This window comes from Amblyomma mixtum, chromosome 9, assembly GCF_055824585.1.
Source record: "Amblyomma mixtum isolate Tamu chromosome 9, ASM5582458v1, whole genome shotgun sequence".
In the NCBI taxonomy this organism is placed as follows: domain Eukaryota; kingdom Metazoa; phylum Arthropoda; class Arachnida; order Ixodida; family Ixodidae; genus Amblyomma; species Amblyomma mixtum.
This window is the reverse complement of record NC_143020.1, coordinates 100,481,839-100,624,246: the sequence shown is the minus strand read 5'-3', so window position 1 is coordinate 100,624,246 and position 142,408 is coordinate 100,481,839. Positions and strand designations below refer to the sequence as shown.

General features: G+C 44.6%; 9 protein-coding genes across 9 annotated transcripts; all 9 read right to left on the bottom strand.

Annotated features, from left to right (window-relative positions):
• Window positions 1-11,212: 11,212 nt before the first annotated feature.
• Window positions 11,213-16,486, bottom strand: LOC149330359 (uncharacterized). The gene is made up of 4 exons (XM_089559825.1): window positions 16,399-16,486; window positions 14,418-14,595; window positions 12,841-12,982; window positions 11,213-11,308 (listed from the first exon to the last, which is right to left on the bottom strand). The coding sequence occupies exons 1-4, from the start codon at window positions 16,484-16,486 to the stop codon at window positions 11,213-11,215; spliced, it is 504 nt and encodes a 167-aa protein (XP_089415951.1).
• Window positions 16,487-20,212: 3,726 nt separating this feature from the next.
• On the bottom strand, window positions 20,213-27,428 carry LOC149330358 (uncharacterized). The gene is made up of 4 exons (XM_089559824.1): window positions 27,341-27,428; window positions 23,750-23,927; window positions 22,401-22,542; window positions 20,213-20,308 (listed from the first exon to the last, which is right to left on the bottom strand). The coding sequence occupies exons 1-4, from the start codon at window positions 27,426-27,428 to the stop codon at window positions 20,213-20,215; spliced, it is 504 nt and encodes a 167-aa protein (XP_089415950.1).
• A 29,247-nt stretch (window positions 27,429-56,675) lies between these two features.
• LOC149330357 (uncharacterized) lies at window positions 56,676-61,585 on the bottom strand. The gene is made up of 4 exons (XM_089559822.1): window positions 61,498-61,585; window positions 60,242-60,419; window positions 58,669-58,810; window positions 56,676-56,771 (listed from the first exon to the last, which is right to left on the bottom strand). The coding sequence occupies exons 1-4, from the start codon at window positions 61,583-61,585 to the stop codon at window positions 56,676-56,678; spliced, it is 504 nt and encodes a 167-aa protein (XP_089415948.1).
• A 7,343-nt stretch (window positions 61,586-68,928) lies between these two features.
• On the bottom strand, window positions 68,929-75,769 carry LOC149330356 (uncharacterized). The gene is made up of 4 exons (XM_089559821.1): window positions 75,613-75,769; window positions 73,116-73,293; window positions 71,815-71,956; window positions 68,929-69,096 (listed from the first exon to the last, which is right to left on the bottom strand). Exons 1-4 carry the CDS (start codon window positions 75,698-75,700, stop codon window positions 69,004-69,006), a joined length of 501 nt encoding a protein of 166 aa, XP_089415947.1. The 5' UTR covers window positions 75,701-75,769; the 3' UTR covers window positions 68,929-69,003.
• A 7,179-nt stretch (window positions 75,770-82,948) lies between these two features.
• Window positions 82,949-85,377, bottom strand: LOC149330355 (uncharacterized). Its single transcript, XM_089559820.1, has 3 exons — window positions 85,240-85,377; window positions 84,203-84,425; window positions 82,949-83,049 (listed from the first exon to the last, which is right to left on the bottom strand). The coding sequence occupies exons 1-3, from the start codon at window positions 85,240-85,242 to the stop codon at window positions 83,045-83,047; spliced, it is 231 nt and encodes a 76-aa protein (XP_089415946.1). The 5' UTR covers window positions 85,243-85,377; the 3' UTR covers window positions 82,949-83,044.
• A 13,584-nt stretch (window positions 85,378-98,961) lies between these two features.
• On the bottom strand, window positions 98,962-104,002 carry LOC149330354 (uncharacterized). The gene is made up of 4 exons (XM_089559819.1): window positions 103,846-104,002; window positions 101,295-101,493; window positions 100,603-100,744; window positions 98,962-99,063 (listed from the first exon to the last, which is right to left on the bottom strand). The coding sequence occupies exons 1-4, from the start codon at window positions 104,000-104,002 to the stop codon at window positions 98,962-98,964; spliced, it is 600 nt and encodes a 199-aa protein (XP_089415945.1).
• A 606-nt stretch (window positions 104,003-104,608) lies between these two features.
• LOC149330353 (uncharacterized) lies at window positions 104,609-111,139 on the bottom strand. The gene is made up of 4 exons (XM_089559404.1): window positions 111,052-111,139; window positions 107,917-108,094; window positions 106,595-106,736; window positions 104,609-104,698 (listed from the first exon to the last, which is right to left on the bottom strand). Exons 1-4 carry the CDS (start codon window positions 111,137-111,139, stop codon window positions 104,609-104,611), a joined length of 498 nt encoding a protein of 165 aa, XP_089415530.1.
• A 1,994-nt stretch (window positions 111,140-113,133) lies between these two features.
• LOC149330352 (uncharacterized) lies at window positions 113,134-130,301 on the bottom strand. The gene is made up of 4 exons (XM_089560925.1): window positions 129,903-130,301; window positions 120,643-120,823; window positions 118,775-118,916; window positions 113,134-116,558 (listed from the first exon to the last, which is right to left on the bottom strand). The coding sequence occupies exons 1-4, from the start codon at window positions 129,994-129,996 to the stop codon at window positions 116,388-116,390; spliced, it is 588 nt and encodes a 195-aa protein (XP_089417051.1). The 5' UTR covers window positions 129,997-130,301; the 3' UTR covers window positions 113,134-116,387.
• A 5,554-nt stretch (window positions 130,302-135,855) lies between these two features.
• On the bottom strand, window positions 135,856-140,523 carry LOC149330351 (uncharacterized). Its single transcript, XM_089560609.1, has 4 exons — window positions 140,442-140,523; window positions 138,570-138,753; window positions 136,800-136,941; window positions 135,856-135,942 (listed from the first exon to the last, which is right to left on the bottom strand). Exons 1-4 carry the CDS (start codon window positions 140,521-140,523, stop codon window positions 135,856-135,858), a joined length of 495 nt encoding a protein of 164 aa, XP_089416735.1.
• Between the last annotated feature and the right edge of the window lie 1,885 nt (window positions 140,524-142,408).

The following is a 142,408-nucleotide window of genomic DNA, read 5'->3' as shown; positions in this document are numbered from 1 at the left end:
CGCGGGTGCTCTAGAGCGCCTAATGCATACATAAACATCGAATGGCCTTTAGGTCAACGGCCTTTAAGTTGAAGGTATTTTGGTGGAAGTTGTGTACCCTGAATGCCTTTGGGACTGTTGTAGCTAATTAACGCCGCATCTTTTTATTGGGAAAAGTGTGTTCATTTTATCTCTCGCGGCTGGTAGGCGCTTGCTTGTGAACCGGAAGACCAAGAAACGAGGAGAAAGAAATTGGGTTTAGAAACTAATTAAAGGAAAGTGAACTTAGCCTGTCAAATATTGCTTTAGCACTTTACTTTAGGCTTGGGTTGAAGGGTCACGAGAACGGAGATCCGAAGATTCAAGAATAATTCAGACAATTCAAGACAACAACCTGCTAAAAAGAATCTTCTGGCGGGCTAGTTGGTATGAATCATTCATAATTAAAACTGCGCGAACAAAAACAAGGACACGAGCAAGAAAACAGACAACACACACAAGCGCAGTACTTGTCTCCAGCATTCCGATTTCAAAACCTTGCTCACCCGCCTGGTGTGACCCCAAGAAGGTTCAGGTGTGCCGAAGATGCTACTGCTACTGCTTGAGAAAGAAGATCGTCCCGCCGCAAGTGTTAGCCATCTTCGGCACACCTGAACCTTCTTGGGGTCACACCAGGCGGGTGAGCAAGGTTTTGAAAACGGAATGCTGGAGACAAGTCCGGCTGCGCTTGTGTGTGTTGTCTGTTTTCTTGCTCGTGTCCTTGTTTTTGTTCGCGCAGTTTTAATTATGAACCTGCTAAAGAAGGCAGAGTTTTACGGTAAGCTACCTTCTCCAAAACGAGAGAGCAATGAGAGAAAGAAAGATTCGTTGCTCTCGACTACATTCAAGTTGTGGGAACCTGTGACGTGGTGGAACGACCCACTTGAGGAGCTGTTTTGAACCAGTCTTCTGTTTGACAGCGTTTTCTCTTGATCATGCTACGGCCACGTCGGCGCTGAGGGATCTACGTGACAGAAGGCTTTCCTTGCGACACACTAGCTTGCGTCATCACGCTATCAGGCGACGATTCGAAGGTTCGAGGACTTGGCCAAGGGCGTCCGCAGAATTTTTTTCAGGGGGGGGCCCATTGGTTGTTGGCGCCGGAGGGGGGGGGGGGGGGGGGGGTTTATTCGTAGCGAAAAGGCACTATTTGCGGAGTAAATTTCTTTATTTATATATAAATAAAAAATAAGTAAAATACACACATGAAAGAAAATTACAAGCAGCAAATTAAAGCGCGGATTGTAGAGATACATTGGAGTTTATCAACAAAGAAACAATTAAAATTAATAAAAATGCAAAAAGATACTATCAATACTCGAAGTGCTCAGTCTTACTGCATACGGGTTCTCGACTCACCCGAATTGATGACCAGCACACAGCGCAATATGTTCACAAACACGCAACTACAGTCACTCAGTCAGTCTTCCTTGAACAGCAACTGTAGGCGCCTCGGATTTTTCTGGGCGAATTGCGTAGTTACATGGGTGATAAATTCATTTCTGTGCTTCATTACACGCTCTCAGTGCACAGTCATCATATATATTGATTGGAAAAATGGTTGAACGAGTACGTTGAAAACAAAAGATGACTATATACAACGAAAACTTATTTACAAGATAAATGCACGCTCGCAGCTTCATACACCTCGCTCCATCTTGCTCGCGCATCCGCACAGTCGAGCAACCGCACACACACTGCTCGCCGCTCGTCGTTTTCTCGTCCGCTGTCTTGGTTGTTCTCACCTTCGTTGACAACCCGCGACTAAAAACACCGAAGCACAAACACAGAGGCGCGCACATGTGCAAGGGCTTACTTGCCACAATATCCACGAATGCGCACTTTTGGGGTGTAAGGAACGCCGCGCGACTTCCGAGGGGAAGGGACACCCGCAACTAATTCGGTCGGAAAATTTGTTTTTGTGCTTTTATGGGGTTCAGAGCCCCAAAACGACTCAGGCTATAAGGGACGGAGTAGTACAGAGTTTCGGATAATGTCGACCACCTGGGTCTCTTTACCATGCACTGACACGCACAGTACATGGGCGCTGTTGTGATTTGAGGCCCAGCCAGAGGTGACAGGCGAGCCAGGCAGGCGCCATCGGGCTGCGTTGACCAAAGGCGCTGGTTTTCGGAGAAGACGCAAGGAACGCTGGTATGGGGGCGCCTCTGGAGACTGCGTCGCCGTGAACAAAAGCAGCTAATCCCCTTTGCCGAAGGTTCTGAAAGCGGCGCTTCTACCGCACTGAGCTCTCCCGTGGATCGGAGGAGACAGCGAGCGGCGGCGGCGCCAACTCGTCGCCCGCTTGCCCCTGAGCAGCCCGACAAAGCGGGGGTGGACACGGCTGATTTGTCCTTCCCCCCTCAAGAATTCATCGGTGGCCGGCGTACGAACGTATCCTGATTCTAGCGAGCGACCTGTGCCCTCTTAGCGCGCGAGCGGCGCGAACTTGATTACTTTTGTATTTTGTAAATAGTGTACAAAGCTCTCCCCTGTCCTTTCTCGCTGTCGCTCCCCTCTATACTTCTCCTCACTATCCTCTCCCTTTCCCTTTCGTTTCCGCCGGCTGCAGCTCGGGTGCTTAAAGGGCCACTGACCAGGGTCCGGACATTTTTGAAAAACAAGCCCACTGCATAGATGAGGCATCGAAGATAACCTCTGCAAAATATTAGAGCCATGCGCGCCCCGAAAAGCTGCGAAAATTCAAATCAAAGCCCGTTCGTTCTTTCCTTCCTTCAAAAACGGGCCCGGCCCACTACTCTGCACCCCGCTGACGTCAAGGGGGGCTACTTTCGCTAAAGGCACTCCATTGGTGCATCGTTCTGACTGACGGGAGAAGGTCGTCTGCACAAGGAAGGTCGTCTGCACAAGGCGTCGCGTCGTCTGCACAAGGCTTTCCGCAGCGCCTTCTGTTCTGGCTCATGCCTACAAACCCGCATGAAGGAACAAAAAAAAAAAACTGCGGAGGGAGCGTGCGGCGACAGCCTTGAACCCTAGCCATAAAAAGTAAAAAAATAGTAAAACTGAGGGAGTTAGTTCGCCCCCCCCCCCCCCCCCCCCCGCCGTGATCACGTCACGAGACGCTCTGCGTGCGCGCTCCCTTCTCAGTTTCTTTTCTTCTATGTGAGCCCCCCAAAACAAGGTTTTAATTAGTAGTGCAGCAGAGCCTTTCCCTCGCTCGCCCACATGACCGCTCCGCACACACACCCCTTATCTTTCGTGCATCTTGCGTACGCCTTGACTCCAATGAATGACATATGCTTTGGAGCGGAGAAAAGACACAAACATACAGAACACAAACACGCATGGAGAAAAGCAAACGGGCGGTTGCCGGGTCCGCGCTTCGCCGTGTGTTTCGAACACAACCGACTGCCGCCCCTCCGCTCGTGAAACGGTGGGAAGGCCTAAAAGAAAATGAAAAGGTGGCTCGTTAACTGGGAATGACAAACAGATGTATGAAAGGATGCGCTCGCTAACAAGTCTAGGTGGTCGAGCCGATCGCGCCTCTCGATCGTTCAGTGTGCGGAGAAAATGCAAAAACCAAGAAAAGAATTCTATTGAAGGCGGGGCCATGACGTCGCCCTGTGACGCACTCCACAGACACCACGCCTCCGGCTTACACCGGAGAACGAAGGGGTGATTTTGCCTTGCCGAGCCTACTCGACGAGGAGCGGGAGAGAAAAATTTCGAGGAGGGAATGGAAGGAGAGGAGGCTCGCTCAAAGTGAGGTAGAGAGTGTCTGCTGGCCGCGGGTGGGCAGGGGGCCTTTAAGATATTAGATAGCAATTGCCGCGGCCGGCAACACTCTTTTGCTTCACTTTTTATTTTTATTTTTTTTTTAAATAAACCACTACCACCACCACCACCTGTGCCCTGTGCACTGTCTGCCTCCGTGTCGCTATCTCTCTAGAGATCAAAGAAACAGACACCCATCTCAAGACGGTTCGAAACACATGCTCGCCGGTGCCGCTGCATGTCTGCAACAGGTCGTCCTTCAGCAGAGCTGGCGGTGGCGTGGTTTGAAAACGGCGGAACGACGCGCGCCCGGACGCGGCATTTCGCAGATGTGACCAAGCGTCGAAGCGGGGCTGCTTTCACCCTTTTGGCTGAGCGCACCACCGCCCCTGGCGTGCGGCCATCACTCACGGTTCGAGTGAGGGATTTTCCAGGGGGGTGCAGCCGCCCCCCCTTGCCCCCCCCTCCGGACGCCCATGGACTTGGCCAACAGTCGCTACTAGTATGTGGCAGTGAACCTTCATCGCAGAGATCAAGGAAGAAACATGCGCATTAATGTGGGAATAAGCTGCGGGCTCCGTCCGACACGTAAACTCTTTCAAGACTTCGGCGTTGACTTTTAAGACTTGATGTGAAGGCTTGGAGCACACATCTTCTGGCATTGTTTTTCGCAGACAAAGGACGAGACAAGTTCACAGACACGGCGCTTGGCTCGTCCTTTGTCCCTTGCGCTGCGAAAAATAATGTCACACCAACTTGCCCAAGCTTCTGTAGTATCTTCTGGCATGTTTTATGCACAATATAAAAGCGTTTCAGTGACCGTAGTCATCCACGTAAACAAACGAAGATGCTACATGTGACAGAAGTTGTTTGAATTACTGCCTAAGTCATCATTATCATCAGCAGCAGGATGACTACGCCCACTGCAAGGGAAAGGCCTCTGCCATGCCTCTCCAATTGTCTCTCCATGTCTCTCTTTTGCCACCTGTGGTCACCGTAGCCTCGCAAACTACTTAATCTCATCCGCCCACTTATCTTTCTGCCATCCCCTGATATGGTTGCCTTCTCTTGAAATCCCCTCTGTCACCCTTATGGACCAGCAAATATCTTGCCTTCGCATTAAATGCCCTGCCCAAGCACATTTCTTCTTGATTTAAACTACGATGCATTTAACTCGCGTTTGTTCCCCCACCCACTCTGCCCGCTTGCGGTCTGTTAACGTTACACCTATCATTTTTCCTCCCATATTCCCTGATTTGTCCTTAACTTAAGCTGAACCCTTTTCGTTAGCCTCCGTGTTCCTGCCCCATAGGTGAGTACCGTTAAGATACAACTGTTGTATACTTTGTTCCTGAGGGATCTTAGTGAACTGTCATTCATGATCTGGGAGAACCTGCGTTATGCGCTCCACACCATTTTTATTCTTCTAGTTATTTAACTCTCATGAACCTGGTCAGCGGCCACTACCTGCCATAAGTAGTCGTGTTCCCTTACCAACATCAGCACTTGGCTACCAATTGTGAACTGTTGTTCCCCTGCGAGACTGTTCAACATTATTTGGTTTTCTGCATGTTAATTTTAAGACCTACCGTTCTGCTCTGCCGAAGTCATTGATCATACTTTGCAGCTCATCTGCTGAGTGACTTAGCAGAGGAAAGTCATCAGCTTTATATCAAGATTCAAAAGGTTGCTGGGCGTGTTTAATGGTAGTAGTGCGATCACGGCGACAAATAGAGGACCCAGGAAAAAATGGCTCCTCACGTTGCTCTATAGTAGCGTTGCTTGATATGTTACCGCTCCAGCGACACCATGCGTTGCTGAGGTAAAACGCGTCTCGCAAACGTACCTGCGGTGGTAACTGTGGGTGTAAAACAAATCTGTAAATGCACTCTTTAATTAAATGCACTGTAAATTAGCTACAGTCGCACCGAGCAATGCCTGCTTGTGAGGCACAGTGAGCACCGTGCCACATTTGCGGTTCCTAAACACTCACATCATGAACTTCATAAGGACGGAATTGCCCCGGCGAAATATGCTTTATTAATTAAATGTTCTTTTCCTCTAAAACGATCTTTGGGTTTGCGGGTCATTTGTATAAATGAGCCGACATAAATATGTCTGCTTTGAACAGGTGTTGAGCAGTTTCTATTTTGTGGCTGCCCATATTTAATCGAATGAGAACGACGTGCATCCAACCAGCTTGCCGTTGTCAGTAAACTTCAGTTCCATGGTTATGCTGTCCTCCTGTAACGAAAAATACAATGGCAATGTGTATTATTGAACCGTATGCACAAAAAGCATTGCAGGACTGCAATCATTGTGTGCCGTAATCACTCCTTGGCACAAACTGTTAAAATATACCCTCAGTGGCGATGGCAGTTAAACTATGAGAGGCGGTTCATAAAGACCGAATCAACTTACACTCGCAGAATCTCTCGGCGAAGAAGTCGATTCCACTGTAATATTCACGCTGTAATAACCCACAGGAATGGGACACTGGCTTCCAAAGGATACGAAGAGTTGTTCCTCGATATCAGTGATCGGATCGCAGATTTTGTACGTGCTGTAAAGAGACGAATGGGCGATTTAGCTATATTTTGCGCTTTCATGTCAATGGCAGCACCGCCAGACTATTATCGAAATATTATTCTGACGGCATCCTGAATAAATTATCGCGTTAAATGCATACTTGTTCTTCTTACAGGTCCTAAAAATAGGTAAAATTTGGTAGGTGTTTTAGAGGTTGTTTAGATCATAAGAAGGAGCAAACACCAAGCGAATACCCAGTTTTACTGCTCATAAGCACCTAATCTTCTGTGTAAAACGCAAGAGAAAAACAATTTTAACATACTTGTCATACATAACAGCATTTGTTTATTCATTCATGACTATTTTCGCGGATACGTTCACGGTCACAATTAACGGAGCGAGAATACAACATAAGAAGTGGTTAGAATCTTAAAAGGAAACGAGTATTATGGTCATGAGATGTTTTGAAATTGCAAGAATTAAATGGGTGTAACTAAATACTGTTACCATACTTATTGCGTTATAATACCACATATAACCCTATATAAATGCTATAAAATTTATTAAACCCCTTCGTGTATTTAGCTTCAGATTCAAGCTTAACCCTTTCCCATTTTTAGTCCCCCTCTGCGGCTTTATTATCCCGGTCACGTGCACCAGGCGCTTCAAAGCAGTGTACGGAAGGCTTACAACACTGAGAAGGCCAAGATTTGCTGGTTTCATTCTTTGGAGGCAGATGGCGCCGCCAGTCCACAAGACTAATTGAACTCACGGTTCGCACGGCCTGGTTACCCATTGGCAAACGCCTTTACATACATATAGTCTGCATGTCTGTCGTTCAGGCAACGTCGAAAAAAAAGGCTTTTGTATGTAATACAGTACTAAATATCAGTCTTGCTGGAATATTAAGCCCCGGCAGAGGGGAGTTATAGGTTTTCACACCAATACGCAGAAATGTCATTATAAGGACAATGACATCAATGCAGAGCCTATTCGCTGCACATGCATGTCATTCACAGCCTATTGTCGCTGATAGTACAGGTTCCAGTTCACGCATCCTGCGTGAGATCTGTTCTGCGATTTTTTTGGGGCAATATGAAGGCCACGTTTCTCTTTTGTAGTAATTACTATTTGAGTCTAACCATTTCAGTGCCAGAAATTAATGTTTTGTTAAAGGCGACATACCAAGGGCCTGTTGCACTTGAACACGACGGGTTTATTCCATTCTCTATTGTGACCCGCAGCTCTGGACTTGACTCCAACACAGCGCATACTCCAACTTCCAAGACAAGAGAAACGGCAGAACGGTCGGGAGATCCGACTATTTCAGCACTCGTGATTTCCACGACGCTCTTTTCTGGCGGAGGAAGAGGAGAAGGGAAAATGATTTCAAGCAGTACAAAGGCGCTGTGAAGAAGAGCTCTGGCTACATTGAAGTAAATTGTTGACGGGTTGAGTGCAAAAAAGCTAAGCACTGCAAGATGAAAGGGAAGGCGGCATGACACTGTTCACTCACTCTACCACCCGTAGCTCGTAACATCCGGCAGAACACGTTCGACACCCATATATCGCAGAAATATTTGGTTATTCATGCGCGCATTAAAGGGCTTCTTCAGTAGACGTTAAATGTGCTAACAAATGAAATAATCACCATCACGGAAAACGCAATAATAGTACACTGAAATAAATTTTTGAGAGCATTTAAAAGAAGACGCAAAACGAAGAGTTACACGCACAAGACAGGAAGAACCCTGAAATAAACCTGAACCGGCTTTCTATGTTTGCAACCGTGACTTAAACTTGAACCGGCTTTCTAAGTTTGCAACATATGCTCGAGATTCGGCCTTACTATTACTAGCACCAGTAGTAGAAGTGGTAACTGTAGAAGCAGTGATGGTATGCTCATAGTAAGAGACACCTCATTAATGTCAGTCTGAGCACCAAAGCCAGAAGTCTATCGGCTGCCTTCACTGGTCCTTTACAGGATGCGTGCTAGAGACAGGAAATTTTTTTCATTCTTCTTGGTCTACATCTACAGTTAAAAAACATTGTTTGACAACTCGGATAACCGGTAGGTCCTAGATTCCATGAGGTATTTCTTTTTATGATAAACAGATTTACAGCTTCTGACATTTATTTGCGTGACAGTCTCTGCGGTCTATAACTATGTGTTTAGAAGTTATTTCTAAAAACTGCCGCAAAATTTTTCAAGGCTTTTTGTTTTATCGTCGAAGCCGCCAATACTAGTTAGTTTCCCAAAAAATTCGTGCCATACTACATCTACCAGGTTGTTACTTTCATGCATGAATTCCCCAAGAATAAATTACTATTCTGTCACTTAAAAAACGCCTTGAATAATAAGTGGTCCAGGACAGAGCCTGGCTTTGTTCTTGCGCAAAGCTGCTTGAAATTTCGAAAACCTGGCGCAACGAATATTCATGCACGAAAGGAAGACCCGTATTGTCGACTGTGCACACAGTCGCTCTCTTCGAGACGTGAAATGTATACACATGCCCGCCTGCGAATCCGCTTTATCGTTTAGCTTTTTCCTGTAATACTGACCGCTTCCTAGACTTAGCTCAATTTCGGAGATATTTTCCTTTGTGCTTGAGGGCGAAATCTTTTAATTAATCGGTCTTTAGGTCAACTCTCGCGCTTTCCTAACCATCGTCCACTGAAACCCTTCAACCTCTTTCCACGTAATAATGGTACCAATTGCCACCTCCTTCAACTTCATCGAATTTGTCATGTGTGTGTGTACTGCACACTACCATTATTCCATTCCATGCACACTACCGTTACTGCAGCAATAACAGCACTCCCAAAGCTTCGAACAGTGGAAGAATGAGCAGACCTCTCGTCTTCAACATTTCTTACCCAAGAAAGCGTTAGGGGTGGACGCAGTGTCCGACTGTACAAGTCTCACAGCAAACGGTGGTAACAAAACTTTGCATAGCTTCGCCAAATTGGAATAAATAACTGGAAGTAGTTAATGCTCTATTTACCACTCCATCTGTTCTCGATTTCATTGGCTGCTGTGAGAGCGAAATTCTTCGACCATCTCTTTGCCAAGTACTTCCGCTCAAAAACGTTTGCTCATTAGAACCAGTTCATTCTCACTCACCCGCGCTTGCAGAACAAGGGAGAAGTTGTAGTGCTCGGCGGGACGCGCACAATGTTACCAGCGCTAACAGAGTCAGAATATGTGTAGGCTTCATCTGTTGTTCGGTAAACTGCCTGACACCCGCAGTGCCTTAAGTAACGACCGCTTCGTAACCATGCTGCTCCCCGGCACGTTTTGAAATGAGGCTACCGAGGCTGCGAATCTAGTGCACTGATTTTTTTAACACGTGTGCTCGCACTTCGCTGCAGTATTTAGGTGTTCTTTGGGTCAGGTCAGTCCGGATTTCCTGCTTCCCTCAGGTCATGCTTTCTAAACTTTGTGGCCCGCTCCGAAATGAGCACCGCGTTGCCACAGCCTAATAGTTTATGTATGACCTGCTGGTGAACCCTGACATGATTACAGCCCATGTTATGTTTGTTTGTTCGTTTGGTTTTTTTTTTTGCTATGCATGGTCACATCACTTTCACCGTTGTAAACCAATATGTCCCCCCTTATGTAATGCCTTCGGGCCTTTAAGGAAACAATAAATGAAATGTATGTATGTATGTATGTATGTATGTATGTACGTATGTATGTATGTATGTATGTATGCATGTATGTATGTATGTATGTATGTATGTATGTATGTATGTATGTATGTATGTATGTATGCATGCATGCATGTATGTATGCATGCATGCATGCATGTATGCATGTATGCATGTATGTATGTATGTATGTATGTATGTATGTATGTATGTATGTATGTATGTATGTATGTATGTATGTATGTATGTATGTATGTATGTATGTATGTATGTATGTATGTATGTATGTATGTATGTATGTATGTATGTATGTATGTATGTATGAGAACATCCTTTTCGAAACGTGGTGGCGCGTGCCAGCGGCCTCTGTATTTAAAAACCCCTTCGTGACGTGCTAAGCAAGCTACTCGACTACTATCGCAGTTCATTAAAGCAGAAAGCTCCTATAAGCTTTATGAACACCGAGAAATTACGACCGACGCATGCGATGTGGATTATTCATCACACGCTGGGCCAGTTGTTGGTGTTTCTGTGCATATATTCAACTCCACCTGCGGAACATTAAGTAACAAAGCTACCCAAACATTAGGGCCACAAAGAAGTAGCCGAGCAGCTCGAGAGTATGACAAGCAACTGCACGTTGACCCCTCAGTAAAAATTAGGTTATGAAAGCTTAATGTTTAATGAATTAGAGCCTCTAAAAGCAAGAACGATATACCTTAAAACTTCAGATTCAAAAAGAGCAGTAAAAGCATAGCAAAAGTTAACCAGAAAAAAATTTATTCCAAATCAATAGTTCAGTTCGTGCTCAGTTATTTTCCATATTCTTGCTGTCCATTTTATGTAACGTCAATTGCTGTTTTTTTTTTATTTTAACGCTTACCTGCACATACGCGTTAGCAGTTCCTTAGTCAAAGAAGTTTCTATTTACGCTTGCCCTTTGCAAACAGGGTATGCTTTGGAGGTCATGCCGGAGATGGAATCAGTGGTAAAGCTTCAGAAGTTTAGATATTGCGCTCCAAAATGAAAGCGCACTTCCGAGATTAATTTGCTGTATCCCACTGTCAGATTCAGAACCAAACAACTACGGACGTGCTCAAGATGTGACCAGACCAGAAGGAAGGTTACAGTAATCAACCCATAATTTCTTAACAACATAGAGACCACCGCCAGATATATCTGCCATCTTTATTCCCCAGAGCTAAAATGTTTTTCTTCTTCAAAAGTGGTGACGACGATGTTCGCTGCGTGGGGATGGCATATGTGTGCTTCCTGCCCTTCAAGCAGCCTCTATCATGACTTCGAAGGACTGGCATCCGACCGTCTTTCCCCCATTGACAACTTTTAGCTCGATACTAATCGTCGTTGGCGCAAACTGAAAGAAGTAGACAACACAAAATTATACATGTGTTCTATTCCTGATAAATGATAGTCTCTTTGACTGTGCCATGACCCTGATTTTCCCTTTTATTTCTGTACTCTGTTATAGGTTTTCCGACAGACACAACCTTCAGAGCTATTCAAAATCTTACCAAGACGTAAATATGTAGATCATGCACATATAATACGAAAAACTTCCTTGCATGGGCGTGGCTTAAGTCGGCAGGTCCTATTTATTGCTGTCGCATTTTTACTCTTGAGTGCGTCATGTACTTTTTTAGTTTTTAGTTTTGGCGCGAAAAAAAACGTTTCGCACAGCGATATTTGTTTAGAGTTGAGAAACAACGGTACGGGAAGCATTTAGGAGTGAGGCACATTCAGCAGCCCATGATAAACCCTGTGTTTATACTATAGGGTAAAAAAGTACAAACATCAAAAGTTGGACTGTTTTTTTTTCACTCTTTCCATAATCGCATCTGCAAGGGTTTACTCTGAGTGTGCGCCATTACTGCAGCCAACCCTTAGAAAACATGCACTCCGAATTCTTTGGGCCGAACACGCTGAGTATTTACAATCGTGTAACAGTGATAGCAATGTTTAGAATGCGGATATTGTCTTATGGTACCTTTGATAAATAGAGTATTTAGCAGAATATTTTTAATGTCGTCAAGATAAACGTTTAGTAATTTATCTCAGCATAACAATACAGCTTTAAGCACAAAACGCCGGATAGTGATTTTTTCTCGAAATAATCCTGAGCAGAAATTTCCTTCTGTTGATACTTTGTGTCCGTAATTTCATTCTTCCTTACCGGGCATTTCATTACGAAGAGCCAGTTTTCTGCTACACCGTCCATTTCAATGCACCAAAACTTGCCCAAAAAGAGCGCCCACCCAATGTCAAAGACAATCATGCTGACAAAAGCAGAACCGTCACATACGATGTCTTGAGCAGTAATTATAACATTTGGTACCGCCCCATCAGCTAGCGGGCTCTCGAGCAAGTAATTCATCAACCCATTTCTGTAGACACCTCTTAAAAGAGTTTTTAAGTGCAGGATTTTGCTGCCGAAAATTTCTTATGAAATACATACTGTGCGGTACGAAACAAGTAACGTTGCGTAGCTTGGAACAATGCCATCTCACCCAGTGTGAGTATCTGGAGTGAAGGATGCTCTATTTGCCGCAGGTCAGTGTTGAGGTGCTCTTACAGCACCGCTAGCACTTCTAAGCATTACACGCCTGAGGTGGATAGTTCGTGATAACAAGAAAGAGTTTCGGCATACTTGCAACGCAGAATAACCAGTGATATATAATGCATTCATACGACTTCATGCTTTTGACAAACCCTTTACCTTGGAAGTTTATGTGAATAAGCCACCATGTGCAAATTAACTATATCTTCTCCCCGACTATTCCTGTTTAAACAACGCCAGAAAAAAAAATAGCTGCCTATGATGATTATTTTTTTTTTCTCTTCCGTGCCCCCTTTCCACCATCTAAAATATGATTTAAATAGTTCACTTACGCCAATAACCACTTGCACGAAAGAGTTTAGCTCGGCGCGTATAGACTCTTGAGCCGTGATTGGTGGCACAGGGCACCGATTTTTCCACAGCTTAGCCAGCTCTTGCTCAGCAGTGGTGGTTCCTCCGCAGAGATTGTATGTGCTGAAGAAAGCAAGACATTTTCACTTGTAGCTAGACATGATGGCGTATCGCGGACACGCACACAGATTTGAAATGCTGCAACAAATACATAGAGAGAGTCATGGTTATTTACAAAGAGAGGCAAGGAGACCGGGTGCAGTTGAGATTCTCTGCCCTGCTACTCCGAAATTAAAAAAAATGGAGAGGAGGAAGAAGATTATGGTCGGGGGCGATGAAGTCAAAATAGAGGAGTGCATCAACAATGTTATCGGAAAAGCATGCGGTTAATTTTTTAAAGGCTAGAAGAGGCATTACTTCAAAAGCTGATGGAATGTAAACCTAACAGATGACCTAATGTTTGGAAGTTTGCAGATCTCTTTCAATGATTTTCTAATCCGACTGACGTCTCCCTGCACGCTAATCGACATGAAGAGGTGGTACAAAACGAGTTACGCATGACGTTTATCGTAATGATTATCACTTCGTTGCTAATATCAGGTTGCTGCAATGTCTCAAGTGGATTTTCTTCGCGGCAGACACTTGAAAAAGGGAAAAAAAGGATCACCTCATAACTACCTCCACATTTGTCAAAGGAATCTGAACTAGCCTCCGCGGTGGCTCAGTGGTTATGGCGCTCGGCTGCTGACCCGAAAGGCGCGTGTTCGATCCTAGCGGTGGTGGTTGAATTTCGATGGGGGCGAAATTCCAGAGGCCCGTGTACTGTGCGATGTCAGTGCACGTTAAAGAACCCCAGGTGGTCGAAATTTCCGGAGCCCTTCACTACGGCGTCCCTCATAGCTTCAGTTGCTCTGGGATGTTAAGCCCTCATAAACCAGAAACCATAGCCGCGCTGTTGGAGTCTGACACGCATTAAAGGTGTGCAGTGTGTACCGTTCACATTGTTGAGATATTACGCTATCGTACGTGGTTCAAAAATGTATTAGGCTTGTAGACTTTCAAAACAGGCTTTTGACACTACCTAACTGTATAGACCAAAACGCCTTTTCCCATTGCGGTCTTTGGTCAAGTTGTCCTTGTGCCAATAAAATTCATTGTCTTCATTTTGTGCTTTATGCATACATAAAAGGGTGCTGAGTGACGTAAGCGCCCTCGCTCCGAAGCGCTTCCTCTCTAGATAGTGCGAGAGTAATGTCACCACGGCAACGGACACTGCACGCAGCCTTCTTATAAGCGGGGATCCACTCCGGGGGCGAAAAGTTGGGGATAAGAGATATCTGATTTGGAATGAATGTGCCAAAGATAAAAACATTCTCTTTAGGATTCAATTGTCTTGAGTCTGGAGAAAAAAAATTAAAAGTCCTCTTACATTGCCCGTTAGGTGTAGCAACGATTGGAGAGAATTTCTCATATCGTACCTAGAGGTTTCCTACGTCTGTCAAAAACTTAATCTGCCACACCGTTACAAAGTGTGAAGGGTGCGATTGAAATAACGTACCAGGAACCGACGCCGCTTACGCAGCCGATTCGAGAGCCGCTCTCCTTGCGCATAGTGACCTCTAAGGTGGGGTTCGATCTCAGTGATTCACTGACCGTGAGCGTTACGTTCACGGCCATCACTTGCCCAATTTTCGCATTTGTGATGCTGACATCGCTGACCTTCACTTTCTCGGCACCTGTTGGAAACGGGAAATATAAAACGATAATAATCAGCCACATAACAGCTCCAAGGAATATTGTTCCGTACACTTCTACCGACCTTTTTTTGTTTTATTAACAGCAAACACTTTGTGCTGCCTGTTCAGCTCGACATATCATGCACTTACTCGTCCGCAGAATGCTTCGCTTTTGGGCAACTCCTGGGCGCCTCGTAGCAGTTCCCGATAACATGCGGGATTCTCTTTCGATTTCAAAGGCTTGAGCTTGACTAGGAGGCCTGGGCATGATTTTCTCCGTGCATCTAAACGCTGAGCTAAATCCAAAAGTAAATCTACGGAAACAACGAGTTTCATAAGTACACCCTTTTTTTTTAACAGTGAATAGCACAACGGGCTTCATTATGGGGCAAACTGCCTGACTCGTTTTGCATTACGAGCATTGCAGAGACCTCTTGAAGTTGGCATCAACTCCCGAACCTGGCCCTTTCAAAACTCATGGCTTTCACGGATGTTCAAAAGAACCCCAAAACGGCTTAGAAACAAACTATTTCGGCTTAGGAGCAAACTATTTCGGCTGTTTACTTTTGAGGGAAATTTGACGCAACACGGGCGCGCTGAACCGGTAGTGGCAGAGGCCAGTGTATGCCTGGAAAGTTGGTAGTCTAGTTTTCTTCGATTTTGCTAAGTCGTAGTTCTTGATGAGCAGTAGGGAGGGGCTACTATGTCGGGTTTAACGTTCCGAAGGTGCAAAAAGCTCGGAAGTACACTTTACTAAAAGGCTGTCTGGGATACCGTGAACCATCAGTTGTTCTCAATCGTAAACTGATATCTCACAGCACACGGGTACGTTTGCCTCTCGTTTCCGTTGAAATATGGCTGCCGTGGCTGGGGTTTCAGCTCGCTACCGTGCGCTCACTAGCATAATGCCACAGCCACTTAGTCATCAATGACAGTTACTTTTTTCTGATTTGTTCACCCTGCCAGAAAATATTGCAGAGCAAAAATACATTGACATCACCTCAGCTGGCGCTTTGCTAATGGCTAGACGATCGACATCAAGAGCTCAGCGTATACGCAGACAAAATTTCTACCTGCTTACAGTCGTCCACAGACCTGTCTAGAGCGCACGAACTCCATGCCGTCTGCGCTCCTCATCGCGCAAAGCGACGTATAGCGGCAGCGCCTGGTTCGAGATTGTGCATCTTTAAGTGTCGTCTGAGCGTCAAACATGCGCAGTCTCGAACCAGGCGCCGCCGCTAGACGTCGCTCTGCGCGCTGTGGAGAGCAGACGGCACAGTCCGAGCGCTCTAGACAGGTCTATAGACAGCTGTACAAGTCTAGCGGCATCAAAACTACTCATAGGTGTCAGACGAAAAACAACCAATGAGTGTAATCACATGTTTTCTTCATCCAAATATATCTAAGCGGTAAATGGTAGAAAAATAGGGCGCGAACAACATTTGTGGACACTAAATAGCTGGAAGTTTGAAATTTTGTGTAGTTTATAAGAAGTGGAGATGACTACTGCGCATATTTCAGGACCTTATGGTTTTTTTAAGGTGTGGCACTGAAAGGAAATGTTAGCTGGTGCACTAACGGCGTATCCGTCCGTCTGACAGGACAAGCCAGCGGAGCCTTGGAATGACGACCCGCACCACAAGCCTCAAGGAACATTCCCTTGATTTTGATCATTAAGGTTTACCTACCTAACTATCACGAACAGGCCCCAGAGTTAATTCATTTTGTGCTTACTTTCGGCGAATGAGTGCAGGCTGTCATCGCTACGACGCTCTAGGGAAGGAAATACGGCTGCACACTTACTAGAGCACGACGTGAGTGTTGGCCTTTGTACTGAAGCCGTGACCAGCAGAGAGCCTGACAACGCGAGTACCACCAGTACCTGCAGCATTTTTCCGCTTCTTTCTAGAAGTGCCTAGGAAGATACGCTCCTGTAGGCCTGTATTCTACACTCGGCATTATTTATACTACTCCAGTGTGCACGCAGCGCAGGTTGCTCAAAAATATAACAAAGAATAAAAAGTGTAAAACATGGCACGCAGCGTCCAGTAATGTCTAGACTGCTACAAGTTGCTGATGCAGAGCAGTCGAGTGAGTACGTCAGATCGAGCTTGGAAACTGCCTTGCCTTGCTTATTTCTTGCGTTTGCAGGGAACAATGAGCGCACACTAAACTCGCCGCATGCTTAATTAAGCAGAACCCTGTACTAAGCGCATCCGGTTTCAAGTATGCGTCAGATGAAGGGGTGAAATCACGTTGAAATTTATAAGTAATTTGTTGCCGGCTGTCCGTAGCGTTTCTTTTTGATAAAAGTTGCGTCCCGAGGAAGGATTAACTCGTGAACTCAAGCTCCTTCAAAGCAGTTTTACGCACGACGTGGTCTTTGAGAGGATCGGCTAATAACTTAGTAGGTATATCTGGTTTACTATGCAGCACCATAAGCAAGATAATTAGTACACAGTTGACTTTTACTGTGAGTGTAGCGAAATATAAGCCCTGGGATTATTAAAAGTGCGGTCAGATGTGCAGAAGCCATATAAATCGTGATAATTTTTTCGCAGCATTTCCGTACGATTCGGTGGTCTTTTTCTCAAGCCCACCAAAACCGGCAGCAAACAGTGCCGCACCTCACCCTGAAGGTAAATAAGTTATCTTCCTCATAGCTCGAGAGCAATTGTACCTCACTGGTAATCGAAGTAGCTATCTTATCGGCAAGCTAACAGAGTGATTACTTGTCTCCGAATTATAAATTAACCGATACCCACTCGCGTAAAAGTGACAGACCTGTAAACGAACCAGATATACCAATGAGACATACAAAGGTGAGAGGTTGAAAATATGTTGCTCTAAATTATTACGTGATAGTGTTAATGGGTAAATTCCCACATGTTCCGAAATAGTAATTCTTGACTTTCCTTTTACAGATACCTGAAAGTCCGCATAACACTTCTGACGCAGTGGTGCAGTGGTTAAGCGATGCGCCTCTGACCCCCGAAGGCATGTGCTACCACCGGCGAGCCTGTGCGACACAGGTTGCTCTTCACTCGCAACCACTCGCGGCGAATCAATAATTTAACTTACACCTGCCTCAGTGGTCAGCACGGAGGAAGGAAACAACTCAGGAGAGGCGGTTACGTCGCATTTTTTGAAGCCGGTTCCCCCCCTGCTCCTCCCTACTTGACCGTCGTATCAGAGCTCTTGCGCATGCGCAGCAGGCATTGCAGCAGGCGATGCCGTAGCGCCCCGCGTTTCTATTGGCTACGCGGTCGGCCAAAGACTCCCAGTAGTCCTTGCGAAAGCGACTTTCGGCACATTTTTTTTGGCTGCATCTCGGACAGCAGGGCCCCTCCACAGTTTTCCTTCCTCCGTGGTGGTCAGTTTGCTCACAGTTCGGTGGGCAGGTTGTGATGACATCACAAGGTCACGTGACCTAGGTCACAGGGCCTAGGTCACAGGGCCTAGTTTACGTGACGTGGCTCTCCCTCAGGGCGCCACACTCCACCTGTATGCCCCGGCCGCTCCTGCTGTGAAGCCTTAAACGGTCGCCTGCGCCGACACTGGACAATTTTTTTCTGCCATGGTGGTACTAACGCTTTCATGTTAAAATATTTTGTCGATTTCAAAGCAGTTGACGTTAGGCTATTTCTAGAAATACCGTAGCTAAACCAACGTGCAGTATGAGACTACTAGAAGTATTTGGAGCGGCCACCAGCAAGTAACGCGCCGCCATGCATTTTAAACCACGCGCATGGATAGGCGGTTCAGCCATTGAGTGACCTAAAAATGCGGAATATGAGATCCAAAACCGAGAGAATGCGCTGTGCCGAACTCCGCAGAATAGCGAGAACATAAGATTGCTCATAGAGTAGTAAAATCCCTGGTGGGATAATAAAATTTCTCTTGTATGCCGACTCGTGTTTAAATTTTAAGCGTTTCACTATATCTAACTTTTTTTACAACCTTATCTGAAGCGGTACAAATAGTGTAGTGATACTGACGCCGATACACGTACTCGTATTGTCAAAGACCTGCCATAAGGCCACTATATGTAGCGCTTCTACGAAAGCTTTCAAGTCGTCCCATCTCATTTTATTCTTTCCGTCTAGCTTCGTTCCATCTTTAGGCTCGTTTAGACACTAATGCAATTTTTCATGACAACCAGTTTCGAACTATTATCTTTTTCTCCAATAAATACCACAGTCTTGCGCGATATCTCATCGCAGAACAGCCTTAACCGGTCCACGTTACCTCTTAAAACGTCTCGTAGTAGAAAAAGTCGGTGAGATCCTGTTCTTGCTGGCTTTGCAGCAAGCTTGGAGTGCTGCTTTTGTTTTCTTCCCTGGCTGGCTGTAGACGTTGCAAAATTGCTGCTTTAAACAAGTGATTCCTCGGAAAACTTGGTAGTTAGCACGCTTTAAAGGTTAAAATGATTACTGCTGCATCACTGTTGTTATCCCGCTTGGATGTTATTGAGGTATACTGTAAAGGCTGTCGTCATGCGAAACCCCCCACTTACGCCGTGAAAACCGCCAGGAACAGTAAAAGGGCGAAACAACATCTAAAGAACAGCCAGCATTAGAGAGCGCTGATATGGCACAAATTTTAATTCACAGCTAAAACATACATGTAAAAAAATAACAAAAGATTTTCGCATAAAAGACAATAAATATTTTACCACTCGGCCATTTCCTCGACTTTTCAAACAACAGACGTCTAGACATCCCATGACTTGAGTGTACTGACTTCTAAGTGGTACATGTCAGCACAAATATGAAAACATTCCCTCACGTTCTACCTTCTCAGGTGGCCAGCCATCTACCGTATTTACTCGCGTAATCCTCGCACTTTTTTTCTCTGAAAATCAACGCGAAGTTTGGGGGTGCGATAATTATGCGGGGAAAATTTTCAAGCAAATGTTTCGGAGTGTTAAATGAAAAGATGAATGGGTGCGAGATCGGGATTGTCGGGTCCGCTATTGTAAATGTAACGAAAACATTACTTTCAAGCGGAACTTACCTTCGTTATGAAAGTACAAGGTGAACGTAAGCTCAAGCTGCTAAAGCACTTTATTTGCCGCGCGCAACCTCCCGTCACTACTCGCGTTTAGGGTGCTTAGAATCGCCTAAATACGGTAGTTGTAGCCGCGGTCAATAGATGGCGACCGCTACGACAAGCAGACGGCTCGCGGCAGTAATTTTGGGGGTGCGATGATTATGCGGGGAAAAAATTTTTCCCAATTTTTGATAGCCAATGTGGGGGGTGCGAGCATTACGCGAGTGCGAGCATTATGCGAGTAAATACGGTACTTTGCGAGTGCATATATCGTAACTATCGTCTACCACTGACGGTGCAAGCTTTTCCAGTCATAGAGCAGACAAAAGCTCACGTTGGCGATAATCTGCAATGCCTCGCTAATTAAAAAACTCTAACCACCGGTGTATTAAGGATGTGACCAAAAAGCAGGTTACCTTCGTCAGTGTGCAATTTGTCTACAACGCATGCACCACCAATAACATTTTTCTGTTGTCTTTATTTTTCAGAACCCAAGTTTATTAGCCCTCAGAATTGGCGGTCTTGGCATTCGCCTTGCAGAGATGGCCTACATGCTTCTTGCAGTTCACGCAGCCGCTATCTTCACTTGAAACGACTGGCATCCGACCGTAGTTCCTCCGTTAGAAACTTTAAGTTCGATACCAATGGTCGTGGGGGCAAACTGAAAGAAACAATAAAGTTTACGCGTGTCATATTCTTCTGAAAATAGTCCAGCAACTTTCAATGTGGCGTCACAATTACTGTCCCAATTTTGCTGTCGTCCGTGTTATGTACTCATACAGAGAGGGATCTTATATGCATAAGTACAAAAGCGCGAAAATCTTGATAATAAACGTACACACTGCCAAAAAATGCCCTTCATAAAAAAATTTGCTTTCATCGGTCCCATTGATTACCGCCTGTTATGCCAAGAATATTTCAGGAGTATGGTAATGGCAACAAGTTTTTCAGTATAAAGCAGTTGCATCACGAAACTTATGAAACTGCCGTAATCAAATCATATATGCACACGGAACATTAGGGCATGTTTATAGACAAAGCCTCTCGGGGTTAAGAATAAGTAGAAGCACTTAAAGGGTTAAACTGCTTTACTTGTATGCCTTTTGTGAGCTCCTTTACCACGACACATTTCGAATGTGCGCCGTTACTACGATCGTTCTGAATAAATACCATCCTCTCCGTTTATTTGCGACGTAATCAGAGCTCAACATTAATTATAGCAGTCATAGCGGCACTAAGCACATTATTATGGTCGTCCCAAGGCACTGACCAAGCTTCAGTACTCAGCCGAAAATTCCTCAGCATTAGGGTCAGAGGGCTTCATAGTAATTAACGCCTGGATAAAGACGCAGTTCAACGAATAAAACTTGGGATACTACTTGATTTTGTTGAAAAACTTCTAACCATTTACTGTGCTTCGTCCATTCTCAGCGTCGATAACTTTTATCTTCTGGTTTTATGAACCACTAGTTTTACACTGTACCAACCACTTCCGTAGACCAAAACGTGCAAGAGTATGATGTCAAACACAATCTAGCATTCTCCTTAAAGCCACTCAGCGATGGTGAGAGCAGTGCGCGAAAGACAAGGACGTCGGGAAAAGCAAAACGCAGGAAAGCAAGCGGCTTGGGTCCGAATCATAACACAGGTACCGCCCGATGAACAAGAAATTAAGTTTTCAAGAATCAGCGTATGGGCACTTAGAACTTCAATTCCTTCAATGGCAAGGCTTAAATATCGAAAATACCAACTGAATTGCGCGATACAAAACGGATGTACTTGGCGTAACATAGAACATTGCATCCTCTACATTGCAAGTCACGAAAATGGAGACTCTTGCATTTGTCGTAGGTTTGTGTTTAAGGCTCTTTTAAGCACCTCGAACACTTCAAAGTACTGACAAGGGATGGTGGTAGTTCTCATCCCGGAAGAGCTCTAGCAAGCTTGCGTTACCGGCCTGATCAAATCCTTCACTGCCTTCTTCTTCTTGTTGCAAAAAAAAAATAAATATTTTAACGATTGACCATCATTTTCAGATTCGATGTTCGCAAAAGTTTTGGAGTTGTAAGAAAAATAAACCCGGACAAAGAAAGACTTGGACAACAAGACCGCTTGTGTTGTCCAAGCCTTTCTTTGTCCGGGTTTTTTGCGCTTGTACGTATCTGCTACGCACCAACTATCCCAAAGGTTTGTGCCTATCGCGGACCATTCCCGATATAGGCGAATCTGATGTAAAAAAAACTAACTAGTAGGGACCTCCGATTACAGTCTACTCTCCTAACTTAAACTCCTCTCCACCAGCCCAAATTGCACGTCATGTCAAATATTCTGGGACTAAAATATCGAAAAATAAAAAATTGTAAGATACTGCTATGAAAATATTGAAGGTAATGTTCCATTCTTCTCATATGTCACAAAATTTTTATTTTCACGTGTTTGCATCAATCGCATCAAGCAGTTGAAGCTGCCATAAAAAACCAGTCGGGAACGCTTTTGACCATAGCAAAAGCGTTAATAGAAAAAGAAATACAATACTGCCGTAGGGTGATCTCCGGATATATTGATTGTCATAATAAAATCTTACATTATTTCGAAAATTGTATTCATAAGCTCTTTCCCACTCAAAAAATGTTTTTATCCAGAATTGTAGGGCTTCTACACACTTGCGTATTTAAAAAGAAGGTGAAGGATACAACTTTTCCAGTGCAATAAACCTATTTCATGCGGGAAACGATGCAGCTTTGAAAACTTACGCCTGTATAGACTTGTACAATAGGATCCAGCTTGGCGCTTATGGATTCTTTCACCGTCACTGCGGGTACTGGGCACTGATTGTTCCATTGCTTAGCCAGGTCTTGCTCGATACTGCTGGTTCCTCCGCACAGCTTGTATGTGCTGAGAAAAACAATAAATTTCTTCTCGCACACAACATACTTCATTGCAGAGCAAGCACAGACGGGCAAACAAATGAAAGTGTGGGAACAAACACACAGAGATAGAGGGAGAGAAAGTTTTCATATACAAATAAATATAGAGAGATGGGTTACGATTCCTTGGGCCGCAGGTCATCGCTGAGGGCAAATTGAAAGGAAAAGTAAGTATGGTCCGCAACATTGTGAAGAGAATGGAGGTTTACATCAGCGCATTGAGGAAGAGGAATTAGCTTAATTTTATACGGATTATACTTATGAGGTTATTTTTTGTATGCTAATGGCACTGCGGTCTAATCGTAGGGCTGAAATCGTAGTTCTCTCTAATCGGCGGAAGAGCTAATGGTCGGATGTCGTCAGGAGACCATGGTCTCCTTTCTCCAATTAGCGTCATCTTACTCGTTTATCGATGCTCATAGGGGTGACAAATCCAGTTGCAATTTTTAATTTAGCCACTGCTTATCACTTTCCTGCGAATATCTGGTCCTTCGAATGTCTCAGCTGAGATTTTGTTCCCTACTAACGCCTGAAACAGTTCCATTTAATCACAAATCCCTTTGATTCATTTAATCAAAGTGCTCATTTCTAACACTTTAAACGATGCGCCTTTAATGCCCCATGCCTCGTAAAGGAGAGCTGAACCACTCATTCAGCGTCGTATGTGAATACTTGCAGCGCGTGCAGTACGTCGTCGCCGCATCACAAACAATTACGCTATCCTACGTGGCCCTTTGCGTTCAAGTATGCGTCAAAAATAGGCTTTTTTTCCATCTTATAAGCCCGTTTCTCGCCAACTTTGTGCGTGCATAAAGAGAACTTTAATGACGTAAGCATCCATGCTCCACCTTGCTGCCTCTACACAATTCTGAGAGGAATGTTACAACGACGCTGGCTACTGGACCCAGCCTTGATAGGTGACACTGTTTCGGGGGTGAAAAGTGAATGAAAAGTGACGTCAGAACTTCAGGAAGGATGCCCAAGGCAAAAATTGTGCCTTAGAACGTCAATCCTCTGGAGTTCTGAGGAAAAGCGAGGGATGTGGCATTCCCCGTAATGTGTCGCACTGACTCTATAACACTTACTGTGCTAAACAGAGAAGTGTTCCAGGCTCTCTAAAAAACGTAATATCCCTTCCTAACAAATTGCGAAAGCAGTGAATGAATATAACGTACCATGACCCGACGTTGCTTATGCAGGGGATCTCAGTTCCACCTTGTTTGCGTAAGGTGATTTTTATTGTGGGGTTCGATCCGAGTGATTCGCTGACCTTGAGAGTGAAGGCCACGATCATCGTTTGTCCAATTTTTGCGTTTGTGATGGTCACGTCGCTCACCACAACTTTCGTGGAACCTGTTCCCATGAGAAAGAGAAGACGACAATCATTAGCCGCACCTCAATAACAAAGATAACAAAGATGCATGTTCCAAACTCTCTGTTAAATGCCTAACGTGTGTTTTGCTCACTGGCGGTCACGCACGTAGTAGGTTACTGATACGTTTGACTAAGAGGCGTGGGTACGTGGTTGTCGCAGTACTCGTGGAACAAATGTAAGTCTGGTTGATAAATATATATGCGGCTTACCTCCGTACTTCTGTGTCATTTTCAGTCACAAACATGTTCCATCAACCCGAACCCTTGTGCACGTCTTAGGAGTTCATTTTCACACCTATAGTTATACACCATGAGCTCATAGTCGCTTACGCTACCTGTCGTCGTTTCTGCGAAGCAACGGCCGCGCTGCTGCGGCTCGCTTCCTGGTCATCCCGTGGTTGTTGCCACGGTACCTCTATTTTTGCTCGTACATGTTTCGAAAAACTTGTCATAAGAGCATCCTCCATGGTACAAAGGCTTTCGAGAAAGGGGCTGTATTTCAAAGCACATGATCTTGATCTTCCCACCAAGTTCAGGAGTGCAGTGCCTGACAGAATTTCCCGTGGCCGGCTGCCTTGTCATGAGGAGAATCGCAACCAGCAATAACTTCGCTAGGTAAATAAGTAACAGTGGCAGGCCTGTGGTGTCTACCTACGGAATTTTGTCTCCGATTTTCCTTCAGGTATGAGGGGTGCTATTCCTAATAAGTTCATAAAAGCTCTACACCCTGCATACACTAGTACAGAAGGCTTCGATGGTTGCTATGGCTGACGTGACATGCAAATGTGTTTTATGCTGTCTCTTGAACCCTACCTGTCGACACGCTGCTTTTTGGAGGCGTTCCTAGCGCTGAATTAATATTTCCTCCTTAGAACGTGCGGATTTCCTTTTAATTTCACTAGTCTAGGCATAACTATGAAGTGTGCACACGATGCTGCTGAAGCCGCCTGACCCTTAGCTAAAACTCGGAATCTTAATGTACTGAAGCGCCAATCTCAATATGCGCACGCTTCGTGAAAGGTAAAGAGACCAAGGGGCTTCATTACGACCCATGCTGTGTAGCTAGCTGTGCACCACCGCCGTTGAAAACCTTTTGAAGGTGAGATGAATTCTCGCACTCACTCCCCCGCGAATAAGGACTTTGAAGGATAAGAGCAAAGGCTCACCACAATGTTTAGAAGCAAGCCCCTTGGCTCTTTTGACTTCTATTAAAGGCTGTGCATGACATTTGCTTGCAGTACCTGTCGTAGCAGACGGCATTCTGTGCTCTCAGAATCAATCATCTCGTCTAGTATATATTTGTTGTCTCAATCACCTGGTTTAATTGATGGATCAGTATGTCAAAATGTCCCGAAGCTGCACATGAGTAGTTAGCCAAGCTGTACTGAAGGGCTCTGGATTAATTTCTACTACGTACTACTCGTTCAGCAGCCTAGCAAGGGAACAGCAGTTTGCAATTGGTAGCGAGGTGCTGGAAGTAGTAAGAGAATATGTCTACTTAGGGCAGGTAGTGACCGCAGACCCGGATCATGAGAGGGAAATAACTAGAAGAATAAGAATGGGGTGGAGCGCATATGGCAGGTTCTCTCAGATAATGTATGGTAGCTTACCAATATCCCTGAAGAGAAAAGTATACAACAACTGTATCCTACCGGTACTCACCTATGGGGCAGAAACGTGGAGGCTAACAAAGAGGGTTCAGCTTAAGTTAAGAACACCGCAGCGAGCTATGGAAAGGAAAATGATAGATGTAACGTTAAGAGATCGGAAGAGGGCGGAGTGGGTGAGGGAACAAACGCGTGTTAATGACATCTTAGTTGAAATGAAGAGGAAGAAATGGGCTAGGGCAGGGCATGTAATGCGAAGGCAAGATAACCGCTGGTCCTTAAGGGTAACGGAGTGGATTCCAAGAGAAAGCAAACGTAGCAGGGAACGGCAGAAAGTTAGGTGGGCGGATGAGATTAAGAAGTTTGCGGGGATACAGTGGCGGCAACTGACAAAGGACAGGGTTAATTGGAGAGACATGGGAGAGGCCTTTGCCCTGCAGTGGGTGTAGTCAGGCTGATGATGATGATGATGATAATGACGTACTACTCGACTTCAACGTGTATTGACTACTCGCAGACAACGGTCACTTTTGCATTTCATTACCATTAAAAGGAGACCATCGCGGCCGAGTTGGGCGCGGCGATCGTGGTCTCAGGAGCCGAATGCCAAAGTAGCGAGCCACCGCGACATGTCGTTATTTTGGTTTTGTCCCAAATGAGTCAGTCTTGGACATCAGATTTAATTGTGAGGCAACTGCGGAGTATTATAAAACACTGTTATAAGAATATTCAAGGCAATGGGCTATCCTTTCGATGCGTACCAGAATAGTTCTCTCAAAGTTTTTCCATCTCGCGTGTGGAGTAAAACACCACTTGAGAACACGCAAAACACCAACTGAGAACGTTTTTTCAGTATCGAAGAAAATTTAATAGCAAAAAACTGCGAGCTTGCCAAGGGGAGATCTGCGAAGATATTGATTGTTATAGTGGAATCTTATGATAATTGAAAAAATTGCATACATAAGCTATTTCCTGTTGAGAAATGCGCCTGTGCACAATTTGTGGGTAGGTCCTTCTCAGAAAACTATCAGAAGCAAGCTAAATTACTCTATCTAACAGTTTGTTAATGGGAAGAAATCAAACGGTACCAAGTGATCAGTGAGCGCAAAGGTCACATTTGCACCTGTGAAATTGTGTTGCCATGCTAAAACTGCGTACACTTGTAGACGAAAAACAAGGCTTAAGCACATTGCCTACTTTGCTTTTTTCATCCAGCAAGTGCTGAGCGATAAAGGCTGGAGAAAAATAATGGATGCCCAATATCTGCTGATCTGCAGTAGTTCGCTGTTTGAAACGGTATGTGCTCTATCTGTAGATTCTTAGTAGTACATTACTACGGAGCATTTTTTACGGAGCCGCCACGGTGGCTCAGTGGTTACGGCGATCAGCTGCTGGCCCGAAAGACGCGGGCTCGATCCCGGCCGCGGCGGTTGAATTTCTTTGGAGGAGAAATTCTAGAGGCCCGTGTACTGTGCTATGTCACTGCACGTTAAAGAACCCCAGGTGGTCGAAATTAGCGGAGTACTCCACTATGGTGTCTCTCATAGCCTCAGTCGCTTTGGGATGTTAAACCCCATAAACCAAACCAAACCATTTTTTGCGACATTTTTTGTTAACAATTTTAAGTGCGGCACTAAAAGCAAAACAAATGGTGGTCGGTCATTCACGAACGCCATTTAGCGAACTCAGCCAAGGTTCCACCCATTACATGCTTGCTTTCGATTTATAAGCGAAGGGCATCATTCGCTACGACACAGGGCAAATCAAATGCAGTAGCGCACTTACTAGAGCACGAAGTAAGTGTAGGCGTCTGTACCGAGGCTGTGACCAGCGGAGAGCCTGCCAACGCGAGTACTACCAATGCGACCAACATTTCTCTGCTTCTTCCTGCGAGTCCTGGAAAGATAAAGTACTGCAGTCCTGTATGCTACACTCAGCATTATATACACCACTGTCGTGTGCGCACCGGAAAGGATGTGCTTGCACGACAACAGAAGCAAGGCTAAAAAGAGTAATGCGCAGTACCCTGTAGGCTGTTAGCTTCTGCACCCTGATGACGTAGGGCACCGGGGTGCACGGGTTGGCATGACCTTAGCGTCAGGCTTGTGGTGTTTATCTCGTAAGTTGACACAGAACAATGAACGCACATGGCAGTCTCCACGTGGGGAATAGAAAAATAAAGCCGTAATAGTTACATCCGGCGTCAAGAGTACCTTACCCGAGGTCCTGTTGAAATTTATGAGCAGCGATTCACCCGCGATCAGTACCATAATCGGATGTCCGAAGGCAGTTGGTTGTTATATTTATTCTTGATACAAGCGAGCGTGCCAAGAATGGATTCACTCGTGAACGCACTGAATAAAGCAGGACCCTACGAACCAGGCTTTTAAGAGACGTTAGCACTCGAGGATAATCGCTCAATAATGCTGTTATACCTAGAACACTAGGGAACCAAATGAGAGATACCTACTTGAAAGTTCACTGTTGTGCGCGAATAATGGACGATAAATCCTGAGTTTATCAAAGTGCAACCACTTGACAAGGAGTTATTGTGACGGTGATCATTTTGTCGCAGAATTATCCGCGTGTTCGATTCGACTGACTTTTTAGCAGGACACCAAAGAACAGGAAGGAACAGCGCACGCTGCCCAGGAGATGTCTATGTTTTGTCATCAATGACTTCACAGCTATGTTACCTTAATGGAAAGATAGCTAGATAACTTATTCGCCCAACAATATTTATTTTTTTTTTGCAATTCAACTAAAAAAAATACCCAGAGCAGCGTCCACAAAAATGACAGACAGCAGTGAACAAATGATAATGGGGCTCACCATGGTGAGGTGAGGCAAGTTTATTGTGTCAACATATGATACCTAAAATTATCTATGAAATATTATACACTGTTCATTTTATGCAAGTTTTAAAGTATGCATATAAAGCGTATGTAAGAATAATGTGAACAAAATAATCAGTTTTTGAAACTCCCCTCTCTCAACGTCCTATTACATTGAATTGATTCACAATATTTGTTAAAGTATGAGCATTGGTAGAGCATCACAAGTAGGAGCAATATTATCCAAGCGCACTAAAGAATCAGTAGTAACAGTAATATGAGTACTCTCAATACAACTGACTAAAGGTGGGCGGGATTAACGTCCCGCTGCAGCACACGGACTTTGAAAGACACCTTAGTAAATAACTCCTGGTTAGCTTCAACCACACCGCGTTCTTCAAAGTCCACTGACATTGCAGAGGGCAAAGGAGTTTTTGCATTTCAGCATCGTATAAATGCATGCCGGACACTCAATCCGGCGACGCAGTTATCCACTTCTACGACACTGCGGATGCTTCGACAGAAAATTGGAACCTATTTATTTTTTACTATGCCAAGGGACGGTAAGAAGAAAGTCACAGGTCGCGAAAGTCGCGGAAAGTCGCAAGAAATATAGGCTTGGTAGTTATTGTAGCAAGCCTCTTAGTCGTCCGGCCGGGTTGCGCCCGAAATGTGTAGGCGCCTATGTGCTGAGATTTTTCTGCTCGTTAAAGAACGCCATGTGGTCGAAATGAACATGTCAACTCTATGGTGAGTTTCATGCGCATAATATAGTCTTGAGAGTAAAAATACAATTAATCATTGAGTTCATATAAGCAAACAAGAGAAGGGGTATGAGGGGCTCGTTATAAATATGAAAGAAGCCAACAGCCACAGAAACCAAGGGGCACAGGGGATTTTTAATTTATTTATTTATTTTGTGGTGTTGATCAATTTAGAATATTACTTTCACATTGAGTTCATTCAGTTATTCTTTCACATTGAGTTCATATGTTTCTTATGGTGCTCACGAGCTTGACAGGAAATTTATAACAAAATGCACAATGTTCATATGTATCTCAAGGTAACCGGTATACACCTGAGTGCGTCTGAAGCTTATAATATAAAGTTTACTTGGTGTCTTACTTACTACGATATGAATGTGTTCATAGCAACCAGACGAGATATCAGTCTGCGTTTCAGCTAAAAATGAACCGCAGTCAATACCCCGTCTGGATGTCTGCCCGAGCACGCGTCACCCAAGCATGCCGACGCGAACAGGACGACGTCTACTGCTCCTAAATATTAAAACTGCGAACGGATATCCAGCCACGTGGATGGGTTTGCGCACTTGTGTTTTTAGAGGGCATGAGCACCGCCGTTAAGCTCTGTTTTAAAAACATTACATTGCGAGCTTTACATTCTTTTCGCCCATAAAAGTGCGTATGGAGTTTACTGTTGCAAGCAAACCCAAGCTTATTCTGCAAGCAAATTAGTAGTTGCTCCAAGCGGTTTAAATGCTTTGGAATGACACGGAAAACGTACTTACCAGGCATATCTCGAGCCTCCGTGGAGATGTATCAATTGGTAAAGAGAAATGCCGCTGCTTTTGTCTGTGACATTGTTATAAGTTTGATTACAGTGGAGCAGCGCACTTTCAATGCATTTTCTGATCTATGCGTGTAGGAACAACCGCTGCTATATCTACAGTTAACTACGACGAAAACTGCATGGCCCGCAACTTTCCCAGTGTTGTGCTATGCTCCTGTACGTAGAGCCTCAGAGACAAGATTCTTGTTAAAGCCGTTAACGCACGCTCATCGCTCTCGCGCAACTTTCAACGGCTTTGTAGAAATTAATTGACAGACTAATTAAAAGCTTAGAAAGATAACACTACAGTCATTCCACCTTCCAGACACAGAGAACGCGAACTACACGGACGAATATTGAGTGGCGTGAAAGAAAAACGTGCTAGAAATGAAATTATGAGGAAATCAGGGACCGAAACTTCAGTGAGGGAAACTGAAGTGAAGGAAAAATTTCGAAGATTTGAAGAAACTGATGAAGCCTGATTCAAGCAGTTTCACTGAATATTGATTGATGGTTAGGTCTACTGGTGTTTAGCGTCCCAAACCGGCTCAGGGACGCCGTAGTGAAGGGCCCCGGAAATTTCGACCACCGGCAGTTCCTTACCGTGCATTGGCATCGCACAATACACAGATTTCCAGAATTTCTCCTAAAACGAAATTCGACCACCGCGGCCGGGATCGAAACCGCGTCTTTCAATCAGCAGCCGACCGCCATAACCACTGATCCACCGCGGCGTCTGGACTATTAATTGAGTTTTGGCGTCTACAAGTGTCACCACAGGTTCGCGCTCTGAAATGGTGAAGACAAAAGCTGTCGAACTTAAAGATTTGGGTGCCGAACTGTAATGCAACAATGTATTATAAACCTACATTTCGCAGTCTTTGTGTTCTCAGAAAGTGTCCGGATTTCACTGCGAACCATTTTTCGCGACGATAGCTGAACACTGCATGTCTTCCATCAAGGTGTATCACAGGCATCACAGAGAAAATTACGAGGAACTTCAGCGGATAAAGTTGTGAAAGGCGAAAGCCTAAGAGCTGCATCCTGCTACGCAATTGTTCGCTGCACATTTTGTTGGTGCATTAATTAACTGGCAATTAATGACGCTTAAGCTTCGCCTTTAGGAGTGGAACGCGACAGCGCGTTGTAGCGCTGCCACGGAGTCCAAGGAACGCCACCACCCGTTCGGCGCGATGCGTTTCCCTTTGAACGCAACGCTTTTTGAGGAAAGGAAATGGGGCTGTAATTCTCTGTCATCTCGGTGGACACCTGAGCCGCACCGTACAGGAAGGGAGGAAGTGTGAGTGAAAGAAGAAAGAGGGGCCGTAATGAAGAAAATGAAAATTGTATTTGAGAAAAGTAAATTACGCATTAACTGTCTCACATATCTCTGTAGACACTAGTTGAAAATTGTATTTGAGGAAAGGAAGTTGCGCAGTAACTGTCTCACATATTTCGGTGGACACCCGTCAAAATTCGCGCGCGGTGACGTCACGAAAATTTGGACCAATCTGAAACCCGGCCAAATACGCCTTGCTCGTTGGTAAATTGGTTTTTGAGGAAAGGAAATGTATCTGTCTCTCATACCTCGGTGGACACCTAAACCTCACCGTAACGGGACAACACTGAACGGGAAGGGAGGAAGATGGGAGTGGACGAAGACACCGTATTCACTAGACGCACCTTTGTTCATTCCAAACCATCGAGCTGGCATCGGCAGATGTACAGGCCTTTCAGGATGAATTTTTAAGTCTATTACCCCGACTGACCAGTGAAGACACTGACATCCTGTCTGCCGACTTATCAACAGCGGAATTGGAATGCGCTATTGATGAGCTTCACTTGGGGAAATCGCCAGGTACTGACGGGATAACAGCAGAATTTTATAAGGCGTTCAAACGTGAAACTGCTCTCATTTTGCAACGCGTTTATGAAGAGTCATATAGAACTGGTATTTTACCACCGTCGTTTTCTCGTGCACATACAGTACTTATACCGAAAACTGACAATCCTGCTCAGCTTAAGCAAGTTACAGGTTATCGGCCGATAACGCTTACTAATGTTGATTATAAAATTTTTATGAAAGTATTAGCCAAACGTTTACAATCAGTTATGGACATCTTGGTTGGCCCCCACCAGACATGTGGAATTCAAGGGCGGACCATCTTCACGAATGTTCATGTCACTCGGAGTATACTGGAATGCTGTGACGCTGACTTTAGGCGAGTCGCAATGTTGCAAATTGATTTAGAGAAGGCATTTGACCGTGTATGTCATGACATTCTTTTTAAAATCCTTGAACATGTCTGTGTTGGAGAAGTTATTTTAAAAGGGGTTAAAATGGCCTATAGCAACTGTACCACGAATCTGGTTGTTAACCGAGAGCTCACAGACAGAATTGCCGTTAGAGCATCCGTGCGGCAAGGCTGCCCAATGTCACCGCTACTTTTCGCTCTGTACCTGGAGCCACTTTGCCGAAATGTAATAAATAACAGCTGTATTCGTGGTTTCGAACTGGAAGCATGTGAAATTAAAGTATTGGCTTATGCCGATGATGTGGCAGTTTTCTGTAGTGACCACAGCAGCATAGAACATGCGATGTCGGTTGTTCGTAGATTTTGTGATGTAACCAATAGCGTTGTTAACCTGGACAAGTGTGCGGGCCTTTGGCATGGGAATTGGGCATCAGCGCCTTTGTTTCATGCAAGTGTAAAATGGTCACATGTTCCTTCCAAATACCTAGGTGTACCTCTTGACAAGTATCGAGATAACGATGACTTTTGGAAGGAGAAAATTCAAGAACTCTCCACGCGTGCACAGAAATGGTCGGGGAAGGAACTGTCTGTATTCACGCGCGCAAACATATGCAATGTATATCTGGTTTCAAAAGTGTGCTATTTGTTGCAGGTCCTTTCATGCTCTCGACTTAGCATTCAAAAGTTTCATCGTCTCTTCGCAGTTTTTGTTTGGCAGTCCTCATGGGAGAGGACTAAACGTGATAATTTATTTCTGCGTTTGAGAAAAGGGGGTCTTTCCTTGCCACACTTGTACCTGAGGCAGGTGGTGTCAAGATTTCTGTTTCTTCGAGATCAACGCGACCCTTTCCTGCGGACATTTATTCAAGTGAGGCTTTCTTCGGCTTTGCCAAACTATGTTATTTCCAGTGTGGACGGGATGAGATACAGTGCAAGTAGGTTTTTGAAAGAAGTGGTCTTTGCTTTCCGCTTTCTGAATGCGCGCTTCAGTTTGGAATATCTTTCTAATGTCACGCGTAAGAAATTGTTAAAAGATTTGCTCGACTCTGTCTTCCCGGAGCCAATCTATCGATCTATGTATAGTGGAGGCCAAGCAGGAAATGTTTTAAAAAGAGTACGAAAAATGTTGGTGCCAGCGGGTGTGAAGACGTTCTTCTTCAAGTTACACACTGGGACGTTGCTGGTTAAAACATGGATGGAGGAAAAGGGATTGTTTCTACCATGGGGTGCTGACTGCTTGTTGTGTCGCAAACCAGAGTCAATAGAACACGTTTTTATTGATTGCTGGGATGCGCTGCTCTTTTGGGACGTGCTCCAGCGTACAATAAAGAAAGACTTACCCCTAACGCCGTATGGGATACGATTCCTGGACATAGAGCCGGATCTTTATAAATATGATGTAATTTTCCTGCTTGGCCTGCACAGTATTTGGCGAAGCAGGATGGCTGTACGACACTGTGATGAAGATGCGCGTTCTGTCCGCGATTACTTCAAAGAAAACATATTTAAGCTGCGTGAAGTGTACAAGGAGCTATGTTTTGGAGATGAAGTTATCGAGTTGATGGGAGAGTTGTGTTCCCTGAGACAGTTTTGATTTTCTCACGCGAGTGAAACTCATGTCCGTTCTTGTTGTTTGAGTGTGCAGCGCAGAACATCTGTTTATGATCTGTTGTAATCTGTCAAAACAGGCAATAAAGACAAAAAAAAGAGCTGGCATGGCGGAGTGGTAGCGTGCTCGACTCGCACTCCGGAGACCAGGGTTCGATTCCCAAGCTCGGCGAATTTATTACTCGGTTTTATTTATTTATCTGGTCTGACTAGAAAGGTTAATTAGACTAATTGGTTAAGTAAGCAATTAACTAAACTCAGTCAAACTTACTTGGAGCATCACTATACGATCCCTTTAATTGGTTGCATGGTTAGTAGCCAAAGTACAATTGGCCCCGTTTGAAATTCGCGCACGGTGACGTCACGACCGTTTCGACCATTTGAAAAGCGTGACATTTCTGTCGACAGCTCCTGCTTACAACGATGAGGCGTTAAAGGCTTCCGCCTTAAAAGAGGTTATCGAATAAGCAATGACATGTTTTGACAGACGTTAGGGGACGAATCTCGAGCGGCACCAAATTTGTCACGTTTTGTGATGTCACGTCATGCTGCCGAACTAGGTGCTCATAGACCTACCGTCACCTGAGCGTAAGCGAAATCCTTAACCCCCAGTTGCTGCCGCCCAAAGGGTAACATGTGATCTAAGTCCAGATTTTTTTCCTACTTTTGAGTCCGCACTTTGCGGCAAAACTTTTGCATCTCCTTTGCAGACCTCGCTTGCATAACAAAGGCCACCCATGTCTTGAAAAGCCCACTTCCCACGCATGCCCACGTTCAGTGCACACTCCGTACGTGACCATGTAAGCAGAGGGATAGGCGATTCATCTGAATCATGGTAGATCAGAAGAATAAAGTGGTGGAGAAGAGAAACTAGTAGACGAAGCGAAAGAGCACAGCTTCGTCAGAATACAGCGTCTTCTATAGGAAACTAGAGATAATGCATCGGTTTCCCGTAATGTTTATTTTGAGTATCTATAAGAAGGCGAATTCCTTTATTCGTTCTGTTTTATTCCTATGTCACTCTACGCACTGAAAGTCGCAGACACGTGTCTACTTCCTTGTGAGACTTCAGGCTGCTTCTATCTTTACATCGAATGTTTCACATCCGACAACACTGCTTCCGTCGGTCACTTCCACACGAACGCTGAGTATGGTTGGTGTAAACTGAAAAACGAAAATGTAGGCAGAGAAACAAACTTCGCTATTTCACAGCCGCCGAGGCTAGGCTGTCTCTACAAAGATGGGAGGTCAACCGACGTGCAATATTAGACTAGGAGAAGTACTTATAACCGGTACTACAAAATCACTACAAACAACCGTTTAAAAAACCACCGTTAAAAATGTACCACACGAGATTCACTAACAGCGTATGCACAGCAGCAGATACTATACAATGAAGAGAACGTTCGCGCATTCATGGAATGCTGAAACCACCAGTGAGATAATAAAATGTATCGTGGACGTTTTTTCAACTTGCCGGAAGGAGTATCGCCAAGCGGTGTTGGGGACTGATAACCATATCCGACCAGTTTTTTTTTTTTTAAGTCTAGCTTTTTTTTGCAACTCTGTCAAAAGCAGCAGAGGTAGGAGGATGTACAGATACTCGTAGTGGTAATAAACTCCCAATAAGATTGCCACCTGGTAGGCGCTTCTACCGGCACTTGCTAGTATTTGCATCTCAGTATGCCATACTGAAAGTGTCCATATGACGAAACCCATCATTCAATGTTTCCATATCAATTATACGGAGTTTATACGGTGCATATGGAGACATTATAGAGTATAAAGAAAGCGGGTATAAAATTTGCCGGATCCGTATGACGTCATGCATACTATATGAAAATTCTATAAAAGTTATGTGAAAATTTACGGACACTGTACAAGAAACATCTACGGAACATTTTGACTTCCATATATTTATTCATACAACATGGACTCCATATTCCCGTAATTCCAAATGAGTGGCTTATATGTAGCGTTTCAGTAGGGTATTGGCTTTTCGTCTAATGCCGCACTATTTGCAGGCCGCTTTACAACACGGCCCTCATCTGTGATCGCAACTTATACATATTGCTACAGGCCTTGGTTCTTACGCATAAATAAAAGTGCCAGGTTTGTCAACAAACTTAACCGCTCCAAACTGTCTCTTAAAACGTCTCACGCTAGAAAAAGTCGCAGATCTCTCTTGGAGCTCACTAGGCAGTAAAGTGCACGTAGTGTTTATTTATGTTTAGCCCCCTCGTTTTCTGGCGTACTTGCGGAACTTTTGCTGTAAACAGGTTATTCCTCGGGAAACTTGACTGCCTGCATGTTTTTAATGTTAAATGTAATAGTGCTAGTTCAGTGTTTTTATATTACTAGGCTGTTGCTTGGACATATAGCTGCCATCATCCAAACCCGTCAGACGCATCTGATTGGCGCCAGAAAAAAAAAGAGCAAAACGACAATTTAAAAACTACCCGGCGTTAATAAGCTCTGATATCCAGCAAAGTCATTCAGAGAACAAAGACGTGCTTGTACAAGTATAACTCAAGGGTTTGGCATAAAAGCAATTAATACTTTATCAACCAGCCGTTCCCTCGACTTTTAAACTGAACAAATCTAGACATCACGTGGCATTAGTTTAATGCCTTCTCTGTGGTACACGTAGGCATAAATACTAAAGGATTCTCTCAGCTCTAAGCTTCTGTCGAGGTCTGTTTTCTCCTTTGCGAGTACATATTTAATTTATATCGCTTGCGTATCTTCTTTTACAGAGATCGCGAAGAATTGTTTGCACAAAAAGGCAAGGGCAAAATTCGAGGTAAGAATAGCTCTTGAGCGACCAATCCAAACCAACGTATGAAAACATGAAAACACAAAAACTGCTACTGCTAAAAGGTCATATACAATAAAAAGCCTAAATATGCAGCCATTTAAAGAACGTGAAAAAAAGGAAAGCAGGCTCTGAGGAAAGAACTCACTGAGCATGTGAAGACACAATAGCGCTTATGCTAAATCAAAACAAAAACGTACAAATTATTATTTTTTTAAATGAGTATTATACAAAATTGATATTGCGAAAATATATACATACTCTCTAAGACAAATCAAAGAAACCGAGTTGAAATTTTCATGACATTTCCAAGTATACATCATTTACTTGCGGAATTAGCACAGCTGCCTTTCACTATCTTTAAAGGTACCCATGTTCTGCTTTCACATTTTTTTCTCCTCTAAATAATTATCATGAACTACAGCACCAAAACTCGAAAGTTTGCATCACCACATGTTCTGACCCGCCGTGGTTGCTCAGTGGTTACGGCGCTCGGCTGCTGGCTCGAAAGACGCGGGTTCGATTCCTGCCGCAGCGGCAGAATTTTGATGAAGGCGAAATTTTAGAGGCCCGTGTGCTATGCGATGTGTGCACATTAAAGAGCCCCAGGTGGCAGAAATTTCCGGAGTCCTTCACTACGACTTCCCTCATAGCCTGAGTCGCTTTGGGACGTTAAACCCCAATAAATTAATAAACATATATCTTTTTTAGATTTTAATCTGCTTGGTTCCTGTTGAGTAGCTCAACACAGCAAGAAATACTAAGCCAAGGAATAAATACGACAGAGGATGCAGTGACTGTCTTGCTATGTCTGTTTTTGCTCTCATAATTCTCTTCCCTTCGCAGCACATTTCACTCTTTTATATCGGCGTGTTTAACCATTACGGTGCTTTACCCTATAGTTATCTATGATAAGCTGGCTAAATGCTTACGGGAATGATCATCTCTGCAGATCTGTCCAATTCGACGGCTATGTACTCTTGTCCCGAGGTGGCCGGAACTGGGCACTTGTTGTTCCAAGGCCTTCCCAATTGTTTTTCCATGGATGTTATTCCACGGCAGAGTCGGTATGTGCTGGAAATAAAATATTGTCAACATCACCATCAGTTTAACGACGTCCCCTGCAAGCCGAAAGTCTCTGCCATTAACATTGAACTGAACTGGACGAGGGCTGTTTGCGGCCCGCTCATCTCCGAAAACTTCTAATTTCATCCGCCCACCTTACTCGCTGCAGCCCCTTTGTATGCTTGCCCTCTCTTGGAACCCACTTCGTCACCATAAGAAACCATCGGTTACTGTCAATTATTACAATTACATGCCCGCACCCTTTTCCTTTTCTTCGCTTTCACTAGCGCGTAATTAGCGTTTATTCACGGGCCCACTTCCGCACTTCATACTGTCGAATGCACCCACTAAGCAACCCCTCAAAATAAAAAAGGAAGCACAAAGGATGCAGAGCCTTTTCGAGAATTACAGGATCAACCTATTTGCTTATGGTACTTTGAATCCCGTGACAAAGAGAGAGAGAGATAACTTTCTCTCTCTCACAGGATTCAAAGTACCATAAGCAAATAGGTCGATCTTGTAATTCTCGAAAAGGCTGTGCTCCCTTTGGCAAGCTGAAAATATTTGCTGTGTTAAAAGGTTCAACAGTACGATGACCCGAAGCACTCTTCTGCGCTTGTGAACAATTGAGTGCAGAAGAGGGTGGACCTTACGGAGGCGCCGCGGCTTACTGCTGACATCAGTTGAAATGAACATCTTCAGATAGACCTCGCAAGTTGTTCGAGGGTCGAAAAGGCTCGCTATACCGAACATAAATTCGAGCATCTGTTGCAAGACCTCAGAAACACAGACTATAGTATAGACGTTCATCGCCACCTTCCTGGATTCTATGCTTCTATTGGGTGAAACAGTAATCGATGTCTAAAGCTTGTTTGCGAAACATGGACGGAATTAGGTTGTCGGGAAGCGGCTTCCTTATAATTGATGCCTCATTTAAAATACAAACCGATATTATCAGGCGCTGCAGACAGTTGTTCTTCAATACATTTGCCCTAATTTGGGAACAAATTGCAGCTTATAATTATGATAAATACTGTTTTTTTATTGTGCAGAGTGTCTGATATTATCTTTCCTTAGGCCTCGTGTGGAAGTTCAAGTGTGGGGAAAAGTAAAATTCGAAAACTTAAATATCATATCATATTACTCACAACTGTTCACTACTATTAAGCGCCCTTCTTGTAGCAACTAAGTTGTTTTTTGGTACCATGTAGTGAACGCAGAAAGTAATATTTCAAATAACAGTGAGCTAGGTAGCACTTTGTACGCTGTTTTTGTGCGGACAGACTTTGCCGTGATTGAAAACATGGATGATTTTTGCTCAGTTTCGAGCGTAATGTGCATCTTCGAAACACAAAGTGATTCCACGATCCCTACCTTGTTTACCTAACACACGAGAACATTTCTATGGTACTATTTCTAACAAATCTGACACTTTGAACGGAATTCTCCACATCGTTGTAAGAACTCGGCAGTCTCGACTTTTGGGACTCCTGATGTATATGCCCCATAAAAAAAAAACTGGCCTGCTGGTCTTTCACGCTCGAAAACTAACAAAATCCCTTTCTTGAGGCCTGAATATACTACTTAAGTGAAAAACTTCGCTGTGGTTTAGCTTGGTTAAGCCCGGTAATTGCGAAAGCAATATCCGTACCTACGCCATGGTTCAGCTGGTAGTGTAGCAGCTGGTGGTGGTGGTTGTGGTTAGACTTGTGGGGATGCATCGGTTATACAATCCAATGTAATGTAATCTAATATAATCTAATGTAATCTAATCTAAGCTAATGTAATGTGGTCTAATCTAATCTAATCCAATCAAACTCAATTTAATCCGAATGAATCCAATCTAATCCAATCTAATCTAATCTAATCCAATCTAATCTAAGGCCGCCGGTGGTGGCACCGCCACTACTCGCAGACGGCGCGAGATGGTCGCCCAGCTCTTCGGCGTGACGTCACACAGAGGTCATGCGAAAGGTCAATGGTGGCAGCGCCGCGTCACGGCAAAGGCTTGAAAGTGCAAGTAGTAAAGCTTTCGCTTTAAAAATAATTGATTTCAGTCAAAACAAAAAATGGCGCCTGAAAGGGTTAAAATGCCAGGTACACGAGACAAATTGTTCATGCTAGCCATTTACGTGCTCGTTTCTTTTGCTTGCTTTGAAAAGTACGTTTTGTGTGCAGTAAATTTGAAGCAGGATTCTTGAGAACTTTTTTTAACACTTCGTTCGAGGTTTCAATGGTGGGCAGCTTTTATCACAGGTTGGCCTTGCTTGATTATGTTTTTAAATGTGTTTGTGGGAATTTTTCGTTACACATAACACATCACTCCTCCCCAGCTACTGTAAAGTCTACACAGACTCAAAGGAGGGCGTTTGGCCTACCATGATCCGAGTCTGCCCAGACAGAGGATTTTCGAGCCATCCTCCCTCCGCACGGTCACGTGAGCTCTTGGACGAGACTCAAGTGGCTCGCTGATGCTGAATGCGAAACGGACAACCATCACTTTTCCCATCTGGGCGTCTTCGATAGTGACGTTGCTCAGTTTCACCAGACCCGAGCCTGCGTATGTGCAAAAAGACGTGTTTTGCGACCTGATCCCCTGTTTTTCGCCAGCAGAATAATAGAAGTGTGGCCTTATTTAGCACCCTTAATTACTTAAGAGCTGGCTTTGAACATTGAGGGAATTCGGCTTTATACAAATCACATCAGAAGACGGAGCATGCAAGACTATAGTCGGATACAGCTTAAGTCTGCAGTGAAGCTCCGCCCACATTCAGCCTCCGGTCAGAGAATTCCTCCACAACGAAAAAGTAGTGCTCTGTTTAAGTGCTTCTTGCTACCTGAACAAGAACCTTATCACATGTAAAAAATTAAGAGCTCTAGAGTTTTGATACCTGGATTGTTTCATTTGTGAAATATTAAGAGGCTGATTTCATTTACAGTTGCGATTGGCCAGTGGAGTAATACACGACGCCGCGTACCACGGCCCCCTGTTAGCAACAGCTGATTTTTTTTTTTAAGTTGTATCCTCCTATAGTAGTTGTCGGCTTCCAAAAAATTCACTTGTTTCATATAATTGTGAGCAGCTCCAAAACACGCGCTATTTTGCTTCGGTTTGGTTTGGTTAATGGGGTTTAACGTCCCAAAGCGACTAAGGCTATGAGAGACGCCGTAGTGGAGGGCTCCGGAAATGTCGACCACCTGGGGTTCTTTAACGTGCACTGACATCGCACAGTACACAGGCCTCGAATTTCTCCTCCAAAGAAATTCAGCCGCCGCGGCCGGGATCGAACCCGCGTCTTTCGGGCCAGCAGCCGAGCATCATAGCCACTGAGCCACCGCGACGGCTATTTTGCTTCCAGTTCCTCGTTCTCGACTATGACTATATCGTGTCCCATGTAAATTTTGACATCTTAAAAGGGATAACCGTTTGAATTAGGTTCAGTTTATTAGCGTAGTGGGGTTAAGTGTCTTGTATCGCCGGAAAGCCGCTTTCAAAGTGATCAACATCATTCACCGTGAGCTAAAAATCCTGATGGAAGGAAAGAGTTACTAAAATTGAGCATGAAGGAATATTAGTCTATAATAGGTTTGAGTGCGAATCAAATCCAGGACTTTCCGATATCGAGAGGACTCGCTACCCATAGGCCATGAAGGTTCCTTGGTTCAAGCTGAATTAATGTGGACCGTGTGAATGCGTTGTAATCTTTGACTTTGGGAAGTGCCTTAGAAACATGTACTGATGAGTACATAAGTTATTATGGGTGTAGTGTATATAAGACAGATAATTAAGTAGGCGATTCGAAAGAGACCTGATCACGCTATTACGTTCTGCTATCACTATCGCGTCATCAGCGTCGTTTTAGATATTCTGTTATTGGGTACTTTATGCAGATGTTCTGGTTATAGCAACGTAATAAATTGTATACCTTTTTCGTTTCTTAATCTTTATTCTCCGTCTTATGCCCCCTGTTCATATATAGCCGCCCAATGGATAAACTTTTTGAAGCATTTCGAATAAATACAAGAACTCAAAGCTTTCATTTGTATATTTATCGCTAGTGGCCAACGCTCATGCGTGCTCATATAACGGTGAAAGTCATGTGGATGAAACCATTGAACATACACCTCTCATTCTGTCTGTTTTTTTCTTTCCGCGTGATGTTTCCATCATTTCTATACGCAGGCTAGATTGCACAAATCCACTGTGAAATGCACATGAATTCTTCTATATATGTATGCTCAGCCTGAACTCAGAGGTAACAAATCCCGAATGGAGTTTCGATGCCAAGATTCAGGTTTGTTCTAACTTTTTCTTCGTTTCTCTATATTTTTTCTTCTGGGAACGGGGCGTTCGTGTTAAGCCTAGGTACTTCGATTTAATATTTTACCTCCTCGATCCATCGCAAACAAGCCTCTTGAAGCCAGGCTTGATCTTTTCTATTCATCCTTATTCTAAACACATGCACCCATTGTGTCTTTAATAGTTTGAACATTAACGTCTTCGCTCAGCACAATTAATTCAATGATCCCTGCAGCCTTAATCATTACCTGCTTTAGTTCTGGTCTCAGGGCATCAGCTGAATGGATGGATCCTGAGCAAGTGTTACCTTGTTTTCTTGGGTGTAGATGATGCCCTGAGCTTAAATATAAACTCTCGTGCGCTTAGCATCGTTGAGCAAGGATTAGCTTAGAAGGCTGTAGTCAATCTTCCTACTACCCGGAAGGCCTTCGTTCTGGGAGACCGAGTCGATGGCAGAGTAAAAGCATACAATGAGAAGTTCGAATTTCTGATTACTTACTTGTGCACGAATCGATGGTTGGGCTCTGCACACTACCTACTGGGTTCGGCACCGAACCAATAGCCAGCGGGCATCCCAACATGAAAAGAACAAAGACTCTGGAAATCATCGCTGAGATCCTTTGTGTGTCCTTCCTGAGGCTCGAAATCCCTGACAGAGCTAGCAGCCTCATTCAGTCGTTCATATACAGCTACCCTCATTTCAATCTTCATGAAATATTTCTACTATCGAAAAAGGAATGTTAATTAAACAAGCAGCAGTGCACGTTGTCAAGGTGAACGATCCCTACTTCATCAAGTCAAGCGGCATCCCACAGCCTGAGAAAGCAAAAAACTATTTAGAAACACGTCCGACATGCCTATCATTACTGCTTTTCCCATCGTGCAATCAACCAAAGAAATACACTGTGGTTTGACTCTCATTGTCCTGCTGCGGGTTTTAAACTATTTTTTCGCTTTTGTCATTCATTGGCTCCCATGTCTGGATACCTAACTGAAGCAGTCCCTTTATACCTTCTCATTCGAGTAATTTTCGTCAATTTGGAACGCGGATGCGGGACAGTATTTTATAACAACTAATAAAATACCATCTGCACTGCCGGGTGCTTTGCTGAAAGGAAATCAGTTTTACCTATAAAAAAATCTCTGGCGCCCAGAAGGTGCAAATTATTCTAGTCTATGCGAGCTGTTCGAAAACACGACATGAGTTGTAGCATTTTTCATTCAGGTACGAACCAGTCACGATGTAGACTTGAATAAACTCTGCATTTCGAGCGTGATAGAGCATTTAAAAACTTGAAATGTGCGCCATTATCTCGTAATATTTTGTATATATAGAATGTGTTGCCAGAGACTTCTACAAACATGAACTTTTAAATGCCAGAAAAATTTTTTACTCTTACCGACGCCCGGTCAGCATACACCAAATCTGAAAAGATTCAGGTATTGAAACGTGCGTTTCTCCGTGTATAATTACGCAAGCATCTTAAAATGCATGTCCACGTTACATCTATATTAAAAAATAAAGCAGTGCCTTTACAAAGATTATATTCAACGATTGTTGATTTTCACACTTCAAGCTCCTTTCATCCATGTAAGGTGTCTTCATACACATCAGTTTCGGTTATTGAACCTCTTTCTTATTCAACATACGAAAAATTCGTCACCTATGCTCTATCTGCAGAGCGAAGCCATTAAAATGCAGGCCTGAAACCTTTTGAAAATGAGCACATTCTTAAAAAATGGCCTTTCTTTATATTACTCTTCATAGCAGCTGCGTATGCATACATAGCACGGAAGATGAAAACGTGCTGCTGTTATGAAGAGCTAGAAATCGCTAGAAAAGATGTGCTAAGTGCGTTGCAGCTACTGCAAGAGTAATAACAATCTGTGATTGAAAACAGCAATCCCTGAAGTTTACAATGCACAAAGAAAAATAGCCGCAAATGCTCTGTTAAAGGGCAACTGCAGCACTTTCTTGAGAATTTCGCGATATTCAAGAATTCAAATCTATATAGGCTGCAGGTAAAGCATGCCAAGTGTTTTTGCACTAGCATTTAAAATAGTGACATAATCGACGATTGAATTTCACGCTTCTCTTCAATTCACCTGAGGAGTACAGAGAAATTCAGCGTGACGTCACGGATGGTATGATTTGAAATTAGCGCTGTCGTCAGCCACATCGTGCCCTGACTCGTTAAACGCTGTCAAACAACTCTCGGCACGGTTTGCCTTCGGTGGCGTTGTTTTTTTTCCTTCAAAGAAGGCGTTTGTGCGTTGGAAATCTACCGATACCTTCGATGACGTCATCATGCACCCCCCAATTGGCGTCGTGCGCTGCGGAGAAGCTTGAAGGGCGTCCGGATTTTAATCAGCATTTACTTCACTATTTCAAGTGCTAGCCTAAAAAGATTTTGCATGCCTTACCTGCAAGTTTCACACATTCGACCCTCTTAAGCTCGTTGATTTCTAAAACCTATGCAGTTTCCCTTTAAATAGTGAGAAATCTGAGTCTATTTGGGGGGAAATTTAAACAAAGACAATTTACATTTACAGGCTGTAGAGACATGCAGCGTACTGGTTGTTTGTCTGCCTCATTTGAAAAAAAAATAATTCTAAGAAACTGCCATCGAAATCTACCAAGCTGTTTCCTGGAGGCAGTTCGAGAAAACCATCTTGCTCGAAATGGTTTTTACACAGGAGCTGTCTTCAGAGTTTAAGGTTTTTGCAAAGTGAGAAGAAAAACTGGTGTTTGAAGTGACAACTAATTCATTAACTTGCGCTGAGTGCTGGCAGATTTACTTTTAATCATTGTACAGGAACTTGGCACCATTTTGATAGGCATACAGGGACCACACGGCACAAGACCAGGACATTTTTATTAGATTTTATTTTCCGGAACAACTCTATTTAAATCTCCAAAATGCAAAGGTGAATTCGGTTATGAAGATTAGTTGAACATTTCTTAACATTATAAGAGGTTGCACAAGACAACTCTGTCACAACACCAACCTGCGAGATAAGACAAAGACGGATTGCTGCTTCCACCAATAACCGTTGCCGCTGAGCAGTTGTCTCTAAGCTGGCAAAACTTTCTTCCGCTAAGGCAGTCGATGAGGACCTCTCAGCATTGAACGTTTCAGGGAACTTCTTTTGATGAACCACTATGCCAGCAGCAACAAAACAGTTAGGCACATGTTGAACCAACATCCACCTGCATTTGACTGCCCTGATTAGTGATATCGCAGAATTTATTACGCTGCTGTCAAGCAGGTATGTCCGAGTTGGCTGACCTTCATTTTTTTACAGAGAGTTAATGATGCCGCCCTAGAATCCCCGCTTTGATGAATCAGATGAGGCTCTTTAGTACGACAGAAAAAAAAAACAAATAGGCACAGATGAATCAAAAGCAACTTGCCAGATGCAACTACAAGTATTAAACATGTTGTAGGCTCTACAGCTGAGTGAGTTGGTAAATCCACTGTAATAGAAAGTGTTGTGTGAGGTAATTTTATTTCAAAATATTGCCCATACATAAGAGCATCAAGGGTCCATGCAGCAATTACATGTAGGCAGCATATGGATGCATGCACAATACACACAGTTCCAGGGAACTGAAATAAGAGAGAAGCACTGTTTAGTATCTCAAATGCTTAAAGGGCAATCTAAATTTATTTATTTATTTATTTATTTCAAGATACCCCTAAAGGCCCTCTTCACGAGGGTATTACATAGGGGGTGGTAAAAATTACAAATTGTATACATAGAAGGAACATTTAACATGAGTAACAGGGCAAAAAAAGAAGCAAGAAAAGAGCAATAACTGGTAGTCAGCAACAATCGAAATGTGGCGGAACAACAAGACGCAAAAAAACAAAGAAAAAAGAAAAAAAAATAAAAACATCGGAATAAACATAACGAAAAGCTAAACTCAAACACATTACGGTGAACAGAACAGAACTAGAAGAAAACTACACATCGCTTTGATTTCTTAAATGTTCATGAAATGATGTCGCGTTAGTTTCAGTTGCGATTGTGGAAGGCAGCCGGTTCCAATCAATAATTGTTTTGGGTATGAATGATTTGGCAAAACTTGAAGTGTGACATGTGATGCGTTTGATCTTGAAAGGATGGTCACGGCGTGGAAACACTGCTGTGGGTAAGTGAAAGAAAACGTCGTAAAGCAAACGATGATGGTAAATTTTGTGAAAAAGAGTTAACCGGGAGAGTTTACGACGATGGGAAAGGCTGTCAAGACCAGCACGAGCTTTTAACGCCGTGACGCTAGTAAAACGTGAGTAGTCGGAATAAATGAAACGAGCAGCACGGTTTTGCCGGGATTCTATGTTATCTTTGATGTAGGCTTGATCTGGGTCCCATATGGCGGAAGCGTACTCAATTTTAGGTCGAATTAGTGTAATATAAGCAAGTTTACGCACGTGTGCCGGAGCATGTCGAAGGTTACGTTTTAAAAGGCCAAGAGAACGGTTAGCAGCTGCTAGAATCAACAAAACTCTAAGCATGCCAAAATGCCTGCTCCGAATTGCAAAGCATAAACTAAACACTGTGAACGGGAAAAAGAAAGCATGCTGGAAGGCCGTCGACAATGTAAGCCCATTCGCTTCAAGGACAAAAAAAAGCACCTTGCTGAAAATCGGTGGCTGGGCTGACACTTTTTTTTCGTCATCATTTCCATCTAGCTGTCTTTCTAGTGTAGCTTTGGATTGAGCCAGTAGGTCTGTTTGCGGTTCATGCCAGGTTGAATGGTTGGACGTAGAGATCCAAGAAACACGGGATATATTGTCAAAGAAGTTTCGTGAAGCATTTACCCATGTACAGGGTCTGGTCTAAAGTGCCGGAGCCGACGGCTAACACGTACACTGAATCCTCAGCTACAAATATGCCCTGTGACACTTTCTTCGCTAACCGTGTCCAGCCAATCAACCATGCCCCCAAAAATGCGACTACATATTTACCATGAAAACTCGGACCAGAATGACGCCAAGAAAGAGTTTTTTTTTTCCATGTTTTCACCAGCCCATCAAGAACATTAATGATTGAAAATCTCTTTTGTGCTAACCTGTACCTACATTGTCGAGAAATGCAGGAGCATAAAGCTTTTAAGATCTCGGAGATATACTGTGATGTAGTTTAGGATATATTGAGCATAGTCTGTGACTGGGAATATTTTCTTGAAGACACCATTGACTGCTAAATCATTGGTTGCTCCTTTGAAAAAGCCAGGTAAGAAGCACGCCAGATGGAAATCTTGAAAATATAGAAAGAAGGGAGAGCCTAAGTCCAGTGACCAAATTCGAAGAAGAGGGCTTATTTTTGTCAGGCCAAGTACGGAATTCACTGGCAGGGATTATGTAGGCCCTCTAGGAGGAGGAACTGGAGAGGGCAGTGGGAAGGTGGCGCACTTGGGCTTCAAGCAGCTCTTGTCTAGGAATAGCACTGTGACTGATTAATAAGAGGGAAGCCGGTTCATGGCCGTATTAACATGAAAAGGATGCAAAAAAGAGCCCTGACCCCCCCACCCCCCGGAAAAAAACACACTGTAGCAGAATGAAACATGCACAGCAGTAATAAAACAATACTAAAAAGAAAACAAACAGAAAATGTCGTGGAAAAAAGAATTTTGGCATTAGAGCGGTCATGAAGGTTGCATTTCTCTCCCTTATCATATAGGCAATCCATGACACATTGTGCTCAGTGGTCTCCGTCCTTTCTGGGGGCTGCACAATTTTGCATACTCTACCTTGTTGTTTACATTGATTACTTTATCATTTAGTTTTAGATGAACGGTTTACGGTGTTTAACGTCCCAAAGCGACTCAGTCTATGAGGGACGCCGTAGCGAACGACTCCGGGTAATTTCAACCACCTCGGGTTATTTAACGTGCACTGACATCACAGAGTGTACGGGGCACTAGAATTTCGCCTCCATCGAAATGTTGGTTGGTTGGTTTATGGGGTTTAACGTCCCAAAGCGACTAATGCTATGAGAGACGCCGTAGTGCAGGGCTCCGGAAATTTCGACCACCTGGGGTTTTTTTAACGTGCACTGACATCGCACAGTACACGGGCCTCTAGAATTTCTCCTCCAAAGAAATTCAACCGCCGCGGCCGGAATCAAACCCGCGTCTTTCGGGTCAGCAGCCGAGCACCATAACCACTGAGCCACCGCGGCGGCTAACGGGGTAAATTGAAGCAGCGTATTTTTCTGCACCAAGTTCATGAAATGGAGATTTTGTACAGTCCACCCCAACGACCATGTGCTCTGGAGGACATAATTTTACAGTTTCGCAGATATGTTCATAACATTTCTCTTCAATTCTCTCGATGGCAGATATCCTCACCTTACCTTCACTTAGGCGGGTAGATTTTTATGCGAAGCATACTACTTTAGCTACCACTTCAGCCCTTCACCGTGGTTATGCGCCGCCAAATCACGTGATACATGATGTCACACCACGTGACACGATGACGTCACAACAGTGGAGAAACGGGGGCCCACCTCGCGCCGTCGCTGTGGTTGTGCGCCTCCAAATCACGTGACACGACGTCACACCACGTTACACGATGACGTCACGACAACGACGTCACACCACATGACACGATGACGACACGACAGTGGAGAAACGGGGGCCCATCTCGCGCCGTCGCTGTGGTTGTGCGCCTCCAAATTACGCGACACGATGATGCTTCGCATTCTCCAGGCATAACCAAGTTAAGCCTCAGCCATTTTTTGGCACACATCTTGCTTTTCTCTAGGTCGCGCTGCTTATAAACATAAGTAAAAATAGCAAAGAAATAGCTCTAGTACCCTGGAAGTAAAGAGCACGGTAGAACTGTGAGACAGAAGGCAATGCCGGTTTTATTATTGCCGAGACCAAAAAACAAATTACAGGAAAGCGTCACTTCCCGCTGTTAAAAAGTGGTAGGCATCCAGTAGCCGCATCTCCAAGTCGGCTGTCTTCTTCTTTGTTTGGACTGCATTAATAATGCAAAACGTGTCAGCAGCTGTCAGTTGTGTCAGTGTCAGTTGCTGCAAAACGTGTCAGCAGCAACTTCTCCGTTTGTTCGAGAGTTAAGCGAAAAAAAAAATGACTGTGTGTGGTAGAGGATAATGTGAGGATCATGCACGTCAAAATTTCATCGATGTGTGGTAATTAGTTAATTAACTAGAGCACAAAATGTCACTTAGAAGGCAATCATCACGTGCCCATCTTCATTCTTATCCGCTGTAACCACTTGTATCATACTGCAATGACATGTATTTATTATTGTTGAATATATTAACCCACCCCTTATGTAATACCCCGTGAAGCGGGTCTTTAAGGTCAATAAAGTGAAGTGAAAGGAAAATAGTATCGAACGTCGATATAGTGCGAGGACGTGAAAACGGTAGTAGACATCAAAATAGCGGGAAAAAATTGCTGTCACGTGACTGAGCATGATATAATGTCGTTGTACACCAAATTTGATTGATCTGGAGCAATAAGTAAATTAAAGAGCGCCAAAAGGTCATTTAAACGTCAAAATAGCCCCGGACGTGCATATAGAGCAAAGATGTGAAAATAGCGGTAGACTTGAAAATTGCAAGAAATAAAAAGATATGCAAAACGAGAGGCAAACAGTCTAAAGTGAAGCAAATAGAGGCGACGACTGTGAAGAAGGCATCAATGTTTTCGCATTCGCCCAATGCGGGTCGCCGCAGTGTTCTCTATTTTTTTATGTTGTTTACGGCGCCAGACGCGCCGAATCCCTTAGTCGCCACAACATGACTTGCTCCTAACGGGGCGCAGCGTGAATGCTGTGGTCGTGTCCATCCCTCACGTCCCCAAAAGGTCCGCCAGCATATTCCTTCTACGAGCAGCAAAGAACCATAGCAGCGCTAATCTAGAACCACCAACAAACGGGCTCGCCAGTTATACAGCCCGCGCATGCGCAGACCGTGGCTGCAGACTCGCACCGGCATGCTCCTCCGGCGACCGGTCGCCTGTCCTGCGCTCCGAATTATTCTGTGGGCATATCAAGTATCATTATTATCGAAAAAGGAACGTTAGTTAAGCAGGCAGCCTCGCAATTTTCAGGGAGCGTGATCCCCACATACCCGAATGAACCCCTGCTGCTGTTATCAAATAGGCAGTTGCTTTATTAAGTAAAACGGCGTCCGACGGCCTGTAAAAACAAAAACTATTAATAGACGCGTCCAGTGTGTCTATCATTCCTGCTTTTCAAACTGTGAAAGCCAAAGGTTGATATCCTTTGCAAGTAATGAAAATGAGCTGTAGAACATTTATACTAAATTTCCTCCTGTGTAGGTCCTTACCATTCAGGTATAGATAAGTAACTAAAGCAGCCTCTATGTACTTTCTTATATGTGCACTTCCTCTCCGTTTTCGAACATGGATTCTCGAGTGTATTTTGTAATAACTGAGAAAATACCGCGTTGCGTTCACAGCAGGGTTCTTTGGTCAAAAGAACCCAACTTAACCCACTACCCCCCCCCCCCCCCCCCAAAAAAAAAGCCTTTCATACAAGCAGCTACCGCTTGTTCTATTATAAGCATGCTACTCCGAAACTCGCCAAGAGTTGAGCCGTTCTTCATTCGGTGATGGACTAGTAATGATCTAGATTTGAATAGACCCTTCATTCCGAGCTTTTTCGAACCTTTCGCAATCTTGGAATGTACGCCATTAGCTCGCAACAGAACGTTGTGATGCACGGTTTCTACACATAGAAAGTTTCCCTGGTAGCTTCTCCGAATATGAGCTTTTAAATACCAGAGAAATTATGTATGGTTACCGAGGCCCGGTCAGCATCCATTGAATCTGAAAAAATTCAGGGTGTGGATCGCACATTTCTCAGCACAAAACTACACGGACATTTGAGAATTAACGCTCATATTACACCTTACAACAAAGCAAGCAGAACATGGTAACGAGATCACAATCAAGAAGGAACGCTGACGACAAATGTAAGTTGGCCTGCATTAATATATTGCCGTGTTTTTATTACTGTTGTGTCCCCCCCTTATTGCTTTTGTGTGTGTGCGCCCCCTCCTAACGACCACTCGCATTCCCCTCCTAACGACAGTTCGCATCCTCCTCCTAACGACCACTCAATCCTCCTCCTAACGACACTTGCCCCTCGTCGCACGCTGTCACCCGATGCCCCCCCACGGTGCGCCCCCGCACCCTCCTCCTGTTCTGGGAAGCCACTCCCTGCCGTGGACGCTCCTCCGCTCCCTCCTTTCTTCGGGCGGCCAGTTCGGCTCCTGCCTCGGTCGACGCTGGTCGCACCCTCATCGGCTTAAATAAACGAAGTCTAAAAGTACCGTGTGCGTCTTCCGCTGCATTCAACACAGCGACCGGACACGACAGTGGCGACGAGAAAGTGGATTCGACCCGCGCTACGCAACGCTATTGACAAGCCATGGCTACGCGAGGGTTTCCCAATCAGATACCAGAATTCAACGGCTCATCGTGGTCATCGTGGGTTGGACGCCTTCAGTTCTACTTTGAAGCTAACAACATCACAGACCCAGCCTTGAAGAGGGCCAACCTGCTGACGCTGTGCGGGGAGCAGACCTACGATACTGTCTGCGCCCTTATTCAGCCAAGCACACCAGCGGCAGTGTCTTACGACGACATCGTAAAAGCGCTGCAAAAGCACTACGACCCAAGGCCATCCGAGGTCTACAGCCGGGCTCGCTTCCAACGACGAGATCAACTGGGAGGAGAAACTGTGAGCGCCTACGTAGCCGCGCTCAAGAAGCTCGCTGCCGACTGCAATTTTGGAACGCTGTCGACAACAGCTACCGGGCAGGAGGGAGACGCAGCTTCTTCTGCTAACACCACCATGCTTCCCTTGGACGTGATGTTACGCGACAGATTTGTGTGCGGACTGAGTGACGAGTCACTGCAGCAGCGCCTGTTCGCTGAGAAGGACCTCACATTCAGCAAAGCTTACGACATCGCCGTTCGAGCGGAGAGCGCCGGTCACCAGCAGAGAGGGATTCGCCGGAACACCGAGCCGGTACACCAGACAAGCAACCAGGTGCGCAAGCCTTCTGTTGTTGTAAAATCGGTCAAAAAGGCACAACGCTGCTGGCGGTGTGACGACCAACACAACCCCCAGGGATGTCGATTCCAGTCAGCCACGTGTAATTTTTGCCACAAGCGAGGGCATATCGGAAGAGCATGCATTACGAAACGGAGACTTGCCAAGATAAAGTCACCTTCCCAGCCTAATCACAGCGTCAACGCCTCAGAGAATACGCCGCTATCTGATCTCCATGGAACAACATCAGCAACACCATCTGTGTTGTACGACCTGAACACCATGAATCTCGGCACGCGACCGAAGATTTTTACAGAAGTAAGCGTACATCACCAGCTGATTAAGTTCGAGGTGGACTCCGGCGCAGCCTGTACTCTGATCAGTGAGGACACGTTCCGAACTTCATGGCCATCTGACGCACCCGCCCTGCAACAAGACGACACGCACCTGCGAACGTGGTCAGGACAGAATCTGCCACTATTGGGCTCTGCCAACGTGCAGGTTAACTACAACGGCCAGACCCATACGCTACCTCTGCTTGTTGTGAAGGGCACAGGATCAAGCCTTCTAGGGAGAAACTGGTTTTCTCCACTAGGCGTGATGATATGCGGCAAACATCAAAACGCCGATGCGCTAAGCCGTCTGCCACTAGACGCAACTGTTGACGAACCATTTCCACCAGGAGAGGTTCTGATGTTCGAAGCACTGCCAGAACCTCCGCTTACAGCAGGCACAGTTGCAGCATCTACGCAGAAGTGCGCAGCTCTCCGGCTAGTTGACACAGCTGTTCAACAAGGCAACGTGCATAAACTCAAAGGGGACAACTTCGACGCTTACCGCAGGCGAGCTACAGAGTTGAGCACCCATCGCGGCTGCATCATATTTGGGTCCCGAGTTGTGATGCCGAGAGAACTACGCGCACAAGCTATGTCTCTCATCCACGCCGGACATCGGGGCATCGTTGCAATGAAAAAGTGTGCCAGAAGCTACATGTGGTGGCCTGGCATTGACAACGACATCGAAACAGTGGTGCGAGAATGCAAGCCTTGCCAGAGCAGCCGGAGCGCCCCGCCGAAAGCTCCTGTCCCAGAATGGGAAAAGCCAGACACACCATGGCACACACTGCACATTGATTTTGCAGGACCAATTGAGGGCTGCACTTTCCTTGTGGTCGTAGATGCCTACACAAAGTGGCTTGAGATAAGGCAAATGGGACAGACGACTTCGGCAGCAGTCATTGACAACCTCCGATCACTATTTGCAACGTTCGGCCTGCCGCGCAAGGTAGTGTCGGACAACGGAACACCGTTTGTGTCTGCGGAGATCCTCAAGTTTTATCGCGACAACGGGATCTCATCAGTTACATCGGCCCCCTACCACCCAGCGACAAACGGACAAGCCGAGCGCTACGTAGCCGAGCTAAAACGCGCCCTTGAAAGAGATCAGACAGGCTCGCTGCAGCGCCGCCTTGCGCGCTTTCTCTTCAAGCAGCACACGACGGTTCAGAGCACAACAGGCGAGACCCCCTCGAAAATGATGTTCGAGCGTGAAATGCGAACCCAGCTCACAGCCATCCTCCCCGAGCCAAAGGCAGAGACGTTCCGGGAAGAAAAAGCAATTCCGCGCTGCGGCACGCTTAATGAGGGGCAGCGCGTCCTCGCCCGACAGTTTCTGAAAAAGCCACGCTGGGAGGAAGCTACAATTGTCAGACGCATAGGCCTGCGCTCTTGGCTCGTCAACATACATGGCACAGTAGCACGCCGACATCTCAACCAGCTGCGTAGATTTACGACGCCGTCTGAGAGCTGTCCGCCAGCGGAGAGAACACGTGCACCATCTTCCCACATAGCCTGGCACCCTTCCCGGAAGAAGAGACTTCGCCCAGGACAGACCTAGGAGACACAGCGAACAACAGCCAGCCTACAAGTGTTTCTCCCCCGAGCGCACAAAGCCAGCGCGCCTCCACGCGTGAGCGCCGACCCCCTGCACGATACCAGGCAACTTTCTAAGGGGGAAGGAAGTGTTGTGTCCCCCCCTTATTGCTTTTGTGTGTGTGCGCCCCCTCCTAACGACCACTCGCATTCCCCTCCTAACGACAGTTCGCATCCTCCTCCTAACGACCACTCAATCCTCCTCCTAACGACACTTGCCCCTCGTCGCACGCTGTCACCCGATGCCCCCCCACGGTGCGCCCCCGCACCCTCCTCCTGTTCTGGGAAGCCACTCCCTGCCGTGGACGCTCCTCCGCTCCCTCCTTTCTTCGGGCGGCCAGTTCGGCTCCTGCCTCGGTCGACGCTGGTCGCACCCTCATCGGCTTAAATAAACGAAGTCTAAAAGTACCGTGTGCGTCTTCCGCTGCATTCAACACAGCGACCGGACACGACAATTACAAAGAGGCTAATTCCACTGAAAATAGATAAGACAGGAACGTACAAAAACTTAAATGTAGTATCACCATGGCGAGTTTCTGTGACAAAACTGTGATGCTGAACGACTAAGTTTCTGATCCTTATTTATGAGGTCTAGGCAGACCACCACTTCCTTCCAAGCGGTCTTCACGAGGACTTTTTCCGAGTTACATGACACTTGTTCCGAAAGGAGTGTCCGGGAAGAAATGTTTCGTTTAGAACCTAATTTCCTCAATACCAATTGAGGATTTTGCTGTCCAGCAAGCATACACATCGCCATGAGCAGTCAAGTAATTCATTCTTACTAAGAAAACAATTGTATGAAGTTCGTCCCCGCGTACTTCTCCAGAACAAAAACGCCTGGTTGGTATGTCATGGTAACCTGTTTTCGTTAATTCTGTAGCCTGATCCTTGTCCAGGCTTGCGCTGACTAAAGGAAAAAAGTGTCATCATGCTTGCGTTCAAAAAAAGGAACATGTGCTAGTGAGCCAGAGCAGTCAGAATAGTGTAACTCACTAAAGTCTGAGAATACAAGTGCCAAATGAATATATTTAAACACTCCTTTTTTCTATAACCGTTCATGACTCCAATAAGTTAACGGAAGAGGTTGTCTGCCCACCAACCAAAGTTTTTATTTAACTTAGCATCATGTAACCTTTTTTCTGCGAGCTTCATGTACATGCTGAGATGGCTGTATTAGTAATCTCCACATTTCTGTAAATACTTTGTAAGAATTGTTTTATTTCTTTTTTTTATCGCGTTTATATTCTTTATATCCACTTTGTGAATACTCTATTGAATGTCTTCTTGTTTCTTTAACGGGTACGTACTTGCGCGAAGAAGACGGGACACAGCAAAGGAACACACACGACATATACAGAACGCATGTGAGACGACATACCAGGCGTCCCAGCTAAATGTAACCAAGCTTTTAAAAAACACGGGGTGTCCCAGCCGTCTGAAACCAAATGAGGGCTGTTTAAAGTCGCGTGACCTAGTCTGGAGTATTTTTTTCGTTATTCAAGGTTGACTAGTTAAGCTTAATTAAGTAACTTTTTAATTATTGACTTGAAGAACACAGTTTCAATGAAACGTTGTAGATCGCTTTGAGCAACAGCTTAGTGCGACGTTTGCAGCAAATTAATATTTACGTACAGGAGTTTCTTTACCGGCCTTTAACCATAACCCGCAAATTAAGAAAAAGCTTCCATATGAAAACTGTGCCACTTCAACGTCCCAAGACGCGCTTTAAAGAATAAAATCCGTTTTTTCTGAAGTCCTCTCCTCTATGAGACTTTGGGTGCACATTGGGGCAGAGAAGTGAGCGAGCAGCTGGTCTCGTGATAACTTTATTTTGAGGCCGATAAATGAAGCTACATAAATCGTGACTGGACGGGAACATGCACTACTAGCGGTTTTTCGAGGCGATCTAAAACTTTTTGATTCACACTTTATTCCTGAAGTCAATAATTAAAAAGTTAGCTAATTAAACCTCACCAATTAATTAACTTTGAGGAGCGAAGAAAATACTCAAGACTAGGCCACGCGACTATGAACAACCCTCAGTTGGTTTCACTAGACTAGGGCACTTAGCCTTTTTTAAAAGTTTGGTAACATTTAGCTGGGACACCGGGTATATATGCTTTGTACATGTCGTGTGTGTTCCTTTGTTGTGCCCTGTCTTCTTCGCGCAAGTACGTACGCGTTAAAAGATGAAACAACTCGCTCAAACAAGAGTTTTTCTTGTTTCTGCCCATAACACTGCGCTTACACTGCGCTACCTGTTGTTATTTCTGCCCCCCCCCCCCCCCACCCTTATAATGGTGCCCATTTGGCCGCTTTAGGTATTTGCATAAATGAAATAAATAAAAAGCAAAAATAGAAGTTGTGCCTCCGACTAATCAACATTCACATGCAGAGGTGAACGTCTCGGTCTCTCGTTCATCGTAGTAAATGTGAAACGTATATCTAAGACGTTGTGAAAACAAAAAAAGGAACTCTCGTCTCATATTCCAAAAATACGTGACCATATCGAACAGGCTAATGTTATGGACCTTCAGGATTCTAAAGGTACGCAGAAATAGTCAAAACCGATTCGCTGATATTCATTTATTTCTCAGAATTCAGACTTTTGTTACCTATCAAGAGTGATGACTGCCACGATTTCTTTGCGGAAATAATGAACATATTTCTGGCCATTCAGGCAGCTGCTATATCTATTTTGAACGATTGGCACCCGATTGTAGCTCCACCGTTGGCCGCTTCAAGATCGATGCCAACGGTCGTTGGTGCATACTGAAAGAAACAGACACAACAAATGTTCACAGATACTACGCTTCATCATACCTAACCTAACAAAATGTGATCAAGAGAGGGGCAGACCTAAGAAGTTGGGAGCCTGAGGCTCCGCCCTCCTTTCTTCATTTTGTATTGTCAAGAAACCCATCTAACTGCCTTCTCTTGATTTGGTAGTCTAAAAAGGTGAACTTAGGAAAACCATAACTGGCTATGTCGTTTATCTATTTCGTTATGCTTGTGCACATAGAGACGCACATGTTTACTACAGGTAGGTAGCAAAGACAAATGTAAATCAATAATACATTACCTGCTAGAGATAACAGGAGCAGCACATACGCTTGCTGCTAAAATTCACTGCGGCGCACTCGACATTTTTTTTCCGGTTGGGTTGGTGCTTTCCGGCTACTAGGCATGAGTTCCTGTGGTCGTTTTTTTTTTGATGAGGTGAAATACAACAACGGCAACATAAGGACAATGTGGTGCTCGTTAGGAATTACCAGGTTGGCGTAATTAGTGACTTGTCCTTAATTACTACCTGTCTGATCACTCACATTGTTTCTTTAGGCGCAGTAGTGATTGACTGTCCGAAACAGCGCCATTTTTGTCAGTGCTTAGGAGTCTTAAGCCAATTAGGAGTGGTCTTCTTCAAGAAAGTTCTTTAGTTAGAGGCCTTATTCAACATAGTAACGTACAGCAATAATCAGAGCCATCGTGTGTAAGGCATGTGCTCTACCCTTGCTTCAAACTTTAAAAAAGCCAAAACAGGGCGCCTGGAGCCAAAACAAAGTTCGCTAAAGTGGATGCCAGGATGCTTCAATCAAATGCTCTTTGTAAATCACAAGCGTAAGGATTTGGGCTAGTTAGTTTCGTATGATCGGGTCTTTTCGAACCTCGGCCACAGTTGATTTGGAACTCTTGTAGAGTGTACTGCGATTAGAAGCACGCGCGAAAAATACGGACTTTCAATAGTTTCTTTCTGCCAAGTTAGTACCGACGTAAAGCAAGCAGTTTCGTTTCCTGGTCCAGTATACATGCTTCAATAGGCCATCGCCGAAGCCTCTCGTCTGTGTTCTAACTGCTAGCCTCTCGCGCTTTTGTTTTAATTTGTCACCTTCGTCATCTTTAGCGGTCCAGTTCGGTGCTTCCTACGTCTGACCGGTAGTATTGCTGCCCCCACTTCCATGCATTAGAACCCCATAAATCACAATGTAGAAAGGTTCGCCTAATGTCGCCAAGGAGGGTCATGTAGTGGTATCAGTGGTAGCATCGTGCAATGCATAACACACTAACCTTGTGCATTACGAAGACTGATTTTTGGAAGACCATTTAAGCTAAACTTCAAGCCTACGATATACCAACCTCAACCAAAGCTCTATGTACCGGTACCTTGTTTGATACATTCAGCAATGGTTTCCAGTGTTCAATGTGAATTGAGGCAGAATGGTAATTACTTGAAATCTTAATGAATAGCTATTGTTTCGTTAATTATTGTATTCTGGATTTCTTTCAAAATTTGTTTGCAGAAGTGAAATTTAACTGTAATTTGTTCTGTGACCAATGCTGCCTGGGCCCCCCGGAACTTTCCAAGCTATCATAAAACATTTTTTTCGCCTGAATACCTTTAATCTCGAGTTTAAAATAAAGTAATTGAAATTGAAAAATTTATTCGTAATAATCTCTGATATCAACACTTAAAAGAAGTTTAGCTGACTGTCTATCTGAAAACGGTAAGCATTATACCGTCTTGAGCAAACATACAACCTTCGACACCCCCCCCCCTTTCACCAAACTCATGAAAGGAAAAACATATTGTAAAAGAGGAAACGGAGTGAAATTTTTTGTTAATGTTTTAGGCGCGCATGATCCTCAAAATATTGATTCTTTGTAAACTTACGCCGATAAAGTATTGAACGATAGGGTATAGCTTGGCCACTATCGATTCTTGCGCCGTAATTGCGGGCACTGGGCACTTGTTATTCCACTGCCGAGCCAGATCTTGCTCCACGCTACTGGTTCCACCGCAAAGCTTGTAAGTGCTGCAAGAAATTGGAAATTTTCATTTACAGTTTACCGGCTTAGTGATACAGGGAGATTGATCAACGCGGTCACACAGATAGACAGACTGAACAGGCAGGTAGACTGAAAGGCGCTATTCCACGTCATTTTTTTTTTCCATGTACGTATTTCGGGCTACGTAGTCAATAATACCCTTCGCCAAACAGCCTGAACCAGACTTATCACCGAAGCGGGAGTTCAGATGAGCAGACGGGCGGACGGGCGGAGGAATTCATTCAATTTTTATTCGTGACTGACAGAAAGCTACGCCGATTTGCTTAATAAAATACATTAACCGGAAGTAAACGACTGATACATATATCTAGTTATTTGTGAAAAATGGAACAGATGGATGAACACACATTAAGACCGACATGAAAGCAGAGGGTAAAACAATCTATTCACGCATTCCATTAAGCTTCATCCTTTTTATTTGCACTATAAACGTGGAAGCAGTTATGTCAACCTGTCTATTTTTCCGGAATACCTTAGAGGTTTTAGTGGAGAGCATTGAGTAAGGCAGGTTATGCGACAAAAAAGCGATCGGGACAAATACAAGGAAAAACTTTTCAGAACACAGAATGTAACCTTACGAAAAATAATGTGCATGCCAGCGTTGACAAAAGACATTGCAACCGTCAATGGGGAGGACGGAAGAGGGAAGATCACCTTAAAGGGTTAACAATGCAAATGAACTGAAAGCATCCTATTGTCTAAAACACGCTTGAACCTCGACTGAAACAGCAGCCGCCTGAACATTAACGTTAGGACATTTTCACGCCAATAACATTCAATGTCCTTAAATAGCCCGAAATATATGTATACTCCTTCCAACAGTGACTGCGCTGGTCAATGTTCTCTAGCTTTACATTTCTCGTTATTTGCCTTACGGTCCTGCTGGATCGGAAAGGTCAAGTTATAAATAAAATTCATAAAAAGCAACCTGAGGCTGTCATTCAAAGCAGATTGTTTATTACCTTCACTGCTTAGTATTCCAAGCTGAGGAATGTTGTCGGTTTGTTTCTCTATAGCTTTTGTCAAAAGTTCAAAGCCCAAGAGAGTTCGCATCTAAGCCGTGCAGTGAGGACTTTGTAGACCGTTGAAGTCCCAACCTTAGAAAGGTGAAGACCAGAGTTCCTCTTACATTGAAGACATTTTGAATGCCGGTTGCGTATGAATAGTTATTCGTGGCCGAGAATAAAAGGTCCGTGGTCTCTGCACTTTAGACAAATGCTGTGCGTGTCCACCTACAGTACTGAACATTTCTGACCAAAAGCGTAATTCGAGAAGTGCACTCAGTGCCTGGCATGTTCCGCCTAATCTTTAGTCTGTGAAAATTAATTCATTTCATTGATATGGCTGCTTTAATTTAATTGTAATTCTGGTATGTGGTGAGACCGAGAACAGCCTACCATGACCCGATGTTTCTAATGCAGCCGATTTTGTCGCCGTTCTGCTTGCGCATGGTGACTTTCAAAGTCGGGTTTGATCCGAGTTCTTCACTGATGGCCAGAGTATAGTTCAGAATCATCGTTTCCCCGATCTTGGCGTTCGTGATGCTCACGTCGTCAAACTTGACTTTTTCTGTACCTGCGCCCATCAGAAAAAGAAAATGACATCGAGGCCTCAGCACCAAAAGATCATGTTCGCTAGTTTTGCAGAGCTTCATCACGTTTGGTGATCACGTGTCCAATAACAATCTGATGTGGTTGCCTTTCAGGCCTCTTCACACTCTTGTCATTATACAGAATACCAACGCTACATTGCCTGTGTAGCCGTGTAGGGGACATGAACACTGCATGGTCTTTATGATATGTATTCGTATACAATACATCTACTGATCAGAGGTCTGCACTGTAAAATGTTATAACCGTTTGTTTTCAATGTATTCGCCTTTCTTCATTTACTTTTGCAGTAGCGCATGCTGCATTTACTTGAAGTATAAAATAGCGCAAAAGGATGTCGCACTGAAGGGAGGCACACAGTACATGCGCTACAGGATGTATTTGGCAGACAGAGCCTCTAGCATATGCAATGTCTACCTTCTCAACACCTTTTTCAGCTAGTTATTATGCTGAAGATGGTAATTCTCCATATGGCCCAACCCAACGCCATTGATATATCGTGCCTTCAGGAACACGCGACAGCGTCTGAAGAGGCATATTTCGTTAAGTTCGTCTGCGGCAGAGTAGTCACGCAAGTGAAAGTTACAAATGGTCTTATTGTAGAGTGGAAAAAATTTGGGAGTTACACAGCAGCTGGGAACACGAGGATTATTTAGACACACCAAACGACTCGGAATGTTCCTCAGTGCTGCGCCTTGGCTACCCAGTTTTTTTTTTGTTTTTTTCCTGCTCTTTTCTACCGTTTGATTTTGGTTAGAATGATGTTCTGTTTCAGATAACAAGTTATGGTGTTAATATATTTTACAAAGTGTTGTACATTGTGCATACCTTTGTAACCCACTACCTGTATAGGCCTGTCAAAGGCTTACAGTATTGATAAATAAATAAATAAATAAACGCGACTGCGTGGAGGTACAGTAAGTGCCCCCTGACTTCCATTAGGTTTAGGCTGCCGACCTGATGCCCTTTTCAAAAAACACCGTAACGACAGTTGTGCATTGCAGTCTATGCAGAATCTTGCTATGGCATCGTTGCACACTTACTCGGGCATGATGTCGGCGTTGGCGTCTGCACCGAATCTGCGGCGAACGAAGAGCCTGCGAGAGCGAGCAACAGTAGCGTGGACAGCATGTCTGGGCTTCTTTCCGTACCAAACTTGCAGAAGGATGTCGTCTTGGATCCTGGTTTCACCTCTACGCATATATTGCCGCCGTCTACCAACAGGCAAGAGTATCAGGAGAGGATAATGAAGAACAGAAAAAATAGCAAGAGACCCAGTTTCAAATCTACCTTGCTGGCGTAGCGTTCTGGCAGGGTAAACGTCAAAACTAAATTTGTATCTGCCCTTTGGCATTTGTCTTCAGTGCTGCACACATCACAAGGCCCCGTTTGGAACAGAAAGCTTTAGCTGCGCCATAAGCATCTACTGCCTGACATAAGCGCGTCTGCTTTAGAGTATAGCTTCGGGGCTCACCAGGAATTACTCAGTTTCGGACATAAAGAGTTACCTGGGTGCCCGAATGAATTCCTCTTCGTTGTTGTCAGTTATGCAGCGTGTGTACCGACAACGAATGAACTCGCCAGCATGCCGCAGACAAATGAGGTCCCAGTGACAAATGCTATCCCTGGCATGTGGCTTTTTATGTGGGCTTTAAGTGTGTCATGACGGCGTGCGCAGGCGACTGCAGCGTCTAGAGCGATATATTCACTGGTGAACTTGCTTTTTGCACCCGTATAATTCTCTGTATATTTTTAGATTAGCTCGGCAGCACTTCTTCTAAAGAAATCATTACGACGACTTTTACCGCAGCGGTGTGCTCCCTTGCCTGCAGTGTGATGGCCTCAACGATCAGTGCAAAGGGCAGACAGGAACACGACCCCGTTTACGTAAATGTGTTACTATCATGAATGCGGCACTCGTAGCTGAGGCCTACCGGTAGAGATCAAAATTACTAGAAGTTAAAAAAATTCTCGTTAGCTTTAAACGCTCGTTTTCATTCATTATAGGTTGGCTTATGGGTTTAACGTCACAAACCGACTGCGTTTGGGACCGCTGCCTGGACCGCCGTAGTGGAGGGCTCCGGATAACTTTGGCCACCTGGGGTTCTTTAACGTGCACTTACATCGCACAGTACACGGGCCTGTAGCATTTCGCCTCCATCAAAATCCGACCACCGCGGCCGGAACATAGCCCGGATCTTTCCGGTTAGATCATGGAAGACAGTTGGGCTAGTTGGTGTGTATTCGTTAGTGACACACCAACGACATTGCTAGTTGCAATTTCGCAGTCACTTTCCGGTTAGCAGCCCAATACCATAACCACTAAGCAACCCAGGCGGCTAGGTTACTTACATTGACTGAAACTACCAGGCGGTTCAAGGAAGGCTCGGAAGTAATTGCTAAAGATGGGTACCCATCCGTTTTCTATAATGGGCACAAAATTTCTTGGGAGAAGGGACTTAGACCAAACCATTGCGCTGACGGGCCAGTGATTCGCTCCGCCGTCAAGCAACCATAAATCCGCCTCGTACGGTAAAAGCCCACTTGTGGCCCCCTTTTTTTTTCTAATTTTTCATCTCAAATGTCAATGGTGCGGTGATGCCTAATTGTGCGCCTTTTCTCCAAGAATTTCAACCCGAAGAAAGCCGAGAACCAGTCCGGAGAAGTGCTTGTATCTATTGAAAAACTGGTGGTACTCAACGCTTTGTTGTGTTCTTGCTTTGTCCTGCGTCTGCACTGCTTCTACGATTATCTCAAACATACAAGCCCAACTCTCCACCCTTCTGGCTCGATCCATACCTGGCTGCCTGGCTTTCTGCCTGGTTTGCTAGCTGGCTACTTGTCTCCCTTCCCCTACTGCCTACTTGATTGGCTTAATGCATGCCTACTAACCTCCCTGCCTGCCTGACTGCGTGTCTGGTTAGCTTAGAGTCACTGGAAGAATTTCAACGTATTACGATCATCCTCTCTAAGTCAACCGATTCAGAAGTTTGAGGGGTGCCCTACACTGATATTCCCAGGATTACAATTGCATCTCGGTGCAACCGCCTTTGCCACGTCCTTAAAATACGAGCGAAAAACAAGCCGCGTAGTTTGCAAAGCTACCTTCATAGACAAGAGCCACTGAAAGAAAATAACTTTAATAACTTTCTCAAACAACACCTTGCGCATCTGTGCGAGTTCTAGACGAATTTTCAGGGTCTTTGGAATTTCGCTGCTTCATGAAAAATTCCTGCAAATGGTGGAGTTTGCTGTTTTATTAACATTCTGCTGCGGCAGCCGTATTTCTTCCCTGCCCCGCGCGTGGAGCAAAGGAGCGCTGTTCTCTCAAAGCCACAGACTTTAGCTTGGCCGTCTGCATGACTGGCTGCTTACATGCCTGCTTGCGTCATACGCTATGCCTGGCTGCTTGCCTTTCTATGTCTTCACTGTCTCGCCTGCCTGGCAGCTACTTGTTTGGCTGGCTATAGCTGCCTGCCTGGCAACCGACCTGCCCATCTGCATGCCTCGCATGTCTGGCTGCCTCCTGCCTGCCAGCCTGCTTGCCTGCCGGCTACTTGCCGGCTACTTGCCTAGATACCTGCCAGCCTAGTTTACTGACCGAATGGAAATACTAACTATCCTTTCGAAACTCACACCAGATTTACCAACTGCCTAAGGCAATTTCCTACATCCGGTTTTGTGTATGCCTTGCTTTCGAACCCCATTCACTTGTTTATCTCGCATCAAGCGCCTTGCAATAAAAATGGCCACGCTGTTCACTTTCATCCGGCACCACCATTCAGCCCAACTGCATCATTAGCACGTGATTTAACGTCAGCTTCGTCTCTGGTACGCGCTGCTGAACAGCAAGCTCCCTGGAAGTAAACAGCTATCTCGTAGGCCCTACGTTTGTCGGTGTCACATTTGCTAGAGTCGCTGGATACCACCAGGAGTACTCTCCCCGAAGAAATGCTTGACGTTGTTTCCCGACGCGTAGTCACATCACTCATACGCAAGGCTAGTGTCCTCCTGCGAGGCCTACAACGCTGAAAACGCCAATATGGATCACGATTCCCTCTATAGAAAGTCGTGGTTGCGGTTTGTACCTGTTTCTGACTTAGTCGAGCTTACGTGCGTGCAGAGGGAGAGAGAAATGGACGGAAAGACAGGGAGGTTAACCAGGCGATGCCCAGTTGGCTGCCCTACACTTGGGGAGGGGAACAAAGGGGGAAAAAAGAAAAAAAAAGCGGCAATGAAATGATTTTTTCAGGTGTCCATCGACCACTATGCCACGGGGACAGAGGGCGCGCACTGAACACTTAAAGATTATAGACGGAATACAACCCCGAGTCCCTTAAGAATCTCAGGAGCGCTTTCACCGCTTTCCTTTGTGGGGAAAGTTGTGTCCAAGGCCCCAGAACGTTGGACTCAGTTATAGGACGCGAGTCCAAGCGGTACAGAGTAGCAATCAGCAAACCGCGCTCTCGCTCAAAACGAGGGCAGTCACAGAGGAGGTGTCCGATCGTTTCATCACACCCGCACTGATCACAAGAGATTGGAAAGGACGTTTGTGAACGCCACTCCCAGCCACAGGCGGCACAACAGCGTAGTTTTCCCGCGGGGGAGGCCGAACGGTATATGATGTTGAAGCAAGAGGTCGAAGTGGTGCGAGCGGGGTGTCCAACCTCCAGGGGTAGACCACGACTGAACAGTCACGTTTCGGGCGAGCACTTGAAGGTGCCTTGCTGCGTCAGCTCTTGTAAGTGGTATGCGGGAAGTGTTGGTTGTATCGTGAGAAGCGCTGATGCTATCAATACGTGGTACCACCTCAAGAGGTTTGTAATCCTTGCGACAAATCATTTTAAAGGATCAGTTTGAGATACTCGTGGTCGGCTCTAAAATGAACCGGGAATAAAAAGGAGACCTTTCTGTAATTCGCATGAATACACTTTTATGAAGCTCAAGTTTCATAACCAAGAGATCCCACCAATTGCTGCAAAAGCCCCAGAGACAAGCGTTGTTCGTGTACCCGTTGTCTTCCATGACGAAACTTGCCGAGTGGTGCAGCCACTACTGGCACCGCAGCCTGAACCTTGCGTCATGACCTATAGAGAAGCCCTACGCGCACCTGCTCCCACGTCGCGAGCGTTCCGCCCCGCTGCTGTCGGAAGCTTCCCAGCGGCACATGCATCCCGTCAGGCACCGTGACGGGTATAATTTCCACCAGACGGTCATCGACCTCTCTATGCTGAAATCATCATCATCATCTTCTTCTTCATCAGCCTGAACACACCCACTGCAGGGCAAAGGCCTCTCCCATGTCTCTCCAATTAACCCTGTTCTTTGAAAGTTGCGGCCACTGTATCCCCGCAAACTTCTTTATCTCATCCGTCCACCTAACTTTCTGCCGTCCCCTGCTACGTTTGCCTTCTCTTGCAATCCACTCCGTTACCCTTTAGGATCATCTGTTATCTTGCCTTCGCATTACATGCCCTGCCCAAGCCCACTTCTTCCTCTTGATTTCAAGTAGGATATCATTAACCCGCGTTTGTTCCCTAACCCACTCCGCCCTCTTCCGAACTCTCAACGTTACACCTATCATTTTTCTTTCCATAGCTCGCTGCGTTGTCCTTAACTTAAGCTGAACCCTCTTTGTTAGCCTCAACGTTTCTGCCCCATAGGTGAGTACCGCTGAAATACTGCTGGAAATTGACCAATATTTGGCCGCTTACAGGCTTCCCCCAACATCACAGTGATTGTAGTCCAGATAGCCACCTCCAAGGTGGTTTGTTTCGGCCAGAGGGCAGGGTGGCAGCGCTTCTGCAACATTGCAGCCTGTCGCCTTTCTCGCGTAGATTTTCCACATCGTTTTTGCCCGAGATGCGCCCGCATGGGGTCATTTAACCCAAGCTGCTGGCGCCGTCGGGCTTCTACAGAGTGATGACAGCGAAGGACTGCCAGCCAGGATGCATGAGAAGTCATCCCATTGAGGACACCTACCTACATCGTTCAAGCAACCTTGCACGCCACCTTTCATGTTGCGTCATCCAACGAAGAGCATCCAATTGAGGACACCTACCTACATCGTTCAAGCAACCTTGCACGCCACCTTTCATGTTGCGTCATCCAACGAAGAGCATCCAATTGAGGACACCTACCTACATCGTTCAAGCAACCTTGCACGCCACCTTTCATGTTGCGTCATCCAACGAAGAGCATTTATACCCGGCGGCATCGCTTTCTAAATCCAGTGGGCAAGGCGGCAACGCGTCTGCACTGATGCTCAAACCTACTGTCGTCGTTCTTGCGCAGGTCAGTTATACGACTGCTATTAAATTTTGCTGTAGTAACTATATCTACCTTGCGCAGCTGCCTTGCCCATGTTTAGCTCGAAGTGTAATGCAAATATATTTACACGGACTGCCCATTTGTTAGAATTTGAGTATACTTTGGAGGCATGAATTGCGTATTTTCGAAAGTACACTTTAAATACATTGCCAACACCCAAATGCGATTTCCCGAAGCTCGATTTCGAACATTAGATTGTTAAACGGCAGCTTGAAGAGTGCTGCAAATATGCTAATGCGGACTACCCATTTGTTAGAATTTAAGTTTTCTTTGGACGAATTAGTGGCGTATTTACGGAAGTACACTTCGAATACATTAACAACACGCAAATGCCATTTCCCGAATCGGGATTTCTAGAACTCGAGTGTTCAACGGCATCTAGAAGTGTGCTGCGAATCTGCGAATACGTTTAAAAGGACTGCCCGTTTGTTAGAATTGAAGTATACTTCGGATCAATTAAATTTATATTTACAAAAGTACACTTTTAATTCATCGACAAGAAGCTAAAACTGCCTGCAAATTTTTTCACGTATCGGAAAAGTGCTCGAAGTACGCTCTAAATGAGGTATATTTGGCATATTTTAGGAATATATTTCGAATACAAAGCATGAAATTTCAGGAACCTATTTTCTACATATTTTTAGTGCATTCATGAATACAAAATATGTTTAAAATACAATTTTAATAGCCCACCGTATATTCCAAACGTATTAAATTTCACTAAGGTTCAATTTGTAGCTTTTTTTAATCTTTATTACGACAACTTCCACTGTCTCGTTAAATCTTTTGGAATCATATTTGCTAGCGCTTAGTGAACACACGAGACAAGAGCACATATACACAGGACAGACGCTAGTCCGTGTGTTCACTAAGCGCTACCAAATATGATTCCAAGCGCTTTCTAACTAGTCCAAGTTTCCGCCTTAATAAGTGTCTTGTTAATTCTGTGGAATTCCTCTATGCTGCCAGCTATATCCTGATTGATCAGGAATCCCACGCCTAACCCTCACCAGTCCATTAAACCATGATAGTATAATACGTGCCCACTACTTAACACAGTGTGTGCTTCATACGTCCACCTAATCCACGAAGCCCTATGCCATCCCGTTCAATACCTGCCAGTTCTCATGCTGCACTGTAAGGATAACCTCACTGGAAAGGGCTCTGGCGTTAAACGTTGCCGGTTTCAATTTCCAATGGCGGCCTGCTCGGAAGCAGAAACTCTTAGCACCCTTCTCCACGTCAGAGGTCTGACAGCCACCATGGTCAGTTCCTCCGCAGCTACCGGAGACTGAGGGCGGGCGTTAACTGTCGCCTTCTTGTAATCACATTGGACTTGTACAGCATACCTTCCCATTGCAAATGGACTAACCACCCTAGATGCACCCTAGATGTGATGTTCACCATGTGTGTCGCTTCCAACCACAAGAACTGGGACCTCGTTCTCTCATATATCCATGACGCCTAATACACACGTGCGCAAACCAGTACATGTTTCTTTCATTTCTTCGTGCTTCACGGCTGGCATCCATCCGCTACCATCTGTGCAGTTCTCCCCTAACCCCTTGACTCATCTGAATGCAAAGCTGTGTTCTATGCGCCCGGAGCCATCACCAGTTGGCAAAGAGGATTTTTTTTTTAGAATTTTAAGGGAACTGAAGCCGCTGGGAAAACAGTCCACACTCAGCCAGTCTCAGCAAGGTCTCGCGCTGAGCGACGGTTATGTCGCTAGGAGATGTACACCTTCTTCTATATACTTCTTAATTCAAACCCGCATGAAGTAGTCCATCGTTCCCCTTCCATTAAAAAGAATGAGGTACACATCTTTGAAGCGCGGCCTTTTCTTCCATTCTCTCGTGTAACCACTCGCCCCTGCTGGCGTTGACTAAAGCGGTCTGTACCGGTGTAACTTGTTCGACATAATGCAGACAGGAATTGTACTTTAAAACTGATAGGTATTTTCATTTCGATGTGAATGTCTCAGTATCTCGTTCATTGTGGTAACTGTAGCGCAAAGGTGTAAGAGGCCTAGTCATTGGCAAGGGGCGTGGCCATATCAGGGAAGATAATGTTAAGAACCTTCAATTTTCTGTGATCCGTGCAGAAAAAGCCGAGATTGTTTCTGTGATATTAGTTTATTTTTAGAACGCTGACGCTTTTTAACCATTCAAAAATGGTGACTGTAGTACTTTCTTTGTGCAGATAAGACTTGCAGCTTTTCAGGCGGCTATGTTAACTTTGAATGACTGGCATCCGACAACAACTCCTCCATTGTTGACTTTAAACTCGATGGTAAGGGTGGTTGGTGCAAACTGAAAGAAATACAGATAAAGAATGTTCATAGATGCTTCATTTCACCGAACATAGTTTAGCAAGGTTATCAACAACTATAAAATTTGGCCATGTCTATTATGTATTTGGAAATGCTTGTGCACAAACAGACGCTAGCTACAGTTAAGGATGATAGAAAATTTATGCTGATTATGCAAGCACTACATGAGTCAACTGCAGCGACACACTTCAGGCTCGCAGTTATTAACTGCTGCACCCCTGCTATTTCTATGGCATGGCTGCGTCTTTCCGGCTGCTAAGCATGAGATGCTGTGGTTGGTACAGGTCGCGGGTGCCTGGGAGCGTTTCGACGATGCCGTTCTGACAACACTTGCGTACTGAAATTTAGGTGTTAGGAAACGCCAGGTTGCCATGCTTATTATGACGTGTCGTACACTCTCGTCATTGCTATGTGCGAGTAGTTATCAACTGTTAGCAACAGCCACAATCTTTGTTATGCCATCGCAATAGAGAAATCACACAGGTTTAGGCTTAATGAAATGAGGAGTTTTTTCCTCCTAGAGATTTCGTTATTTGGGAGGTTTGTTGAACAACGTACCGCGATTTTCATACCGATCGTGTTTGGGACGCAAGCGGTTTCTTAAATTCTTCATATAAAAAAAAATAAAAAAATATTACGCGTAGCCAAACAAGAGTAAGCGCAGTCAAGTGGACGCTGGGGTTTCTTGAACAGAATGCTCTTTGCAATTTCGGAAACGTAAGGATTTGGACTAAATAGTTAGGCATAGTGGAGTCCTTGTAAAAACCTCTACAAGGGGTGACTTGGAACATTTCTAAAGCGTACGGTCACTACAAACATGCTCGACAAAATACAGTCTTCCTACTTCGTTTCTGCCAAGTTAATTATTTATTTGGCGTTCCTCAATTACCGGTTGCCCGCACTTGTTTTTTCGTTTTAATACACATGAAAACTTTTAGTTTATATTCTCGGCAAATTCAGGCGAACATTGTGCAGAAACTGCAGAGCCCCTGAGACCAAGGATAAAGCTGAACCCAAAGACAAATATTTCTGCGGAATTCGGCCTGTCCGAATCCTAGTCACCATAAAAGAACGGCAGCTTCAAGCCGGATTCTAACCATCGCTGGGACAGACTGAGTTAAATCATTTGTTGATTCGTTTCTTGGTGCATTAGACGAGCTTCACTCGGCCATCACCAAAACTTCTTCTCGTAGTGTGTTCTAACAAGCAGTCTGTCGCGCTACTGTTTTAGTTTGTTGTGGCAGTTTCCTTTCGTTCTTTAGCTACGCGGCTTCTAACTCTAGCCGGCAGTAATGCTGCCGCCTTGACCATGCATTGGAGTCGAATGAATTTAGAGGTAGAAAGGCTCTCCAAATGTCGCCAACGCTGTCTGATGTACCGCACACGAAGGTGAGGAGGTGGCCTAACGTATCGCTTAACGTGGAGTACAGCATTGCACTCAAGCGGATGTTAATTGCAGTTGCTTTTCATAGTTAGACAGTCCCAAACAAAGTGGCAACGTAATACTAACACTGATGTCGTGCTGCCTTACAACCGCTAACCTCTCCGGGTTTGGTTTGTTGCGTTAGCAGTATAGCCCTCATTCGGAGAAACGCCGTTGTCTGTGTTTCCGAATCCTGCGCCTACCTCCCAGCCAACCTTCCAGAACGACACCCCTGACTCCCTCCACAAGCCTGTACCCAGCAGAAGCGCACCCATCTGCTGTGCAAAAAAGCGACGGTGAAATTTGATGCAAAGATGCCATGGCAATGCGAACATTGTAAATCCGATACGTAAAACCAATACTGCTAAAGCAGTCTTGTCATATCGCATCGTATATTAACCACCAATTTTTCTTCCCTGTTGTGGTATGCATTGGTACAAATCGGCCCGTTTACCGATGCGCATGCGTGTTATCTGTACTATCATCTTGTTAATCTTCCCCGCCCCTCATCTCTCTGCCATCTGATCTCCGTCCAAGCGCAAGGTAAAAACTTCGGTTAACCACCGTATATGCAATGGCTTCCATTTTGACTTTTCACCCTCTGTTTTCCTCTCCACACACTTTGACAAAAGTTGATAAATACCCAAAAAAGAGGTAGCCAATGGGTAGAAGGTGGTGTATGGATGGTGAATGGGCCTTCTGGATGGTGGAGGTGGCGTGTGTGGGGTGTGTCAGCGGCTCTAGGGTGGCGGTGGGTGGACGCGCAGCTAGCTAAGAAGGTGTGGGTAGGGGGGGGGTTAGCTGGTGAGTGCTGCTTCTGGGAGGTGGAGGCTTAGCTTGCCAAGCCTTCAGGCAGGCAACAATCTCAGTCTTCACACAGATAACGTCGGAATTCTCGCCAGGTGCCACTGTTACTGGTATCGCAGGAAAAAAAAATTTCGACTGAAATTTTGACACGACCGCATTACACTTCACACCACAGAATTCGCGTCCTGCGTTTGAAAGCAAGCGGCAATTAAAGTAATGAAGTCACCAGGTAAAGGTGTGACAGGAGTTGGAACAGGCTCTCGGCGTACTCAGGGCATGTCTATGTGTGTGCAAATAAATATGCGATGACAGTGACAACATAGTGAATGGACGTAAAAAAAACGGCATAAACGCATCAACGTGTAGCTGCAATGTTCCTTCTAACGGGGTTGCATTCCATTCGTAAGATAGCTTGTTAACCCAATAGGTAAGAATACCACTGGAAATATTGCCGCTTTATATACTTACGCCGATGATAAACTGGATGAGAGGGTCCAGCTTGGCGCTAATGGATTCTTGCACATTAGTTACGGGCACTGGGCATTGGTTGTTCCACAGCTGACCAAGGTCTTGCTCTACGCTGCTGGTTCCACCGCAGAGCTTGTAGGTGCTGCAAGAGATCGGAGATATTCAGTCGCAGTTTATACGCTGGGTTATAACAGGAGGCTGAGAAAGACGGTCACACACGGGCCGACTGAAACAAGCACGGGAACTAAACTGATGATTTATGAATTCAAGAAATAACCTTACTGATTTAATATTTCACTGAATGAGACTGCCAAGCAGGATGGACGAATTAACAAGGGATTGATTGATTGATTGATTGATTGATTGATTGATTGATTGATTGATTGATTGATTGATTGATTGATTGATTGATTGATTGATTGATTGATTGATTGATTGATTGATTGATTGATTGATTGATTGATTGATTGATTGATTGATTGATTGATTGATTGATTGATTGATTGATTGATTGATTGATTGATTGATTGATTGATTGATTGATTGATTGATTGATTGATCGACCGACCGACCGACCGACCGACCGACCGACCGACTGACTGACTGACTGACTGACTGATCAATCGATCGATCGACCGACCAACCCACAGGCTAACAGATCGAACGAGTGAATAAGGAAGTGAGTGTGTCACCGAGCAAGTGATTAGCCGATTGGTGAAAAATAAAGCTCATAGACAAACACACACTATGACCACCATAAATCAGATGACAACTCATTTTTATCTTCTTATGTCTTATGTTGTATGTCAAGCCACCGCGGTGTCTGAGTGGTTATGGCGCTCGGCTACTGGCCCGTAAGACGCGGGTTCGATCCCTGCCGTGGCGGTCGATTTTTATTGAGGCGAAATTCTAGATGCCCGTGTACTGCGCGATGTCAGTGCACGCTAAAGAACAACAGGTAGTCGAAATTTCCGGAGTCCTTCACTTCGGCGTCCCTTATACCCTGAGTCGCTTTGGGACGTTAAATCCTCATAAACCAAAACTATGTTTTATGTCGTGGCCATATCTCGTGTGTCTTATGTCGTGGCCATAAAATAAATTCCTGTTTGCTCTATACTTTTGAATAACGCTGTACGAATACACCTCCATTACTGAATATGTTTCGCCAAAAGCTTAACAAGAGAAACGCAGTCAGTGACTGGGCTGTGCTAGCTAACTCATTGGTCGTTTATAATTGATTCATTCGCTTTCCGTAAATGTTCTAATCTCATTCTACCTCTGAGTAAGAGAAAACAACCTACCATGACCCGACGTTGTTGGTGCAGGGAATTGTGCCTCCGTTCTGCTTGCGCATGGTTATTTGCAAAGTCGGGTTTGATCCGAGTGACTCGCTGATGATGATTGTGAAGTTCACCATCATATTTTGCCCGATCTTGGCGTTCGTGATGGTCACGGCGTCAACCTTAGCCTTTTGCGTAGCTGTGCCCATTAGAAAAAAAGAAAAATGTTATCGAGACCGCAGTGCCTACAGCATTTGTTCTTTGATTTTCCCCAGTCTGACCACGTGTAATGATCACGTGTGCAACAACAAGCTGATAATGTTGATGGTCAGGCTTGCTCGGGCTCTTGCGCAGCAAACAATATATTAACGTTGCATAGCTGCTCCTGACTCTATGTTGTATTCGGTGCTATACAATACACCCATTGGTTAGAGGTATGCAATGTACAGTGTTATATGCCCATTCGCTTTCCATGTCTATGCCTACCTTCACCTACTTTTGTTGGTGCACATGGTATATCTAATTGAATCATAATTTCTAGCGCAAAATGATGCCGGAATGAAGGGGGTACATAGGACATATAACTAGCAGTACCTCTAGCATAGGTAATGTCTGCCTTCCCATCATCTATTTCTCCTACTTAATACGCCGAAACCTTTTTTTTTCGTGCCTCAGTGGTTATGGTGCTCGCTTGCTGACCCGAAAGACGCTGGTTCGATCCCGGCCTTGGCGGTCGAATTTCAATGGAGGCTGCATTGTAGAGGCTCGTGTACTGTGCGGTGTCAGTACGCGTTAATGAAACCCGGGTGGTCGAAATTTCCGAACCCCTTCACTACGGCGTCTATCATAGTCTGAGTCGTTTTGGAACCTTACAGCCCATAAAGCAAACCAAATCTTTATTTCATTAAATAGCCCAGTGGGTCTACGCCAGAACATGTAGCGCCGTGCCTGAATCTGATATTTCTGGAAGAGTCACTTTTCGTGGAATCCAACCTTGTTTGAGACGAAATCAAGGAGCTAATTGCTACGCTAGTGGGAATCAGTAGCAAAGCAGACATTTGGGCTAGTTGGTGTGAATTCATGGTGGAAAAAACAGCGCAAACTTAGACAGAAAACACAGAAAAGAGGGGAGACACTACAAGCGGTGACTCGCAACTAAGGTTTATTAGAAAGAACAGAACACAATATATACAAAAACCACCCACGACTGTGTACGACATAACAGAATACGTGCAAGTGTGCAAGATAATCTAAACAGAAGCATCGCGCGTGTGGACCCGGTTATTTAAGTTAGATTATTTAAGTTAGTCTGTTTAGATTATCTTGCACACTTGCACGTATTCTGTTATGACGTACGCAGTCGTGGGTGGTTTTTGTATATATTGTGTTCTGTTCTTTCTAATAAACCTTAGTTGCGAGTCAGCGCTTGTAGTGTCTCCCCTGTTTTCTGTGTTTTCTGTCTAAGTTTGCGCTGTTTTTTCCACCATGGGAATCAGCAATTTGATGGAAGACATTACACCACCAATTAGCACAATTTTCACTTTCCCTTTAGGACGCAGACGTGACCATAGCAATGGCACTGTGCCTCCTCCTCAACGCGACATCAGGGCATCAGGGGCAACGCTGCTTTATATCACTATCACGTCACCCCCATGGCCAACACCTCTTGAAGAGAGGATGTTTCCAATACTGCCAGGACATGCCCATCTGAGTAGTCGGCACCCTTTCATCGGCATTGTTGCCAACAATTTCTGATAAAGGGCGATTGTTAACGAAATAGTTTTCGGCATCAACATACTAATGCCGACTTCCTTTAAAACTAAGGAAGTCCAATGTACTTACACCTTTCTATAATGCAGATGAAGAAACACTAAACCATTAAAAGCTCTCATAGTTCTAGGTGTGGCGGTTACAATTATTCTTCAATAATTGGGTGACGCGCCTTTGTCTCGTAAAAGACGTAGCCGTGTTGAAGATGACCGTGATGCTTTCCTCCCCCATCAAAAATTTTTAAGTAGCATGTGTAAAAAACTTCCTCGTCACATGTTAACAAATATTTCCTTTTTCAATGGTAATCAACATATATGCCTCAAGTCTGGGTGTTGTCACGAACGTGAACACACAAGCATGTTGTGTCACTGCTGCCACCGTTGACGCTTTATGATCTTTCTTCATATCTCTAAATTTTCATAAACAAGGTGCGCTTTGTTAAGTAGGTCGGCTGCAGAGCAATCATTTCACTAAAATATTGCGAATAGTCTTACGGTAAAGTGCAAGAATGTCAGGAGTTGTTCAGGCGCTATGAGAAGCAGGATTATTCCGACACGCCAAACAACTTCAAGCCTACTCAGAGCGCCCTGTATTGCTGCACTATTTCTGAAAGCGTCCTTCCGAGGGGTCCGAGTGAGAGCTCCCTGACTTCCATTAGCGCTTACGCTGATAACTGAAGCGCTTTTCAAATACGACGCAAAGACAGGCGGGCATTGCAGCTTAAGCGATGATATCGCTGTCTACTTACTAGAGCATGATGTGAGTGTTGGCGTCTGCACGGAAGCCGAGACAAACGGAGCGCCTGCGAGAGCCAGTACTATCAGCGTGGGCAGCATGTCTTGGCTTCTTTCCGTGTGAGACTTTCACTGTGGTGTGGGCTTGAATCCTGGTTTCAACTGACTCTATATATTGGCGCCCTGTACTAACTGGAGGGTGTAGCTGGAAAGAATGAAGAATAAAAAGGCGTAAAATAAGAGACGCAGTTCAGAATCCGCTTTGCTAACGTAGCGTTCTGGCTGGCACACGTCAGCACGACCTTGGAGTCTATATTCTGCTGTATTTTTACCCTCGCTACTCAACAACGATCGACCGTACATGGCAAGCGCACGTGTGCAACACAAAACTAAAGCCGCACCAGAAGCATCCGGTATGATGCAGACTCACCTGTGACTTAGAATAGAATGTCGGGACTGCAGTCAGGAATTAAAAATCTGTGGTCGATGAAGCGTTATTTGCGGGGGCCGAATGAACTCCTCTTTGTCATGCTTGCATACGCAGGAAGTGTACTGGCTCTTTAAGTGGGCTATAAGTGAGTCATGACGTCATATCCAGGCCACTGGGGAGCCGTGAGCGATATATCCGCTGCAGAGCTGGCTTTTTGCGCTCATATGAATCTACGTGGATTTCTATATTGGATGGGCAGCATTGGCTTTGAATAAATCATTGCGAAGACAATGACTGCAGCGGTGTATCTGCTCGTGTGAGATGTAAAGACCTCGCCGATAAATGCAGAGAGCACTGAGGAACATTCCTTTACACGGTCCCGTATAAGTAATTATGTTACTGCGTGCACGCCCGGTCGATAAAGACAACAAACATCTTTCGTCCCAACAGATTTTCACTCATGTTTTTGACGAAAATCTTGTGGCAACAAATTTTTGTAGTCCATGGCAGAGACAGGTTGGTCAGATGGTTCTTGATAATCACTTTCTGATTATCAAGAACCATCCTTTGTGATTATAAAGAACCATTATGAAAACTTTTCCCAGACGAAAAGATGTCCTCTTGTCGAAACGTCGGCAAGCTATCTGAAGCTTCTCCCTCCCTTGGTCACTTCGTGATTACAAATTTATGTAGTAACAACAAAATTTTGTGTAGCTGTAACAGAAAAGCATTATAATACTACAAACAACAAAAAAGTACTACAGAACAATACTGCAAAACAACACAAAAATCTGCTGCTGCAATAAACTTCAAAACATTGTCATATTTTGGACACAGTTGGTATTTTTTTCGACTGAGCTCTGCACTAGAAGCTAATGAAAAGGTTGGCGGGTTTATGTGGTTTAAATTCACAAAGCAACTCAAGCTATGAGAGGCGCCGTAGTGAAGGGTTCTAGAAATCGCGACCACCTCCCGGTAAGGAAAATTCCATTAACTAGCAGTTCTAGGAAATACAAAACGTCTCGATGCCTTTAAGCCTTGCAGTTGCCATTTGCGCCTTTTATATTCTTTTATTACGGTTTTTTGTGTTTTTATTTCTACTCTTGGTACTTTGTACAGTTTTGTTTAACTAGGGCTCTTATACGTGTAATTGCGCCGCTTGTATTTGTTGTTTCTATTCTTTTACTTGCGTCAACTTATACGCTCAGTTCCTGATTTTTGCCACTATATTCATGTATATATGTTGTTTTGATCAACCTGCTACAAGCCCACAAATTTCTTACCAGTAGGAATAATTAAATAGACCTGACATTGTGTCATGAGTAGCTAAATACCACTAAACAGATTTTTACATGAGTCCTATTTTAGCATGTAGCCGCGTGCCCTAAAAGAGGCGCCAAGGAGACCAGACGACTAGCACAAACAACTAGGCCATTGACATCATTTGGGTCCGGCGAAGCTAAAACGTGCTAGATATGGCACCCCACAAATAGGGATGATGACGGCTTCTCTTCTTCTCTTCACTTCACTTCTCTTCAATTTTTTTCTGTCACTACGTTGAAGCGATTATCGGCATATTTAACGAAAGGCTAACCCCGCATTTAGCCCAAAACAATCTCAACTGAACCTCAACTAAGCATACACCAGATCATTTGCATTTTATTTTCGCACTGAAATCTACAACTGCTTCGCCATGTCGGTTGTATGTGAATACTAAATGGAGCTAAAATGTTATTATTCATTTACCCCTTCCTTAAAGGCCCGATGGCATTACACATGGGGACAGCAAGTTGACATTTTTTTCATCCAACAAAAACTGTACTGTAAGCAACGAGTTTAAAATGTATAGTTTGACATGCGGTGGCACGCCCTACGTTGAAGTCAGGGCATGCTGAAAAGTATATCGTCTCCAATAATAGCCCTTGCGTAACCACTTTCTCACCCAGTAAATGATAGCAATAAAGTTCAATGAAGCACAAGCTTCTGAGAATGCAGTCATATGACATTTGCTTACTGTACACTTATTAATAATTTTTCTACTGACTTGCAGAAGTGGCTGCACAGGAAAAGGACCAATAGCATTAATACAAACAGTATAGCGGCGTCACCAGTAATTAAAATAGCAGCAACAGCAATGGTGTTATTGGTAGTACTAGTGGCAGCACTGCTAAATCTTGTTGTGGTGAAATCTTTCTCGGGGAATGGATTGAAAAAAATTCGCAAAAATTACTTTCTCCAGTAAGTTTAGAAGGTCATACGTTCATTTCTTGTCGCATAAACATAACTATATTCGGATACAACTTTAGTCCGCAGTGAAGCTCCGCCCACTATCAGGAACGCCCCACAGAATTCCCCTCACAACTCTTACCCACATTCTCCTTGAATGCCTTACGGATTCTCCCCCACGGGGCCCGGAGCTCCTGACCACTTGGGAGGAATGGGCGATCCTACTGCGCTCGACGAACCCGACGAGTCAGAAGATCACCACTGACCGGGCCGCCCACATCATAGAAGTCCATGAACTCATGAAATGATGGTGCAGTGGGGTTGTGGGGGACCCGGGGACCTACGTGTCCCAAATCGCTTGGTTATGAAACTTATTTCTCTCTCTCTCTCTCTCTCTCTCTCCACGATAAAAAAGTTGTCCCTTCTTAAAACTTTTCTTGTTACCCAAATAAGAAGCTATAAATCAGAAAAAAAATGGACGGGACACTTAAGCTCCGCCATAGGGTTATGACGCGATAGCTTCAGCGGGTTAATGCCCATATATGCAACATTGGTCATTCTCTACTTTACGTTCATAGATCCTGGGAGTCCTCACGTCACTCCTGCCGCAGTGGTTCAGCGCATAAGCAATGCACCACGATGGCAGAAGCTGACATGTCGCTCTTTGCAGGCGACCTTTCGCTACTAATCACTAACTGAACTGCCGCCTGCTACGGTGCGCTGTTTGCTCATAATCCGTAGGGCAAGTTATGATGGCGACACAAGGTTAGGTGACATAGGTGGCCTATATCTGCCTCCTAATTTGCTTCTGTTGGCATTTTTCGCAATTTTTCGCTCATAGCCAACGACGACGGATTTTCTGCGACACAAGTTCCTTAACGATACCGCTTTAAAGGCGGCAGGGTTTTAACGTAGCTAAGGCAAGTAGACAAGCGAAAGCGTGTGTTTAACCTCGTTGGCTCATGGGTTTGCTTTGATGGGTCGTCGGCACACCTGGCGACGATATTAGACCCAGATTAAGCTCTGCAAGAAGTTAAGCTGGTCTGTTCGTGCCGCAGATGGCAGTTGATGAAGACTACCATGTGCAATGTACAGCGCGAGAGTGCGGTGCAGTTTAACACGAGGCGTGACCGGCTGCGGCGATAGCAGACTGTACTTGAAGCTTTACACTTGACTAAACAGTTCTGCGATGTATCAGGAGCGGCTCTTAATTTAGAGAAATCCAAAGGCTTTTGGTTGGGCCATTGGGGAACTAGGCCAAGCCAGTTCGGTGGCATATGCTGGGACTGTAGCCCTCTTGAGTACCTAGGCGTTCCGCTGCACCAAGTTCGCAACAGTACAGCCTACTGGGATTCACAAATTCTAACTCTACGGCGGCAAACACAGGCTTGGATGGGTAGGGAACTCTCAGTGTTTGCGATGGCACAGGTCTGTAACATATTTTGTTTGCAAAGCTCGCGTATGTCCTTCAAGTCCTGCATTGTGCGAGGAGGAAGGTGCAAGCAATACACAGAATATTTGCAACATTCGTGTGGCGCTCTCAATGGGACCCCATGAGGCGTGACAACTTGTTCCGTCCCTTAGAGGGTGGTGGAGTGGGCCGTGTTCACCTGTTCATGCATCAACTTGTTTCCTGTTTTTTTCTTTTTCAAATCGGCAAACCACCCGTTTCTGGTAGCTGTGCTCATTAGGCGGCTTAGTTTCCATTTGCCTTACTTATTCGCACCGACTGTGCAGGCTCGTGAGGGGACTTTATAGCGATTCCTTAAGGAGGTTGCTGACACTTTCAATTCCCTCACTGTGCGCTTCTCTTTAGACTACCTCTATAGCCTCTCGAGAAAACAGATGACCCAGGCTCTCACTGAGTCTTTGTTCCCTGCACCATTGTATAGCCAGCCTTATCTGGGGTCTTTGGACATCAGTGTTCTAAAGCGTGTTAGGCGGATGTCCATTCACGCAGCCGCTAAAACGTTCTTTTTCAAACTACACACAACGACGCTGCCCGTCAAGACATTTCTTAATGACAAGGAGATGTTTGTACCCTGGAATGTGAATTGCCGTCTGTGTCACGTGCCTGAGGTAATTGATCATTGGTTCATCCTGTGCCGTGATGCTATGTTCTTTTGGGACATACTACAACGAACTCTTAAGAAGGACATTGAAATTACAACATACGCTATTAGATTTCTGCCTGTCGGCAAAACCTCTGTTGTGCCTTATGATCTGTTTGTGTTGATGGGACTATTCAGTCTTTAGAAAAGCCGTATGATGGACAGACATGCCGAGCCACCAAGACCGTCCAAATCTGTGTTTCGTGAACAGTGTGATTTGGTGAGGAGTGTATATGCTGCACGCGAAGAACCTCCAAGCTGGCTTCCGTGTCTAGATGCATGTGTGTGCCTCCCTGAATTTTGATGTTTTGATGGGGATGCAGTGTTGAGTTAGGGCTATGGCGGGCTCGTATTAAGCAGCCCGGTAACTTGAGCCGCGAACCAGTTTGATTGAAGTTTTCCCCCTTTTTACGGAAGTTCTTCCATGCAATAAAGAAAAAAAAAGCTACGGCGATAGCATAGTGCTCTCGTGCAGTGGGCAGCGAAGCTGATTTGTTCGTGCCGCCGCGGGTTCGAATCCTAGTCGCGGCAATATTTATTTTATTTGTGCATGGGCTGCTGCTGTGCTAGGTTTTTCTAAGGTGACCTTCAAGGTCAAGCATCACACGAACTCGGTGAGCCGGTTAGACCTCCTGAAGAAGTGCGCTAAAGTTATAAGCCATAGAATTTTGATAACTGGACTGCTTAACGGAGTCAAACATTAAAAAGCTGATTTTATTTAGTTTTCTTTGGCTAACGGAGTAATGCAGTATGCCGCGTGCCTTGGCACAGGGTCACCAACTGCTGTTTTTTTTTTAAGTTGTATCCTACTATAGAAACTTCGGAGTTCACAAGTGGCAATAGCAGGCTCACTTTGATGCCGACAAGCGAATGGCGATCGTTATCCTACATAAACTTTTTCGCCAGCACGTGCCAACAAGGCAAGGCATTATAAATAACAAAGCTACAGAGAGATTTCCGTTCGCTCAGATCCGTTTCAGCTCTTTCCATTTTGAGAGCAACAACTGATAGAGCATTGCATACCTACGCGCATTTTCATTTCAAGTCGTGTGATACGGCTATCCCAATGTGCTTGAAGCGACTGGTTTGTAATGCAAGATTAGCACCTAGCTCATATTCTGAAGTGAAAGCGATTTTAATTTCCGTAGTTATTCTTGTTGAAACTCTGGTCTTCAGATATTTTAATTTCTCCTTTTGCTCGCCAATTACTGCAGGTTTTTTAAGGTTGCACCCCGTAGCAGTATGCGCCTAAGGACGTGTAAAGAGATCATTAGGCAGTCATCTGCGAATTAACACACCGTAACACTTTGGTCGAGTTTGCCTCTTATGTGGTTAATGCAACATAAGAACAGCACACGGGTCTGCATAGACCAGATGTGGTACGATAAAGAAAAGATCGCGCCTCCTTAGTTTTTTCAGTAGCAGTCCTGTTAGTTCACCATGGCTTAAATCACTACTCCTCAAAAGCTTGACAAAAGAAAGATTAATAAAGAATATTGACAGCGCTGAACATTTCATCCCGGCTGTGCTTCAGCGGGTGGTTGTTTCGTGCCTCAGCGGGCTGAAACGGGTATTTCAGCGGACAACAGAGCTATTAACCTGTTCGCTACCAGCAATCATTTGTGGACAATAATTTAGTACCACCGTGCGGTTAAGCGAGTCATTAATCAGAATTAGTATATCGCGCAGCTGGAACAGCAGGTCATAGTTGATCTGCTGTCTTAGAGGTGCCGAATCCTGTCAACTAAAGCACTGCCTTAAAAAAATATATAAGGTGGCGGATTCATTCCCGAGCTGCACGCGGTGACCGAAGGGTGTTTTCTAACATTGTTTATTGTTGTACAGTCTTTGTTAAAAATATACAGCCCAAGGGGTTTGCTTTCAAGCCTTGTAGTGGGGCTCTTAAGCATACCTGATTGTTCTAAGCTTGGCAGGGTTGGGGACTTAAGTTCCTCCCGCCTTTGTGAGATTAGGGTCCCTGATTATGCAAGAGTAGCCGCGCTGTAGGGCTCAGAAGCAGACCCCTTGGGCTGTACACTTTTGGCAAAGACGCCATAGGACGGACGAAACAGTTTAGCAGTCATGCTTTAAAGAAGGAATGTTTTTAGTATATGACAGTGTATATAGTATATAAGTATAGTATATAGTATATATAGTATAGTATATAGTATATAAGTATATAACAATGTATATGACATTGTTATCTCCTAAAAACATACCTGCTTTAAAGCATGACTGCTAAACTGTTCCCTCCGTTCTATGGCGTTTGAAACTAATGACTACATTTGTGGACGCGATCTCACTGTGTTCGAAATTTATGTCCACATTTTGGGCCGCCGTTTTTTCTACTTCAAAATAATAAAATTTCTGCAGAATTAATAATTATTTTGTATTCAGCAGGCCTCTACTAAAACTATGAAAAGGATGCTAGTTTTTCTACCTCCTTCTTAGGCCGGTAGTGAAGAGGTTAAAGGGCGTCAAGCATAGACACGCTACAAGTCGACGCCTTGACAGCGGCGCCAGCATTCACTTCAGCCAGCGCCGCCGTCATCAGAGCCAAGTGACCACTCTGCGAGCCAGCCGTATCACACATTACACCGGTAGTTTATTGGTACCCCATTCTTCGTCTGTGCGCAGAGGACAATGAGTGAGTCAGGCCTTCTGTCTTCCCAGTTGGTCTTACCCTGTACAAAAAGAAACAAAAGCAATAAAGCTACTTTAATACATGCACTGTTCCAAATAAAAAAAAAAGATTGTAAAACAATCAATAGAGCCATGGGCTCGCGCGACCACATCGTTCATCTAAATACATCGTCGTTCAAGATTGTCAGTCTAGGGTGAGCCCCAGAGGAGCCATAGTGCACAACACAATTTACTCTGCATCTGTTAGAATGGTGTGCATACATTTCTATTCAAAAGCCAGTGCAATCAATTATATTTCTGGTAGCGGCAAGCACAAGTCATTTAGCAGTTGCCATCATGTCGCTAACCACTACTCAGGAATCCCGAGCAAAGTCCTAAAATGGCAGCGATAGGCATATTGTAATCTGATTGGTGAAGTATATTTACGGTATGGTATATGAGGTCTATGGGATGTATGAGGTTTATGGTATATGGGGTGTAAGAAGGGGGTGGAGCGCATATGGCAGGTTCTCTCAGATCGTGAATGGTAGTTTACCAATATCCCTCAAGAGAAAGGTATACAACAGCTGTATCTTACCGGTACTCACCTATGGTTCAGAAACGTGGAGGCTAACAAAGAGGGTTCAGCTTAAGTTAAGGACAATGAAGCGAGCTATGGAAAGGAAAAGGATAGATGTAACATTAAGAGATCGGAAGAGGGCGGAGTGGGTGAGGGAACAAACGCGGGCTAATGACATACTAGTTGAAATCAAGAGGAAGAAATGGGCCTGGGCAGGGCATGTAATGCGAAGGCTAGATAACCTCTGGTCCTTAAGTGTGACGGAGTGGATTCCAAGAGAAGGCAAACGTAGCAGGGGACGGCAGAAAGTTAGGTGGGCGGATGAGATTAGGAAGTTTGCGGGGATACAGGGGCTGCAACTGGCAAAGGACAGGGTTAATTGTAAAGACAAGGGAGAGGCCTTTGCCCTGCAGTGGGTGTAGTCAGGCTGAAGATGATGATGATGATGATGATATGAGGTTTAACATCCTAAAGCCACATGGGCTATGGGAGACGCTGTAGTGAAGAGCTATGGATTAATTTCAACCAACATCGCACAGTACAAGGGTGCCTTCCATCGATACGCTCTCGCCGCTGCCGGGATCGAACCGCGTGCTCGAGAGAGCGGTAGAGTATGCATCAGCGTAAGCACTCACCAGCGACGTAGGGCAGCGGGGCCACATACGGGAAGGCAGCGACCACCGGATGGTGAACTTTGTGGTGGTACTGGTACGAGACAGCCGTGGGCGCCAACAATGGAGCAGCGGCGACCACGGGTGCAGCGGCAACCGGTGCGGCCACGACAGGCGCCACGGCTCCGCCCTTCACCAGCACGGCGAAGCACGAGGCCAGGACGGTGAATGCCAGGACCAGGGACTTCTGCGGTGAGGAGACAGTGCGCCATGCGGGTACCCTCGAAGGTCCAAGGCATTTAGGGTTGGATTGAAATTTCAGCGACCATCTCCCGAACGCTCCGAAATTATCGTCCTTCATTTGAGATCATCTGAGCCAACTACTACTCCAGCGGTGGCAAGGTTAAGTTATACTGCTGCCGATAGTTGTGAAGTTCCGGTACTACTTCCATGACCCCTCTTCACCGCTGATTTATTTTGTTCAAGTACATGCACTCAGGGCTATTGATGATCCAGAAAACACCGCTCCCGGCCTTCTCATCAGTCACAATTACCCCAGCTCCCTGAGCCCTACAGTGAACGTGTTGTTTTTTCCTTCAGCTAAAACGACGATTGTCCCCCCAGAAAAAAGAAATTTTAAGGGAAATATTTACATAATCATCTGATATAATTCCATCATCCCCAAATTCCGAGTGGCGTAACATGTGAGGCCGTGACAAGAGCCCAAGAGGTCGTCGCCAGGCACCACTGACGGCCACTTGGCAAGATCAACTAATCCAATTCTCACTCAAGCCGATCACAAAAGTTTTCCAATCCAGCAAAGGAAATATTCGACCGTATAGTGTCAGATTTGTCAACGAAGGGCGGAAAGACCCTTATTACGTCTTATCGCCTATTTAACTACCTAATCTTCCCAAGTGCTTGTTTCTTTCCTTCCGTTGGTTACGCTGTCTATGTCCTTGCGTTAATATGCGTTCTTAAGGAATGTTCCTCCAGCCTCCGTTCATTACAGGCTACAATTATCTCCTTATCTATAAATATTGCTATCAGATTGCACTTACCATTATTGCTTAGTTCCGGCTTGTATTTCCTTGCAGAAGGAAGCTTCAAGCTAAGCTCTTGGGGAAAGCACGTAAGATGCGGAAGCGCTGGAAACCTGTCGATGCCTTGGCTGGTGAGGTGGTTGTCCTTATATACCGACGACGCCTTCTGAGAGAGACGCTGCTCCGTCTCTCCAGCTTATACGAGCGTTCAGGCTGACCGCGCAATTAGGAAAAAAGTGACAGCGAAAAAAAAAAAAAACTCTTGGAGAACTGCACTCGGAAGAGCTTCCACGGTGTCACGGGGTCACGCTCACTCGCTCATCGAGGTCCGAGGAAGCCGCTGTTTCGTAATGAACGGGTGTAGCACTTTCATAGCTGACGCCACCGGGCTTACGCCTGCCCTTGCTGTGATGTAATAACACGACTCTTGAGAGAGTGCGGACAGGCGGCTTTTCAGAAAGCGGGGGTAAGGGCGGAGCCGCGAGAGCTGTATGCAAACAGGGAGACTTAACGAGGATCATGGCTGGTTATGTCATCGGTGAGGCTTAAGCCAAGATGCGTAAGATGTCACTAAGGAAACAACAACTCCTTTTCCCTTCAAGCCTTTTCCCTGCATTTTTTGTCTGCCACCATGGTTGCATATGGGACCTACTCTAACGTACACGGCAGAGAAGTCAAACGTAGCAGGGGCGGCAGAAAGTTAGGTGGGCGGATGGGATTAGGGAGTTTGCGGCGATACGGTGGCCGCAGCTGGCAAAGGACAGGGTTAATTGGAGAGACATGGGAGAGGCCTTTGCCCTGTAGTGGGCGTAGTCAGGCTGATTATGATGATGACACGGCTTCCATGCCATAGTCAAACTGTCTAACACAAAACCTCCACCGTTCCCCCGCTACCCATAAAAGGTGTTCACCAAGGAGGATTAAGCCAGAGAGGGTGCGCGGGAGAGAGATTGGTCGCTCACGGGGATTTACTGCGTGTGTTAATAAGCCACACTTGGACGAGGTAGTCGGCGCTCTCGAGGAGGTAAGCGGGGGAGTGTGGTACAGTCCCTTCTGGTGAAGAAGACAGCAAAGTAATGAGAAATTATTCTATTAAAGAATTCCGCCTATCACTGTCGCACAGAGCTTAGACCTGTCAGAGTTTACGAGTAAGCTTGTTAAGGGCGGTTCCATTGAGAGCTTGAACAAAAATAATTGGGTAAAGATACTTGGAAACTGCGCAAAGCTTTCTATGAAGGCAGCATTGCGACATTTAGACAATTAGCATTTTGAAGCACTTCGGCTCACGTAAGCAGTCCGCGTGAACTGTGGTAAAGTGGGAACGATAGCTCAGCGTCCACTTGCACACTCTGTCGAAAGTCATAATATACTCTGATACGTAAAGATCTATCATTGGACATTCTTTAGGTCCTTTAGGCCGCTGCTTAAAGCAGAAATATCCGCGATTACGAAAATACTTGTGTGCCTTTCATATCATTCGGTTCCTGCTTCAACTGTATTATTAATTTATTAGGGCAGTGAAATTTCTTTGGAGTTCATCCTTAGTTCAGCTTTTGAGTGCCTGTTTGGACCCTCAAAACATCGAGTTTTTGATGCATATTTGGTATGTGCATTACTTAGTTTCACAGAGCTCCAGCGTGCGCACATGTGCTGTTATGGCTACCGGTGAAGTCAGCAGTTGGTTTATCTAACTCTGGCTCATTTTTCCTTTTTACTAAAAGTTACCCCACGTGCTCAGTTCACTTTTTGTACTATGAATATTTTTATATCTTCTTTCAAAGACATAAGAAACTGTGCACTGGCATTGAGACCCTTCACTTTTTTTATCACTCCCTCTATCCCTAACATCCCATAGAATTAAAAAAAAACAGCACCTACTGCGACACCTTCACATATGCGCAGTAGACCTTTCTCGTGTAAACACGACCTAGGTGGCGTTATACTCTGCCTACTGCGTATTAAAGGTAGGCTTAACATGTGAACACTCCAACAGCTCTCATGCAGACAGTCGTGGTCATCACGTGGCTTACAGCAAAATTATCAGAGTAGAAACTTTATTTACGCGATGCTCTTCCGTGGCGTTAGAATAAATTCATCGAATAAATGCTTACGTACGGAATGCGCACTGGTTGCTTAGCCTGAGAAGCCACACTTAGCTCACATGTCTCGCTTAGCTTGGGCTTATTTCCAATTCACAGTGCATGTCACAGGTACAGTACTCGCGCAGTTCCGATGAATTTATACATGCGATTCTCGGTCATTTGGAATTTCCACTGCTTTCCAAATACTAACCACAACCTACAGATGAAGCTTCGTCGACGCAGTTTTTCTTTAGATTCATTTGCGTAACATATCCGCTTTATGGCGGCAGACACCCCGGATAAACGAAGATACACTCGTCAGTGATTCTGTCTTTGGGGCTACAACGTTTAGCCAGTCGTTATGAAGGCCGTTGCTTTCATGCCAGCCGATTCAAGACATTCAATTGTTTTATTCAATTCAGTTCAACTCAAATTCAAGGCGAAAGCTTCACGGTGGCGTTGGGTGCGTCGGCGTCGGTGTCTGTGTGAAGACTCCTCTTTCCAGTTGGCGGTTAGGGAGGGTTTCCTCTCTCCACCTGCCATCTGTGAACCGTCCCTCTGAATGAAGAATGACTCAGCATGATTAATGAAGAATTACTCAGCGAAAATTAAAATGACTAAGAAGAAAATGACAGACAACGGCAGACCCGCGTGCAAAATATACAGCCTCCTAAAGAACTAGCTGCGTAAAAAGGAGCCTTGCGAGAGCTATTCCTTCTCGCATTGCTCGGGAAGAGCAACCTGAGTCTCACAAGCTCCACCGGTAGCTTTGTTTGAAACAGCCACCTCCCAGAGCAGTGACGAATAGCTTAAGCCGCACCGCCACTGCGCCGGTGGGGGTATGAGGACTAACGTGATCTAACCAAGTGAAATATTTTGCGTACTTCCCCAATCGGTATTGGAACAAAATCAGAATTGAAACAGACTGGGCAGTGAACGGCAATATAATTAGAATAGAGTAAGATCAGGAACGAAGTCAGAAGTGGAATAGAGTGACGAGTCGAAGGGGAATGATATCGCCTTTCCTCAGCATCAATCCAATTGATGGTCTCAGAATTTTTCTGCTAGAACGATCCCCCAATTCCGGGACCAAATGATGGCAACTGTACAGGGGCAAAGGAAGCAGCTGTTCTTATGTATTTTCTTTGGTCTCGCAAATACTGCCTTCGTTAGACTACTTTACCGAGTAGGTGGATGTAATATTTTGACGTTCATATTTATTCTCACTGTTTATGTCATGTAATACCAACAAGCCCAAACATCTACCCTTGCCGCTGGAACTTAACTCTCATGTATTTCGGCAAGAAGTTCATAATGACAGTCGTTATCTTCTCCTCGGCAATTTACACGGCTTAATTTAGCAGGCATATTAAAGCAAATCCGTGTGCCTGTCAACATCTAAAAAGTAATACGCTCAATGACCCCCTTCGTTAGCCTTGATATTTGATATCTTATCGCCCTGGAACATTGCTGCAATCCTGTATCCATTTTTAAGAAAATTAAGTTCGTAAAATTATAAATGTTAATTGGGAATCCCTCAATATCGCAACCAATCTTCTGCTGACTTCCATTCTAAGGCGCTGATTTCTTATCGGGATGTACACCTGCAGGAGCAGCACTGCATTCCGAAGTTCCCTCTTCCTGCCTTACGCAGCATCTCTATACTGCGGCCATACGTGTTAATAATTCATCATTATCATAATCATTTTTTTTTTGTTCCTTAAGGGCCCAAAGGTGGGGTATTAGATAAGGGCGGAGCGAAAACTTCAAAAGCAAAACTGACGATCCAAATCAATCGCAAGAGCTGAACACGGTACGTTATCGGAAGCATCTACTTCTGTCCAACCTATATAGTGCACGCATAAGTCAGCAGGTCAATGACAATGTTTTCGTCCACATCACACTGCCCCAAAGCCAATGCTAACTTATTTGCTGAAAAACTGCCTAATTAAGCCGTCTCGGCCATATATCATCTGACAGAAGATCGAAATAATGATCAGCAAAACGCCTGGACGTAGCGCTTGTTCCCCAAACTAATCCAGCTTCCAGAACAAACAGCAACATGAGCACTCTAAAAACGCACTCACAGAAAACAGTAGTGATGTACAACCCCAAAAGCCTTTAGTCACTGTCACAACTAAAACCTATTGTGTATATACGCTTGTGGGCCACTTTTTACGCTTCTATTTTCTTCATGATGTCAGTAGTGGTAATGTATTAGGGCAGTGGAATTTTGTTTTGAGTGCGTCCTTAGTGCAGCTTTTCCTGTTTGCACCCTCCGAACGTCGAATTTTTAGTGCATTTTTGGCATATGCATGATTTATTTTACAGAGCTCCAGCATGCGCACTACATCTGCTGTTATGGTTACTGGCGAAGTCAGCAATTCGTTGATCTATCTCTGGCTCATTTTTACTTAAACAAAAAGTTCATCCCACGTGCTCACTTTACTTTTTTACTATGAATATTTTATCTTCTTTCAAGGACCTGAAAAAATGTGCACTGGCATTGAGACCCTTCACTTTTTTATCACTCCCTCTATCCCTAACATCCCATAAAGTTAAAAAAAACTAAATCCACTACGACACTTTTACAGATGCGCAGTAGAGCTTTCTCGTGTAAACACAACCTCAGTGACCTTATACACTGCCTACTGCGCAATAAACGTAGGCTTACCGCGTGAACATTCAAACAGCTCTCACGCAGACAGTCGTAGTCATCACGTGTGTTACCGCAAAATTATTAGCGTGGAAACTTTATTTCTGCAATGCCCTTTCATAGCGTTCAAATAAATGCATCGCAGAATTGCTTACGTATGGAATCCGTAACGGCTGGTATGCCTGAAGAGCCACACTTAGCTCACTTGTCTCCCTTAGCTTGGGCTTCTTTCCAACTCACAATGCATGTCACAGGCTCAGTACTCGCGCAGTTCCGGTGAATTTCTACATCTGATTCCTGGCCATTTGCTATTTTCATTGCCTTCCAAAAACTAACCACAGAAGCCTCGATGCCGCAGTTTTTTTTTAGATTATTTAGCGTAGCACATGCGTTTTAAGGGCCTGCAGACACATTGGATAAACGGAGATCAACTTGTCAATGACTCTATGTCTTTAGGGGTTCAACGTACAGCCAGTCGATATGAAGGTCGTCGCTTTAGGCCCGGCCGGTTCAAACAATTCAATTTTTATTCAATTCGATTCAATTCAAATTCCCGGTGAAAAATTCCCAGTGGTGTGGGGTGCACCGGCGTTGGTGCCTGTGTGAAGGCTCCCCCAGACAGGTGGCGTTCAGGGAGGTTTTTCTCTCTCCACCTGCCATCTGTCAACCGTCCCTCTGAATGAAGAATGAAGGAATGAAGAATGACTGATCAAGAATGATGAAGAATGATTCAGCAAAAATGAAAATGACAGACAATATCCAACCCGCATGCAAAATATGCAGGCTCCCAAAGAACAATCTGTGCAAAATGAGCCTTTCGGGAGCTATGCCTTCTCACATTGCCCAGGAAGAGCAGCCTAAGTCTCACAAGCCCCACCGATGGCTTTGTTTCAAACAGCCACTCCCGAGTGCAGTGGAGAACCGTCTAACTCGTACCGCCGCTGTGCCGATGGAGGTATTGGGACTCGACTCTATCTAACAATGTCAAATATTTCGCGTTCTTCCCTAATCGGTATTGGAACAACATCCGAATTAAAACAGACTAGAGAGTGAAAGTATTATTATAGTAGGGTAAGAACCGGAATAAAATCAGAAGTGGAATAGAACGGCGAGTCGAAGAAGAATTCTATCACTTTTGCTCCGCATCAAACCAATTTATCGCCCCTGAAATTTTCTGCTAGAACGATCCTTCGATTCCGGGATGAAATGGTGGCAAGTGTACAGGAGTAAAAGAAGCAGCTATTCTCACATATTTTCTTTGATCTCGCAAACACTGCCTTCGTTGGACAACTTTACGAAATAGGTGCATGTAAAATAGTGACGTTAATATTTATTCTCACTGTGTACGTTATGTAACACCAACAATAACAAACAGCTGCCCTTGTCGCTGACACTTAAATCTCATGTGCTCAATATCGCGCCCCCTTCGCTAGCCTCTCATGTAGTTTATGCACGTGTTATTAAACTGTTTATAAGTGAAAATAAACAACCTTTTGACACCTGCTGACTTGTTAAGGTTGCGCAGAAAAATATTTCCAATAGAATTCTTTAATGACAGCCCTTATCATCTCCTCAGACTTTTTACACGGCTTAATTTAGCCGGGATATCAAAGCAAATCCATGTTCCTGTCAACATCTAAAATGCAATACACTCACTGAACCCCTTTCGTTAGTCTTGATATCGGATATCTTATCGATCAGGAATCCTGTAGCCATTTTTAAGAAAAATAAGTTCGTAAAATTATAAATGTTAATCTGGAATCCCGCAATGTCGCAACCAATCTTCCGCAGACTTACACTCTAAACCGCTGATTTCATGTCTGGATGTACACCTGCAGGAGCTACACTGTGTTCCGAAGTTCCCTCTTCCTACCTTGGCCAGCATCTCTATACAGGGTGTTTCACCTAAGACTTTCTGCAATTTTTAAAAATAAGCTATTTGAATTAGATGCGAGCTTTTTCTGGCATAGCATTGTCAGTGGTGTAGTACATCATAATTCAACTAAGACATGCTAACTAGCAGGCTTGTTAACCAATATTTAATAGTTAACTTTTAAACTATTACCGTTGGGCTCCTTAATTATTGAGAGGCATGCAGCCCACCGTAAGTAATGTCCATATCCGTTTTTAGAATTTCGAGAACGCGATTATCCTCGGCGCTGTGGCCCAACAAATTTCGCCTACATCGCGCCAAAATACATGCGGTTTGAGAAGCTTGCAGGCAAAGCAACCTCTCCAGTGAACCTAACTCGTCGAAATAGCCAAAATTTGTTGGGCCACAGCGCCGAGGATAATCGCGTTCTCGAAATTCTAAAAACGGATATGGACATTACTTACGGTGGGCTACATGCCTCTCAATAATTAAGGAGCCCAACGGTAATAGTTTAAAAGTTAACTATTAAATATTGGTTAACAAGCCTGCTAGTTAGCACGTCTTAGCTGCATTATGATGTACTACAACACTGACAATGCTATGCCAGAAAAAGCGCGCATATAATTCAAATAGCTTACTTTTAAAAATTGCAGAAAGTCTTAGGTGAAACACCCTGTATACTACGGCCATACATGTCAATAACTCATCATTATCATAATAATTAATTGTTCCTTAAGAGCCCCTAGCTAGCGTATTACATAAGGTTGGAGCAAAAACTCCAGAAACGAAGCTCACGGTCAAAATGAATCGCTAGAACTGAACACGATACATTATCGAAAGCATCTACCTCTGGTCAACCTATGTATAGTGCACGCATCAGTCAGCAGGTGAACAAAGATGTTTTCGTGTACATCACACAACCCCCAAGCCTAGGGCAACTTATTTGCTGTGAAACTGCCTAATTCAGCCACCTCGGCCATATATCATCTAATAGAAGCGCGAAGTAATCATTAGCAAAACATCAGGACGTAGCGCTGGTTCCCCAAACTAATCCAGCTTCCAGAACAAACAGCAACACGAGAATTCTGAAAATGCGCTCAAAGAAAAAAGTAGTGACGTACAACCACAAAAGCCTTTAGTCACTGTCGCAACAAAGGTTATTGTGTTTATACGCTTCTGGGCCCCTTTTTTTACACTTCTATTTTTCTTCGTGATGTGAGTAGTAGTAATGTATTAGGGCCGTGGAATTTTGTTTTGAGTTCGTCCTTAGTGCATCTTTTCCTGTTTGCACCCTCAGAACACCGAGTTTTCAGTGCATCGTTGGCATGTGCATGATTTAGTTTGCAAAGCCCCAGCGTGCGCACAACATCCGCTGTTATGATTACTGGCGAATTCAGCCGTTTGTTGATCTATCTCTGGCTTATTTTTACTCTCACTAACATTCCACGTGCTCAGTACACTTTTTCACTGTGAATATTTTATATCTTCTTTCAAGGACCTGGCAAACTGTGCACCGACATTGAAACCCTTCACTTTCCATCCCTCCCTCCATCCCCTACATCCCATGGAGTTAAAAAAACGAACAGCCTCTACTGCAACACCTTCACATTTGCCAGTACAGCTTTCGCGTGTAATCACGACCTAAGTGAACTTATACACAGCCTACTGCGTAATAAAGGCAGGCTTACCATAGGAACACTCAAAAAGCTCACATACATACATCCGTGTTTATCACCTGTGTTACGGCAAAATTATTAGCGTAGAAACTTCATTTCTGCGATGCCCTTTCGTAGCATTCAAAGAAATGAGTCGACGTATGGGATCCGCACGTATGGGACCTTATGTATGGGATCTTACGTATGGATCTTACGTATGGGATCTTACGTATGGGATCCGCACCGGTTGCTTACTCTGAAGAGCCGCACTTAGCTCACATGTCTCCCTTAGCTTGGGCTTCTTTTCAACTAGGTGCAGTACTCGCGCAGTTAAGGTGAATTTCTACGTCTAATTCCTGGTCATTCATTATTTCCACTTTCGTCCAAATATGAACCTCAACCCACAGATGAAGCCTCGACGCCACAGTTTTCATTTAGATTCATTACCGTAACATATATGTTTCAAGACAGCAGACACACCGGATAAACGAAGATGCACTCGTCAATGACGAGTGCAGTGACGTCTTTGAGGCTGCAACGTTCGGCCAGTCGATATGAAGGTCGTCGCTTTCGTGCTGACCGATTCCAACAATTCATTTTTTATTTGATTCAATTTTCAAGGCGAAAACTTTCCGGTGGCGTAGGGTGCGTCGGCGTTGGTTACTACGCCGACCTACGGTAACTTAATAAGCCTACGGTATCTTATTTCCTGTGAAACTGCCTAATTCAGCCTTCGGGGCCATATATGATCTGACAGAAGCGGGAAATAATGAAGAGCAAAACGCCAGGACGCAGCACTTCTTTGTCGAACTGATTTAGCTTCCAGAACAATGAGAAATAGCAGCAGTCTGAAAAAAAAAATTCGCTCAAAGAAAAGTAATGTCGTACAAGCATGAAAACCTTCCGACACAGTGACAAGAAACCAATTGAGTTTGTACTTTTCTGGGTTTACTTTTTACGCTTCAGTCTTTTTTCGTGATGTGGTGCTACTTCCACGCAACAATAAAATATGGGTGAAATTTTTCACGAAGCGTTGTAAAAATTCTCTTCAGTAAATTATCGCACCACTACCTGTTGAGCAGGCAAGGATCAAGAAATGAAAGGCTCGTATGATGTGCAAACAAAAAAATGTCGAGTCAAGAAAAATAAGAAAAGCTTAGCGATTCGATATCTCTGATAACTAGATTAGAGCGGAAATTTAAAGCTGTGATCATCTCGGAGGTAATTTACACAAATCAGAAGGAAAGAAAACCCCATGACAATGGTGGGAACCAAACCCACGACGTCAGCATGCTGAAGGAAGTCCTCGCGTGTACGGGGGACCTCCAATGTTAACTATTTGCGCAACTAATTTCTTACTTTAACGAACAAAACAAAAAGGTAGCATTTTCCTCTGCTTTCCAACATGCCACGCACCATTATCTAATACCCAGCAGTAGTACATGAGCCCATGGAATAGCGGTACGCTCGCCTACTTGGCTCTGTACGCATTACGCAAGCGAAGGAGGTGTCACAAGCAGAGCGAAGCCGAGCAGAAAGTACAAGCTATAACTCTTCCGGTGGCTTAAACTTATGCTTGCGTAAAGAGCTGCCTGCGATGCGACAGCCCGGCACATGGCGTAGCATAAATCACACGCACGTAGAGTGGGGTCACAGCGAAAGCCAGCGAAATGCTAAACACATCTCGTATTTTTTCTGCCCGCATTATACGTTGGAGGAAAAAGGTGACAGAAGGTCATTTGAAAGTCGATATACCGTCAACGTGCCATGAAGTCTGCGAGTAGCACGTGTCAAGCGCCGTATCACTTGGCTGTACAAGGCCGCCGTAGGATCAGGATGATGGAATGAATTGCGCCGCTGCCGGTTGTCCGCTGACCTAACCAGCGATGCAGTCGGTCTTGAGTAATAGTTAAGCGAAGCTTTCAACAGGCTCTTTGGATAAACAACTAGCCCGCATGCTTGAGTTGGAGCTGAGAGCAGAGGACATGCTGCCTTTCAGAGTGAATGATACTTCGTCGGTTTGTGGTTGCATGAATTATTCCTGCGCAAGGAATTTAAGAAAGTCGCTTTTTCGCAAGCAAAAGTTTAACATTTTGCTTGGGCTGGGCTATAGCAACAGCCACGAGGTATTGTGGAATGAGCCTCTGAGCGATATGTTTGCCTTCCAACGACTCTGCAACGTGCAATCATGGAGCTCTTAGCCAGAGTTCGCAGATGATGCCCTAACAGTCGTTCTAGCTTCGACGGGAAGCGTTTCAATATAATAATAAAAACTGAAGACGTAAAGAACAAAATACTTCTCTCTTGGAATGCCGCCTGAGCAAATAGTGTCTTCAGGGAGATACTAGCATGTCTTTCATTTCGTTTTTCTTTGCACATCAAAGCCCTACTCTTCTTCATTATTAATCCTGAGCCAATATCTGCGAGCAATTGCCTACTGTGCTGACTGTAGTCTTTTCTCTTCACAGAAGCCAAAATAATTTGCACTGCACCGCATCTCGTCTGTCAAGGTATTCATAAGCAGAGAACTTTCTTTGTCACTATGCGCATGTGTGTAATATCCTGCGTGTTTTTTTTTCTTTTCTGCTTAAGAGAGGGAATAATGAAGAACAACGGCAATAAGAGAAAGGTGTAAATCAATTGAAAAGCGATGGTGAAAACAATAACATTTGAAAATGTGTACAATCGAGGGATTCCGAAGGGGTTAGCGCACCAACAATAATTTTTCTCAGAGAAACCTGTGTCGTCGCAAAAGCGCACAGGAAATAGCTGAGGGCTCGTGGCTGCTTCTAAGGGTTGGGTAATATGCACCTGAAACTAATTAGCTTTAAGCGATAACATATTCAGTAATATTCTAAATTTATCAACACCACAAAATAAATCAATTAAAAAAATCATCTGTGCCCCTTGGTTTCTGTGGCTGTTGGCTTCTCTCATATTTATAACGAGCCCCTCATTCCCCTTCCCTTGTTTGCTTACGTACCACTTAGGTAAATAGGTAAGAGCGGGATCTTGTCCCCATTAAATCATTATAAACTTTGTTTTAATGTTCGGCTTGGACACTGCGGCGCTCATAATTTTTTTCGACACACTGCTTTCAATATCCCCGTCCTTTCAGTTTAGATCTGTTATTTAGACAAAAAAATAGCAAAACTAATGAGGGTTTAACCTTTTTTTTCATGTTTTCATAATTGTTGTATAAAATGGTCTCTAATTTGAGCACGTGTGACGTCAGTGAAGGCCGTCGTACTTCCAGGGACAACTTTCACAACACGTTGGTTCCAGCTTGCCAGGAATAACTCGTAAACTGCAACATACACTATGGTTTTTCGCAATCAAAATGGCGCCACCTTTTGTCTTTCTGCCCCAGGGGCCTAGCACACGCAAAACCATGTGTTCCTTGTATTTACATCAATGACTGTAGACGCAGTTCACAGGATTCAATAATAGCGCCCCTATACACCCGTGTGGCTGACCTTACGGACACGTGCGGTTCCTTTACCTCATTTCCTTCTCGCCGGAAATGAAAAACAAACTAAAAGCCAATAATGTCTAAATAAGAAAGGACTTTACGGCCGGAACGTTAAATGTTAAATGAATATATGACCCACTTTTTTTAGACTGCAGTTGTATGGTGTGCGGAATGCATCCGCCCTCCGTTAGCGCGTGGCGCCGTTTAGGTAGCAAGGTCGCCACTGCGGAGGAAGCATTCATTGTATGCCATGGTGTAAAAGACTGCGAAAATAATGTGGGCCAACCCTTAACCTTAAGCTGTTCCTATGCGCACAAACCCATTCCTCTGCTACACTACAGTCGTGGACATAATTTGAAGCCGACTTCAGTGCTCAGAGGATCCTTCAACGTTACCCAGCGAAAATGAATAAATGTTTGTTGCCTATGCAAGTAAAATTTACTTCTGCGCTTGCTACTAGAGGCACTAAACACTTCTCTTCCCGTTACACTGGAGTGGAAGCATGGTCTATAATATTCTTCCCGCGAATGCACTTCGAAGTGTTTCGGTACAGAAGATGTTTTCCCGCTTAGGACCTAGAGTCATGGTCAAAAATAATCAGACCAGCGGATTTCTTTCTGGGCAGTATAATAAGAAACAACATCAACTCAATTTTGAAATGTCCAGAAGGGTGAAAACAAGAGTTGCTCTCCCAGAACCCGCCTTCCGAGGTGATAAAAACATCAGGTTTGCCGTTAGTCCCCAACTACGTTACTCAAAAGAAAGCGTTGTGATCTTAACACGTTTGACCACGGTCCTACCTTTTCTGTGGGGTGAGAGAGAGAGAAAAAAAAACTTTATTATATGAAAAGAATTCGGGGCGCGCCCCTGGGTGACAGATCAAAAAGTTTTTACTGAAATCAATATCCCCGATGTTGACGTTCCCGGGGGCCACATATTTCCAACATTCTTCGACAAAATTTTTGAATACCGGAAAATTGTCTGGTGCTGTTATGGAGATACTGAAGGCAATGGTCCATTCTTGTGATATGTAGCAAAATCTTTCTTTTAAGGTGTTTCCATCGATCGCATCGAACAGTGAAGACTCCTATGAAAAACAAAAAAGGAACAATTTTGATGGTAGCAAAAACGTTAATAGCAAAAAAAAAATATGCATGCCTGCCGGCGGGAGACCCCCGGAAATATTTGTTGTTATAATGAAATCTGACAATATATGACAAAAACTGCGTTCAGAAACTGTTTCTCGATCAAAAATGGTTTTGTCCCCACTTAAATGACGCAAGTCAACAGCCACAGAAACCAAGCAGCATAAGGGATGTCCTTTTTGTAGTTTTTATTAATGCGAGATTATTAAAAGCAGACGAAAAAGCAACCACATGCCACCTGTGGGGTGTGGTTGTTTTTTCTTCTGCTTTATTACTCTTGATGATAAAAACTACAACACAAGACATTCCTTATACTCCTTGGTTTTGATGACGGTTGGTTACTGTCATTTATTTCATAATGATCACCTCTCTTTCCATTCCCGTGTCTTCTGAGTTTGTCCACACTTGTTGGGTATGTAACTTTTCGATGCACTTTCCATTATAGCGATACCCTGCCCTCTCCGGTGGCCTAGTGTTCTCAGGCCACCGTAGGAGAATTAAACAGTTTGTTTTTCCCTCGCTTTCTGATTGGCTCACAGTCCTGCAATAAGCGGCACCATAATTCATGACATAGAGTTAACAAAGTCTCGGCGAAATCATAACGACTCAACGTCAGGCCTGTTATAAGGTCGCGAAAAAGCAGACATTATTTGTGCCTCCTCTACATAACACGCCGGACGGGTTTCCTTTCAAGCTTCGGTATCTGCAGCCACAAATTGAGAGATGCAACATAAGTTCAAAGTATCAGAATGTTACAATAAAAATTATAGAAGAAACTTCGGCGCTGGAATGGAAGAAACAGTTTGCTCTGTGACAGTGCGGGTCCGTGCCGCATTTTATTATAAAGCTCACCGGGGTTTACACCTTTGACCGTTTCCTGAACATCATCCTGATCTTGTAGCAGGCCACGCAGACGTACCCTTCATGAAGCTGAGCCTGGATATTGAGGACGGTGGTTTTCTGCACATAGCGAAGACCAGGCCATGTTTACTTACTCCCCCATAACGAAAAACTTTAAGATCACTGCGTTGACCCGCATTGGAGCAATGCGAAAGCAAAACGCCCATGTACTCTATCGACGCCCGTGGCTGATCTCACATCCATGAACTATATCGACGTCCATGGTTATTTTGACGTGTATGTGTATTTTTTAGCCTTTATTTAATTCACTAATTGCCCTCATCATCCAAATTTTTCCCATGGCAACATTTTATCACACACTGTACATCACAACCACACTTTCACACATTTATCTTAGGATTGGTTTGGTTTGGTTTATGGGGGTTTAACGTCCCGAAGCAACTCAGGCTATGAGGGACGCCGTAGTGAAGGGCTGCGGAAATTTCGACCACCTGAGGTTCTTTAACGTACGCTGACATCGCACAGTACACGGGCCTCTTAAATTTCGCCCTCATCGAAATTCAGCCGCCGCGGCCGGGATCGAACCCGTGTCTTTCGGGTCAGCAGCCGAGCACCATAACCACTGAGCCACCGCAGCGGGGTTACTTATCTTAAGAGAACGACGTAATCGTGCGGAAAAAGTTTGCGGGCATGTTTTGCCGACACTTTTTGATGACGTGACATAGCCATGTAATGTTACCGCACTAATAAAACCACTCTTTTATGTCACAAATCCAGTCTTCGTAACTCACAACCAGTACGGCTATCATTCACAGCCCGAATGAGAGTAAAATAGTACTGTGCTGTTCTTTTTGTTTTGTTCTTGCAACGATAACTAAGTGAGAGACTTTTTCTAAGGTACACAGCTTTTCCTTCGCCGTCAGTTATCTAGAACTCGTCTATACTCCAAAATCGCAGGTAAAGCTCTCTCTGGAGGTACTTCGTGTTTCGTATTTGCAACTTCTTGACAGTGTAAAACATATAGTAATTTACCTTACTTCCTTCGCTACAACAGCAGCAAAAAACAATAAAAGCAAGCGTTATTTAGCACTTCTTGCCTTTAAAACGCTGTTCGCTGGTTTCGTACGCAGTTTCCAGAGAAGGCCATCATAATATATAAAAAGAAGCACCTTATTTTATAAAGATGGCTCTTGTGGCATACTAGAAATAGTGAGGAAACCAGTGTCTCTTGCTAACTAACAAGCTGGGTAACGAAACTGTGTTAAATAACTGACTGTTCAACTGCAAATGTTAGGTGCCAAGTCAAGCTATGTTTCTGAACATCACAGCTTAAAAAAGGGGGGGGGGGGGGGGGGGGCGCTGGTACGGGGGAAGGGGGCGAGCGCAGGACTCACTGTAATAATTATATAAATTCTGTTTATCATCAAGCGACAGTTTCCACAGGTGCTGCCATAAGGCAATGAGCGACGGCACGATGTCCAACTATTCTTTCCGCCTGCAGCCAATATAGAAGACAAAACGGGTGTAATTCTAGCATCTCCGGAAGACCAATAGTTTTCTCAGATGTTCTGAATTAAAAAAAAAAACTACTCAGTCGTCAACAAAGCAATAGTACGCACTTGTACCAGCATTACCTACCCTCTTCTTGTGAAGTATTCTTGGAGGCAGCTTGTAAACGAACTTGTATTTGTAAAAATCAGGTCGCAATGGGCACTTGCCGTGCCAGCGTTTGGTCAGGGTTTGCTCCTGCGACGTCTCAGGATTGCACAACTTGTAAGTGCTTATCAAATAGGAGAGAACGAAAAAGCAAGTTGTAACCACACATTAATCTATGATGACAACCAATCCACTCACTCAACTAAGAGAAATTAGAACTTTCAAGGGTACTAACGATAGCAGATATACATATAGAAAAATTATAGGAATGCATTAGTGAAGAAGTTAGTTATTAAGTCAAGAACAAATCAATTAGTAAAAGTGTGAACTGCTGGTCCTCTCAGCTCTGGGCAATAAATCTAACGCTGTGTTGCTGAGTTGTGTATACTATAACTCTCAAGGTTAGCTTACAGGCAAACAAAAAAATATCCCCGAATACAGATTGGACAGTCGTCGCCGTAGCTCAGTTGGTCGAGCACCGGGCGTTAAATTTTCACCTCGTGGAGAGCCTTGGAAAAATCATAGTCACTGTTTTTAGAACAATGTTGCTAGCGTACTTTTAGTTTTGACCGTCACCGATGCGAATTCACATTCTAATCCAGTGATTCGCGCTAAATGTCCTCAGTTTCACTCGCACCACAAGAACCGAACATCACCATCATGTTCATACTCACCATGAGTTCCTATTCCTACACTGATAGCTGTACAATTCTTCGTCTGTTATGTAGAAGTGCAGAAGCGAGTTGTTAGATAGACTTCTCCTGAGATACATCTCGACGCTGACATTTCTGTATACATCCGAGAGAGACTTGGAGGACACGCTCAAACGGACGTGGTCTAAATATGCTCGGTTATGTATTGGCGGGTCCAAACCTGGACAGAACGAAAGCACGTATCAGCTTTGTGCGACTTATCCCAGTGATGCAATAGAGGACAACGGATGATCCTTTACAAAAATTACCTTAGACAGTCTATAGACTATCCATAGCTTTTTGTCTATACAGTCTATAGAGCCTCTATGTACAAATCTTATAGTCTAGCTTATATGCACTACAAATGCTATAAATAGCCTATAGGCAATCTATAGATTTATGGCCAAACACTTTTAGTAGACTTTTCTCTATAGAGTCTTTTGACAATGAATAGCCAAAATTGAATAGGAAGGAAATAGGAAGGCAATAGAGTCTAAAAGAAGTCTATAGACGGTCTTTAGACAATTTTATAACGGGAATCAACGAAACCTTCCAACCTGACTTTTGAGGTATTCGTGCGCCGTTTTACTGCACAGAGCACCTTTGCAGAATTGCTGGTCACTCTTCAGCGCATGCTCCGGACTCATTCTAACTACGTAGCAGCTTCGTCATTTTACGCCAGTGGGGAATGAAATAGCGTTTCGTTCGTTTCCCGTTACGTGTTTGCTGATTGTGAGGTGACTCACTGTATTTACACGTTGGCCAGGTAAACAAATTGATGATGATAATGATGATGATAGAGAAGAAGGGGATGATGATGATGATTGTGATAGATTTTTACGTCGTTAGGGAGTCTGTGGCCAAAGAGCGCCATGGCACACGGCATTTTCGTCTTCCCAAGGTTTGGTCAAAGACCCATTTGTCAAGCTTTTCACCCTATAGAATCCGAGCAAAAGACCAGGGGAAAGTTTGTACTCATTGTATCACCGGTGGGTACCCGGTGGCAGTGAGGAATCGAACCCTGCACCTCCCACGTGCGAGCCGGATGCTCAAAATACTGACCACCGCGGTAGGTAAACAAATTTATTTAATGTGCTCCTACTCTAATCATGCAGGTTTCTCAAAAGGACACTGAACGTGCATGCTCTTCCCATGTCTCCAGATTCCCAAGTGTGTTTCTTCCTTTTCAATGTTGTCCTTCTGCGACGCAAACAATTTAAGCTGCTATTAACAATGTCAACGGCATGCCCTAAGTTGTCTCGTGTAAGTGCTCCAGCGCAGTAACGTGGTTTGACACTTAACGCATTAAATTAGGATAGATGCACCTAAAATTCCTTTTTTCAGACCGAGCTGCACCTCGGATCCCCGTCAAACTTTTTTTTTCTTGACAGTGAAAGCGCTCAAAAGGACAAGGACGACAGAAAAGGAAAGACATACAAAGCGCTTTGTATGTCTTTCCTTTTCTGTCGTCCTTGTCCTTTTGAGCGCTTTCACTGTCAAGATGGAAACCAACTCGCCCACTCAATTCCATTAGTCAAACTTTTGACGGGTGCTAATAAAGGTTATTTCCCTCTCTGTCTTGCATCGCTTATGACAGTGAAAAGTTTATTAATGATTTTTACAGATCTAGAGAGAACGACTGAATTGGTCCGTACTAGCGGCGTTATAGAGAACCGCTTGCGTAGTTCTACATTCCTACGAGGCACTCGCAGTAATTCAGTTCATACTACATCCACCGCTAGTGATGAGGATGGCTTTGGTGAATACTCTCGGTATTTAATTACACTATTCATTAATACCACCGAAAGCAGAAGACTGGACAGCCGTCGCTGTAACTCAGTTGGTCGAGCACCGCACACAAAATTCGGAGCTCGTGGGTTCGCATCCCGCCAGCGGCATGTGGTTGTTTTCCTTCTGCTTTCCTATCAGTTATCTTTAAGGAGTTAAAAGATAAAAGTTAACAGTGTTCGAGTAGTTCGCTACGCAACCAATTAAGTGAGAGTCGCGGTTGCGGATGCTCGCTTCTAGAAACAATGCTTGCGAGAAAATACACGCTAGAGTCGTGCAAAATCTTTTCCTCAAACTCGTAAAAAGACAAACTTATTCTGTAGCCCCACCATTCGAGCCCTTTACACACGAGCCCCTTTCATGGTTTGTTCATATTGGGAAGTCACGTAACGCACTGAGATTCGCACGAATGAAACCGCATTTTGACACAGTGCGCGACATAGCCACTGTTTGCATAAAGTTTGACCACAATACTAATTAGATTCGATAATTTTTAAATGCATGTTGAGGCTTTCTCAAGCAATCTATAATACTACTAAGGTAGTATTGAGCTTTTGTTTTTATTCTTTTGCTTACTTATCTCATGCAAAGTGTCTTATTTGTGCTTTTGTTGTTTGTTTTATATTTGTGGTTTTGTTTTATTCTGTTCAATTGCCTGTGCCCCCCCCCCCCCCTATGTAATACCCTCTCGAGGGCCTTTAGGGGTATTCTGTATAAATAAATAAATAAAAACTCTCTTCCTTACCGACGCAGGGGTCAATCGTGCCGAAGAAAGTATGTTTATCGTATTCGCCGTCTTCATTGGACTCTTCGTCAGTAACAGTCTTTCCGCCCTTCGGAGTTGTCTTTTCAGCAGATGCGGAAAGTAGCAAGCCAGACAGAAATGCGTAACAAAACCACATCTCTCAGAATAGTCCGGAGAAAGCCCGATGAATAGCGCTTTTGAACAGCTGCACTTCCATGGCGCATAACGTTCATACCGCATCTGCAGTAACATATGGATAGCTAAGTATCGTAGAGTCTCTTTACTTCAGACTGATTTGGCAGCTGTAAAGATTAGGAAGAAAACAGCTTGCTCAATTTCTCTCAAAGTAAAAAGACAGAAAAGGTACAGACCGGCTGAATTTTGTAAGCAAGCAGCTGTCCACATAACGCATGCAACTTGACATGACTGCACTTAGTTGCACTTAGTTGAAGTCTTTGCAGGCAAAAAGAATCTAGTCAACGATGAAAGCTCGAACAGGAGGACGATTTAGGCGCCCTAAACTTCACTCTACCTGATGCTATCCTTGACCTAAATTTTGACCTCAACCCCCTGAAAAAGTTGGCGAGGTATTGTTTATTAAGCTACTGCGTCGATTTTACGCTAACGAGAAATGTCATGTTCTGTATGAAAAATTGTTTCTTTTATTCTATGTTTGCCACAGCAAGTAAGGTTTGTGCATTGAGGGTAAAAAAGACACCCAAGAAGGAAGGCGCACTAATTCTTTAATGCTTCTTCATTTTGTTCAAAAAGGTCTGATCATTGCTGTTAGACGAAAACATGCCAAAAGCTCTCCTCCTTCGATAATATTTGCACGTATAAGAACTGCTCGCCCCTGTGAAGAAGAAGTGAGAGCGACATATTTCTTCAGAATTTCCATGCAAGCAACGAATACTTTATTTTTATGAATATACCGTCATCGGCGGTTATCATTCAGCAACTCATGAAGTGATTTCAGGCGTGCCGCAGGGTTCTGTGCTTGGGCCCCTGCTCTTTCTCATATTTATCAATGATCTCCCATCCGGCATATCTTCGTCCGTTCGTCTTTTCGCGGACGACTGTGTGTTATATCGTCGCATTTCCTCTCACGACGACCAGGTTATCCTACAAAATGACTTACAAAAAAATATAATTGGTGTTTCGAATGATTGATGGAGCTGAACATCACTAAATGCAAATTTATGCAAATTTCACGCAAGCATTCCAATATTACGTATCCTTATTCTCTTCAATCAACTATCCTTTCGCAGGTTGAATCATACAAGTACTTAGGTGTCACAATCAGCAGCAAACCGACGTGGGAAAAACACATCACTCAACTCGTTGCTGATACATCAAAAACACTGGGCTTTTTTAGAAGGTCACTTTCACTGTCTCCGCAATCAATCCGTAAACTACCATACGAGACTTTCATTCGCACTAAACTTGAGTACGCATCAGCAATTTGGTCTCCTCACCAGGCTTACTTAATTAACACCATTGAATCCATTCAGAATCGTGCGGCACGCTTTATTACTTCAGATTACGATTTTCACCACAGCATTACCGCTATCAAGTCATCCATCGCTATCAGCCCACTAGCCCTTAGACGCAAAGTTTCTCGCTTATGTTTATTGCACAAATTATATCACAATTTTCCTAACCTACGCGAGTCCCATCTAGTCCCTCCTGTGCGCACGTCATCCCGTTTATTCAACTCCATGAGCATCCAACGTTTACACGGATCAACTAATGCCTTTAACAAATCTTTTCTGCCAGCCGCTATTCAAGACTGGAGTCGGCTTCCAGAATTGGTTGTCACTGAACGCGATCCGGTAAGGTTTAAAGAACGTCTGATGTGTTATCTTGCTGTATAAATTGTTTCATTTCCCTTTCGTGACTTTATTTCTCTTTATGCTTTTGTTGTGTGTTCTTTTTGTTCTTTTTTTAATTCTTTTTTTTTCTCCTACCAATGTGAGTCATGTTGAATGTACTACTCCCCCCCTTATGTAATACCCCCCCCCCCCAGGGGCCTTTAAGGGTCAACTAAATGATGATGATGATCATGATTTTTGATGAGGACGACTCTTTGCTTAGTTTGTGTGCGAGCCTAAATTAAGCAGCAATCGTAAGTACTCAGTAGTTTCCAATGCCTGTGTGGCGCACCGGCCGATTTTAGTACTTATTAGACTAAAATCCTGTTCATTTTTTATTGTCTTCTTTGAGGGCTACGCTGAATAGCGCCGATTAAGGAAGTTATCTGTCCTACGAGCCTACAAACCTCAGTAGATTATACGCATTTGCTCTTATCATGCACAACGTTCTAGGATCAAAAACTTTGAACATTCACAAATTTCAAGATACTTTTATGGAGATACTGACGGTAATGGTCTGTTTTTCTTATGTGTAACAAAATCTTTCTTTTAAGGAGTTTCCATCGATAGCATCGGGCAGTTCAGAGTGTCTAATAAAACCAATGGGGAACGCTTTTGACGATAGCGAAAACGCTAATAGCAAAAAAAAAAATTCAAGACTGCCGTTGGGTGCTAGGCGGATATATTCATTATTACACAGAAATCTTACATAATATGAAATAACTGCGTTCATAAACTGTTCCCCACTCAGAAATGCTTTTGTGCAGAATTTTTCCGTATCAGTAACAAATGACGCAGGGCGCTTCTTCATTGAAAGGGCCCTCTCTTTTGACTTCCGTAGTACTGTGTACGCGCGAATACACGGCAATGCTGCTTACCTTGAGTACAGTCCATGCTGTTTGGCTGAGCTGGTATCGAAAATATCCGTTCAAGAGACCCCTCGGTATTGGACACTCGTTCTTCCAAGGGTCGGTGATCCGCGTTTCGATCTCAGTTTCGGCATTGCACAGGTTGTACGAGCTGTTCATGATCAATCAAATAAAAAGGAATTCGAACTGCCTTTCTCGAATCCAGGTGAGGTGTACATGGAACACAAATTTCAGCTTCGCGTAATCTTTTCAAAGCCACATCGCCCATGGGCGCGGAAGATATTGAGGGAGTGTGAAACGTGGCATACTTTGTATGTTCAAGTACAACAAATGTAAAGTCGAAAACATTTTATTACGGAGTCCATGATCCTCTGCTGAGAACCGTTTTAGTTTCAAGGCAGAAATGCCCGCTATAAATATCGCGCCTTTCGAGGATATCTTTAAGGTTTAGCGGTCATACTACAAATACTTGTTCTCTCTACACACATGTTCACTTCGATGCCTTTTCAACTTCCATGGGGATGTAGGAAAAAATTTGTTTCATGAGTGCGAATTAATTAAGCGTTACCTTTTATATTCCTCATGTTGCTACTTACCACATTAAACATACCAGTTCACCGAAGAACTCTTCCTAAAGAAGCCCTACCCGCTGCATTCGCGACGTACTATTCCATTTATGACTATTTAGACAATTAAACATAAGACGGTTTTCACGCGCTTTGCAGACTGAGTTGTTTTCCAACCCGCCACCATATTCGTGTTCTAAGCGCACCCTCGTGGTGGCTACTCGACTTATATAATAGCAATAAAGAATGCAATTTGCTTTCGCTCTTTTTTTGGCTGCATCTGATTTAAAACGATTTTGTCCCTCTTCATGTTGCATGTGATTTGTTGCATGTGATACTTTTGCTTCTGTAAGTACAATAAGAAATTGGTGAATGAAGCGTAGCATTGGCAGGGCCCCTGGGACTGGCCGTTTTTTGCCACACGCGCTATTTCAATCGCCATAATAGACGTCACGATTGAATAATGGAGAAAATGAAGCAAATTCCTACAAAATGCGACCTCTGCTAACGGCACTTAGCAACCTCCCAAAACTAGTAGCGACATCTATTGTGTATACACAATGCGAACTGCTGTTACGCTGCGAAGCTTCCCTGCCTCGCTGTCGGCTCAAATACTCCGAAATCGATCTATACTAACATATATTAATCTACAATTATTCTCTTATAGTCTATATACTAATCTATCTATATTAATATATACAATTAATCTATGATATAGCAATCGCGAGTGAAATTATAGTAGTACATGCGTTAATTTTGCCTCACCAGGAACCGATGTTGTCGACGCAAGGAATCTGAGGCCCTCCGGCAACTGACAAGATCAAGTCAAGTCGGGGGTTTTGCTCCAGCCTCCGCATGAACTCCACTGTGTAGTTCACGCCGAAGTACTGCCCCAATGTGGCGTTCGTGATGACAACATTGCTCATGTAGAGATTATTATCCTCTGAAAAGGTGATGAGAGCAATGAGACGACGCAGCCAGACGGAAATAGCTGTGCTCCAATTAGTTTTGTATGGCGTCCAGTTCTGTGTCGCGTTTACCATTTATTGGCCTTCATCGATGTGCGTGAAGTAATATTCTTTATGTTCATGTTAGCTTTTCCTTATTTATCAATATTATTTCTTTTTCTTTTAACTCATTTTTTATCAGCGGTAAAATGGGCCCAAGCAGTCGCCGTAGGAGTCCTCCAAAACGCTATACACAGTGTATAAACATTCTCTGTCTTTCTCTCTCTCTCTCTCTCTGCGGAACAGAAATGCGCTGCTTTTTACTCGAATATCAACATATTCGTGGACTTTTCTTACATCTGCTTTCTACGATACATTCAAACTAAGTCTAGTGTCCAACATTCTCGGACAAAAATTTGGAAAATTGAAAAATTGTAAGATACTCTTTTGCAAATATTGAAGATAATGGTCCATTCTTCTGAATATAGCAAAATGTATATTTAAAAGTATTTCCATCGATCACATCGAACCATTCGAAATGTCATAGAAAATCAATGAGGAACGGTTTCGTTAATAGCAAAAACGTTAATAGAAAAAAATGCAGGACTGCCATCGTGTCATTTGCGAATATATTGATTGTTATGTGAAATCCACCATTATATGAAAAAAATTGCGCTCATAAAAGGTTTCCCGCTTAAAAATGGTTTTGTACAGAATTGCTGGGTATGCGCCAAACGGCGGCTTAATGCTAAGAATGTCTCAAACGAAAACGTAGTTCACGAACGACTAGAGCTCGTCACATCGGCAGTCGTGATATTCGTAAACCAGTCACATCACTCACTTTGCAATGGTAACCGTTTGGGCGCATCGGTTCGCTTACTGGCCGCTATGTGACGTCCCTAATCGCGAGCGCCTAGGGTGCCTCGATGGCGGGCAGGCATCGAGGCACCCTACGAGCGCCACATCTGAGTTTTTCGTTACTTCATTACACGTTCCGAAAACAACATTCGGTGCCCACAACGATCACGGATTCTTTGTCTCGAGATATAAAATATTCCGGGGGCACTTTGGCTCCTTAAAAATTTTGCAAGGCTAAAGCCTTTCCTGGCGCACTGTTTGGCATTGACTGCGAGACTGTTTGTGCTGTACTAGCGTTTTATTTGACTACACATTTTGACTACACACTTTGACTGCCGACTTTGAATGCTTCTTTAGCACGACTCTCTCTCTCTGCTTCGCTGAGTTCGGTTGTATCCATGGCTCTGTTCGCAGTAAAGAGGTATGTAAAGTGGTCACCCGCGGACGCCTTACGCTCCCTGTCGGAGCGGACGACAACTATATTATTAGTTGTCGTGTGCTCCAGAAGGGGGCATTAGGCATCCGGGAGTGACCTCATTACTTCGAATCCGCGCACTCTGACGTCACAACCATTTCGACCAACCGAAAAGCGTGACACCTCTGCTAACAACCTTGTGTCAACAACGAAGAGGCACTAAAGGCTTTCGCCTTAAAAATTGACACATGATTACGGTAGTCGTTAACGAGACATTTGCGTACAAAAAGAAGCTTGCAGTCCCACGGGTGGAAAGAAGCGAACAAGAGCACATTTCTGCCCATCCCACGGCTTATGTGACACACCTGGAAGAGGCTGCTGTTAGCCATTCGGTAAACCCAGAATTTAGAGCTTCGATATCAGATGGCGCCGCTAAGCCTACTCACGACAGAGCAGGGCACATACAGACCCATCGCTGCGAAAAAGAAAATGAATGAACAGACCACAATGTACTTGTGTTCGTACTTATGAGCAGGCCGCCGAAAGCAGTGAAAATTCAGCTGCAAGAGTTTTCAACGAAGGGAAACATCTGAGCAAAATCAGGTAAGAACAGGTTTTCTAGTCATATATTTCTCACATCAATAGCCAAATTTAGTCGCCATGTTTGTGAAAAACCAGCACGAAAAAAGAACGGGACCTAAGCAAGGGAAAAGGGACAAGCGCTGTCTCATAACTGAATTTACTGGTATGGAAGTGTACAGATCAAAAATAGCAAAGAACACGTGAAAAACACGTGAAAGACATCGCTTGTGTCTTCATATTTTTCGTGTTTTTATTTCGTGTGTTATTTGCTATTTAATCTGTACACTTCCCATCAATAAATTCAGTTGTGAGATAGCTCTCTTCCGTGTTTCCTTGTTTCCGTCTCGTTCTTCTTTCGCAACTGGTTTTTTCCAAACATGCATCCTCTCCAACTTGCCCAGTTCATCATCCTTGTGCATCCTTGTTAAATCACCACAATATGAATGCAACTCCCGCGCAGCCTCTCGGGGGATTTTTCGTATCAAGACCTACTGAACTACAGACCTGCACAAATGGCCCTTCTCCAGCGCGCATGTTCTAGTTCATGCCTTTTGCCGCTAGGATAGAAACATTACGGGCGGCGTGGCGCTAATATATACCTGTTGAGAAAATGGCCTCCTTCATCATTTTATTTCAAACGAGGCAGTTTTGTCGTTTGTCCACGTAATCATCATCATCCATTTATCTCTGCTAGGCACGTTGGCGCTGACGAAAAGAAAGCGGATAAAAAGGAAGACGTTTTTATACTCGTCCAGAGCGAAAAAAGTCGTTATTATGGATATTTTTATTGCTGATGTTAAGATATAAGACGCAGACAAAACAAATGTATTAAATATCTTGCACAAAATGGCAAACGATGATGATGATCATAGCAGACGAACAGGTCAATCGAGCTTCCTCAACGGCCAAAAAGCTAACGAAAGTTGGCGCACGCTGCTCCATAGGACCTCGCCATATGTGCAGGTTTGTAGTTCAGTAGGTCTTTTTTCGGATATGGTACCGAATCTTCAAAAGCAACGCATCCATATCGATAAACTTTTTTGATAACCACCCCATTCTGATAATTTTTGCCGTGCGTCACTGTTCACAGCGACTCACCTAAGCAGTAGTGAAGAGTCGGTGATTGGGTCCAACTCCTGCAACCTGTAACCACTGCGACGAAGAGCCAGAGCCCTGGCTTGAGCATTTGCCTTGAGCTCGAAGACTTTCTTTTATTATCCACAAAAACAACTGCGCGGCTCCAAAGTCGTAAAACGCGCTGAACGCCACTTGTTTGTTGTAAAATAGCTAACATTGCCCGTGAATGCGCTATTAAAGCGTTTATATACCATGGTTTAATATTATGCAAACGCCATCTGTCAATCAAATTTGGGATTAATTGCCGAAGGCACTTAATTGCACGAACCTTGAAGGCAGCAATTTCTGGGTCTAGCCTTGCCCATATGAAACAAGTCCTCAGAATGACGGAACCCAACGGACACCGAAACCAAAGAGCATCGAGGGTGTTTTTTCTTTTTTAATTTTTTAATTTGTTGTGTTCGTAATTGAAGTATAAATAGGGTAATTATTTTAAAGACCATAGATGAGAAAGCAGAACAAAAACATCCACATGCGCCCGACCTCCAAAATGCGTGTCCGCTGCTCCACCTACTGAGCTAAGGAGACGGCGGGTTAATCTTCGGCTTTAGGAAGTATTTATATGTATTGTAACCGAGCCTTCAGAGTGTTCACCAGCGCCACCCTCTTCCGTAGCGGCGGACACACTACGTCCTGTAGTACCGTGAATGCCACGTTGGAACGTGGTCGAACAGTGACGGAGAAAACTGTGCAAGAACCCTCTTATGCTAACTATGGTATCAAGACTGCCAGAATCGAGGCCTTCCTTATCTATTCAGAAGACAAGGGACGGGAAGAGAGACGCTGGTTATAAAATGGCTGTTCCTGGCTGGGAACCTACCTTTCATAGTACTCTTGATGCTCCCATGGACAGTGTAAGGTATCTCATAGTCAGTTAACGTGTCTCAGTTGACATTTATGCACTACTCCCATTTCACAGTGATCGCTGGATGAGGTATACGTTCCACGTCCTAAAAGGAACTGTCCTCGAGGATTGCCGGGAACGAAAACAGATTAGCGTTCAGTGAAAAAAACTTTTCGTCATAGTGCGCCCTCACACTTCTTTCTGTCAGAAATTCAGGGCCGCTTAGGGTGTTGGGATTCTGTCTACAGAAAGAAAATAACTGCCATACCATAGACCTTCATGCCAGTGCCTCTGTAGTTGCCTATCATCGCCATAGTTTTCGGCACCCATTGTACTATCACGGGCAAAAGTAGCAAACCCTCCTCCAAGTTCCCACCCGTGCCACTTTGCGTAGGGGCGCCAACTGACAAAGCACTTCTGGTGTCGATACCGGCGCAGTGGGCCCTTCTGGAAACCAGAAGTGCTATGTCAGGTGGCGCCCCACGCAAAGTGGCAGAGGCCAGAACTAAGAGAGGGGGGGGGGGGGGGCGTCCAGGGGGTCTGTTACTTTTGCGCACGATACATTGTAATGTAACTGAAGTAACGTCGCGCGTGACGCCGACCAAAGCGAATAGCATTTGAGGAGTTGCTCTCCTGATACCTCTTCGGATCAAGTACTAGATAAAAAAAGCGGACGGTTAAATCATCGTCAGATGATTTACATTCGTAAATACTTGTGTTGGAACCTATGGTATCTCAGTGGCTTTGGCGTTGGGCCGGTGAATCCAAGGTTGCGAGAGAGACCAGGTCCCTACCGTGGCGCCCTGATTTCAGTGGAGACGAAATGCGGGAGAAAAAAAAACGTTTTCTGTGTCGCGTCGGTGGACGTTAAAGACTCTTAGATTGTGCAAATTAATCCGGGGCCCTCCACTGCGGCGTCCTTCAAAGCCTGTGTTCAGTTTTGGGACGTTAAGCTTCATGTACCAATGTTTCGGTTACAATGCTACATCTCAATTACTCCTGTATTTAAGCTGATGCCGCCATAGTTTTAATGTTTTTCGTAAGTTGACACAGGGAATCTGGAAAGCGGGGTAGTTTACATGGGCTACAAGAACATAACAGGAATAACGATACTTACTTTGTGTTTTCTTTAGTCTTCTTCAAGATCCACAGAAGTTCTTTTTTTTTTCTGTGATTTAAAGTCGAGTTATTACGCAACAGCATGTTTGTTTGGTTTATTGCACACAGTGAAATAGACAAGAGCGCCGTCTTGAACACACAGCAATGCATTCGACGCACTCCATAATGCCACCCTATCGTGACGTTATCAGCGTTTGTCAGTGTTCTTCACCTCTGCAATTTTTCATACGCCAGTCGTTGTCTCTGCACTCTTTACCCCTTTTCACTATCCTCCTCCCAAACAAATTCTGCGAAACAAAATGCAGCTCCGAGCAACGGCTGGAAAGGCGTAAGCATTCTTACGTGGTCAACAGTTATGTTGAGACATCATCATTCGGATTGACCAACCCATTGGAGTGTTAATCACATGCTTGTCAGTACGCTCGGGTCTCCTTTCTATTTGACTACATGATTTATTGGTTTGGTTTGGTTTATGGGGTTTAATGTCCCAAAGCGACTAAGGCTATGAGCATGATTTATTGTCCCACGCACAATATATTTTACAAATGTACTCGTTGAACTTGATATTGATTGTGGAAAGCCGTTGGGCGCCGCACTTCAGTCTCTGAGATCGCGTTTACAAACCCTAACATGCCACAGAGTCTTGAAGGCAACTGGTCGCTTTAAGTGGCCCAAAAAAAACAGTTCCTGCAGAAAGCTTTCACGGCGGTCCTATGAAATCTCTTTCTAGATACTGAATATCTTGTTATTTCGTTGTTATTTTTAAGAGAGCGCGTCGTGACAGAAGAAATAGGAAAGAAACAAACGAAACACTCTGCATTCAAAAATAATTTGTGTCTATGGCACACATCTACTTGAAATCAGACCCACACATACTATCAATTCCTGCAGTCTTCTATTTGGCGCTTCGCTTTAACAACATATGACGTCATAATGTTGCAGCTTCGCCCAAAGTTCTGGCGAATCAAGGCAATAACCGTTTCTTTCTGCAAGCTGACAACTAATTATTTGAGTACGACCACATAAAACAAACAAAACATTCACTGCACAACAGTTAAAAGCTAACTAGCAAGCAACTGTACATGCGGCAGCCTAGCAAGCAAAACTTAAATGCTATAAGTAATTATCTCTTCTTCCCAGTATTGCCAATAATTCAGGGCATGGACGTGAATGTGCAATGAAAGAAGAAAGAGCCACGCGAAAGCAGCGTAAAACATATATGAAAAGATCACTGCTTCTGCTGATTATGGACACGGTATCATTAAATTGAATTCCATTGGAAGAAAGGTGCGGTTTGATTCGGGTAGAGGAAGCAAATAGTTTATTTAATGCCTTCAATACGGCGCTACATGCAGGGTAGGCTTCTACCCTTTTTCACGCGTTTTGACAAGCTAAATGAAAGCGTCCAAATGCAGATTTATGAAAATCAGAGAAAGTGTAAATTTCGGGGAATCTCTTTTCCATTGACGTCTGGCAGTGCGGAGGCCACTTGATAACTCCACGAAAGCCTTATTTATTTTAAGGCGAAAGCAGTGCCAGTGTCATTCTGCCAAAAATGCCTGCTACGTAGTGTGAGGACGAGGCTTCAACGTAAACAGGAGGTTGGGAAGCATGGAGGAAAGCAGAGAAGCAAGAGAAAGGAGTGCAGCGCTCAGGGCCTCATGCGGAGCGAAGAAGTACGAAAAGTGTGTGTGTGTGTGTGTGGGGGGGGGGGGGGGGGGTTTAAAGGAGGAAGCGGAGGGAAACCCAGGCGTGGTCGACTTAAGCGAGTAAAATGGCGTCGCAAGACCGAGAGGCGTAAAGCGTCTAGAGAGAGCGAAAAGCGAGAAAGGGAAAGCTACGTTTGTACACTGAGCAGAAAAAGAGTCTTCTCCCTCCCATAGTTACAACCATAAAAGAAGAAAGGTGTTTCTGCTCTGCCGCTGGTAGTTAGCACAACTGTCCGCTGTCCACTCTCGCTCCTGCGCCTGACCGCCGTGGACACCACAGCAGTCCGACGCGCTCGGCGCTCTGAACGACCGAGAGAGGCAGCGAGAACTGCGACGACGACAACCAGATCAGGACGAAGATTCTACGGAAGATGGAATGCAAGCAGCACTATGAGGGCTGGGGCCACACAGCCAACAAGGATAAGCCCGTCTTTCAGTGCCTCTTCAGGAAGCTCGAAGCGCTCGGAGTTCCGAACAACAGTGGCCACCCACATTCAAAATCGAGCAAAAAACACGAAACCACGCTAAAGTGCATTAAGGCGTTCGTACAAGCAGTAGTACACACCTTACCTAACCGAATAGCATAGATGCAAAGTTCGTGCACCCCAGCGACGGCGCCATCAGTCACAGACACGATGCGCCAGACAAAAGGCAAATTAACGTCCCAAAAGCGAAATCAATAAGCTAAACGAACACCTGAAGCTGCTGTCGCAGATTTGCCGCGTCAATTACAATGATCTGCTGTGAAATGTTTTAGGCTGTACACTTTATGAAATTGCGTCCATTTAGTTCTCTTTCGAAATGCACGGCTTATGACGGGTGGTCCCAGCATTCTTGTGAAAATTATAGAACGCACAGTCTGATCCGTGTATGTTCTCTTCTATCCAGGAGAATTGCATTGCGCTGATGCACTCTTTTAGAACCTTGTTGCAAAAAGAAAGCGTTGCTATTTCGGCGAGAGTCTCTCGGAAATCTTACACCCAAGAAATATTTCAGGCAGCTCATGAAAGGCCCATGAAATAATGTTTTGTGCATTTCTCGACAAAATGAAAAGTGCCGTTAATAAGTCGATGTTGAAACGCAACATCTGTACACAATCACTTAAAATACATTATGGAATTGTTGATAAAACTCACGTCCGATTACTATCCCGAGCAAATAACACGGATCGAACGTACAGATTTTTTTTTTCAGTTTTTTTTTTCCTTTTCGTATAAAATCATTGTTTATGCACACCACACATAGCTGCTACAACCTTGGTCGAAAATTATTAGGTCACGCACAATCTAAACGCCACCAAGCCTATACGACAGTAAAATGAGCGTAAGCTGTTTTGTACCGCATTGCCTTTTACAAAAGCCGTTGGGCTAGAGTACAGCTTTACTTCCTTTTTACTCATTTCTGTTTTGAGCGCAGTTTCCTATTCATCCATATAATGGCACATTGACGCTACCTGTGGTGTTCTAGTTTAGGCGGTATAATTTCAGTCAGGGAAACAAAAGTCCTAATTTTTCAAAACTTTTTGCTCTTTAGGGCTGTTTTACTTCACTGCGGGGTTCAAAAAGAGACCAAGCCGCGAAGATGCTTTTCTTCCAAGGCTGTACTTATTCTGGCTCTGAACCCATCTACCAACATTTCAGCAAGAACAGAGAGAGCGCAAGAATCCACGACACGTGGAAGGCTGCAGGAGAAGGAGCCGAGGATCCGGACCCGGGAGGGACATGAACCTCGATGGAGACGCAGCCCATGATTTTGCCGTTATCTTCAAACGTGTAGTTGAAGACCTTCATCTCATTCTGAAAGACAAAGCAAAATCCATCCATTGTGAACACTTGGCCGCACAGCGTTTATTGGAAAGAAGCCAACAGTCACGGAAACCAAGGAAAGCATAAAGGAATGTGACTTTTTTGTTAATACGGCGTTGATTTCTGGCGGGAAATAATTCCAGCTTTTACCGAGAATGGCGGAAGGCGCTACTATAGCTTAGTTGCAGAGTGCTACACGTGATATATCGTGGTCTGGTTTCGGATTCAAGCGCTGCATTCGGATCAACTTTTCTTCTACTACTGTGAATCACCTGCTATCTAAAATTATTAGGTAATTATTTTTACGTCTTAACAACGCTGGTGCTAAGAAGCTACATATCCTGGCGCCTTTCGTGGTTTCACTGACTGCTGACTTCTGTCATGCGTAACAGCCCTACAAGACGCTCGCCTTTATATCCATGTGTGCTGAATAGCCCGTGTAAGTGAATCATAAATAAATGCACAGTTTTTAAAATTCAACTTGAATTAGCTACAGTTTCACACTGGTAGATATACGATGAGAGTTTTTTCTTTATCAGATGTTTTTTTCTTTCTTGCGCGTACACATTTTATGCAAGTTTCGTTTGTGACGTGGCTTAGGGCGTTGGAATATTCTATATGACTATTCCGTATGCATCCTTCAAAATCGCCATGAATCATAATATTTCATATGCCCAACTGGATGTCATATTGCATGGGTTAAGGTATACTGTTTGAAAAGGAAGCAAAAGAAATAAATCTAAATTATTATTTCGTTTGAGGGCTCCAATCCTGAAAAACTAAAGCAATCAAAAAGTCGTCCTTTCTTTTTATGGATTCCTCTGACGGCGTGTAAACGGTCAAGGGGCACAAATAAGTGCTTATCGTATACAACGGAGACCAAAAATAATGGTTTTCAATATAACGTCGTTTTCCTGACACGTCGCAGTCGGTGTCTATGGTTATCAGCACCAAAAGAGCGGAATCCAAGATCGCAGAAATGGTTGAGCAATGACGTAGCACTGCTGTCTGGCTTGAATTTTTTTTTTTTTGCGTAATGATTCCCTGAAGGGGCATCTGAATTGCATGGGCTCCCGGTGAGTTTCGGTGCCATGGTCCTGAGCCGATATCTGTTGGCCCCACTGCCGCACTGCCTGCGTGATAGGTTACTTGTTCTTTTTCTTCCTCCCCTCTTCTTCCTCTTTCCCTTTATCCCTTCTCTCATGATGAGGCCCAGTGTCCTCCTTCCAAACCCTCCTCTGTTTCAAGTAAGCATACAGAAACGCATTGTGCGTACTAGAAAATAGCGCAAGATTTTAGCCCGTTTGATATCGCCACGACGAGCAATGAGCACTGTACAAAAAATGCAGGGGGCATTGGACTTTGGTTCCGACGACAACTATTTTTCTTTTAGTTCTCCTCTGCTCCATAAGGGGGCGTCAGGCATCCGTGGGTGACCTCATTACTTCGAATCCGCGCACTCTGACGTCTAACTTTTTCTACCAACCGAAAAGCGTGACACCTTTGCTGACAACCTTCTGTCGACAACGATGAGGCACTAAAGGCTTTCGCCTTAATACGTTAAAACTAAAAAGCACATGTGTTTACGTGCGATAAACTGCTTATAAATTCGCGCATGCATTTAAGCGAGATCAACTGTTCATCGAAGTCGTTTTCTTAACTAAATATCGACGCGTAAAAGTTTGAAAGAAGACCGAGAGTGCGCTTACATTCACCGTTTCGTTGAAACGTGCTGCCATCCCGTCAAGCGTACAGGACAAAAAAAAAAAAAAGTTTCGTAGCCGAAACACTAAACTTTGTCTTTCTGTTGTGTGCGTTCTCGGAGGCTTAAAATTTTCCGTACCTTTATTTACACTACAGTTGTGGCCCCAGGAGTGTTCAATTATTTTTGTATGTGCTATAGCGCTTATTGTCCGATAGAAATCTTAACAGCCTTCGTAGTAATTATGTATGGTTCTAGGCACAATTACTTGAGATATCTACAGTGATGAAGACTGCCTGAGCTTCTGATCTTAACACGTGTTCCCGCCTTATGTCTATGACGTTCACAAGGCTAGCGAAACCGGTAACACTGCTTAAAATCTGAAAACAAACAGTAGTAGTGTTTTCAACGGGATACCAAGTATCCCCTTTTCTACATCTTTCAGAAAAATACTTATCTTGCAGTCCGTAGGACTAAGACACAATATGCTAATACAATGACTTACTCCTGAAGTAAGGTGCGTGTTCATGGTAAGGTCCAAAGCCATGCTGACTTCGTAGGTCTTGGCAGGTATAGGACATGTATTGTTCCATGCTTTAGTGATTTCCATCTCCATAGTGGAATTTCCGCCGCAAAGCATGTACTCACTGTAAATTTTTAAAAATTAGAAAACATATTGGAAATATGCAGTGCTCTATTTTCTGCTTAAGGTACAATGGTTCTACAGTTCTACATTCACGTTCCATTTCAAGACCAAGTGATCTTTCAAAGACCCCTGGCTTGCACGAGTCACATTCGGCAGTCCTTTCTGGAACGACTGTTGCCAGAATTACCTGCATATATTTTGGTAGAAAAACATTTAGAAACCACTGCCGCTTTTAAAATATTTATCAAAGTGATGAGTCACACTGTCTGCTATAGAAGTAGGCGTTTTTGCAGTTCAAAGATATCTGAAGATTGTTTTTTGGCTGATAGGGCTTTAAAGAAAATCTAAATTTTACCGAACACAAGTCAAGCCTCTTTAACTTCTACTTCAGGCTAACTGTGCTTGCCTTAAAGGCTCAAATCATTTGTAATGACCCTCACACACAGCGGAGGTCACGTCATATTGTTCGTGCTTTATACAGTGTCTACTCGGTCACGAATGCCGTCGTATTCACGTTGACAGCTTCATCCAGCAGGGAAAGGAATTTAGTTTACCTGTAGCATATTTTAATACTAATAATCATTGAACAATTTCTGCGAGCCTTCGGAAAACGGTTACAATTTTTTTTTGTTCGAAACGTAGAACTTTAGACGATATTCTCGAATTCATCTGTCGTCGTGGGAGAATAGTAGCAGTAAGAAAAATGTTCTGGAGCAGCTCCGCAGCCCTTGAAAAAAAAGGTTTCGCACTAGCGTGCAAGCTTAGCGAGATGTTGGAAAATCAGGGCACTACAGGTCAAGTCTACGAACGAACTGTAGTACGTGCATTCTATCACATTCTTTCATCAAAAAATTTCGGATATATTTCAGTTCACAGGACTGATGTTCAAAAGGCCTTATTTACAGCTGAAAAATTTATTCCTGAACCTAACAGATGGTTTGGTTTGGTTTGGTTTGGTTTGGTTTGGTTTGGTTTGGTTTATTGGCGTTTAACGTCCCAAAGCGACTCAGGCTATGAGGGACGCCGTAGTGAAGGGCTCCGGAAATTTTGACCACCTGGGGTTCTTTAACGTGCACTGACATCGCACAGTACACGGGCCTCTAGAATTTCACCTCCATCGAAATTCGGCCGCCGCGGCTGGGATCGAACCCGCGTCTTTCGGGCTAGCAGCCAAGCGCCGTAACCACTAAGCCACCGCGGCGGGGCAACCTAACAGATGATCACGGAATTCATTTAACGGGGGACTATATCGGTAGGTCTCTATACAGTCTCGAAATAATGAACCATCTTCTGTATATAATTTTGTATCAGTATTCGACGTAGTGACAAACTCGGAACTTCAACTTCAATTAGATACTAAATGAGAAAGGCAGCCACCACCAGTACGGTTTCACTTTTATGCTTTACTTGCACAGTCCGCCACATTTTTGAAATCATGATGCATGTTACGAAGCACCCGTTACTACCACGCATTTGTCCCAAAACCAGAAAAACCTAACTTTGGCGGCGTAAAATATTTCGCATCAAGTGTCCTTCTCATTGAGTACAGTCCAACCTAACTCCCTTCTCGGGCCACACCACGAACAAGTTGCTGCGTCATTTCACAGGTCACATGTTCTTGTGGGATTCTAAACTGCATGTATCTATCCAAGGGGAGCAACTGTGCTACTCTCATTCATTGGGGTAACAAGAAGGCTAAAAGCGGGCACCAGAACGGCTGGCGTTACCAGGATCCGACGTCTTCAATGCAGGGAATCGGCGACTTCATCCCTGCGTCCGCTATGGCCACTTGAAGTGTAGCATTCTTCTGGAGAGTGACCATAACGTCCAAGGAAAAAGAAATGTTCAGCATGTTGCTTCCGGGGTCACTGATTGCGGTGAAGTTGAACATGGTCACATTGTGGGTGTCTGCACATAGTTAAAGGACACGCAACATGAAAAGTCATCTCTTCATTTAGCGACATAAAGGCAAGCAAGACCCTGACATAACACCCTTGCAGTTCATTGCCATCTTTTTTGCTAGAGTGTGTCAACTTCGTGCTCTATTTATAGCGCCTCACTTAGGAGCCGAAGTGTTTTGATTTGTTTATTTTTATTTTAATAATATGTCCATTAAGCGCATGGACCTAACACCATTCTCGCTTCTAGTTGTTTATCGATTCGGGCTTGCCCCGCCATCTGCTAGTCGCTCTCCTTACCTTATCTCGCAAAGCGACCGCCCCTGACAGATGCCGGTAAGCGTTTTCATCCCTGGAACAAGACGAACTTTTCTTAAACTATTAAGTTTCTGTGATAGCTGCATATTTTTCCTTCGTAGCCGTATGTGCACGCTTCAGTGGGTGCCAGTGGGTAATTACTCCCTCTGCCTTGCAGTGGGCGTAATCAGGCTGAAGACGATGATGACTTTGTTATCTATACCCGAATTATCTGTGGATAGTTCTTAATAGCAGTTTTCACTTGCGTAAGTACCGCTACCTAAGTTTTTGCACTTGTGGTCTCACTCTTGAGAAATTTTTGAAAAACTCTTCAATCGCGAACTATAAATCAGTTGCTTGATAAATATATTAATGCCAGGAATCTTCTTTCTTACCTAGAGGTAAAAGGTTCTAGTCTTCTTAAACATTTAGCACATCGCATGTTCAATTGAGTGCTTAGCCTAAAACTGCTGCTGCATTTTTGTTGAAGAACGAACGTAATCAAACATTAATAGACATTTATGTAGGACCCACTGTCCAGAGTTTTCGTGTCGTATTTTTGCCCCTTGTAGATCCAATGCTTGCTTTGAATCATACGGTTGTGTGATAATGCATAAATAGTCTGAGCCTCTTGTTTTCAATACGACCAAATTTTCAAAGCCAAGGAGCCACTAAAGTGCATTTCATTGCCGTTGTGGGATCTTCGTACGTATGGTGGAGCGATGCACAAGACGCAACCGATGGTGAACTTCTACTTAAGCGTGTTGCAGAGGGCGCCAGGAATGATTCTGAGTGCTAGATGACGGAATGCTTTCATAGGGGACTAACATTCCTACTGGGTACACCTTTTATGACGCGGAATAAATTTGGACCTCAGATATCCGCTTCTTGTGAGTGGAGTCTAAATTACTTAGGCACACATGCTACTTTCTCACTGGACGCTAGTGTCATTGCTCAGAAATTGATCATGTGAAGACCGAATGGCTAAGCTGTTTTTCCGTTAAAAAATACTAGGCTTTACCCCGGTATATACCCGACAAATATATGCAAGGTCTGCCACGCCAATGTAGCCACTTTAACTCACATGCTCTGGGACTGTAACCAAAACCTTCACGGTGCTAATTCCGGAACCCTCCCGCCGCGGTTGGCCGCTGCCTTGCGCAGCCCCAGCCTCGGGGACCAACTCTGGGCCGTCCAGCAGGCCCGCGAGGCGACGGCGAGGCAGCGCCTCGACGTCCCCACGTGGGAGACCTAAGGCCCCGTCGGCGAAAGCTCTGCAGGACTATGAATAAAGTTGTTATCAACTAATACTACCTTACCCTAATTTTGCTACTGCTTCTAAGGTTGACAGAAACAATTTTATTACTACAGCAGCACCCTTGTCTAGGCATACTGCAAGAGATGCTTGATTGTCGTAAACTTTTACGAAAAATGTTTTCTTCTGCCAAAGATCTAGAAAGAAAGTGCGCCTAATTTTAGCGGACGTCTGAAAAACGGAGGCTGAGTAAATAAAACCTTTTCGAACGCTTGAAAGCTTTCTGTGATAGGCTAGCAGGTTGCATGGCGAAGAATTTGTCATAGTTATTAGCCATTGTGAGGCCACAAGACATGTTACAAACAAAATTCACGCACGAACGAACGGATGTCTAAAACGGGAAGAAAAATATTCAATTTTCGTTCCTGAAGCCACATTAGCGACCAATGCTTTGCATTCTAGCTATAAACGCCGGTGATGAGTTTCACGGCGCACGTGTCTACATACAACTTGTTTTTAGGCAGTAAAAAAAAAAGTAAAACAACCCCGAAATCCCTACATTTAGGCGCCGAATGAAAGCAGCAAGCGCAAGCGCTGACGCTAGCGAGGTCACAAAAACAGAAACAGAAGACACACGCATCGCTGGCGGAGCCACAAATTCCATGCCCACGTTTCAAAGCCTGAACTTGTGCGCTGGTTCAGAATGCGGCCGCCAGGTGTCGACTCATTCCCACGATCTGCAAATTCACGGCCCTGCCAGAGATCATTGTTTTCTGCGAGGCTTATGCAACCTGGGTGAGAAGCTTTTGCTGCAAAAGTAGTACTATGGTACTATTCTTTACACTTTTTTTTTTACTTTTCATTATCACAGCGTCAAAATGCCTCCATTTGTCTGTCTGTGGCTTCGGGGTGTGAACCCTATTCCCAGCAGCCACCTCCTCGCCGAGGTCCTAGGGAGCAGCCCACCTGCCCATTTCCACCCTCGGCCCACCCTACACTCGTCCACCTGCACACTCCTGAGGCGCCATCTATGACCAATTTTTACAACTCTACCCTCTAGAAGCACCACCTACCGCCACTTTCCCAAGCAGCATAAGTAATCGACCCAATAGTGGAAATGGATGGTCTCACTCTTGTCCTTTCTACGACCAGTATTTGCCAGTACATTTCCGATTACCTGTGGCGCTACGGTCAACTCACCTTCGCCCAACCTCCAGAAAAATTCTGTACGGTGTATGAAGCTTCGGCTTAGAGTAAAAGCATTCATTTGAGCAAAAGCATCAAAGTATTCAGGGGAAATTCCGGAATACATCAGGGTAAATCCAACTGCTTTCGCAGAACTGCTTGGGCATCAAATTTCTTATCGTCGCGTAATTGATATCTACATATTAGCAGCAAGTTAAATAATAAATACCATTGGGGTCTATAACTTCCGGGTTTTAGAGCCATTTTTAATTTTTGTTCTTTTTATTCGCGCCTTTTCTCAGCACCCTTAGGTACTATTCATAAAGGTCGGCTCATATGACGTGACTGGCTCATAGAGTGCAAAGCCAGGCGAAAGTTTTCGTATTACACCTTGAGAACAGATTTTGGATAATTGAATTTTCAAGCCCGCAGCTCTGACTCAGACGCTATGGCAATTCGGCGCTGAACTTAAGATGACGGGATCCGAACCCGGTGGTTGCACTTAAATGAAGGATAAATACAAGAATCTCTGTTTCCTATGCAGTGCCACTGGCCTGTAAAGGCTGCAGTCACATTGCAAAGCAGCGGCAAGGCATGAATTGCCTTGAGCTGCATATTCACCATACAGAACCAACTAGCCCGTCCTCTCAGCCCTTCGAAGAATCCCGGGTGGTTGAAATTCATCAGTTGCCTTCCAGTATACGGCGTCTCTTGCAGCAGAAGTGCACATGTGAGATATTTAGCACGACATGTCATGCAGTACCTTATAATACCATACCTTACTATACATACCACTCCGAACAATTAATCTGAAAATAACAATGCTCTGGGCGGTGCTGCGAATGATCCTCCACGTATTGTATCGCCATAGAGCCCTAAGGGAATAGAATATTAAATATGAAGTAATACAAGGACTGTGGAAGGGTGCTAAGGGTTCCGGGATTGACTTTTGCGAACGCAGTACTGATTAGCCAAAAAACGGTAGCAGATTACCTTCAGGAACACATGAAAAGTCAAGTGAAATTGTACAGGGTGATATGGATTGGTCTTGCTTTGAGGAGCGCGAACCACAGATCAAAATATTGTTTAAGTAAAGACTACGAAAAATGAAGAGAAGAGGTGGGAAGTGAAAGTCTTCAGGTATTCGTACAGAAAAAACGCGGACACGCGATGGAGTAAAAGGACGTGAAAGCTTGCGACAGGCTATGCAGGCAACAACAGGAAAATCGAAGTTATATCGAACATCAAAAACAAAGTGCGCGACACCTATATTGCTAATTGTAGACAAAATAATGGAAAAAGAAGACTCACTGCGTGAATACCGAATTGGTGAGCACGAAATTCAAAGGGGAACGCTGTATGGTAATCCAAGAGGCAGTACCCGTATATCTACGGCTAGTTCAGGTTGCTTTAGACCCAGGGAATATAAAAGCAGGTATGAACAAGGACATATTTTTTGTGTAGCATGCGGGAGCATTCTAGAAAACATTAAACATGTTTTGGTAGACTCTAAAGCTAAACATCGGATACAAGAAAGGAGATGGTGAGGCTCCCTTTGTGTTTGGGTTCTAGGAATAGTGAAAGCAAAATTAGCACAAAACCTGTGGTGACGAGCAAGAGAAGACTGCAGTATCAGCAGCATAAAAGCAGAACATGGAACTTGCACGAAACAACACAGAAATCAAAGTAGTACGGCTTAGAACATTAGGACACGAACATATAAGAGCTTTCAAAGTTAAAAAAGATGGGCATGTACTGAATAAATAAAACTATTAAGAACTTCAGTTTACTAGGCAAGGTGGCACACCCTACCGCCCCTATATAAAGGGGATGCCACTAGGTTTTTATTACATGTTTGTTTGTTTCTTTCTTTCTTTCTTTCTTTCTTTCTATCTATCTATCTATCTATCTATCTATCTATCTATCTATCCGTCCGTCCGTCCGTCCGTCCGTCCGTCCGTCTGTCTGTCTGTCTGTCTGTCTGTCTGTCTGTCTGTCTGTCTGTCTGTCTGTCTGTCTGTCTGTCTGTCTGTCTGTCTGTCTGTCTGTCTGTCTGTCTGTCTGTCTACGCAGCAAAACTCTTTTTTTGAAATGTGATAGTCGCGCGACTGACTGATGTTATAGCTTTCTAACCGTCTGACTCTCACCAAAAATGAAGCTCTTCTTGTCTCTCTTCCAAACCTTTATGCGTATAGTATTGATAGCGTCCCTCGTTTTAGTCCGCCCTACACAGCTACATCACGGTGGCGCACGCTACGTCCGGCTTCAGCAGAACGCAGACACTCTTGTCACGAATTATGAACAGGCAGGTGGCGTCGGAAAAACGGTGCGTTTCATGGTCAAACCGCTCCGCTTACCAAACTGCGCCTTACATTGCTGCGATTGGGGTGGAAGCATACACCGCATGTTCCTTACATATGTAGGGTGCATCCGGTGCGAGTAACAAACATACTGCGCATGAAGCAAGAACAGCCCGTGTATTCTAAGTTCCACGCCCCCGTGCGGCGTACATTCACCACACTTCCTCACCCATAAATTTTCGACGCTATGCGTACCGCAGGCAGGAAACATTGTCTAGATTCGGTTAAATGCACTGTTCAAAGAAAGACATGAGCGGAAGGAAAGCTCTCGCGGCATATATGTGCTCCAAGACAACTTTTCTTGGCAATGCAGCTGAAGCTTCCGAGCCGAAACGCGCCCTCTGTTCTTACGCAGCGGAATAGTCCGTGGTGGCTGCTATTATTCTCCTCGTAAAACACAGCATACTGGTGATAGTCGTCACTTCAGTCATGTTTCTCATATACCTGTACACTTTACACGTTAAAGAGTCAAGGAAAGGACGTTTTCTTTGATTAGAACAATCATTCGGTTTAGGCTTACGCGGTTACAAGAAGCATCGACAGATGGCGCCAGCTACACTAGTTACGCAGCGAAGCAACCACGCAGCGAACAACATTCCAGGCGGCCGTGCTGCGTCTGAACTAATGGCGGAGTTCCACAGCTACAGAGGAGCCGACCCTGTAGTTTTCTCTTCATTGCCCTTCGAAGTTGTCACCTAGTATACCGTTACTTCACAGTAGCCATTTAAACGAGAAGCCTTAAATAATTAGAGGGTTTGGAAGTTTAACATTAGTGTTTTGTTATCAGTATCTTTGTAATCGCGCGCCTGCTTTTATTTCAAAAACTGCCTCCGGCTGTATGCAACCGGCAGGAAGAACCAGCCCCTGTAGCCCTCCGACGAACAGAAGAAGGCGGGAACTACGCAGCTGGCGACAAACATTGAGCGTGCGCAAGCTCGGTATTTTGAGCTGAGTTACTCACTCTGCCTCGTTCTTTGTATTTTTGTGTAATGCTATGTGACAGCGTGCCAGTAGGCGCCATATTGCTGCTTGCTACTCGTTTTGGCTTTTGGTATAAACAGACGTACAAAGAATGTAGAATGAAAAATTAGTTAACATCATTGACAAATATTTTGTTATCTGAATAATCTATATCGGTTCAAACTTCGATTTGAGTTGCTAAGCCCGGACTGTGGCTTCGAGATTCAATTCTGCAACCTCAAAATGATGTGCGCACGCGATGACCATGTTGCCAATTCTTCCCCTGAGGACTTCATTCTGGTATTTATTTCGAATAAATTAGTTAAGGCGTTGTGCAACTTGCGTCAACCAGAAACAACCCGTGGGTATTTTTCTTGGGGTGTGTCCCGTGTCTGCTGTCTTCGGCAATGTTTCCTGAGAGCATGTTGCCCTCTTGTCTAATGCCTCATGTTGCTTAAGGGCATGTCGCTTTCGGTTACGGCAAGACGCTTCATGCCGCTCGAAATGAAGGGCGACCCACACCCTGTCGCCAACAAGAATCTTGGCCCTGGTTCTCCTTACTTATGCTTAATATAAATTTCTTACCTTAACTGCTTTATAAGGCTGGAAAAAAAAACCGTTCAGACGCTGCCGTCAAAATTTGCGTAAAAATTTGCTGCAAATTTTGTTAGATTACCGAATCGCATTACCGTGGCATTATTAAGGCAAATGCAGTTGAAGAAATTTATAATCTGGAACGGAATAGGAGCATCGTCCATTGCACTTATCGTTGCGATTATTACTGTATTCTTATAGTAAGCAAATATGCGGCGCGAACAGCTGTGTAAGTTTTCTGAGTCGTACTTAGTTCTTCAGCGATTCGAACCTTGCTCTTCGTCATTTGATAATAGGTGCGGTTTTTTTATAAGTGTATTTACACTTCCTTCAAAGCCGCCGTGGTGGCTCAGTAGTTATGGTGCTCGGCTGCTGACCCGAAAGACGCGGGTTCGATCCCGGCAGCGGCGGTTGAATTTCTTTGGAGGGGAAATTATAGAGGCCCGTGTACTGTGCGATGTCTGTGCACGTTAAAGAACCCCAGGTGGTCGAAATTTCCGGAGCCCTCCACTACGGCGTCTCTCATAGCCTTAGTCGCTTTGGGACGTTAAACCCCTTAAACTAAACTAAACTAAACACTTGCTTCATGTCGTGCCCGGTGTTGTGCATCAGCACTCGATGATTATCTTGCCCCAGGAACCATTTTCAAAGCTTTATATTTGTGTTCGTTTCATTTTGATGGCATATTAACACTGAAATCGCATGAAAGTTAGCTAAGCGACAATAAGCAATGCATTCAGGCATTTCCTGTTTAAATGCAGGTAATAACTGGTTTGTTACGAAATATTTTTATTACATAAGAAAAAGCGAATAAGGAAAGCACCCGGTCGCCTTCAGCCTTCTTGCATTTACCTCTCAGGATCACAGCAAGTGTGCTGTAGGCTTAGACTGTTTTCAGTATGCAAGCTTAGACTCCAATGCTGACATCATAAAGCTGGTGATAACGCGGAAAGACAATAGCAGAAAATAAAATGCATGTGACGCTTCCTTCAGCCTCCTGCATGAACCGCTGTGAAGCTCTCACCCAAGGGGCCCTTCAGTTGTCTCAAAGGGATATTGAGAACAAATTGTTGTAGTCTTATATCAATAGGGTACTTTGTTCTGATCACAAAGAGGCCATTCTAACCGGAAGTTGAGCTTTTATAAGCTAGTAAAGACCAAAAAACTTAATAGAGATGTCGCCATTAAAGGCCAATACGCCCATTTCACAAGATGTGGCGCCCACTGGGGAGTGGGCGAACACTCGTTGGAGGCACACGCACGTGGGGTACGCAGGAGCGATCCGGTTCCACGAGGCGACAAGTGCGCCCCCAAGTGTCAAATGCGTGGGTTTGACAGCTGCTGCCATCTGTTGCTTGCAGCAGTCACTAACATGAAGTTTTCATGCGCAGTAAGAGCTGGGAGTTTGTTTTCAACCAGAGAAGCTGATAGAGGAGAGGCGCACTTGAGCAGGGCGGGCCGTGTTAATAAAGGCGGACTTCGCCAGTAAACTTTTGGCGCTGATCAGAGGCTACGCTAAATCGCCGTTTACTTCACTTCAAAACAGTGGCAGCCATTGTTTCTTGGCGTGACGTCATGATTTTAATCAGACACCGGGAAAATGTTTCAATTCAATTTTCGCAACCACAATTGTTTGTTTTTCTGCGTGAGACGTCAGTTTTTTCGTAAAGAAAAAAAGAATCTTTACTCAGATCGATAAATAGAGGACCTCACCTAAATGTTCCTTCAAATGAAACTATTTTAGTTACAACACGGCGTTCTTTTATCGGTGCAAACGTTGTAATCGTTTTCCGCGTCTTCAAAGCTCCTTTTACCTCGTTTGACCACATTTGCATACTTGAACGATTGCACCAAACAAGCCCAACCTGCATCACTGCAAGTCCACCTCCTCTGTCCATCTTTCTAACTGGGTCCTAGCCTCAGGTTGCTTCGGCTACCACCGCATCTTTGTCCTGAAGTTTACCACTCACAGAACACACCTTCTATAATTTGCTTTACATTCTTGCGAGGCTCAAAAGCATTGAGGTTGGCCCCAGATAAATTACAAACTATAATAAGAAGGATGATGTTGCCGAATAAATTAGGCCGGTACAATAAAATTCAATAGCATCTACCGTATTTATTTATCCTTTACATACTCATGCCTCAGTGTGAGGACTTGGTTGGTAGGGGGTGGTACCGAGTAGCACAATTTTTGTAGTACAACGCATATCTACTGCGAAGAAAGCTGACATACAAATGATATTCGCAGTTTTAAAAAGCATCGTGTTAGGGCTTTTATAAGCACCTGGTTAGGACAAACTGTCTAATGCGGTGAAAAGAGAGGAAATGGTAGAGCATTTGCGCAAACACAATAAATGATAAACAAGATTCACTGCTGCATTAGGCGTGGGCGATCCGTATTAATCAAACAGCACTTTACCCTACGGGTGACTCACCCGAACAAGCCGTCAGCATGGGCACCTGAAGATTTTGCGCTGAACTCGGTGTTGTGATAAACAGGACAGTCGATACCAGCACTGCTAACAGCATTTTCGTGTTCTTTCCGTCACAGAAATTGCCAGGAATGAGAAACCGAGAAAACCGTAGTTCAAACTTTGTTCAAGGTACACACTGCTGTTCTTTTAGTCTCGTGGCAAAATGTACCGTCGTCGGGGACTGCAGGCTTTCGGAAATGGGTCGGGGAAAGCAGCGAGATTCAGAGTCCGATCATCTGTGGCACTTCGCTCCGCTGCGCATGTGCGAACAGGTGCGGCCGCGCCAGCCAGGCAGCACGAGTTTCCGCCGATGAGTCAACAACAGCTTCCCACAGCATGGCAACGCCAGAAGCGGCGGCGGATGCCCATACCGACTGGCTGAAACAAAAAAACAGGATCTGTGTATATCCCACATACCAGCTGCGTTTCGCTGCCGTTAGCCTCCGCACGCTTTCCATTTCTATGTATTTATATGATTTATCGACTTTTTTTCTGTTTTTCGTCGCCAATTCAGGGACGCGCGACAATTAAGAAAGGAAGAAAAGGGAGATGCCCTCCTCTACACGTGCTGCAAAATGTAGTGGTGGCTTTGCCTTGCAGGTCGTAATGAAATGTCCCTCGGCGTTGTGCAGGGAGCAGCCTGAAAACTGTTAGGAGATGCTGAAGTGAACGTCGGACGCGCCCCCTACAAAAGCCTGGAGTGCTTCCCAATGACTGCAGTTCTTGTGCCCTTATATACCAGCCTCCTTGAGTGAATTTGTCATCGTCTTGCAGGAAGCCTTACGTTGTAATAAGTATTCTGTCCTTTAAAATTCACAACCTAACGGTGACTTCGCGCCTATGTCGTCCTGCTGATGATCATGACGTCGCGGGCTCAGTGCCAGTTACTGCTATTTCCATGGTAACGAAATGCATCAATACACCTACACTGTGGCTGGGCTGTGTATGGGGATATTTACGTGACATGACGGGCGCCATTTTGTTGCCCAGCGCGTGACTTCAGCAGCCCATGCGGAGCAGGAGTCCATGACTCCATTAGATACGGCAGTAGCCTTTCACAGTGCTCCACAAACAATAAAATGGCGGCCACTGTGACGTCAGCGGATGTTTTCTATTCAAGAATTGCAAACATTTATTGTGCTTCTATTGCAAAAATTCAGGATCTTGCAAAATGTTTAGCGCAAAAAACACGGACAGAAAGCGTAGACGACACGAGCGCTGACTAACAACTGGAAGTTTATTCGAAAACACTTAGCATTATAAAGGAAGAAGGTGCGATAAAATCGTTGGTCAAAAACCAAAAGAAGAAAACTAAACACAACAATCACCGCCAGCCCCTGCTATCGAGGCGCAAAGCACTTGTCCAGATATGCTACCTCTTTTTTTCCCGTATATCAACAGACGGTTTGGCCACGCACGTGTTTTGAGCCTTGGCGATACTGTATGCCTCATAGATTTCCCTACACAACACGTTGTCATGCTTGTACACAATCGTAGTGTTGTCAAGGTCCGGCGAGCACATGCAGGTCCGGAGTTCCTTGCACTCACGACAGTGCAAAACAGGGTTCGAAGAAACCGGTTTTCTACAGTCCAGTGAGTTCTTGTGCTCCCGCAGCCGCACATTAATGAATCTGCCCGTCTGGCCGTAATAAACCTTCCCGCAGGCCAAAGGCACCTTGTACACAACCCCCTTTTCGCAGGCGGTGAACTCGCTGGCATGACTGACAGTGCACTTCCGCGGGTCCTGTCGAGGCAGTGTCTTGTCTAGCCTGTTTCGAACTGCCGCGCACACTCTCCCGACCTTCTGATCAGCTGAAAACACCAGCTGCACGTCATGCTTAGCTGAGATCTTCCGTAGTCAATGAGACACCCCGTGTACGCATGGCATACAAGCAACCTTCTGGCGTGGCTGGTCCGCTGGTGCCTGAACCGAGGGGGAAGCCTCGCGCTTCAGTTTTAGCAAGAGTCGCTCTGTAAGCCGGGTAAGATGCTTTTGAGGGTATCCGGCTTCTTGTAGTCTGGCCACTTGCCTCAAAGAACCCTCCTCAAGTCGGTGGCGACACGACTGCCTCAAGGCTGTGGACATACCGGACATGGCTATGCCGTCCTTGACAAGTCTTGAATGCTGGGACTGGAAGTTTAGAAGGGGCTTACCCGCCTTTAGAGCATACACCCAGCAAACATGCTGACTGGTTAGCTTCAGCTCCAGGTCGAAAAACAGGATACAGCCATCTCTTGGCACTTCAGATGTGAAATTGAGGCCCTGACCTCATTCCTTGAAGATCTTGAGAATATCAGGCGTCGTTCGGATACTGCAGGCCCAATTGATGAAGACAAGGTAGTCGTCTACATACCTGAAAATCCGTCTTGTGACGTCCTTCAAATTAGCTTTGAGATTCCTGTCCACCTTGGATAGAAAAATATCGCTGAGAATTGGAGTGACCCGAGAGCCGATGTACACTCCCGATGTTGAACGTACACCTTGTTTTCCCACATGATGAAGGTCGATTCTAGGTATGCTGAAAGAAGCTCGAGGAAACCCTCCACTGCCATGCTGCAGCCGTTTCTGAAGGCGGTCTCATCATTGTCTTCGACGATGCATTCTTGGACGCACTTCATTAAGATAGCATGGGGAAGGGAATAGAAAAGGTCCCCAACATCAACGCTAAGTACATTACAATTTCCAGGATTCCGCTGCGATAGGAACTTCACCACTGCGGCAAGTGGCCTGACTACAAGAAGCTGGATACGCTCAAAAGCATCTTGCCCGGCTTACAGAGCGACTCTTGGTAAAACTGAAGCGCGAGGCTTCCCCCTCGGTTCAGGCACCAGCGGACCGGCCACGCCAGAAGGTTGCTTGTATGCCATACGTACACGGGGTGCCTCATCGACTACGGAAGATCGCAGCTAAGCATAACGTGCAGCTGGTGTTTTCAGCTGATCACAAGGTCGGGAGAGTGTGTGCGGCAGTTCGAAACAGGCTAGACAAGACACTGCCTCGACAGGACCCGCGGAAGTGCACTGTCAGTCATGCCAGCGAGTTCACCGCCTGCGAAAAGGGGATTGTGTACAAGGTGCCATTGGCCTGCGGGAAGGTTTATTACGGCCAGACGGACAGATGCATTAATGTGCGGCTGCAGGAGCACAAGAACTCACTGGACTGTAGAAAACCGGTTTCTTCGAACCCTGTTTTGCACTGTCGTGAGTGCAAGGAACTCCGGACCTGCATGTGCTCGCCGGACCTTGACAACACTACGATTGTGTACAAGCATGACAACGTGTTGTGTAGGGAAATCTATGAGGCGTACAGTATCGCCAAGGCTCAAAACACGTGCGTGGCGAAACCGTCTGTTGCTATACGGGAGAAAGAAGTAGCATATCTGGACAAGTGCTTTGCGCCTCGATATCAGAGGCTGGCGGGGATTGCTGTGTTTAGTTTTCTTCTTTTGGTTTTTGACCAACGAGTTTATCGCACCTTCTTCCTTTATAATTCTACGTGTTTTCGAATAAACTTCCAGTGGTTAGTCAGCGCTCGTGTCGTCTACTCTTTCTGTCCGTGTTTTTTGCTCTAAACATTTTGCAAGATGTATGTCAACCAACTCGCCCAATATGCAGTACTGTTAAAAATTCACGAATAAGCGATTTCGTGCAGCTTCAAATATGGCGAAAGAGACAAAACAGTGAAGGTATCTATAGCGAACACGAGGTCACTTTTATCAAACACTCGGGAAGCGATGAAAATAATGCTAAACAGATCTTACCAGCTCCCGAATGGCTCCTAATAGACATATACTAATTGGAAGTACTACACTTTTCGGCCTGCTCTACGAGGCATATGGCGTCAACATAAGGTCGATCAACACAAAACTCCCATGGATGTTACGTGCCTGTTGAATGAAGAAATGACGTCGATAACTGCACCTCGCCCTCTCAATCGAGAATATTGCCTACTCCAGGACGCACATTGGGCTGGCTGATCGGGATTGCGTCGCTGCAGATGAAACATGTTGGACAGGAGGAACAACCACGAACTTGACAGGACTAAAGAACGAGAAGAGGACAGGACGAGCGGTTCTTCAGTCCTCGTTCTTCAGTCCTGTCAAGTTCGCGGTTATTCCTCCTCTCCAACATGTCAGACCAAGTGGCCCAAAGCTTCCCCTTGTTGAACCAGATGAAACATCATTCACATTTCTTGCTTTCCAACCAGCCTAAATACTTTGCCCTTTGCCCAACAAGAAACAAGATGGTTTTTCGTTTTGACAGAATAGTCCTTTGGTGAAGCTGTTTACCACGAAGTCCCCTGCGTAGCTGTCGCTGTACAGACAACCCGTCGCGAAACAATGAGATCATGTACTATGTGGACTCAAGGGCTGCACGTTATGTGTTCCAACAAAAACGCAGTGGATGGCGCCAAGCGTTCCACGTAGTCCTTGTTGATTTAGGTGCATGCCAGCTTGTCGGTGGAGTCTGTACGTTGTGAACCAGCTGCCTAATCGCCGCGCTACGCAAGGCAACGAGCTTATCTTGGAAAATGAAATTCCACGAATTGTTTTCTATACTTTGTCCTGAGAGGGCGGGAAAAACTCGAATGCAAGGGTAGAGGTAGTTACGAGCCTTTAAATTCTATGCAGTTCGTTAGTAAGCGAACATATATTAACAACGAGCCATGCGTAAAATCCACCTGCAGAAGATTATGGCTGCCCTGGTCAGACAAACAGGGCCATGGCCTTTATCCTAACACTGCATTAATTTATTATTGCGCGTTAACATGCGCAATTCCGCTGGAAGCAAGCGGTAAACACACACTTCTGAGCAGAGTTCAGTGCCATGTTTCCATCCGCAGTCGATGAAAAGCTCTCCAGGTCACCGTCATATTCTGCCCGCGAACCCAACAGTTCTCGACAAAATCATCTGAGCAGGAAACCATTTATGAAAGCAATTTTTTCGTATAATGTAACATTTTACTATAATAATTAATATATTCGGAGATCACCCGACCGTAGTCTAATATTTTTCTTCTATTAACGTTTTTGCTCCCATCAAATGTGTTCCCCAATGGTTTTCTACGCCAGTCCTAACTGTTCGAAGCAACCGACGGAAACACTTCAAAAGAAAGAATTTGCTACATATAGGAAGAATCGGCCATCAGCTTTATTACTTCCGTAAGAGTATAGTACAGTTCTTGAATTTCCTAAATTTTCGTCCGGAAATGTACGACATGACTATGCCCACTGCGGACAAAGGCCTCTCCATATACCTCTAACTAATGCCTTTCTGCGCATGCGGCGGACCCCTTTACTTCGCAAACTTTTTATAGCATCTGCCATCCTGTCTCTCCGCCGCGTCTATCCACTTTCTATTCCGATCTGCCCCTTGGGCTCCACGCTCCCGCTAAAGAGACGACGGTAGACCACTTCTTGCTAACTTGCCCCGGACTTCGAGCGGCACGCAGGCCACAGCACGGCAGCCAGGATTACCACCCTTGCCGACCACCAGTGGACGCATGGGCCCCAACACTGGGCACTGTTGCAATTCATAAGCGACACAGGTCTGCAAATGTATACATAACTATCTGATGCCGAAGGGCACATTTGCGCAATTAAAACTAAAATGTAAAAGAAACGCATGAAATAGCAAGCGATCCTTCTGGAGACCACGGTTTGTCAGAGTAGTAACCACGCCACAGTACTGGTAATGCACTACAGTAGAAACATTTTTATTGTCCAGTAAATTTAACACAAATTCGTGTCGGTGGATTTCGCTGCTGCTTTCAAGGCTTTCGCGTGCTTACCACAGCACCTGCAGAAGACAACGTCACGCACTGTTCCCAACTGTGGCTTTTGGGTGGTGCGCATGCGCTGTTCGGGTGTGCAGAAGACTGATGGCGAGCTGCATTTCCTTATTGCTAACTTTGCTACTTTTCGATATTGATGTCAAACTGCACACATCCCAGCGATTGACCATTGTTTTTTCCTTCTATTTTGACGTTTAAGGAGTCGGTCTGGAAAGCAAGAACAAAAATAAAGAGAAATTTTTCACTCACTAGAGCCCCATGACGCTCTTAAAAAAAAACAGCGCAAGTACTTTTATTAGACTTCCAGACAATTCTGAAATGTTAATCGATTATTGAGAACGGTGCCGAACAATTAAACATTAGAGCCCACGCAATGCTTATTACTCTCACTTTGAATGAAGGGGTTAATGTTCTCCTTGTATGTTGTCCGCTAATCTTTGTGGTTACGCTTATCCAGACAGTTAATTATTAATTGCCAGGTTATAAAGAATTATTGATTGATTGATTGATTGATTGATTGATTGATTGATTGATTGATTGATTGATGGATGGATTGATTGATTGATTGATTGATTGATTGATTGATTGATTGATTGATTGATTTGGAGAAAAATTATGTGTAGAAAGGCTAGCTACCCCTCTGTACTCGAGTATTGGAATTTAACATCTTACTTGTCACCTAATGCGCCAAGCATCTCAAGAGAATTGGAAATGACGTCTGCTATACTGCTCGTGCTTAAGTCTGCAAGTGCTATACCCCAACGAGGCTCTCTTATAACGCTAGACTTTTTCTTGCGTTTAAAATGCGGTGATACATAATGGGGGATTGGTTGGTCGACTGACATATGTCTCAGTAAGCGTATATGCCACTGAAGTCGGAAATTTCAATTAAACGCATTTTAACTTCCCCCTGAAGCTGTACACCAGTTCGCAGTAGTCATTCCACATAAAAGAAAGCCTCAATTTGTATACAGTGCCACTGAACCCCAGCCGCAAACGAAAGTGGGAACCAACGCAGTTGACTTCATTTACGTGGGGCACAAAAGGGGGACATCAAGACTCACTGTGATCAGGATTCCCGCCAGACTTGGTATCTTGATGTGCAGGCTATTTGAATAGGTTCCCGGGGCTATGGGGCACTCGTTGTTCCAGGGAGCGCCGATCTGCGTTTCAATGTTCCCAGTGCCACCGCATACATCGTAAGTACTGTAAAAAGCGGGGCAGGAAAATTTAGGCGAGGATACTACGCTCTTCAACGACAGGAAGCCGCGGAACAAAATATTTCCAAGCTTTTCGCTCTTCCATACCCAACAGTTATTGTCAGAACCATTTTTGAACGGGTAAGGAGTTTTTTAACGCAATTTTTTTCGTATATTTTAATATTACACTATAACAATCAATATATCTGTAATCTCTTGTCAGCAAGTTTGCATTTTATTGCTAATAAAGTTTTTGCTATCGTCAAAACAGTTCCCCCTTGGCTTTCAATGACAGTCTGAACTGCTCGAAGTGAGCGATGCAAAAAGTTTTTGATTTTGCTGCAAATCTAAAGAACGGACCACTAGGTTCAATATATTCACAACAGTACCTTACAATTTTCCAATATTCAAAATTTTTGCCATGAATGTTGCACATGGCACGAGCGGAAAAAAGTATGGTGTTATAAAACGCGAAATTAAAAGTATTGGTGATTTATTGCGCTGAAGGCGGAAAGTCCAGATAATGTGTTTTTTCGACGAATTTAGAGCTGCACTCAAAAGCTGAAATTGTTTTTTTTAATTATGTTTCCCATTAAACTCACCCAAAACTTTTCTCATCGTGTGTCCAACCATAACTGCCATTTAGCGCCCACAAAGCACTAACTACCTGTGGGCTCGTAGGGAGCAGTGTCGAGAAGATGTTCAGTATCAAATCGGGATACTGAAATTCGCTTGGCACGCGTTATGGGGGCACTAAGAACAGCTCCATCTACTTTCTGTGCATAGTAAAAACCAATTTATTTATTCTTTGCGACTGCGTCGATGTTTGTTTCACGACAAATTATTCATTTATGGCGGAGAACATTGAATTTGAACTAGAAACTTTTTTCTTGGTGGGGGCGAATGGGCACTTGTTTCACACTAGTGACGACAGTGATGAAAAGATCTCCGTCATTTCGCGTGTCTGATGCAGGCTGGTCAGTTATACATAACTTATTCTCAAGAGAAGGCACAAAAAACACACCACAGCGACCCCTCAACACAAGTGCTGTTTTCCAACTAAGTTTTTCGTCGACGCACAGTCGACTAAACAGTCGAGTAGTAGACAGTCACTTATACGGCCGAATGTATTCTCACCACACCTTGAATACACAACCGAAGAAGCAGGCGTCTACCATGGCAATCTTTCGGTTTTATTTTCTTACTTTCTACTTTCAGTTACTAATGATCGTGGCAAACAATTTTTTTCCGAATAAAATCTTATTTGGAAGTAAGCACATTGTATTGCGCAGACATTGATTCTTGTGTTTTTTTTTTCTTGTGGCTATAAAGTTAGCTATGGTAACTCCATAACTGCAGCAGGAATGCGAACGGCGTCATAGCCTAGCAGTACAAATAGCAGTCGTGACGTCATCGTAGTTCTCAGGCAGACAGGGACGCTGACAAAGATACCTGTATTTCATTTTAGCCCTTTTCGAACTTGTAAAAGGTTCATTTCAATATATATATACCTCTTGAACATTACAACGAGGTAATCTACAGATACATGTCGACTTCAAATCGTCCTCGTTGTTCTTTTCAAGATTGCGCACAAATAAAAGCAAGGAGGTTTGGCGCAGACTTAATTTCACTCACCACGAACCGACTTCGCTGAGACACGGAAGCTTCCTGCTTCCTGACGTCATAGTGAAAATAAGTTGCGGACTTCCAGACACCTCTTCCTTCAGCTCGACAGTGTAGTTGAGGGTCATGGTCGAGCCAACCTTGACATTGGACGCGGTCACGTCGTATATGTCCAGGATCTTGCTTGCCGAACCCGCTGCAAGCAACAGTAAACGGGACAATATGAGCTTTGTTTCACAAGCGGATCGCGCCGGTCGTTCCGTGAAGTTTTCGCGCAATCCAGTTAGTTTTCTATAAACTTCAATACTGCATTGCGTGGAACTCTGGAGAGTTGTGCAACCGTCGCCTCAGGACATTGGACCTAGGACTGCGCCTCCGTCTTCCGTGTAATGTAGCGCGTCGTGAAGCAACATTACTGTGTCGTCTATGGCTCGGTGTTGTCTTCACGAATAAGTATGCTTTCCGGATCGCGATGGCCGACTGCCCTTCTCGTGTGAACTGCGCCTGTGATGAGACAATCACCCATATCTTGTGTGAGTGCCCTGCCTTTAAAGACATAAGCTGCGATGTGCTCTGGACCGCCTGGATCCTCGCCCTTTCACAGAGGCCAAGATCCTCGGCCCGTGGCCACAACAGTCAACTGCCATCAAGGCTTACAAGGCACTCTTTCGCTTTTTGGGAGTGACTGCCTTGATTGACAGACTGTGATTATTTCCTTTTACTTCTCTCCTTCCTCTTTGATTCCCCTCATTCCCTTCCCCTGTGCAGGGTAGCCAACCGGAATCCTTTCTGGTTAACATCCCTGCCTTTCCCTCTCAAAAAAAAAATACTGCATTTTTCCCCACAGATGGCGTAACTAGTGAACAAAGCGCTTAAATAATTTGGAACATGACGCAGAGTTAGGCCGCTACCTTTCATATTGCAGTGAGCGCAGAACGCCTGATTCCTTGTAGAGCATCGGCAGTCAAACTGCAAAAACACCACTTAAAACATCGCATGCGGTCTTCTTGTTTAAAATGCCCAAATTCTACTTTTCTTAGCTTACTGCTAAGATCACTCTGATCACCACAGGTAAAAAATGGAAACGAGCGTCAAAATAAAAGTATTTCTGTCCCTCATCATCTCTTTTTCGCACTTCCATCTCTCTCTCTCCCTCTGTCTTCTTCGTACTAGAACACTTGCATGGTCGTTTTTTTTCTTTCGTGGTGTCATTTTCATTTGTATTGTCTCCGCTAAACCTTAGGTCCCGTTGCAACCCGTGTCAATATTTTTTGTTATCGGGCAGATTACTCTTGCGAGAGGTAAAAAACATTCTGTGGCTGCCCAAAAATTAGAGAACACTCGACAAATGTCTAGAACATCTGCCTTTTTTTCACAATTAATGTAGCGAAAACGACCTGGAATGTTTACCTATTGCAAAAAAAGAAAGCATAGGCTAGTTTTCCAAACCATTCACCCTGAAAAGCCGGGCACCAGGCCGGCTCATGGCTTGTACCCAATGAAAGAAGCTGGTGGGCAACCGGTCGGCAGCTGTAGTCGAACCCACTACCTCCCGAAACCAAGGCAGGTTATTCTGAAGCTATGACCTCGCGTATATCCACAATAACGAACAGAGTGTTCATTTGCAAAAGTCAACCCGAAACCTCCTACCAGCTTGATTAAACGAGTGAATCAAGTGAAATATATAAATTGGGCTCACTGGTTCAATAAATTAGTATAATTTTGCAAAGATCTGGCAATTGTCCTTCAACGTTGACATAAAGAAAACAGTAGGTTATAGCGAACACGACCTCTTCTAGTTTATGATTTTCAAATAAACTGCAAATTGAGCCAGTTAGCTTCTTGACTGCGCGTCTCTCGAAAAGAAAACAAGCCGGAACGTACGAGAGCACTCTCTGATGCTCGGAGTTTGAGTGGATGCCGACGCAAGGCCCACACAAGACAGAAGCAAAGCTGTCGCAATCATCGTCCTCACGAAGAGTTTCTTTCAGCCAGTGCCTCCACAACCCACACACTTTTTTCCCAGTCGTCGACAAACACTGCAGCGGCTCTTGCAACGGGGCATCGGCGTGGTAGTATTTATACCACAGCCATAACTTTTCCACACTTTACAACCTGCTCTTGTTTTTTACTTAGTACAGGCATTGGCACGTGCATCCTGCCCATGAGGGCATCGTTCTTGTCGCCGCTACCCATACATGCCAAAAGCACCCACTCAGTACAGGTACGGGGTTAATGCTCAGAGGAGTTGCACTTATCTGCACTGGAATACGGCCTTCTGGAGCCTGCGCGCTCGCTGTGGCAATGAGCGGCGCGGCGCCATCCTCCAAACCATGAGGCATTTTTACGCTACTTCCTGCCAACGCATATGTAGTTCTCCTTGTCTAGGACGCTGGAGTGTTTGCAGAAAGGCGTCGAATCAGACGGATGCCTCCCAAACGCCCTCCAGTGTCTCCAGCACTTAAGATTCGCAAACAATTGTGTATTTAATTAACATCTTAATCACACATCAGGGACACAAGCAGCAACACCGCGCTAAAGGCTTTCGCTCACCGCAATTTAGGTCAGCAAAGTGCCCCCCCCCCCATTTTTTTTTATGGGAGACAGCAAAGAAGAGAATCTAGCAGAACTTTTTGCTGGGCTAGTTGGTCCATTCTGATATTGATGAAAACAGCGCGAAAGAAGAAGCCCGAAGGCGAAACGAGGAAGTGACCAAGTGAGCAAGTGTCACTTCCTCGTTTCGCCTTCGGGCTTCTTCTTTCGCGCTGTTTTCACCAATATCAAAGAAGAGAAAATTATGAGCGGCATCATGCCATGAGAGATGTTGGTTAGGGTTTTAGTCAAGGTACATATAAGCGAAAGCGACGCCTTTTATCTGTCCTGTCGAGAGGCATGTTGCGTCATGCTGTTGAGCTGTCAGCGTGATTATGGTGAGCACACGACATAACGAGCACGACACTAGTATTCCAATGCGCTCTGAGCCCCGTTTTAAAAGCTGTGTCCACGCTGCCTTTTGCAAATAACCTCTAAATGTCCAGCCCAGCTGCAGACTACCGTCCAATACCTGCCTGATCGATGTTTTATGACCATATGACACCTCATGAACTCATTCTGAGCACTGTCAGTGAGGCATAACAATGAGATATGTACAGCCCCCGTCAAAAGTATACAGCCTAAGGGGTTTGCTTCTAAGCTGTTTAGCGTGGCTCCCTAGCACATCAAATTGTCTAAACCTTTGGAGGATTGAGGACGCAAAGCCATTCCTCCTTCAAAAGATTGCGGTCGCCAAGGATGCATAACGAGGCGTGCTGCCGGCCTTACAAACAAACCGCTTGGGTTGTATACTTTTGACGGGAGGTGTACCATGTGGGCTTCAGAGCTGTACGTTATTGTTTCCAAGAAAAACGTAGTAGATGGCGCCAAGCGTTCCACGTCATGCTTTTTGATTTCGGTGCATCCCAGCTCGTCGGTGGAGTTCGTACGTGATGATCTAGCTGTCTTACCGCTATGCTACGGAAGGAAGACAATGAGCTTATCTTGGAAAACGATAATCTGCGAATTGTTTTCTATACTTTTTCCTGAGGGAACGGGAAAAACTCGAGTGCAAATGCAGAGGTAGTTGTGAACCCTTACATTTTATGCAGTTCGTTGGTAAGCGAACATTTATTAACAAAGAGCCATGCGTAAACCCGCGCTTGCAGAAGAATGCGTCTGCCTTGGTCAGACAAACAATGCCATGGGCTTTATTTCGACACGGCATATATTGATTCTCCCGCATAACCATCCACAATTTCACTGGAAGTAAGCGGTAAACAGTGACTCCTGGGCAGAGTTCAGTGCCACGTCTGCAT

What these genes read in the sequence shown, in the direction of transcription:
- LOC149330359 (XM_089559825.1), bottom strand. Translation starts at nt 16,486, where the DNA reads ATGCTGCAGGTACTGGTGGTACTCGCGTTGTCAGGCTCTCTGCTGGTC. An exon ending in AACACTCACGTCGTGCTCTA is followed by an intron (nt 14,596 to 16,398) that starts GTAAGTGTGCAG and finishes CGTTTCCAACAG; the next exon opens with GTGCCGAGAAAGTGAAGGTC. An exon ending in TCGTGCAAGTGGTTATTGGC is followed by an intron (nt 11,309 to 12,840) that starts GTAAGTGAACTA and finishes TACTTCTTTCAG; the next exon opens with TTTGCGCCAACGACGATTAG.
- LOC149330358 (XM_089559824.1), bottom strand. Translation starts at nt 27,428, where the DNA reads ATGTTGGTCGCATTGGTAGTACTCGCGTTGGCAGGCTCTCCGCTGGTC. An exon ending in TACACTTACTTCGTGCTCTA is followed by an intron (nt 23,928 to 27,340) that starts GTAAGTGCGCTA and finishes TCATGGGAACAG; the next exon opens with GTTCCACGAAAGTTGTGGTG. An exon ending in ATAAGCAACGTCGGGTCATG is followed by an intron (nt 22,543 to 23,749) that starts GTACGTTATATT and finishes TGTTTTTCTCAG; the next exon opens with CACATACAAGCTGTGCGGAG.
- LOC149330357 (XM_089559822.1), bottom strand. Translation starts at nt 61,585, where the DNA reads ATGCTGTCCACGCTACTGTTGCTCGCTCTCGCAGGCTCTTCGTTCGCC. An exon ending in ATTAGAAACATCGGGTCATG is followed by an intron (nt 58,811 to 60,241) that starts GTAGGCTGTTCT and finishes AATTTCTTGCAG; the next exon opens with CACTTACAAGCTTTGCGGTG. An exon ending in TCGTTCAATACTTTATCGGC is followed by an intron (nt 56,772 to 58,668) that starts GTAAGTTTACAA and finishes TGTTTCTTTCAG; the next exon opens with TATGCACCAACGACCGTTGG.
- LOC149330356 (XM_089559821.1), bottom strand. Translation starts at nt 75,700, where the DNA reads ATGCTGCCCACGCTGATAGTACTGGCTCTCGCAGGCGCTCCGTTTGTC. An exon ending in AACACTCACATCATGCTCTA is followed by an intron (nt 73,294 to 75,612) that starts GTAAGTAGACAG and finishes TAATGGGCACAG; the next exon opens with CTACGCAAAAGGCTAAGGTT. An exon ending in TCATCCAGTTTATCATCGGC is followed by an intron (nt 69,097 to 71,814) that starts GTAAGTATATAA and finishes TATTTCTTTCAG; the next exon opens with TTTGCACCAACCACCCTTAC.
- LOC149330354 (XM_089559819.1), bottom strand. Translation starts at nt 104,002, where the DNA reads ATGTGGTTTTGTTACGCATTTCTGTCTGGCTTGCTACTTTCCGCATCT. An exon ending in CACGATTGACCCCTGCGTCG is followed by an intron (nt 101,494 to 103,845) that starts GTAAGGAAGAGA and finishes CGTTCTGTCCAG; the next exon opens with GTTTGGACCCGCCAATACAT. An exon ending in GAATACTTCACAAGAAGAGG is followed by an intron (nt 99,064 to 100,602) that starts GTAGGTAATGCT and finishes CGCTATGTGCAG; the next exon opens with AAAACCACCGTCCTCAATAT.
- LOC149330353 (XM_089559404.1), bottom strand. Translation starts at nt 111,139, where the DNA reads ATGCTCAAGCCAGGGCTCTGGCTCTTCGTCGCAGTGGTTACAGGTTGC. An exon ending in GACTCTTCACTACTGCTTAG is followed by an intron (nt 108,095 to 111,051) that starts GTGAGTCGCTGT and finishes TCACCTTTTCAG; the next exon opens with AGGATAATAATCTCTACATG. An exon ending in CAGCATGGACTGTACTCAAG is followed by an intron (nt 104,699 to 106,594) that starts GTAAGCAGCATT and finishes TCTTCTTCACAG; the next exon opens with GGGCGAGCAGTTCTTATACG.
- LOC149330352 (XM_089560925.1), bottom strand. Translation starts at nt 129,996, where the DNA reads ATGCTGTTAGCAGTGCTGGTATCGACTGTCCTGTTTATCACAACACCG. An exon ending in CATGCTGACGGCTTGTTCGG is followed by an intron (nt 120,824 to 129,902) that starts GTGAGTCACCCG and finishes AACTATGTGCAG; the next exon opens with ACACCCACAATGTGACCATG. An exon ending in ACACGCACCTTACTTCAGGA is followed by an intron (nt 116,559 to 118,774) that starts GTAAGTCATTGT and finishes TTTGTCTTTCAG; the next exon opens with AATGAGATGAAGGTCTTCAA.
- LOC149330351 (XM_089560609.1), bottom strand. Translation starts at nt 140,523, where the DNA reads ATGATTGCGACAGCTTTGCTTCTGTCTTGTGTGGGCCTTGCGTCGGCA. An exon ending in GAGCATCAGAGAGTGCTCTC is followed by an intron (nt 138,754 to 140,441) that starts GTACGTTCCGGC and finishes TGTTGCTTGCAG; the next exon opens with CGGGTTCGGCAAGCAAGATC. An exon ending in CTCAGCGAAGTCGGTTCGTG is followed by an intron (nt 136,942 to 138,569) that starts GTGAGTGAAATT and finishes CGCTTTTTACAG; the next exon opens with TACTTACGATGTATGCGGTG.